This window comes from Crotalus tigris, unplaced genomic scaffold (assembly GCF_016545835.1).
Source record: "Crotalus tigris isolate CLP2741 ecotype Arizona unplaced genomic scaffold, ASM1654583v1 scf7180000017628.32516253702:7417878, whole genome shotgun sequence".
NCBI classification, from domain to species: Eukaryota; Metazoa; Chordata; class Lepidosauria; order Squamata; family Viperidae; genus Crotalus; species Crotalus tigris.
This window is the reverse complement of record NW_024096523.1, coordinates 5227634-5349529: the sequence shown is the minus strand read 5'-3', so window position 1 is coordinate 5349529 and position 121896 is coordinate 5227634. Positions and strand designations below refer to the sequence as shown.

General features: G+C 41.5%; 3 protein-coding genes and 2 long non-coding RNA genes across 8 annotated transcripts; 2 read left to right on the top strand and 3 right to left on the bottom strand.

Annotated features, from left to right (window-relative positions):
• Positions 1–804: 804 nt before the first annotated feature.
• Positions 805–41865, bottom strand: LOC120304130 (discoidin, CUB and LCCL domain-containing protein 1-like). Its single transcript, XM_039334303.1, has 15 exons — positions 41660–41865; positions 38698–38919; positions 28463–28600; positions 26344–26395; positions 25219–25291; positions 23846–23979; positions 22603–22640; positions 21656–21850; positions 19950–20071; positions 7010–7178; positions 6781–6873; positions 5665–5755; positions 5340–5377; positions 3466–3588; positions 805–2519 (listed from the first exon to the last, which is right to left on the bottom strand). Exons 1-15 carry the CDS (start codon positions 41742–41744, stop codon positions 1987–1989), a joined length of 2106 nt encoding a protein of 701 aa, XP_039190237.1. The 5' UTR covers positions 41745–41865; the 3' UTR covers positions 805–1986.
• A 3363-nt stretch (positions 41866–45228) lies between these two features.
• GMEB1 (glucocorticoid modulatory element binding protein 1) lies at positions 45229–60417 on the top strand. 4 transcript variants are annotated; one of them, XM_039334301.1, is made up of 10 exons: positions 45229–45342; positions 48407–48573; positions 49418–49503; positions 51127–51251; positions 51787–51890; positions 53436–53590; positions 54727–54855; positions 55512–55649; positions 57443–57565; positions 58433–60417. In XM_039334301.1, exons 2-10 carry the CDS (start codon positions 48446–48448, stop codon positions 59122–59124), a joined length of 1680 nt encoding a protein of 559 aa, XP_039190235.1. In that variant the 5' UTR covers positions 45229–45342; positions 48407–48445; the 3' UTR covers positions 59125–60417. The 4 variants fall into 4 exon arrangements, with proteins under 4 accessions (XP_039190235.1, XP_039190234.1, XP_039190233.1 ...); XM_039334300.1 differs by having other exon boundaries at positions 45237–45274; XM_039334299.1 differs by having other exon boundaries at positions 45289–45399.
• A 3310-nt stretch (positions 60418–63727) lies between these two features.
• Positions 63728–81697, top strand: YTHDF2 (YTH N6-methyladenosine RNA binding protein 2). The gene is made up of 5 exons (XM_039334298.1): positions 63728–64116; positions 64495–64519; positions 66367–66446; positions 70032–71618; positions 80775–81697. The coding sequence occupies exons 1-5, from the start codon at positions 64090–64092 to the stop codon at positions 80796–80798; spliced, it is 1743 nt and encodes a 580-aa protein (XP_039190232.1). The 5' UTR covers positions 63728–64089; the 3' UTR covers positions 80799–81697.
• Positions 81698–98456: 16759 nt separating this feature from the next.
• LOC120304126 lies at positions 98457–101976 on the bottom strand. The gene is made up of 2 exons (XR_005555637.1): positions 99333–101976; positions 98457–99191 (listed from the first exon to the last, which is right to left on the bottom strand). It is a non-coding gene; the product is annotated as an uncharacterized LOC120304126 (long non-coding RNA).
• A 611-nt stretch (positions 101977–102587) lies between these two features.
• Positions 102588–109055, bottom strand: LOC120304127. Its single transcript, XR_005555638.1, has 2 exons — positions 107851–109055; positions 102588–106225 (listed from the first exon to the last, which is right to left on the bottom strand). It is a non-coding gene; the product is annotated as an uncharacterized LOC120304127 (long non-coding RNA).
• Between the last annotated feature and the right edge of the window lie 12841 nt (positions 109056–121896).

The window sequence follows — 121896 nt, the reverse complement described above, 5'->3', positions numbered from 1 at the left end:
GCAAATATGGCTGTACCCTCCTTTCTAAGACTCTGAAAAACACTAAGACTTGATTTTGGTCTCAGGCCTGGAGTTGATGTGGCTGTGCGGCTTCTGGTTTATCCCTGTTAATGCTTGTTTTAATTGGATTGCCTGCACTGATGTATATTTTAACTGCTTTTATTGTTTGGTATTTGCATCTATGGGAGAGGGCAGCTATATTTAAATATATAACATAGGAGGCCAGAGAATCCCCATTCCTAACCATGTTTCTTTTTCATTACTGTAAAATGCATGTAAGTGTGTATACACTGAAGCACGCTAATGTGAAGTTTAATCACTTTGTGACCTTTTAGTATAAAAGATGCATACCGAGGCATCTTTTGGGAATGCACACAGGTAATGCCAGGTGCAAAGCACTGAGGGATTTACAGGAAGGGCATTTCACTGCTAGGCTGGTTTCTCATATATCTTGTTTTGCATGTGGTTATAAAAGCTGTACAAACCAGCTCCTTGGCACAGATATTCCAACAACATACATACCTATTGTCTGTCCTAGGGAACATGGTATGTTTTCTCCTGTATTTACCTTTAATAAACCTTGTGATGATCACAATGGCTTTCACCTCCTCTTTCTTGGAAATCTTCCCTGGATATTGATCCCTGGAGAGCATTTACATTTGACTATTAAACAGAATGCAAACATCTACTACAGCCAGAGAAATCTTTTTGAGTTTTCATTTCTGAATAGGAGCAAAAATTAAAAACTCAAAGCAGATTTGTTAGTAATAGATGGCAAGGGGAGTATGGAAAAAAAGCAGTAGATTTTTAAAATTTGATTTACAAAGTTTTTTTCAAGGGAATAAGAATAGAAAGTAAGTTTAATGAGCTCTGCTGAATGAAGATTCGCTCTTTTCCTTCAGCTGGGAATCTCATAACATGATGTACTGTACATCTGTTCTTAATATCTGCAAGGCAGCCAAAAGAAATTATAAATGCAATCTACATCCCCACGCCTCATTGTTGTTTTTGGATTACAATGCAGGCAAACAAAGATTGTTGGAATACTTGTCATTCTCATGAGTTTAACAACCTGAGACTTAGTTAGAAAGTTCCCCAGCTTGGGCAGGGAAAGTAAGCATGGATCAAATGAAGGATTGTCCTTTGTAGATGTAATCAGCTGATCCTGTTGTTAGGTAGAGTAAGGCAATGTCCTCAGATGGAAAATCTTAGGAGGTAGCAGTAAGATATATGAGGAGAAAAAATTGGGTTCCTTTGTCTGGTTGTCATGTGTTCTCCAAACCAGTCTAACTGGAAAATACAATTTTATCATCAGTCTCAAAGCTAGATTTAATTCCTCCACCGGTGGACGTTTGCACATCGAGGGAAAGATGGTGACATATTGTTCTTTGCAAAACATCAAGATCATTCTAGGAGCACAGCAAGATGCTGAATGCAGATTTCATAGGAAGAAGGTAAAGGAGTCCCTGAAGATTTTACTCTGTCAGTCATTGCCAATTGTGTGTGGGGGGGTGCTCATCTCCATTTCAAGGCCATTGAGCCAGCGCTATCCAAAGATATTTCCCAAGTCATGTGGCCAGCATGATGTCATGGAGCTCTGTTACCTTCCCACCAAGTGGTACCTATTTATCTACTTGAATGCTTTTGAACTGCTAGGTTAGCAGGAACTGGAGCAAGAAAGGGAGCTCACTCTGTCGCATGGAGCTTGGGTCTCAAATCTGGGCTGCCGACTTCCCAGCCAAAAAGACCAGCGTCTTAACCACTGAGCCACTCGCTGCCCCATAGAAAGAAGGCCACAGTTTTATTTACTGGAGTCTCCTTGCTTAAAAAAGAACTGGGCAGCAATTGGTTGGCCTTACCTTTATCGACAACACTGAAGAACTATGATAGAACATGTCAATTTGAACTTGAAGGAGTGGAGCTTTGGGTCCTTCCCTAAAGCCTTTTTCACAGCAGCCTGATTGGAAGGTTTCCTTCCTGCAGGACTCACAAGGGTTTGTGATAGACAAGTTCATAGGGGGAATTTCTCTGTTGGAAATGGCGGCCCTGAAATGAGGCGGTATCTCCTGGGCTTGGAATCCATTCGCTTGGAGGAGGAGGAGGCGGCAGCGGCAGGCAGCCAAGGTCAGTTTGGCTAGATCTTTCCTGCTGGCTGGTGTCACCTGCTTGGTTGTCCAATTTCTCTGTCAGCCACTGAGTTGGGAAATCATATTGCAGTGAAGATTTGTGGAGCCCCAGTGGAGCTAGAGAGCCCCCCAGTCTTTCAGAGAAAGGGAGCATTTGGACACCGAGGTTCATCCTGCAAGGGCCTCTCCCCAGTTCTGCAGGCTGCTCAACGAAAGGGGTGGCGTACTCCGGTTCCATGGGCAAGGGCTCCGTGTATTCATGCTGCTTGCCTGGAACATCGTAGGGATTCACCACTAGGGGCAGAGTGTAACCTTCGTCCATGGCTGGCTTGAAAGTGGATGGGGCCAACTGGCAGCCAGGGCTGACTTGAACCAGGTCTGGCTCAGCATATTCTGCGAAGAAGAAGGAGAGGGTGAGGGAAGGAGACATTCCTGTAGGAGGATGGAGACATGACTCTGGAAACCCCTGAATGTTCAGGCTTGACTGACATACGGACTCTTCTGCTTTGATCAGATGCACAAGGCTGTTTGCTGGATGTGCTAAAGCAGGGGGTCTCCAATAGCAATAGCACTTAGACTTATATGCTGCTTCACAGTGCTTTACAGCCCTCTCTAAGGGGTTGCAGAGTCAGCATATTGCCCCCAACAACCTGGATCCTCATTTTACTGGCCTCAGAAGGATGGAAGGCTGAGTCAACCTTGAACTCGTGAGACTCGAACTGCTGGCAGCTGGCAGTCAGCAGATGTAGCCTGCAGTACTACATTCTAACTACTGCGCCACCATGGCTCATATTTAGCAATTTTAAGACTTGTAGACTTCAGCTCCCAGAATTCCCCAATCAGTATGGCTTTAAATCACCAACTTTGGAGACCCCTGTGCTAAAGCAAAGAATGAGAGGTTGCTGACCTCCATTCCTTATACCAAACTGACTGGATGAACAGCTGAATGTTATTTCAATATCAGCAATAAGACAACATCTTCCACTGCAGGCAAGAGCGGAAGACAACAAGCCCCTTCTAGCATGGTAGAAAAAAAAAATGCAGCACTTCTTCTGCACTGCCGCAAGTCCTTGCCTTATGATCACAAAAAGCCCAAAATTTCCATTGTTAAAAAAGGCAGTTTTTAGGTAAGTGAGCTTTGCCCCATTTTATGACCCATCCATACTGGCTGGGAAATTCTGGGAGCTGAAATCCACAAGTCTTGATGTTGCCAAATTGAACATCCCTGGTATAGATCCTCCTGAACATATATGGGATTTCACTATGATTCTACACCTTCCAATATTAAGGACAGGAGAAGAGGATACATGATCTCTTAGGTGGCACTAGGAGAAAATACCTGGTGACTGAGCTCCAGTAAGATCTACCGGCGTTGCTGGCCCAGGAAAGGAGGCAATTTCAGAGGCAGACAGTTGCAAGTTCCCCCTGGAACATACCTGGCTGGCTTCTGGTATCAAGTAACCTAAAATGGAATTGCAGGGTCATCTAGAGAAACCAGCAGAAGCTAGAATCCAATGGGCATATTGCAATTAAAGTGATTTTTAAAACATTTTCTGCAAGACTTGCACTGCTTTTCAATCACCATTAATCTCATCTGGTATTTATAAATTCACTTTCCATATACAGATCTTTGTGTATCCAAAGCAGTGTTGTGTATGTTACACATAGGAAAGTGGTGGCAGCTCTATAAAGTCTCAGTATTTTCAGAAATATCAAAGAAGAGAAACAAAATTAAGCTTGTCTTAAATCTGATTTAAGTCTGACTCCTTTTAGGACCCAGTTTCTCCTGCCATCGTTTGCAACATGTGGCTAAAGTTTTGAGTTGGTTTGCCCCACCCCCACAGCAAGGCCAGGTGGTGGGCCCCAAAGAGGCATAGATGGGAGAAAAGGATATCCGGGTGTGTGAGAGTTGCGCCTCCCTCCGCAGTCATAAGTTGTCGAGCACCCAAATTTTGATAATGTGACCATGGGGGGGGGGGGGAATGCAAGAGCCACCATTTTTGGTCATAACTTAAGTCCCTTCATTCAGTGCCATTGTAATTTTGAATGGTTATTAAATGAATAGTTGTAAATCAGGCACTATGAATATATGTGCTATGAACTTCAGTATGCAGATGAATTAATTTTATTGTAGGAAAAAGAGGGACAGTCTGAAACTTGACTTCTAAACAAGGAAATGCAATTAGAGCGGAGTTTACTAGAACATAGCCAATTTTTTTATCACGAGAACTTTGCCTCTTTGTCTGGAGTTTTAGGAAGGGTACTGGAAAAGCTTGTAATATAAATCTATAGATTTAGAGATAATAAAATTTTGAGATAAATAAAATTTTGAATAAAATTCAAAAAAAGAAAGTTTGTTATTTTTATGCATTAAGTATATTATATATATTATACGCAGCCCAAGACTATTTATTTATTTATTTAGATAATTTATATCTAAAGTAAAGTTCCTCTTCACTCAGTGCAGCCCAAGCAAACCAAAAGTTTGGAGAAACCTGAGTTAAAAACAATTTAACTCTGCAGCCAGAAAAAATTTGAAAACCTTTGAATTACAGTTAAAACCCAAACTGGATAGAAGTGACACAGTAAAACAAATATTACAAACTCCTCCGTTGTCCCTCTAATTTGCAACTCCACTTTAGTGCTTTGAACATAAGTCCCCATGGGGCAAATTAAAGGCTTCAGAGAAAGATGTTCTGAGTGTTTATCCACTTTCTGAATTCAAGTGACTCCTTTCAAATACAGCTGTTGCAAAAAAAGCAAAATAAAATCAAGAGGCTGCAAAAAGGAAGAAAAATAAATGGGAAAGTTGGCACAGGCTACAAGGAAGCTGTTCTTCATTTATTGGAGACATGATGTGCTGCACTTTCATATGCCGTCCCAAAGTTGCATGCGGATGTAAGAAGAAAACAAAGCCCTCTTCTCTGTAAATCAATAAAGCAGCTTAAAACACAGAATGATCAGCAAACTTCTAATAAATCCTGGGACATTTCATAAAAAGCCATGGCTTCCTGTGCTGAAATGCAAAGGGCAATTTCGACCATCTGTGTTCAGAAAAGGCAAAAGACAATTTCCAATATGCAAAAGCCTTAGATAAGCAAGTCAGGGTGTCTGCATCAGTTTGGTTTTGTAGGTAGGATCTGCTCATTAACCCGAAACAGGGCAAACCTCCTACTATTTTATTTTAATGCTCTGCATCGTTTGGTGCTTTACCTTTTATAAAGCTGCCATCATTCTGGATTGGTGCCTTCCTGCCAAAGAGAAGAAGGGATGAAAAACAGTTGGGTTGAAAAGTACAGAGTGGATTAGGGTGCCTCTCTGCCAACCTTGTCAACTTTTAGATATCTGGACTTCAACTCCCAGAATTCCCAGGCCAGCCACACTGGCTTGAGTTATTTGCAAAAGTAATAAAGATAGGATGTAAATAAATAAATGGGACTTGCTGGTTTTGAGCTTCACATGATATGTGGACCCATGACTGTGCTCATCTTTGGGGATGAGTTCAGAAAAGTTCCAGGGATAAAGGAGCAAGACTCACCTCTTCTTATAACAGAGAAAGACCAGCAGCAAGACAGTGGCGGCAATCAAAAGTGAACCTCCAGCTAGGAGCACCACCAGTAATGGAGGACCTGCAAAAAGAGTAAATAAATCACCAAAGGCTGCTTCAAGCCCACCTCCCCGCAATATTCTAGGGTTTACCAAGTGCACAAAAACAGGAATCCAGGTTGCTCAAATGAGTATTGGTTTATTCCCTGCTATATCTCAACAGGAATCTGAACTACTATGGTCAAGACAAATTGGCGGTAGATAAGAGTCCATGGAATTCAAGATGAGCTGGACTCTCTTGTGAGTATGAAGGGATTCCAAACTTATGACGTGCTTGACCCCTCCTTCAGGCTCAGCCTGGTCATATCCTACAGGGTTGGATTAATTATGGAGCATGGTTGCTTGCAGTTCAGAGCATACTAGACGTCATGTAAAGGCAAAGGATGATGTGACAGCCTCGTGGGAACCCACAGTTCATTCAATACACCACAATGTTTCATGGCACTAAACTACACCTGGAAAAATGATTTAATTGTTATGATCTGGACTCCATTTATACTCTAAATCAGGCATGTCCAATCCAAGGCCCTGGACAGCTAGTAATATGGCTCACAAGATCATAAACTGTTAACATTATTATGTCATTTTATATTATAAAACTATATTATATATTTTATATACGGCCCAAGACAATTCCTCTTCACTCAGTGCGGCCCAAGGAAGCCAAAAGGTTGGCTATCCATGCTCTAAATCATGGTTACTTAATGATGGCTTAGTGAATGAATCACATTTTGACTGGTAAGCACAATACCTTTAGTCATAAACCATAGTTAGTTCTTCCAGACTATGGTAGCTTATAAATGCTGTTAAATAAATAAAAAATAAATTAAGAAGCATACTAGTTTCTTGGCCAAGTCAACTATTTCAGGATTTAATGTAAAGTATAAATCCATTCTTAGTTTGTTGAGTGGACAGGATCGCAGCCTTTCTGATTACCCGATTTGTTTTTTTTTTGAAAACAAGCAGTTGTTAATTCTTTCCTATTCTACCCTTGCTTATCTTAAAGTTTAATTAAACTATTTCTGGCATTATGAGCAAGAAGTCTTACCTGTTTTTTCTGGATTGATCACTATCCCTGGGATTGTTGTGAAAATGGTTGGGGTGCTGGTCACCCCAAGGAACACCTTTGGGTTATTCTGGCCTGCAAAGAGAATCATTTCAGCCAAGTCTGTTAATGCAAGACAGCACAGGTACTGTCTGCTAAAGCTACCAATCACCTCAATTTCAGAACAAGGACAGGGAAGTTGCAGCCCTCCAAATATTATTGGACACTCTACCTTCAGCCCCATTGTTTTTCTGACGAAGGGTTTGGCATCCAAGCACCCCTACTTTCAGTGCAGCTCTCTGGTTCCAGCTCTGGGGTACAACGCGCAGGTAACGGGCCAGGATGGGTGGGATAAAGGCGTTGGAGACTTCCTGGTAATTGTCACTGTTGCCTTCGAAGATCTGGGATGGTTTCAGTGCAGGAAGGAAGAACAGAGGTCAGCAAAATAAAAGCAACACCCTCACTGTTCAAATGAGGCATAATCTAACACAGCCATCCTTTCCTTTGTGCTCCAGATAAACTAAACCAGGGGTCTTCAAACTTGGCAACTTGTGGACTTCAACTTCCAGAATTCCTCAGCCAGCCAGGGCTGGCTGAGGACTTCTGGGAGTTGAAGTCCACAAGTCATAAAAGGGCCATGTTTGAAGACCTCTGTGCTAAACTATAATCCATGAATTGTAGGTTTTACTTAGAGTGCCACAGAGACTGGATTTTCAATTTCAAAAGCATTTTCAGTTCTTCCTTGGGCTCTACAGTTGCCCTCTCCCTGACCCAAAAGTTGAACGTCCAACCTTTCTCTTTGGCCTTGGATTCTTTTTCTGCTCTTCGCATGAATACAGGTAGTCCTTGACTTACAACAGTTCATTTAATGACCACTCAAAATTACAACAACACTGAAAAAAGTGAATTATGGCTGCTTTTCACACTTACGACCGTTGCAGCACCCCATCATCACATGATCAAAATTCACACGTTAGGCAACTGACTCATATTTATGACAGTTGCCGGATCCTAGGGTCATGTGATCACCTCTTGCAACTTTCTACCAAGCAAAGTCAATGGGGAAACTAGATTCACTTAACAACTGTGTTACTAATTTAACAACTGCAGTGATTCACTTAATAACTGTGGCAAGGACTTCCGGTTCCGGTATGCGGTGACGCTGGTCGCGTCTGGGGACTCGTCTCCAGTCCGGCTGGGTTTTCTGCATTGGTAGACCCCTCAGTGGGTCGAAAGTCGCCCTGGAGGGGCGACCACTGAGAAGAAGTTTTGCTGGTGACCGCGGGACAACGGCAGCTTCTCCCGCAGCTCCAGCTATTTCCGACGGAGCAATGATCGTCCTGCAAGATGGCCGATCATCCTGCTGCACCAGCCGAAGTCACAATTACAGCTAAGTGATACTAGACCCACCGCGGAGGATCCGGGTGAGACCCTTTTTACCCCTTTCTTTCCCTTACCTGTTTTTTTTTTTTTTTTGCCTGTAAAAACTTGGTTGGAACCATTTCCCTGTTTGGAAAAAGCAGCTTCTGTATGTGTGGGAAGAAAGGCGTTGAACAAAAAAAATTTTTTTTAAAAAAAACTACACTCTATTTTCAATCATTTTGGGATACAGAAAAAAATGTTCTTTTGATTTGTATTAGTAACTAATATTGGAAGATTATTTCTTTCTCCACTCTTTCCTTTAAAAGATAGAAAAAAAGGGAAAAAATGGTGTCTGGAAAAGTTTTTTTATTTACTGAGGACATCTAGTGGTGAAAAGTTAATATTGCAACTATTTTTTGGAAAAAAGGACCTGACCTTCAAATTATTTCTGGAAAAGATAAGCTGGTGCAGCTGTGGGAACTGAGGGGGTGGACACTGTTTAATTACAGCCCTCATTAAATAATAATAATGATGATGATGATGATGATGATGAAAGGACTTTCTTTGATCATTTTTAAAATGGAGAAATCCTATTCTCACTTAAATTGCAAGCTTATATTGGAAAAGATCTATGAGGTTTCTGAAGAAATATGTGCTATAAGGAAAAGGATTACTACAGAATGAAGAGTCAACTCTACCCCATACTTTCAAACTGACTTGCAGATCATATCTGTTTATTCTACAAACCAAAACATACCAGAAGAGGAATTAAGGGAGATTAAAGAGGAAATTGCAACAACGCAAGAGACTACCACAGAACTAAGAACCAGATATTCTTCTTTAAAGCTTAAAAGTGACTTTCAGATTATACCTGACTATTCTACAAACCAAAATACATTAAAAGATGACTTTTACAGAGGAACTTATCTCACCCTACAATCATTTTATCTATATTTTTGAGGATCAGAAAAAGCAAAGACTGAGATTTGAACCTTTAAAGCAGCGAGGCTACAAGAATAAGAGAAATGGAGGCCCAATGCAGAGGACAGGAAGCTTACTATTGCCTCAAACGACATCACAAGCAACAAAGAGAGACCTATTGGCTGAAAGGGAAGCATTGTTGTGGAAACCTGCTTGGCAGAAAAAGAAGCCTAGAATAAGACTGAAAAGAGAAATTTAAAATTATATATACTGGATATAAGGCATTTTAGAACTATGGATTGATTTAAGGATTAAGTTTTTGAGTAGAAATAAGAAAAATTGGTGATTATTAGAATATATATATTAAATAAAGTAAGAATGCATGCTTTGGAATAATATGTTTATTTGTATGAAAATTACTATATAATGGAATGAAGAAAAATGAAGAGATGTTCTAGATTGGGATTGAACTAATAATTAATTAAATGTGATTCTAATAAGATGATGTGTTTTGTTTGATAATTTGGATGTTATTAGGTTAGAGAATTAATTGGACAAAATCAGAACCCTGTATAAGGGACTCAAATGATTTAAGGTTGTTATTATTTTGTCAGCTTAAAGCAGTGTTTCTCAACCTTGACAATTTTAAGGCATGTGGACTTCAACTCCCAGAATTGCTGGCTGTGAAATTCTGGGAGTTGAAGTCCACATGCCTTAAAATTGTCAAGGCTGAGAAACACTGGCTTAAAGAAATTGATTGATTGATGGATTAGATATGTATAGGATAGATTAATATTTTAGCTTAACTGAGAAATTTTAGTGGAAGAAGGAATAAACAAGATTTATGATGAAATTAAAGAATTAGGATATATCTGGAAAGGATACTTTAACTGATAATGTGTGTATTTAAAGTTAAATTTCATTATGGTCTTGTAATTGCATAAAATTCTAAAACAGGTTTAGGATTAATAGAAAATTAAGTTAGAAATTATATTTTAAATATTTAAGTTATTAGAGGGAAATAGAGAAGGAATATTTGATGTATTGATTGAGTTACTTACATATGTTTTGTTTTTGGATTGTTGATTACCCCAGCACCACAGTGTGTCTCAAGCACTTTGTATTAAGAATTAAAAACCAATAAAATTTGTTTTTAAAAAAATAACTGTGGCAAGAAAGGTCTTAAAATGGAGCAAAACTCCCTTAACTGTCTGGCTTAGTAACAAAAATGTTGGGCTCAATTGTGGTCATAAATTGAAGACTCCCTGTATTCTCACTACCTCAAAACGTTACACTTTGATACACCAGCTTTAATTTCAATTCAATCTCTCTTGGATTGATCATTTTGCATATCAATCAAATTTGGGATTTTCCATTTTGTATTTGGCTTTTGTTCCAATCTCCTCTGGAAATGTTTTTTTTTCCCCTAAAGTTTTGCACAACTTTTTCCCTTGTTCCGTTCTTGGATATACAATGAAACCTTATTTTAGCAGTCTCCCATTTAGCAGACTTTGGACTCCATGGACATTTTCATTCAGATCTTTCCTCAAAATAATGAGCATAACTATTACATCCAAAGTGACTCAAATGAAGCAAAGATTATCAAAGCTCTCATCATCAGTGATAATTTATGTCATTGTTGCAATAACTCAAATGATGCCATTTATGGTAATTTATATCATTTTCATAATGATGTTATTACCAAGATTACATAAATGGCCACGATGACATACTTTAAAATGTAACAGGTATTTAGAAACAAGGGGCATCCTCTTACTTAATTGGTCCATTAAACTGAGGCACACTGTATATATTTCTGGTCTCATGATCTGATTAGTGCTCAGATTGGTACAATATTCTTTATTGGCCAAGTGTGTTTGGACACACAAGAAATTTGTCTCCAGCGCAGAAGCTCTCAGTGTACACATAAACAACGAAGTAATACAATTATAAGATACCAATCATTGAAGGTAATAGATGAGAAGTATAATAGTAATACAGCCATACTACATGAGTAAATATCTTTAGACATAAGACACTACTATCTCAGAGGCTGCCAAAAAGAAAAGGAAGTCAAGTTATTCTCCAAAGCACCTGAAGGCAGGACAAGAAGCAACAGATGGAAACTAACCAAGGAGAGAAGCAACCTAGAACTAAAGAGAAATTTCCTGACAGTTAGAACAATTAATCAGTGGAACAACCTGCCTCCAGAAGCGGTGAATGCTCCAACACTGGAGGTTTTTAAGAAGAGACTGGACAGCCATTTGTCTGAAATGGTATAGGGTTTCCTGCCTGAGCAGGGGGTTGGACTAGATGACCTCCAAGATCCCTGCCAATTGATGATGATGATGATGATGTGGATATTAGCAGGGTGATGGTACAAGGGAAAAACTGTCTTTGTGTGTGGGAATGATTGCATAGATTTGCTTATAGACTTGCTCCCATACAGTCCTTGACATACCAAAACAGACCATTCCAGCCACGGAACACATCCATCAGCCATTTGGACAGGCTCTGATAAGAACATGGGAAACAGGATGGATGAGTCATCACCCACCTGCACAGCCTTGCATCTGGAAAGTGTCTGCTATGTGATACATTGTAACCGCCCTTGTATACGCCTTTTGATTACGCCGTGTGATGTAAAAACTATTGTAACAATAAAAGAGGGTCTTGGAGTCAGCTCTGGGCTCTCATCCCGAGATACCTACGTGCGTGTCTCATTCTTCATGGGAGACCACCACAACTGGTGACCCCGACGTGATCCACTAAGGGATACGTCCCTGCTGACCCTTTACTTATCACCTGGAATAGGCTTGGTGCACCCGACTACGTTGCTGGCGACTGACTCCTCTTCGTAAGTATGGGGGGGGTGGAATGTCTCACGCTCAAAAGCATCATGTGGAAGAGCTGAGACTACTTGGCAGGAAAAAATATCTTACTGATCAGGAAAAGAAAGTAACCCGTCACCTTTCTAAATCTGAGGCTATTAAATTGTTTGCTTACGTATGGGCTAACTGCTCATCCTATCCAGAGTCTGGATCTTTAAAAGTGAATACATGGAGAAAAATTGGTGCCGTCCTCCATCAGTCTCCGAGAGCCCCACCAGAGATTTTGTGCCTTTGGAAAATTGCCTATACCCTGATTCAAACCCATGCTGACTCGCCTCATCAGCCTTTATTAGACCCTCCACCGTACAAAAGTCCGTCTGTTATGTTGGCCACTCCCTTGCCACCCGGAGCTGGTTTTAACCCTCCTTCTGCCCCTGAAAATTCAGTGGATCCTGATAAACAACAAACAGCCTCTCCTGTTCCTGCCACGTTACCGCCTGTCTCCCGGCCCGGAATCATCCGTGGCGCTTATCAAAAGGCTTTGAAAAATGGTGATTTGAGCGTCTCTGACCTATCCGAGACAGAGTTGTTCCCTGTTACTTACCAACAGACCGCAGCGGGCATAGTGGTTGATTGGGAAGCACTTCCCCTGGCTATGATCCGAGAATTGAAAAAGGCTACAAAAGATTATGGCATAACCAGTCCCTATACTAGGGGACTGATACACTCAGTTGCTAGCGCATATCGAATGTTGCCTCAAGATTGGAAAGATCTGTTCCGTATGCTTCTTAACGGAACGCAATACGTAGTCTTTGAATCTGAATATAAGAGAGAGGCACAAAACAGAGCTAATCACCCAGGTTCACAATGGACAGCGGAACAACTCTTCAGAGAAGGCGCTTTTGCTACCCTTAATGCTCAGGCTCAAACTTTCACCCCCTTCGCATTCCCGATCATTAATTCTTGTGTTCTTTCCGCCATGGCTCGCGTTGATGAGTCTGGCACCCCGATTCAGTCTTTTTCTGCCATTCGCCAAACCGCGACTGAATCCTATGCAGACTTTGTGAATCGCCTGCAAGTTGCCATTGAGCGTCAAATTTCAAACAGAGATGCGGCAAATGAAATCCTCATAAAATTGGCTTATGAACATGCAAATGCGGACTGCCAGTCCATTCTTAAACCACTTGTTTCCAGTCCCACGGCTACGCTTGCGGACTTTCTTAAAGCTTGCCACATTGTGGGAACCAATGCTTTTCAAATGGACACTCTTGCAGCCGCAATCCAAAAGGGGAATCAACCCCAAGGCACTTGCTTCAATTGTGGAAAACCTGGTCATTTTAAAAAGCAATGCAGAGCCCCGGGAGGCGGCGCGGCTCGACCCGCTGCCATCCCCAGAGCCAAGCCCAAAACTGTGTGCCCAAAATGTAAAAAGGGTTTTCATTGGGCCAATCAGTGTCGTTCCTCTCAGTCCAATCGGGGAAACTAACAGAGGGGTCTGCAGCTAACCCCTCTCCAAAGGCTGCACCCTTTTTGGACTCTACTCCTTCTTCTGCTTCGCAATATTTTTCTGGCATTGATTTAAAATTGGCTTCTGATCTTTCTGTTACTTTCCCTAACCTACTCACGGTTACTGAAACCCTTTATTCCGGACCCTTGCCTCCGGAAACGGAGGGAATGATCCTCCCCACACCTGTTGCCCGGGAACAAGGAGTGTTTGTGCTTCCAGGTATGATAAATCCCACATATGGTGACACCCTAAAAGTCCAATTTTATACCAATCTCCCTGTTACAATGAACCGGGGGGATACGGTGGCATGCTTGGTTCTATTACCGCGTGCAGCGCTATCCCTTCCAGAGGCTGCGTACGCGCCTCACTCTGGGAACCCTTCCTCTGATTTATTGGCACTAACAAAGCAAATTACTCCCCAAAAACTGGTGATGCCTTTTTTAATCAATGGCATTCCCTTCTCTGGTCTTGTAGACTCCAGTGCGGATATCTCAGTCATAAGGACAGCTGAATGGCCCTCTAACTGGCCCCTCGAATCCTCACCGGCAGTCAGGGGAATGGGAGGACTTCAACAAGCAAGCTCCAGTAAAAATTGGCTTACTGCGCAACAAGTCACAAAAGGCATTTCTGCTAACTTTAAACCTGTCGTCCTCCCCCTTCACACAAATTTATGAGGCAGAGACTTCCTCTCTCAATTTGATGCGAAGTTAATTCTTGAAGACTAATAATGCCTCCTTCACCCACGAAGCTTACGGTCCTTTCTGACACCCCCGTGTGGGTAGACCAATGGCCACTTACTTTAGAAAAAAAGGAAGCGTTGCAGAAACTGGTGTATCAGCAAATACAATCTGGCCATTTGGAACCAACCACCAGTCCTTATAACACCCCAGTATTTGTAGTCAAGAAGAAATCAGGCAAATGGAGACTTATTCATGATCTCCGCCTTATCAACACAATAATTAAACCCATGGGTCCGCTACAGTGCAGAATGCCCAACCCAAATATGATCCCCAAAGACTATGATTTGGCGGTTACTGATTTAAAAGACTGTTTTTTTTTACCATTCCTCTACACCCTGATGACAAACAACTTTTTTCCTTTTCTTTGCCTCAAACTAACATGTCCCGACCTACTCCTCGCTATCAATGGACTGTTCTTCCCCAAGGCATGCTTAACAGCCCCACTATATGTCAAGCTTTTGTGGACGCTGCCTTGTTGCCTTTTTGCAAATCCTATCCTAACTTTTTGCTTTATCACTATATGGATGACATTCTCCTAGCCGCACCGGGTCCTCCCGGCACGGTGCAAACTGTCCTTCCCCAACTCATTCAGCTTTTAGCTTCTTATGGCTTTATTGTCGCCCCGGAAAAAGTTCAGACCCATTTTCCCTTTTTATATCTGGGACACAAAGTCCTAGCCTCTCATTCTATTCCGGTACTCCCTGCCATTCTCCTCTCACTTTAGTTGCTCTACAACAAATCTTGGGCACCATAAATTTTGTGCGCCCATTTCTTGCACTCACCACTGCCCAATTGGCACCCTTGTTTTTGGCTCTGCGAGGCCACACTTCCCCCTCCTCTGTTGTTGTTCTTAACCCCACTCAAAAACATGTCTTTGCCCTAATTAATAGTGCCCTCTCCACCCGCTGCGTGGACCGAGCCATTCCCAATGAGCCTCTGTCTTTGGCTATATTTAATACTCCCTCTATTCCTACAGCTGCCCTTCTCCAACATCAAAAGGGGAGGGTCTCCATTGTCGAATGGATTCACCTCCCCAATACCCCTCGCAAATCTATCAATCCACTGCCATATATGTTTGCTCTTTTAATTACGAAGGGCCGTTTTCGAGCAAAATGTTTAATTGGATTTGATATTGTTCTTTTATATGTCCCCATGTCTCTTACTATATGGGAACCTTTATTTGCCTCTTCAGATGTATTGCAACTTTCTCTTGCTGATTGGGCAGGATCTGTTTCCTGTCATATTCCCTCTGATCCTCACTTCCAACTCCTTAATAATGTCTCAATTTCTCTGCATTCCCCTATTTCTTCTTTTCCCATTCCTAACGCTGTCACCCTCTATGTTGATGGCAGCAAGACCTATGACTCATGTGTATGGAAGGAGGGTGAACAATGGCACACAAAAATTACTCCTCCTCAAATTTCTGCTCAGCGTGCTGAACTTGCCGCTACAATCTTAGCTTTACAAACTTTTCCTTCTGAACCTTTTAATCTTATTTTAGATAGTCTTTATGTATATAAAGTTCTCACCTCTTTATCTGACTCATATGTATCACCTTCATTGGATGACTCTCTCCTTAGTTTATTTCTCACACTCCAATCCCTTCTCCATTCCCGCTCTATTTTTTTCCTGCTCATATTAGAAGTCACCAACCTTTCCCCGGTATTATCTCCGAAGGCAATGCCAAGGCGGATGCTGCCGCTTCGGCCGCCTCGACTCACCAGGACGTCTCTGTCCTTGTTTTATCTCCCATAACCCCATGGGACAGCCATTCGTATTTTCATCAAAATAAGAAGGCTTTAATGAAACAATTTTCTTTAACGGCTACGGAGGCTGCGGCTATCATATAACAATGTCCCACCTGCAGCCTCCAAGCACACTCTGTTCCTCAAGGGGTCAACCCAAGAGGGACGCAGAGCTGTCAACTTTGGCAAATGGATGTTACGCAATATTTGCCATTTGCCCCCTGGAAATATCTGCATGTTTCCATTGACACCTATTCAGGTTTTATTATGGCCACCCCTCAAAGGGGTGAGTCTGCTAAACATGTTATTAATCATTGTATTCGTACTTTTTCTATCCTGGGCAACCCAAAAGAAATAAAAACAGACAATGGTCCTGCTTTTACCAGCACCTCCTTTGCGCAGTTTTGCATTCGCTGGTCTATTGTTCATAAATTTGGCATTCCATATAACTCCACTGGTCAAGCGATCGTGGAACGAGCCAATCAGACCGTAAAAAGGGCTCTAGACATGCATGCAAAAAAGAAAGGGGAAAATACCCCCGGCTTGCCTGGGATACAAAACACTCTTAATATTGTACTTTTTACCTTAAACTTTTTGAATGTTTCTGGCACCCCTGGCTCAACCGCTGCAAGCAGGCATTTTTCTGCTTCTCCCACAGATTCTTCACACCCCCAGGTATACTATCGACGTTTGCCTGATCCCAACTGGAAAGGGCCTACCTCCCTCATTACCTGGGGTCGAGGCTACGCTGCAATAGACGACCATGGCGAGATCATTTGGACTCCAGCTCATTGTGTTCATCCTTATATGGCTCAACGTACACCACCTCAGCCAGGCATATGAGGATTAGGGACTGTGGGCTTTTAATGCTTTTGTACGGGATGCCAGGCGCACTGCTCTTACACTTAACGTCACGAACTGTTGGATTTGCATGCAAATTCCTGGTGACAGTCGTGGTGGCCTCATTTTTTATGCCATCCCATTCAATGAAACAGGATGGAAGCAGCTATGGAATGTAACAACAGAGACGTTGAATATGACATATGCTGTGGGCGCTCGTATAATGGAACCTGCCCGATTTTGTTTTTATAGCACAGGACTATTCACTACTGCCACTTATTTGGGAAATTATAGTAATTGTCAACAAGTTATTATATGGAATTCTGCAAAGAAATGCAAATCCATCAAAAGCAACCTTACTCAGATAAACGACACTTATCGAAGCAATCAATGGACGAACGTCAGTACCTACATGGCTTGCCTTGACATGGAATCCATAATAACATTTGCTAATGAGTCTTGCTAGGGTTATTATGAGTTATCCAATATGTGGCTACTATGTGGCCGTAGAGCCTATCACCAGGTGCCTAGGGATTGGAAAGGCACCTGTACACTGGGCCTTTTGACCCCTGCTGTATATGCCGTGCCTCATCTCCCTGATGGACGCCTATGGAACAAACGTGATACTGGTTCCTCGGATCCACCCCTAACATTGGGTGGTAGTTTAGAGACTCAAATCAGCAGAGGGATACTGCCCAATCTAGGAGTTGCCATGAACTATCGGGACCTTCATTTGCTTAACAATTGGACTGTTCATATGTTTAATGAAACAATCAACAGCATTAAAATGATTAATCAAGAAATGGGGGAAATAAGGGAAGTAGTTTTGCAAAATCGGTATGCTTTAGATATTATTTTAGCAGCAAAAGGCGGTGTATGTGCTTTAATTCATTCTCATTGTTGTATGTATATACATGATTTTCAACCTAATATTTCCGCTACAGTAAGAAAAATGGAATCTATGATCCAAAACAGTCCCTTACGCAGCGATGGATCAAGCACCGTGGACATTTGGGGTGCCCTTTGGTCCTGGCTGCCGGATGGATCCTGGCTACGATCTTTGATTTCTATTATAGTAACCATTTTGATATTAATTGTATTGCTATGTTGTTGCATTCAATATATTCCCTCCCTCCTGCAAATGTGCAAAAATGTTACGCCCTCCACTAGGAAGGACGCCTTAATCAGTGAAACAAAATCCCTTCTGGAACTGGAGGAATGCAACATTGAAAAAACAGAAAAGGAGGAGATGTCGGAATGCTTGCATAGATTTGCTTATAGACTTGCTCCCATACAGTCCTTGACATACCAAAACAGACCGTTCCAGCCACGGAACACATCCATCAGCCATTTGGATAGGCTCTGATAAGAACACGGGAAACAGGATGGATGAGTCATCACCCACCTGCACAGTCTTGCATCTGGAAAGTGTCTGCTATGTGATACATTGTAACCGCCCTTGTATACGCCTTTTGATTACGCCGTGTGATGTAAAAACTATTGTAACAATAAAAGAGGATCTTGGAGTCAGCTCTGGGCTCTCATCCCGAGATACCTACGTGCGTGTCTCATTCTTCATGGGAGACTACCACATTTGTGCCTAGTTGTTTTGGCATGCAATGCTCTATAGAGGTGTCCTGGGGGTAAAGTTGAAGCAGTTTATGTCCAGAATATGAAGGGTTGGTAGATACTTTCTCAGCACTCTTTCTGACCCGTGCAATATACAGGTCTTCCATGGAAGGCAGGCTGGTTGCAACTGCTTTTTCTGCAGTTCTATTTATCTGTTAAAGTCTATACCTCTCCTGTTTGGTTGCTGGACCAAACCAGAGAATTATAGAAGTACAGATGAAAAAGTGGACCGGGCTTTTAAATCTCATATTATAAGAATCTCTTTACTTAGGGTTTGGAGAAAATATTATAAAAGTGATTTTAAAATACCATTATGGGCTATACCTTGGCATGCGATAGAGGGGATAAAAAGAGGTGTCAAAATGGATACGGTGTCTTATACACAGTTGCTTAGATGGGATGGACAAAATTGGCAGTTAAAACTATTGGAAGAGCTAGCACATGAAAATATCATTTATTCTTGGTTTCAATATAGGCAATTAGTAGACAGATGGAAGATGGATTGTAAGGTGGGTTTTCTCAGAGAAGATGAAAATTTTATTAAGCAAGTGAAGGATCAAAGACAAACTCACATTAAGAGAATTTATGGGGTTCTAGTGGAATTGGATTCAGAAACAGAATTAATTAAGGATTGTATGATTAAATGGGCGCAGAATTTTGGTGAACCAGTTCTACTGGATACCTGGGAAACTATCTGGGTGAGAAATGTTAAATTTACACAAGCACAGAATTTAAGGGAGAATTTTTATAAAATGTTTTATAGATGGCACCTTGATCCACAAAAATTGTCTTTTATGTACCCTGACCTACAGCCTAAATGTTGGAGATGTGGTTGTTTGGATGCCACCTATTATCATATCTGGTGGTCGTGCAGAAATATAAAAGCTTTTTGGATTAAGATATGGTGGAATATTCAGAGAATTTTTAGAAGGAGGGTAAAATTTACTCCACAATTATTTTTATTAGGTATAGTTACGGATTGTGATACAAAGGAGGTTATATTGATGTTGAACTTGATCACAGCCGCAAGGCTGTTAGTAGGACAATATTGGAAGAAGGAATCTTTGCCTACTTTGCAGGAATGGTTTCTTAAAGTGTCTTATTTGGCGGAAATGGCAAAGATTTCGGCTTTCTTAAAAGAACAATCGCAAGAGAAATTTCTTGCTGTTTGGGATAAATGGATAAAGTTTATACAATTTAAATTGGATATAAAAAAATATCATCTAGCTTTTTTATAACTTTTATTTTTATATATATATATATATATATTAGTGTTATATTCTTTTTTTTCATATAATTCTTTTAACTTTTTTTAATTAAACCTATATTCTGCTCTGGGAAGCTCCGGGGGGGGGAGGGAGTGGGGGTTTTGGGGAGGGTTGGGGAAGGGTTGTTTTGTTTTGTTTTGCTTTGTTTTGTTTTGCTTTGTTTTTGTATTGTATTGTTTTTTTTGTCTTTTTGTAAAAATTTATAAAAATTTTTAATAATAAAAAAAAAAGAAGTACAGATGACAGACTCAATAATCTCAATACCCAATAATGGTAATCGATATTTTCCACTCTTACTAAAAGCAGCTGTTCATTTTAATCCACTTCACCTTTTCCTCATTGGTGCTGCTGGATTTGTAGGTCTTCCAATTCTTGCCATCTCTGCTGAACTGAACCTGGTAGGATTTGACATAGTAATTGTATCTTTGGGAAGACCCCTTGGTGACAATTCCTAGAAGAGATACGGTTAAAATTTGTATCTAAATTTATAGGCACAAGTCAAGTATGTTTATGATGAAACTACATTCAATTGTCCAGCTATGACCTCTATCCAAGAATTAAAAACATTACAACAGAATGGTGGTTGTCCAAGATATTGTGCAGATACCAGGTAGGGGGAAAGGTTGTTCTAGAGACATCATGTTTCAAATAAGAGTGTGCATCCAAACCTGTGCTGATTAGAACTAGGACAAGAAGCAATGGATGCAAACTAATCAAGGAGAGGAGCAATCTAGAACTAAGAAGAAATTTCCTGACAGTGAGAACAATTAACCAGTGGAACAACCTGCCTCCAGAAGCTGTGAATGCTCCAACACTGGAAGTTTTCAAGAAGAGACTGGACAACCATTTGTCTGAAATGGTTGTCCTGCCTGAGTAGGGGGTTGGACTAGATGACCTCTAAGATCCCTTCCAACTCTATTATTGTTATTGTTATAACTAGAATAGATTGGCTAGTTGCTAATAGTTCTGTTTTTTCTAAGGAGACAAGCAATGGCTAAAACAGATCAGTAGTGTTTTTCTAACTTTTTATTGGAACCCTTCTAATTTTTCTCCAGGCTCTCTGAACCCTTCAAGATCTATTTTTTCAAGCAAACAAGAAATCCAGAGATGCTGGATGGATCGCTGACCTTAATTTTAATCTTTGAATGTTATGTGATGAAAAAGGATGCTACAAGACTCCCTTGGCTGTTGCTCCTAATGTCTTTCCTTTGCGTTAAATAGCAGTAGAGAAGCCAAGGAAGTTGCAGACAGCTGGAGAGGCAAGACTGCAGTGAAAACAAGAGTATTCACCCAAATTTGGCCTTCTTGCAATAACAATTAGTACCAAAGCCAATCCCTTACCCATAAGAATTTCTCTAACATTTTTTTCTCCTTTAGGAAAAAAAACCAAAAGCAGTTTCTTTTCTATTTAACTGAAGGACTGTGATCAGACGGGGGGAAAAAACAGAAGACATGTCCAGCAGAGCTTCAGGTTGGTCAGCTGGAATGTCCAAGGCTGCCTCCTTGCTCCAACCAGCCCCCATTGAGAGAGATGTTTGATAAGTTTCCTTCACCCTTCTTGCATTCCACCCAGCCTCCAGTCCCTCGGTCTTACAAGGCCTCCATTTTCTTCATCAAACTAGCTCCATTATAGGATGGCCACACAGAAACCGCATGTGCACTCAGGCATCTCAAAATAAAGGGTGGATTTGCCAGAATATATTAGGCTTGTTCAGTCCACCCATCTTTCATATAGAACAGGAACCAGGTAGGCAGAAAGGGAGGGGGGCCGGGAAAAGCAAGGAAGAGAGAATGAAAGGGTGGAGGTCAAAAAATGGACGAAAAAGGAGGCGGTCAGATCCGACACTGAGTCCCAGAATATGATTTGATTTAAATCAGGGATGTCCAACCTTGGCAACTTTAAGACTTGTGGACTTCAACTCCCAGAATTCCCCAGCCAGCAATTCTGGGAGTTGAAGTCCACAAATCTTAAAGCTGCCAAGGTTGGATACCCCTGTTTTTTAGACAAAGGAAAATGATGAGGATACTTACTGACCTGTGATGTTCCTCTTTCCACCCAAATCTATTTCCAGCCATTCATTTGCAGAGCTGTGATCTGCTGCCCAAGACGAACCATCAGCAGCAAAAGCTGCTCGCACAGCGGCCCAAGCATGATGGTCTCCCAGCATGTTCTGCTCATGCCAGCAGGATGAAGCATTGAAGCTGGCAACTTCCAAAGCCCTGGCACAGTCTGGGGAAACAAGGACACGGTGAAGTGAAGTTCTTCAATCAGCCTCACAGTTACCCTGCCCAGCTCATCATGATTTCTGTATTTCCAGAACTCTGTTTTTCAAAAAAAAAAAAAACTTATTCAGTATTGCATTTTTATCCTATCTTTTCTTTGAATGTTCAGGAAAGATTTGAAAAGGTGGTGGGTTGGGCTGAGAGCAACTGGCTGCAATCATGAATTACATGGTTGAGTGGGTCTATCGTTCTGACCCTATCACTTGACTTTTGCATATTACTTTGTTCCTAATGTTGACTTTAAGTGCTCTTCTGGATCTTTTAGCTATAAACCAGCCTTCCTCCTCAGGATTTCTCCAAAAATGTTGCATTATAATTTCCTGTTATGCTGTCTGGAGAGACAAGAGGTTTAGTTCAAGACAGCTGAAATGTTCTAGCTTGGGAAGGGACCCCTAAATAGAATGGAATTAACATCCTTTAAATATAGCTGATATTTTTTATCCAAGATTCAATAGATTTCTGCTCCATTGCCATCCATCAAGAGGCCCTTTTTAATAGAGCACTCCTATTGTAGAAATTCTCCCTGGTTGCTTTTTTTTTTTCCAGAGGAAACCCAATTGCTGATCTCAACAGCACTTTGCTGCTTTAATAGCATCAGTTTATTGTAAATGATTATTTTGCCATTTTGATTTTAGAAATGGGAGGCAGGCGTTTTTCCAAGGAAGCATCCAAAGAAATGGATAACATTGAAAGACTTACCTTTGTGAAAAATAAGGCGCTTTTCTGATAATGATCCCCTGTTCAAAATGAAACATACATAAATGAATACAGAATAACAGAGTTGGAAGGGACCTTGGAGGTTTTCCAGTCTAACCTTCTACTTGAGCAGGGGACTCCATACCAGGGGTGTCCAACCTTGGCAACTTTAAGACCTGTGGACTTCAACTCCCAGAATTCCTCAGCCAGCCATGCCAAGTCCAAAGGTCTTGAGGTTGCCAAGGTGGGACACCTCTGTTCTATGCCATTCTGGACAAATGGTTGTCCAACCTCTTCCTGAAAACCTCCAATGATGGAATACCTACAACATTTGGAGGCAAGTCATTCCACTAATTAATTGTTCTCACTATCAGGAAATTTCCCCTTAGTTCTAGGTTGGATCTTTGATGAACTTCTACCCATTGCTTCTTGTCCTATTCTCATGTGCTTTGGAGAATAAATTGACTCCCTCTTTGTGAGAAGCCTTCAAGTACTAGAAGATTTTCATCAAACGGTTTAGCCTCCAGACCCCTTACCACATTTGTTGCTCTTCCCTGCACTATTTCTAGGGTCTCAGGATACTTAAGCCCAAAATCATTACTAACTTGGAAAACAACTTTCAATCTGAGAACAGTAAAAACAAAAGCCTTTTTTCTGATGAATAGAAACCATCAAAGAAGAGGCAAGGCAGATGTTGGCACAGCGTGAGAACTGGTTCTGCTGGATTTTATTTTTATTTATATATTTTAACTCATGAAAAATAACTACTGTACATTTTGTAAGGCCAGCACTGTAATGAACAATCAGTCTTAGAGGATCGTGTCTTTCTACAAATTGCCAATTAGTATCTTATATCTTGCTTACTTTACAAAAAATGATAAATACTTTGTGCATTAATATTGGTAGTACTGATTTTTCCATAATATAACAATAGTATTTAGAAGGCTATAGGATTTTTATTTTTATGAAAAACGACGGAAGATAGCAAAATAAGGATTATTTTAATTTATCTGAGACCAAACTGCAAAGTATCAACTGATCATCTAAAGCAGGGGTCTTCAAACTTGGTCCTTTTATAACTTGTGGACTTCAACTCCCAGAATTCCTTAGCCAGGCATGCTGGCTGAGGAATTCTAGGAATTGAAGTCCACAAGTCATAAGGACCAAGTTTGAAGACCCCTGATCTAAAGGAACCAATTGTTCCGTGGTCATTGTAGGCTACTTTACAGTTCTGTTGGATGCTCACCTTTTTGAATGCAGTCCGTTGGCAACACTAGATTTGTAAAGAGTGACTCCTTTCTCTTGTGATACCACAATTGGTCCCCCCAGCTCGTCCAAGATTACACCAGCATGGACAGCTGCTTTGCAAAGAACAGATGTCTGGAGGGCAATAAATAAAAGGGGACAATTGTGTCAAATCTCCAGGCAACAGAAATCAAGTGGAAAGCATACCATGAGAACAATTCTGCTTTTCATTATAGTTTCTGAGGCTCAGTTCATTCACATTTGTGAAAGAGCTGAAGGGTTGATCAGAGCAACCAATTCTGCCTATGGAATGGCTTGGACAGATTCCAAACTGCCGCCCAAGAGAAACATGTGCATAAAAATAATAATATTAATCATTAAATAGGTTTTGTGTGACATTATTACACATTTTGCTGCTGTTTAAAAATGCTCTGATTTTTTGCTATAATGTGTTGCAGATTTTGGTTGTTTTTCCCCTCCTTGCCTTGAGTCATGTTGATGCTTTTCTATTCTTTGCTTAAAAGGTGGGCCATAACAAAAAATATTCTTAATTAGAGATATGCAGTAATTAGGCTGCCTTTAAGGACTCTGATCTCACACAGTGGCTTCCAATATATAAAAATAGCATTAACCCAAAATACCATTAACCTTATTCAAACAGCTTAAACTAGAATAGTGTGAACAGTTTAAAAGGAGTCTAATATCAAGTAAATATAATCACAGGCATTGAAATAAATTTAAAATAGCAATAGTTGATAATTGTGAAAAGAGAAAGTTACTTGAAATGAATAGTATATAGAGCTGATTTGAAGTCCTGGGCTTATGAGATATGTAAATCTTTCTTGAGTTAGAATTCCACAAATATAGGCTTCTGCTGAAACAATCTTATTCTTATCACACCATCTATAAATTACTACACTTTGTGGACCAGACTCTATATCAGGCATATCAAACTTGTGACATCACACAACGTATCGGGCTGGTTTTCCCATTGCCAGCAATGGGGTGGGCGCAGCTTCCATGTGACACGTCCGGCCCACGGGCTGGCAGTTTGACACCCCTGCTCTATATCAACTCCCTTTCCCCATGTCCCAATCTGAAATCCATATCATTAAACTGAAAAATATAGGGGTCAAAATTAACAAAAATCAAGGCCAACACAGTCAGGACCACGGTCAGCACACCATGAGGCTCTTCACAAAGAAAGTTGAACTTGATTGCCTCAAGCAAAGTTTCTCTTGAAATGGGAACAGGAATGGTCTTGCAATCAGCTAGCATTTGGAAGTTCCATGTCCTCAGGAAAATAACCTTCTGAAGCCACTACTTTCTGAACAAGAGCACATTTGAATGCATGATCAACAATGAGCAACTCACATCTCGGTATCCTTGATTCACATTTCCCCAGATGTCACCAGCCACTCTCTTGCAGCCTGCAGGACAATAAGCTCTGCATAAAAATAATAGAAAAGAACATGATTTGTGTGAGAGAGACAGAGAAAGACAGATGCAAGACTGTTAGCCAACTAAGATTCAAATAGTTCAGATGGTATTTCTATGTTTTGTAAGTTCCCTTTTATCGCATAAAAACACAATGAGCCAATTGCACCAAAAAGCAGACAGATTCCAGTCCTTACTTTAGGGTAGCAGCAAGAACTAAAGCAATGTTTCTCAAATTCAGCAATTTTAAGATGTGTGGACTACAACTCCCAGAATTCCCCAGCCAGCATGCTGGGGAAATTGCCACGGTTGAGAAATGCTGAGGAATTCAGGGAATTGAAGTCCACATATCTTAAAGTGGCCAAGACTGAGAAACATGATATCAGGAAATACAGCAAAATACAGCATGAACTCATAACTGGATCTGCTTGCTTTTTTTGAGATTAGCCAAAGTTGGCAAGACACCATAGCAATTTTTTAAACAAAGGCAGAGAAATGGAGCTGATGGAAATAATGTTTAAAGTGTCCTTTCTTAACAGAAAAAAGGTCTGTGTATCCTTGACCTGTTGAAAACTGCTTCCAAAGCTACCATTTCTGAAACAATTAGAAAAGTAAAACTAGGGTTTAAACCCAGATTTAAACTTCCTTCCCCTATTGCAGTTGCACATAGTTGTGCTTTAATAAGTTCATTTCGTTTTGTTCTACTGCATAAAAGATCTTTATTTAGAAGCAACCAGAACAGTTTTTATCAGAAATAATAATAATAATAATAATAATAATAATAATAATAATAATAATAATAATAATAAAGTTGGAAGGGACCTTGGAGGTCATCTAGTCCAACCCCCTGCTCAAGCAGGAAACCCTATACCATTTCGGATAAATGGCTGTCCAGTCTCTTCTTAAAAAGTTCCAGTGTTGGAGCATTCACTGCTTCTGGAGGCAGGCTGTTCCACTGGTTAATTGTTCTAACTGTCAGGAAGTTTCTCCTTAGTTCTAGATTGCTTCTCTCCTTGATTAGTTTCCATCCGTTACTTCTTGTCCTGCCTTCAGGATTCTTACCTGATTTGTTCTGTGTTATAATGGATGCCTTTTTGCAAGCATGAAATCAAATCTGAAAGTGAGAATGAGACAACACAGCAGTTTAGAAGGTGGGTGTTATCATAGGGGTTATAGCACCCCCATTTCAACATTTGTATTTATATTAATACATAAATTTAGGAACAAGGCAATTAGAAATTGTCCACAAAAGTCCAGATGATGGAAGTAATTGTATTAATCTTTACGTTGGAGAAATAACGGAGGTAAGTTTTCAATTTGTTTTTTGTCATTAAGGGAAGATTTCTATGCTGAGCCTGATGGTGGGGTCAAATGCATCATCAGTTTAGAGTCTACACCCCATAAGAGACCTAAGTCCAGCCCCCCCCCCCCTTGAAGTCCATTGATTTTTATCTGGCGCCAATTTGCCTTGACCATTAGAAGTTCAAACTCTTGTGTATATGTAGCATGAAATAAACTTATAGTACTTTTGAACTCTATCCTGGTTCCTGACTTTTTTTGCACCTGATGACAGTTGGCTCATAAACTATTCTGAAATGGAATCAAGTCTCCATCCCAGTTTTCTGAGGTGCTGAAATGGGTAAAGTCATTTTGCAGCAAACGGATTGAGGCAACTCTCATTCAAGTGAAAGTACAAGTGACAGTACAAGCTTACTGCTGAAATTTCTTGCATGCAGAGAATGTCTTTATATAATCATGAAGCATTTGTTGAATTTTCTGTAAACATTGCATATTTTTTCCTTCTGGCTACAAAGATGCTGCAATTTGCTGAATTCTCAGCAATGGAGTATTTCTACATTTTTGCCTGTTTAGAAGAAGCAGGCATGAAAAATATTAATACTGAAAATAGAAGATACCATTAATATTGTTTAAAAACTAAGTGTGTAATGTACTTTGGACTCTGTCTTTCATTACCTCCAAGTGAATCAGATATACCAGACAGTAATCTAAAGAGAAAAACTCTGAGGAAAAATGTGCAAGTCCCAGAAAGCACTCTAGAGTCACATGGAGCTGTTTGATCTGGTTTTTTCCCCCCTGGATTTCTGAATCCTAAAACTATCTCTTTTATTTCTCTTTTATATGTCCATTCATTTTTAGTTTGGTGTAAGTATGCCTAAACTTCAGTACATTTATTTTGCCTCTGCATTTAAAAACGAAGTACTAGAAAATATAGGTCCTTTTGCTCACTTTAAAAAATCCAAAAATTCTAGTTCTAGTTTTTGGATTTTCACTTCATTGCGTCTGGTAAATGTGTATGGCTGAACATATCTGCTATGGCCACACTTATGTGCGTGTCCACAATGCACACTTTATGTTTCCTCTGGCTGATTAAGATTTGGGACCCCTAGATCAGAGGTGTTCAAACTTGGCCCTTTTACGACTTGTGGACTTCAACTCCCAGAATTCCTCAGCCAGTGTGCCTGGCTGAGGAATTCTGGGAGTTGAAGTCCACAATCATAAAAGGGCCAAGTTTGAAGACCCCTGCCCTAAATAAATTGCAAGATAGAGCCAGTTTGTTTAGTGGTTAAGGCATCAGGAGAATTGGGAGACTGTGAGTTCTAGTCCCGCCTTGGTTATGAAGCCATTTGAACCATGTTGGGCCAGTCACTTTCTCTCAGCCTAGGACTGAGGCAATGACAAACCACTTCTGAAAAACCTTGCCAAGAAAACTGCAGGGACTTGTCCAGTCAGTCTTTAAGAATAAAACACAACTGAACAGAAGAAAAAAAAATGAGAAACCAATATGAGGAATGCAACGTATTCCAATATGGACAGCTACCAGTGCTATTTTCAGTTTTCACCAGATAAAGAAATTCCAAGCTGTTTTCATGATTTCATCCCACAGATTGCAAGATGCCACATGGGAGGAGTAGTGACTCATAAATACTCATGGCAATGTACATTGTAACTGGCCCTGTGGCAATTCTTTCAAGATGAAGGTCAGCTGTAAATGTTCCCTTTAGAATTCTGCTGACTCTAATGAACCAGGTTTGGGGCTTGGTGCTGTCCGAGCTTGGTGGTTTTCTTGCAGACGTAAGTAACATCATCAGTGTTGTTTTTGTTTTTAACAGTGTGCAGCATTGGCAACTGAAGCAATATGCAATGGAGATGTATTCCCTACCTGACCGGTTGCCACTGGCATAAGAAAGAAGGAAGCCACGACCTGAGCGATGTTTTGTACTGTTGAATAAGATGGTTATGGAGGTGGAATTGATTACCAAGACTGAGTGAGGAGGATATGCACTGACACAGTATGGACCTGGAATGGGAAAATGAGAAAGAAAGAGCATAAACTGTGGAATTTTTCCATCCAAAGTCATACTAGCCATTTGTTGTATCCTTCAGCAATAATCAATCAACCTCTATTCTCCCAGCAAACCTCCCCCAATTGGACCTTGTTGAATTTTCCATCAAGAACTTGATTTTAGCAACAGAGTGAAAGTGATAATGCTAGGAAAGGAAGAAAGTGCCTTTGGGAACACTGCTTCTTCCTTTTTTCCCTCTTTATTCAGCCCAGCTTTATAATGGTTAAATCTCATCCCACACATCTTGTTATACTGTAGACTAGATTTTATGCAGACATTCCCAGCCAGTACAATTCCAAGTCAGACAGTGGGAAGCTGACTAAGATTTCACTGTCCTCAAAAGTTAAAGAGTTTGGACTCAATAAAGGTCACAACGCAACCAACAAGGAAAAAGAAACAAAACCGAAATGTGACATCAGCCCACTGCAAAGTATTTGTGTTCTACCAAGAGGGTCCTTATTAGGATTTAGTACACTGCTCTGCCAAATCTTGAACTGCCCCCAAGCCTGTTGATTCACCCCACTCATTTCCCATGCCTTAGTTTTGGCTTCCTTTCTGTTGGCTGAGGATTCCTGTTGGAAAGAGTGATTTATTGTTCCAGGGGACTTTTGCATGCAGAAATGGTAATTTGCTAGTTGCTGGGAAAAATAGCTAAAGGGAAACTCCTTTGTTTCAATTCTCTGCCTGGAAATGCCTGTGAGAAGCAGGGTCCTGGAGAAGGGGTCTTGTGGCCTGATCCAACAAAGTTCTTCTCATGTTCCTCCAAAGGAGCCCAGTTAATTTTTCTGAGAGCACCCAATCAAGCTTTTAAAATAGTTCAGAACAAGCCTGTTTCTCTTAGTGTCACAACAACAATCCAAAGATACAGTCAGGCTTAAAGTTCCATACACATCTCATAAAACAGGATTGTTCCATTTGTTTTTCTCCAGTTGAAGGCTGCCCAAGACCTTTTTGTGGCATGCCAGAAATTCTGTTCCAAAAGTATATGGCTGGAAAACTAAATCTGGGTTTATTTATGATCAAACAGAATTAAAATTTAAGCAAATTAATATTATTTTATTTAGGAAATTGATATAGCCACCCCTCCTAAATACACAACTTTGGGCAGTGAACAATCCATACATTTTTTAAAAAAAAAACCATCATGAATTACAATAATGCAATGCAAGGAAAAATAAGTAAACTATGTAAATACAGTATATAGAGATGATTAGATAATGCATGCCCCATTGGGTCATTGGTTTAGAGATAATGCAGGTAAGTGGCTGCTACTGAAGAAGGAGGGTGCGAGGATTGTGAGCCTGGCTTGGAAATTGTCACGGAATGTTGAAAATGAAGAGCATTTGACCATAGCAGCATCGCAGCAGCAGTCAGGAGCACTAAACCGGCCACAACTTTCTCAAATTTTATTGCCTTTGGGAATCACAGGTCCTGGATTTTGGATGTATTCTGTAAGTTAGCCCATTTGTGCTACCTTGGTTCAAAAACTATGGTACATTATTTCACTCAGTTAAAGATCATGACAATAAGAGTTTTAGTAGTATATAAATGTTCCAGGCTGATGTTTATTTTGCAGCATGCCAGATTTTTTTTTAATTAAAAGCAGGGCTTTTTTTGTCACAGAACACCCAGAACGGAATTCCGGCACCTTTTTTGGATGGAACCTTGTAGGGTAGGCAAGGTGGGTTGTATGACATGTGTGAGTTCTGGCACCTTTTTTTTTTTTTTTCAAAAAAAGCACTGATTAAAAGTATCTGTAAATGATGGAACTAAAACTGATGGCCATCGTGTTCCCTAACTCCGATATAAAACCTTTTAATTGTCTACAAGTCTAGAAACAAACATCTAAGAAACAAAAACATAATTTAATAAATAAACATAAATAAAAATATGAGAAATAGAAGATCGTGAAGCAGAGAAAAACAACTCCAAAACCAAAGGAAAATGACTTCTCTAGGATATATGATGATGGCAACACTTTCTCTGCTGATTAAACAGCCACAAACCACAACTGAGTCAGCAGTATGCAATCCCCTTATCCCCGCCAAACTCTGCTCTGCACTCCCACGTCCCAAATCCCAGGATCATAAATTACAGGAAAATCTCTGGAATTTCTTCCATATACCAATTCTGTCTTTATCCCTCAAAATTCCTTTAAGCAAACTTGTATACCTCAACCTCCACCAGCCTGTTTGGAATGGCCCTCACAACTAACAAGGCAAAGAGCAGGTTTATTTAACTGAGCAGACAGCCAAGGCTGTGGCGAAAGAGTTGTGGAATAAATGTGAAGCGAAACAAACACAGCAGGACGTTTGTAGACATGCTTTCCTACTTTTGCCTTCGCTTGCCTTTGCTGACCTTGGTGGTTTTGCCACTATTTTCAGGTTGTAAACTCGCTGTGTCTCTGGAAGTGGAATGTTAGAGCTGAAGCATAAACAAATGTCATTGCAATTTCTGCTTTAAGAGACACGGTGTGGGGTTGAGTCTTTCTGTTTCCCAATACTTTTTTCCTGGTCTAATCTCATCATGTCTGGTAATCTTACAGTCATCCATACTAATGGTAATAGTAATGGGGGGGGGGAATGTTTTCCCAAAGCTGTGGGTTTTCCAGGTAGTTCAGTTATGTGCTGAAGAGAGAAGCAGTTTCTCTTCTACTGAAGAAGAAATTTTGGAGCCTATTATTGAAAAACAAAGCCTAATGTCAAGTGCCGGAGAAATCAGGAGATTCAGGAAGTTCAAATGAATACAGGTAGTCCTCGACTTACAACAGTTCATTTAGTGACCATTCAAAGTTACCACGGCACTGAAAAAGTGACTTATGACTGTTTTTCACATTTACAGCCTCTGCAGCATCCCTGCAGTCACGTGATTAAAATCCAGATGCTTGGCAACTGCTTCATATTTACAATGGCTGCAGTGTCTCTGGGTCATGTGAGCACCTTTTGTGACCTTCTGACCTGCAAAGTCAATGGGGAAGCCAGTTTCACTTAACAACCACATTGCTAACTTGACAACTGCAGTGATCCGCTTGGCAAGTGTGGCAAGAAAGGATGTAAAATGGGACAAAACTCACTTAACAAATGTCTCACATAGCAAGATAAATGTTGGGCTCCATTGTGATCGTAAATCGAGGACTACCTCTGTAAAGATTTATTGCAAGATTAAGCTCTGTACAAGAATTTGAACTACTAATGATCAAGGGAAATTTGGGGGAGTTAAGCATAGAAAAGAATTTCTCTTGTGGGTGTGAAGGGACTTGTGACTGATGACATGCTTGACCCCTCCCTTGGGCTCAGCCTGGCCTTCTCCTACACTTCTCTTCCATTTGGCTAAGGCCTTTTTGATACTCTTTGGTGCCTCCATTAGACTTGCTGGTAAGGATGGTGATGGGGAAAAAAAGTATATCCAACAACAGGAGAGGAAATCTGAAGATGCTTCTGCTAGAGCAGTGGTTCTCAACCTTCCTAATGCCGCGACCCTTTAATACAGTTCCTCATGTTGTGGTGACCCCCAACCATAAAATTATTTTCATTGCTACTTCATAACTGTAATTTTGCTACTGTTATGAATTGTAATGTAAATATCTGATATGCAGGGTGTATTTTCATTGTTACGAATTGAATATAATTGAAGCATAGTGATTAATCACAAAAACAATATAGCAATGCTGGCTGGAGAAGCTTACTCTTCCTTGCTCAAAAATGTTGGGAGGAAGGGAAGGGGAAGGAAGGAAGGAGATTGAAGGGGAAAGGAAGGAGATTGAAGGGGAAAGGAAGGAAGGAAGGAGAAAGAGATTGAAGAGGAAGGGATGGAGATGGTGATGGAAGGAAGGAAAGAAGAAAGATTGAAGGGGAAAGGAAGGAGATGGCGAAGGAAGGAGATTGAAGGGGAAAGGAAGGAGATGGAGAAGGAAGGAGATTGAAGGGGGAGGCACTGCCAAGTACGCACAAGCAGCTCCGCACAATTGCCCGGGGAGGGGGGAAGGTTCTGGCGGAGAGCCTGGTGGAGAGCCAAGCGGCGGCACATCCAAGGCCTCGGAAGCTGCGCGGAGGATCCGCGTGCCTCGGAGCCACCGGCCGCCCTCTCACACCCGCCAAGGGATGGAGATGGAAGGAAGGAAGGAAGGAAGGAAGGAAGGAAGGAAGGAGAGGGAGATTGAAGGGGAAGGGATGGAGTTGGAGATGGAAGGAAGGAAGGAAGATTGAAGGGGAAAGGAAGGAGATGGAGAAGGAAGGAGATTGAAGGGGGAGGCGCTGCCAAGGACGCACAAGCAGGTCCACACAATTGCCCGGAGAGGGGGGAGTCTTTGGCGGAGAACCTGGTAGAAAGACAAGTGGGGGCGGCACATCCAGGGCCTTGGAAGCTGCGCGGAGGATCCGCGTGCCTTGGAGCCACCGGCTGCCCTCTCACACCCGCCAACCTGGAACCTCCCATCCTCATCCCGGCACCTCTTGCCCTCTCCCAGCTGCCCCCCCAGGACCTGCCCACCCCTCCAGCCTCCTGAGCGCCATCACAGTGGCGGGGTCGCGGGAGCCCCTTTCAACGCCGTGCAGTCCATCGCACACGAGAGGGGCGTGGCCGGAGCGCCAGCTCCATTCAGAAGGCACCGCTTCTCCCCTCCCAGCCTGGCCAGCTGGCCTCCAATGCACATGCGGGCATCGCCGCCGCCTCACCCTCTTCCCCGCCCCCTGGCCGCTTCCGAGGTCCGGAGCCCAGCAAGCCGGGAAGGAGCGGCTTCTGCCCGGCAGCCCCACAGCTGCACAGGGCGCCAGAGGGCCAAGGTGGCCTCTGATGGCAAGGGAGGCTGGCCGGGCGGCACTGGGGAGGCTTCCACGCAGCGCGGAGGGCGGCCGGGGGCGGAGTGCAGCCGGGCAACCAGGAGGCATGGAGACCAGCTCGGCGCTACAGCTCAGCTCAGCCAGCAGCTGCGGCAGCAGCGGAGCAGCCCAGCGGCAGTACCAGCAGCGGCCCAGACCCGGCTTGGTTCGGACCGGCTGCTGAGCCAGCCCAGGGCGGTGTTGGGGGTGCGCGCGATGGCACTTGGCAGCAGGAGCAGGTGCTGTCGGAGGAGAAGGGCGCCCTGGAGGCAGAGGAGCTGGCGGCGGTGGAGGAGGAGGGTGGTGGCGGCGGCGGCCAGATAGAGGAGCGGTGTCTCGGTTTCTAAGACCATTGGAAATATGTGTTTTCCGATGGTCTTAGGCGACCCCTGTGAAAGCGTCGTTCGACCCTCAAAAGGGTCGCAATCCACAGGTTGAGAACCGCTGTGCTAGAGTCTAGCCATGTCTTCATTGGACAAGGCTCCACTCAAGCATCATCCCTTTAGCAGAAGAGGTAAGCTACCTTTCTCAGCACTCACTGTGCCCTTGGCCACAACAAAAGAATACAATGACCCATAAAGAAGAAACAGGTCCAATTCTTAATATAGCAAAATTTAACCACAAAACTGTACATAAACGCCACAGGGACAAGTGAATGATTGGTGAAATAGATGCCCGTAGATGGCATAAGAATGGCTTTGAAGGATCAGAGGAGGAGCATGGCTTACCATGGCCGTAGTCAGATGAGAGAGGCTTGAGCCAAACCAAGAAGATAATCTGAAAAAGTTCTCGGACAAGCCCATCCCTGGTTCACATGAAGATGAAGACTTGCAAGACTGAGGTTATCTCAGCAAGATAGACCAGTCTAAGTAATCAATGCCAGAGAGATCAGGACTATTTTTATTGTAATATCCACAGTAACAGAATCTTACAAGTTTAAATGTGCTTTTCCTCCACCACTTTATCTTCATGTCAACCAGTAAAGGGTTTGTCTGAGACATTTTCTCACATTGCTTTCTTGGCCCAGGCTCTAGCTCTGCTTATCCTACAGTTGCATTGGTCCCTGTCCCTCAAGGCCTCTTCCTTTGCCTTCTATGATGCCAGTGAATACAAAGGGAGGGAGGGAAGGGAGAGAGGAAGGAGAGAGGGAAGGAGGGAAGGAGGAGCAAAAGGAAGGGAGGGAGGGAGGGAGGGAGGGAGGAAGCAAGGAAGGGAGAGGGATGGAGGGAGGCAACAAGTCTGTTGAAGCAAAAGTAACAACTAGCCAATTCAATTCTACCTGGGGGGGGGGCTGTGAATGGGATCAAAATGAGATCCTTCTTAAGCCTCATTTTGCCCCCATCTCAAAAGCCTCTTTACAATGTTGTGGCGTTAAGTTCTTTTTTGAAGCAATTGGGATGGGATACAAAAGCAATAAATACACAAAGTCCATCCGGCTTCCTTTATCCTCGTGCTGCCTCCTGGCAGCTGCATCATTTCCCCTGCTGCTCCTCATCAACCGAACAAAACAATGCTCCCTCATGGCTGCCATAAGGCCTCTCTCCCTTCCCTGTCATAGGGCTGCTCTCGGCTCCGAGGTCAGACCTGCTCAGAATGCCCAGGCCAGAGAACTTCCCCCAGCTCTGCTGAAAGCTGGAAGGAGACAGGAAAAGGCTCAGCTTCAGAGCCAGGAACTGTCCCAGGGCCTCTGGTGGAGCCAAACAATCGAGGGAGGGAGAAAACTTTGGGGCAAGTACACACATTCCTGGAAATGCATTACACTTTTGCTGTCAACATTCAAAGTCCCCACTGCCAAAAGAGGAGCTGATGGAGAAAGTCCAGCTAACTATTTAGAGGATAAATACTGAGAAAATTATGACTGATAAGAATTGTTTGAATATTACGGAGAAACTAAGCTTAAACAAGAATTATGAAAATAAGATATATGGTGAACTAATAAGATGATTTTTATAAAAATAACACGTTGATAAGAAAAAAATGTCATATATGGACACTATTATCATGCGTACAAAAATGGAAAATAATGTTCATATTCAATCATTTATGCACTGAAAATATTAACAATTATATTTGTTTAAGACTGAAGAAGGAGAATACTATTGGGAGAAAAGAAGATCAAAGAAATATACTACTAATCAATATACTAATTATGAAAGTATAAAAATTAATTATTATTGACAATTAATTACTATTGATTGTTGTTGTTTTCAAAGTTTATGAACCAAGACAACACACTGTACACTAGGCACTAAGGATTGTTATTATAAAAAATCAATAAAACATTTCTAAAAACAAAAGAGAAAGTCCAGCTAACTCAAACGAGAGTTAGCTACCAATGGGAAACTGGGCAATTTTAGCATGGGATGCCTGGGTTTTGTCGGGAGCACCAGATCACAAACCCTGTTGCAATATCAAGGATGAGGTTTATGCATGTGGTTTAACAGGGCACAGAGACAGCCCTAATCACAATTGACTCAAAAGTGGCTCACAATCACTCTCTTCCATAAATCTACTTTTAAAAAAGAAATCAACTAATCAAAAGCATAAAAACACTACGTAAGAGTCTGGAAAGAGTTGCAATCCACGACCAAAAGAATTAAATCTGGGGTGTAACCTTCTGTTGGCCCAAAGATGGTATTTAGTTAGAAGTGTAGGAGTCACAGTCTCCAAAGCAGATGGGGTCAAAAGCGAAACTAAACTGGATTGAATTTCAATGTGACTGAAATGACAAAAAATGAAATTGGGTTCATAGGATCATTCTCCACCCCAACCTCCCAATTCTTCTGTTAAATATAATTGGGTACCAATTGGGTATCTCTAAAGATTTCTGAGTATACCAAACACTTTCAAGAACAGAAGATGGTTTGGGAATTGAGATCATTTCTGTTTTAAAGTCCACAGTTGTCAGCCATCTGAGGTAGGCCAGGTCAAGAAAATAATTCCACAAAAGGACCAAAACTACATTTTATTGACATAGGCTGTAATAAGAGACACATTATGCTGTAGTAAGAAAGATAGAAGAAAAGAACATGACCAGCACTGAGGTGGTTGGACTCAATTACATTTGTGATGGGTGCCCTGTTAGAAGACTTAAAAGACTAGGTTGGGGACAGATCACATGGAGAAAATCTATCTAGGAGCTGACAATAGCTTGATGGCATATAATCAATCAATAGTAACTTAATTGTAAAGTCTGATTGTAATTTACTTTTTCTTCCTCATATTCCTCATTAAGTCAGGAAGAAGCCAGCTTGAGCCTCTTCTTAATAGTACGTCCTTTCTTAAAGCTTAAGAAATACTTCTGCCCTTCTTTCTGTACAGGTATTCCTCAACTTACAACAATTTGTTTAGTGAACGTTTAAAATTACAACGGCACTAAAAAAAGGGACTTATGACCATTTTTCACATTTACGACTGTTGCAGCCTCACCATGCTCATATAAGCAAAATAGACGCTTGGCAACTGGCTCATGTTTATGACATTTGCAGTGTCCCTGGGTCACGTGATCATCTTTTGTGCCATAGTGGCAATGCTGTGGTTAGGATGCAGTATTGCAGGCTAACTCACTCCTCACTCCAGGAGTTTCATTCTGAGCGGCTCAAGGTTGACTCATCCTTCCATCCTACCGAGATCTGTAAAATGAGAACCCAGATTGTTGGGGGCAATAGGCTAACTTTGTAAACCCCTTAGAAGGGCTGTAAAGCATTGTGAAGCAATATGTAATTGTTGGGTTTGGGAAGAGTTTGCAATAAAGTCCAATTTGTTTTTTCCCCTAATAATCTCACACACCAGCTAGCAAATGGTTATACTGCATGTGACAAATTGATCTCCGAAGGGAGAGAATGGAATGTGCAAAGATATCCAAGTGGGGATTGGTGCAAATGTCTTGCCAGAGATTCCAAACTCATGTTTGTTAAAAAGAAGTCTCCAATGGAAATATTTACAGATGTACATATGCTGCTTCAGTGGATGGTTTTAATGCAATGTCCTAGATAAGAACGTTATGGAAAATCTAACTTTCTAAAGATGGTCTGCTTGGAAAATTAGTTATAGAGAAGGAAAAAGGAGATGCATGTATCAATCCATTCAAGTTTCCTTCCTGCTGAGAAATAGCACCCCCAATATTTACAGGGTTTCATAGAAGATGTTTAATGGATTTCAAATTGGATGAACCTACAAAGGTCTTGAAAGTGGAGGGGAGAAGCTGAAAAAGAAAAGAAGGAAGGAAACAAAATAATATTGGAAATGTCTGCCTAGAACTGTTTTCCAGAGAATCACCAAACAGCCTTTCGCAGGAATTGAAAGTGATGGAAGTGATGAGAATGGAACAGAACTAAATATAGGACAAACCAGGGGAAGAAATTCACCAGGCCAAGGAAGTAGTGAAGGAACAGAGATCTAAGAAAGTCAAAGTGCTCCAGAAGACAAGATCTTTTTGTGCTGGGTCTAAATGACACACTTCAGATTCTCTCAAGAGTTGATATACTGTACCTCTCTTCCCCTCGACTTCCAGTAGAATAATCAAAGAACCCAACTATGGAAGTTCATGTTGACAGTCTGTGGAAGAATGCAGGAAGGAAGGCAACCAGACAAACAAGTCTGTAGCAAAGAAGTACAATCTTTCTATAGCCATTTATAGAGATATATAACTTGAAGCCCATGAAGCTTTTCAGAGATCTTTGAAAATTGCTGCCAAGTTATAACTTCTAAGATAGTAGAAAGTGGAAACCATTACATTTGGTTCTGGAGTCCTGTTCACTCTGGTTCATTTTAAACCACTCAAATATAGTGAAAACAAATTTATTTTTTTTGGCTAGTTTCAACCATGGCTGACTGGGGAATTCTGGGAGTTGAAATCCACAAGTTTTTAAATTGTCAAGTTTGAAGATCCCTTCTTTAGCTATGGCTTCTGGTATGCCATTCGTAAGCTGAGTATGGCCTTAGACTAAGAGTATAAACATTGGGCACTCTTCGCTCTTATAATGCTGCAGTGTAAGAAAAAAAATCAATTTATATGAAACTGATTTTATTTTAGAAGTCAGTCCTGGTACAGAGAGGGCTGTTCAGACTACTGTTCCTGGAAGTGATCCATGGGAGATGGAGTGCATGGAAAGGGGAGGGAATTCTTGGACGTACAAATTCATCCTTGACAATGATGTCTACATTTTCTCTTCCATGGGAAAGTATAATTAGAATCAATTATCTTTAGGAATGAAGTCAAGGAATGTCCTTACCAAAGCTGGAACCATCTGAGGGAGATGAAAGCAACAAGAAGCCATATTTGCATTGTTCGGAGGCTTCGATGTCCATGTCTCCAAATGCCAGGCTGAGGGGGCTGCCTGCTGCTCCGTGAATTTGCCACTTGCAAGAAGTCGAGTTTGGATACGTGCCTGGAAAGTTCTTGGAAGACAATGTCCCACTGTAAGATGTGAGCACTGAATGACCACAACCGTCCCCTGGAAGGCAAGGAGAGAAATCATTTCATAATCGGTAGGATGGCCTGGGTAGAACATCACAATATGACCAATTGTATTTTGCTTGTTTTTTTCCTTAGCACACAGGGGCATGGTCATTCATTAAGGCCACAGTTTAATAACCAGAGGCAGAAAAAGTTTTGGTGGATTAATGTGTGGCCAGTGATGTGACATCATTAAGGTCACTAGAGAGTAATAATAATCATAATATGATAGCAATAAGAATAATAATATTCTATTGGTTTGCATGTAAAGAGAGCTTCTGAACTGGAGACAAATCACACTTAGCCAAATTGTTCTGTTCTGTTCTGTTCTATTCTTATTCTTATTCTATCTGGTTCATTCAACAGGGAGATAGTGCCACATTAACCAACATAACCTAGCCAATATATTTTTCAACAGGATGTGGGAAAGACGAAACAGGACAGATGTTGCAGTAATGGAGGAAATACTTCTCTCTCGAGTTAAAAACCTCAAAGTTGTTTTTATGAATACAGTTCCTTTCAGGCCACCACTCTTGTTATTTCTACACATGAATGTAATCATGAGGTGATCGGTCATTTATTTGCTGCAGTTCCCAGAAGGGGTGCAAAATCTTCCTGATTGGATCTACAAGAAAGATGAGAAATAAACATTTTCTCCAGGAAGGAATTTATTTAGATTGATAGTATCTATAAACTTATGTTTAGGTCAAGTCTTTTTCAAGCTTGGCAACTTTAAAATGTGTGGACGTCAACTCCCAGAATTCTAGGAGCATGCTAGCATATTTGGTCATGTAGTCCCCAAAAGTCAGACTGTATCAGATTGGGGTAGGCTGAAAAAGCCTTTAAAGCAGGGGCCCTACCCCAGTCCATGGACCAGTACTGCCAGAAACCGGTCCATGCAAACAAGCAAAGCCCAATCCATGGAATGCAGGTAGCACATGAAACCACGCTCTGTCTGGTCTGTGGAAAAAAAACCCTCCGCGGAATTAAGAACAATTAATCAGTGGAGCAGCTTGTCTCCTAAAGTTGTGGGTGCTCCATCACTGGAGGTTTTCAAAAATAGATTGGACAATCACTTGACCCAGATGGTATGAGGTCTCCTGCCTTGAGCAGTGGGTCAGACTAGAAGAGCTCCGAGGTCCCTTCTAGTCCTACGATTCTATGTTTTTGTGACTGTTGCAGCATCCTCGTGGTCATGTGATCGAACTTTGAGTGCTTGACAACTGGAATGTATTTACGATGGTTGCAGCATCCTGGGGTCTTGTGATCCCCATTTGCAACCTTCCCAGCCAGCTTCCAATCAGCAAAGTCAGTGCGGGAAGCCGGATTCATTTGATGACTGCATGATTCATCTGCCAACTGTAGTGCTTTGCTTAACTTTGGCAAAAACGGTTGTAAAACTGGGTATGACTTAAAAACAGCCTTGTTTAGTAATGGAAATTCTGTTCTCAGTTGTGGTCGTAAGTCAAGGACTACCTATAAACCTGGAAAATTATTTCCATGGTTATTTGAGCTGTTATTCACGCAACCCTTTGGATGATAAATAATTTCACATCAGGATCCTATTTAGATTTTGTTTTCACAGGCAAATGTGCTGCCATGGAACAGTGACCTTCTGCAAAACAATCAGCTGCATTTCTCCCAGGGTTGCAAGTCTTTTAATTAAAGAAATCTTAGCTGACAGTGGCCATTTTATAATTAATCAGAAACAAAATAGCAAAGAGTTATTTGCCACAGCCCAGAAGAGACAATTGTGACTGCTGAGGAAGAGAAACTTTTCTTGAGTCAATTCAGTTTTGAAAAAAAGACTTACGATCGATCTACTTTCAGTGATTGCTCTTTCCCTAAAATATTAGCTTTCTTCCAGCATTAACCACTAATTTAACAACTCAGCTCCTTCAGCTGTGCTGTCAAAAAGTGACTGGTTTGTGACTTGGCATGTTGCCAGAGCCACTGTGGTTTGCAGACAATGGCTCGCGAGTTCAGCCTACAGTATGGCACAACCCAGACATTGATTCAAGAGGCAATAGCGAAGCTGCTTCTTTACAAACATGCAAGCTAGATCTAAGTGTAGAAAGGACCCTTGTTTTTCTCTGAAGAGAGCCCTGCTGATTTGGAAGACACCTTCTACAAGTACTCCCCGACTTGCAACAGTTCATTTAGTGACAGTTCAAACTTACAATGGCACTGAAAAAAATGACATGACCATTTTTCACACTTACATCTATTGCACATCCCCACAGTCATGTAATCAAAATTCAGACACTTGTCAATTGACTCATATTTATGATGGTTGCAGTGTGTGTGTGTGGGGGGGTGTCAAGTGAGTTTTGCCCCATTTTACGACCCTTTCTTGCCACCGTTGTTAAGTGAATCCCTGCAGTTGTTAGTAACATGGTTGTTAAGTGGGGCAAAACTCACTTAGCAAATGTCTCACTTAGCCACAGAAATTTTGCGCTCAGTTGTGGTCGTAATTCGAGGACTACCTCTATTAAATCCCCCATTCTTCTTAAGCATTTTCTTCCTTATCTTGATGCTTTCCAGAGGCGCTGGGCCTCGTGCTTGTCGTGCAGCGCCTCTGAAAAGCAAAGCTGGAAGAGAAGGTTGCGCAAAGCGTTTTTCTTCCAAACTGTCGCGCTCCTTTCTCCAGCCTCCTTTCCTCGTTCAACGTCCATTCTAGCTCCCAGCCACTCCGCTTGCCCAGCCAGCCGATTCCCGCTGCTGCGGCCGCGACTTACCCGTCTGATTGCTGGCCGTCGAGAGGTCCAGGGGCCACCACAGCAGCTGGAGCAGCCGGAGCGCACCGCGGAGCCCCCGACGCATCGTCGGTCGGCGCCTCGGCAGGATCCGCCCGCTCGATCGCCTCCACCGGCCGAACAGCGCCCGTCTGCAGCTGGCGGCGGCCGGAGCGCGCGCGCTTCGACCCCCGCCTCGCGCGATTGGCTGAAGGGGCCAAGCCTCCCGTCGGTCATTGGCCCCGCCCGAGCCAGTAACTTTTCCAAGACGGGTCTCTCTGCCCCGTCGAGGAAGAGCGGACGATCGCCCAGCCCGCCAGCTGTCCAAAAATCGAGGCAATGAGCCCCTATTGGGGGGGGGGGGGAACCACGACGAAACGATGTTAGAACGGGGGAAAGGGGTGGATCGGGAGTTATCGAAATCCTAGTTCCAAGTGGAAGCACAAAGAGATCGGGGTAAATAAGGTATTGTAGGATCCTTCTGCCTTCTCTTAACACACCTTATAAATCACGCCTAGAAATCATGGGCGCCCCATCCCTGGAGATCTTTAAGAAAAGACTAGACAATCAGTTGTTTGAAATGGTGTAGGTTCTCCTGCTTAAGGGGGCAGTGGGCTGGACTAGAAGACCACCAAGGTCCCTTCCAGCTCTATTCTATAAAATAATAATAATAATAAATGGCTTCTTGACCGTAAGTTGGGTGTCAAGCCCTGAAAAAGAAAAGGCAGCTGGTTTTGCTCACAATATAGCAAAGATGGTTTAAAGCAGAGGCGTTCAACCTTGGCAACTAATTTCATCAAAGGCATCAGATTTTTTTTATAGTTTGTATTCTTTGTTGTGTATTCAATGCAGTTGACTTGTTTTAACTACTCTTGGTTTTATGGTAGGTAATAGATTATAGTGCTTTTGTTTTACTTTTCTAAACATTTCATGTTTTTATAGGCATGTTTCATCTATTACATAAACCAATCTGAGTTTTTTTAACTAACATTCACTCCATTTATTTTGTTCTCCACTTGGAATTTAACCAACTTCTCCAGGTAAACCTCTGCATGTAGTAGTGTATTCAGTCATTACCACCAACATCTTTGGCTGATTATTATTATCAGCCCTTTAATTATTAGGCTGAATCAGCCAAAGGAAGGCAGTTTGTGTGAAACACTCTCTTTAGTGTTGATGAAGAACATAGAACTAAACTAAGGTTGGACAGTTTGGTGTAGGGGTTAAGGTGCTGGCCTAGAAACCAGAAGACACCGAGTTCTAGTCCCACCTTAGCATGAGAGCTGGATGGATGACTTTTAGTCCAACCCACCTCTCCTGGTGGTTGTTGTGGAGACAAACAAGAGGAGAGAACACTACAAAATCTGCTTTGAGCTCCTGTGCAAAAAGACAGGATGTAATTCTAATAAATAAAGTGTTTATTTCTTTGGAAATGTGTTCATTCTGCTGTACCTCTAATATTGATACAATTACAAAATCAGACATCAAGACCAAGTGAAAATGAATTAATAAATTTTTAAAAATGATAAGAGATTTGAGGCACAGCACTGAGCCAAGAACAAACATATCTGAGCTATTAGGGTTCAGAAACCAGGGTTTAAAGATTTAGCATTTTAAATGAAAGCAGTCATTCTAGTGTATTAAACTATGGTTTAGAGTTACATAAATTTGGCTTTAGGTGTACCCTTGATGAATTTACTATGCTATGAGGGATTGACAATATACCAAACAATCCTGAGCCTTTTTATTTTTTTCCAAGACCCCAGGTTGGTAATTAATTTGGGGGTTTATGGGGAAAATAATTTTATTGGGAGTTTGCATTCTGACATCTGTCCAATGTCAGCTCTGCTTTGATCCAATGTGACAGTGGAGAGGTCACCTTCATTGCAAAATTGAGATGAGAAACTACCAGATTGTGCCAAAACATTATTGATAGTTTATTGATTAGATATTATCTGGGGCCTTTTGATTTCTCCACTGCTAGGTTCCTGCATCATTCTAAACTTTGACTTACTTAATTGCCATTTGCTAAATAAACTCCAGTTGGGTTATTTAAACCTAAGGATGGTTTTGGGTGAAGTCAAAACCATATTATGCCCCCTGTGAACTGGATCAATACCTCTTAGGGGATTATAGCTATAAAAACATGGGTGTAAAAGCAAATTGCAGACCGTGAGGTATCTTGTTACTGGAGAGACTTAATAACAGCAAACCTTTTGCTTTGTGCCTTAAGCCTTTCCAATGTTTGTTAACTTCAGACCCTTTAAGATGTGTGGACTTCAACTGCCAGAATCTCCAAGCCCAACTAGGGAATTCTGAGTTAAAATCCACACATCTTAAGGAGGTTGAGAAAGAATCAGGAGGCCACTGGCACCATCAGCTGGGCATAACATTCATTTGCTGCAAGTCACACAAGGGGCTCCTGTCTCCTTCCAGATCTGGCAGGAATTTCCATCAAACACATGAAATGCAGAGTGATGGGATTAGGGCTGCTGTCTTTGGGATGTAAATATCCAGAGCAGTGGATGACAGTCAAGGTAAATTCTCTGTTACTCTAGCAGCTCTCTGGATTCTGGTACTTTAGAAGTGATAAGTGTGAAATTCCCAGAAAGTAAATATTTGCAGCAGGAAAACCGTTACAGGCAGTCCCCGACTTACAAACATAATTGAGCCCAAAATTTCTGTTACTGAGACATTTGCTAAGTGAGTTTTGTTCCATTTTACTACCTTTCTTACCACAGTAGTTAAGTGAATCACTGCACTTTTTAAATTAGTGACACAGTTGCTAAGTGAATCTGGCTTCCTCATTGATTTTGCTTGTCAGAAGGCCACAAAAGGAAATCACATGACCCTGGGACACAGCAACCATCATAAATATGAGTCTGTTACCAAATGTCTGAATTTTAATTACATGACCATGGGGATGCTGTAACAGTCATAAGTGTGAAAAATGATCATGTCACTTTTCCCAGTGCCGCTGTAACTTCAAATGGTCACTAAATGAACTGTTGTAAGTTGAGGACTACCTGTATTTGGATTAGGATGAAGAGGCCCTACTTTGAATTGGAAACTTAACGATCCGTGCATGCAATTAGTTAATGAGAGCATTCCTGAGAATGTTGCCTCACAGTTCCATTATCTATTTTGAATAAGTTAACTATATACAATAGAAAGAGACGACAGAGAATGAGGTGGCTGGATGGAGTCACTGAAGCAGGAGGCGTGAGCTTAAATGGACTCCAGAAGATGGTAGAGGACAGGAAGGCCTGGAGGAACGTTGTCCATGGGGTTGCGATGGGTAGGACACGACTTCGCAACTAACAACAACAACATACAATAGCTGCAAAACATGCAGATGCCATTAATAGAGCAGCAGCAACTCTGGCAGACGACAGAACGGCTGAGAGAGCGGCCTGCCCAAATGCAACCCTTTCCCCCGCCCCCAAAGACATCCCATAGCGCACAGCCGCGGGAGCGCAAAAACTGCTTTGGCACTCGCGGTCCCTTTAAGAGAGAGGAGGCGGCCGGAAGTCCTGGCAGCCGAGCCGCAGCAGCTCCTGCGCATGCTCCCTCCCTCCTCCCGCCCCCCCCAGCCCCGGACTCGGCCGCTCGGAGACGGTAACGGGGGGGAGGGAACGCAGGGCGACGTTCTTGCTGCCGCTGCGCTACGGGAGCCGGGACGCAGAGTGCGTGGCGACGAGGGAGGGGGTTGCGTTGGGAGAGCGCACGGCCGCTACCCCGCTGTACGTGCCGCCGCCGGGAGAGCGGACGTCGCAGCGCCGCTGCGGGGGGGGCATAGTGGAGGGTGGGGAAAGGAGGAGGAGGAGGAGGCTGCGCCTGGCCTGAAGCAAGGGAAGAGGGGCGGGGCCACGGAGGGCTGAGGGGCTCGCGGGGCAGGCGAGGGGGCGGGGCCCGCGGGGGGAGGCGGGCTTTCCCCACTGCCGCGCGGGCGCGGTCGAACTCGCCCTGAGCGACCAGTGTGGAGAGCCCTTCCCGGGCCGCCCGCGTGGGGTTGTTTCTCCTTAGCCTCGCGCTACCACCGCCTCCTCTCGTCATCCCCAGTGGCTGGGCGAGCTGGGGATGATGGCAGTTGGAGTTTTCGGGCGTGAGGTCGGGCCAGGCGCAAAAAAAAAAAAAGAAACGCGCGGACCGCTTTGCTCTGCCCCGCCGGGTCTACCCTGGAACCGCCGGGCGGGTGGGGGAAGGGAGAGTGGAGCGAGTTTCGCCGCCTTTGATGCTCGAGGTTCTGAGGGAAGAACCGCAGACGGCTTGCAATTCGCGGTTTCCCGAGCAGAGAGACTTCTCGGTCCGAAGCCCCGACTTCCTCTTGAGGCGGCCGGATTGAGGGGTTCCTCCCCTGGCCGAACTAAAAGCCCGTCCCCATTCAATGACAAAATCGTCCGGGGTTAATCAAGCTGTCTAAACTGAGTCAAAACTCAAAAGAGAAGCCCGCCACCGGTTTTATGTAGATCCATAACAGAAATTAAAACTGAACAAAACTAGGATTACTGTATGTTAACAGCCTGGTATCTCTGGGCTGCATTCCAATTTTAATACATTATTAGAGCAGGAGCCAGGTTCGGTGAAATCTGATTTATGGTACAGAATATCCATTACACCATGTTAGATAACAGACTCTGGTGGTTGGAGTGGATGTAGGATAAATAAATTTAAACGACCTGTTGGAATAGCCAAGATCAAAGTGTGGCGTACCAAGAATTGGTATTCTTTGTAAATGACAAATTATGACAAGGCTGCCTTGATTTCTGTACAATAAAAATAAATACATTGCAATAAAAAACAATTGCATTCCATGCCCCTCTCTTTTTTATGGCAATGCTAATGTAGCACAATGATGGCTTTGGGACTGCATTTCTAGAAAACAATGCTTTTCCAAATTAAAAAAAAAAAAATCACAGCTGAAATGCTCCTTAAATGTCCCTCTTCTATCACCCATGACTATCTATTCAGTGTTAAGGGGTTGGGGTTTTTTTTGGCTTTTTAAAATAAGGACAAAATTGATGACCTAGCACCATTATTGGAAGGATACCATTGTTGATTGGACAACTCTGTTTCATATGAAGAAAACTGCTAAACTTTATTTATTTACAAAAAATAAATAAAGATGCAAATAGTGTTCTTGCTTGCTCCAACTTTTGTTTTCCCATAACAATAAGCAGCTAAGACATTCTGAGCCTTCTTATTATAGCCTGCCAATATTTATGGCATTACGTCCATTAATCTAAAATAATGCGTGTGATTTGACTAAGCATAAACAGTACTGAATTAGGAAAGCTATGATACTGTTTCTGCTTTTGTAGAAGTAAATGCCATTAACATCCAGGAGAATTTATCTGAGGCAAATACATAGCATTGGCTCTATAAAATAGCTCTAGCTGATAACCATTGAACTGATGAGCAGTCTCTCGTTCAATTTATCCTGAATTCAGACATATCTTTAAAGAACTATTTTCCAACATGGGTCAGAGATTAATCTCCAATTGAGTCATTTCAATCTTGCCTTTAAGAGACACAATAAAATTCATTTTCACATACTGAATAATTTTTAAAATTCATTGTTATTATTTAATAGAATGACAACTAATAGGGGTTTAAAACAATTCTAGGAAGATTATTAGAAAAGTCATTAGAGTTATATCTAACCTTCAGATTCAATACTACCACAGTATTTCTCTGGGTATCCTCTGATGCAAAATGAGAGGAGGAAGTGGCATTACGTTTGTCTACTCGTAATTAGTTTTCTACAACCAGCAGGAGGGGCTGGTTGGTAGTGTGAAGTTGAATTTGTTGGACTGATCATCTGATCCAGCAGTAACAATGGCCTGTGATTTTGAATCTGAAAACAAGGAAACCACACACTTTCACTTATGAAATGGGGTTGTGTGTTAAAGTTCTTATTTCCAAAGAATCATGTGTATGACTAGTCTTACTGGAAATTCCATAAATCCTTGCTTCCCCAGCTAATCTCCTGATTTGGGAGCAACCAATAGTCAAAATTGCATTTGGGGGTCCTTTTGGAGTGGGTTTGGTTCTGGTATTGTTCTGCTGGCAAAGAAACAAAGAGAAAGCGAAAGCAACTCCCACAGTCCTGAATCACTTAAAAGCAGCAAATGCCTCCCACCAAGATCCAAGTCACCATTACATATTTTTCAAGCCCTCTATAGATACCACATCAATCATTGGAAAGAGGCTTTCCAGCTTTCTCTGCATGTTGAGTGATACTGTTCAGTGCTTCAGTCTAATTGCTTGTTTTTTTTAAAAAAAGCAAATCAGCTAGGTACTACTGTAGGTACAGTCTAAGCCAATTGTATATGGGATTGTAGCCTTCACTTTCTAATGAAAATATCCTCTTTTGTTTTCTGATGGCTCATGCTTCTGCTGTAGCAGGTATAGCCCAGAATAGAGAAAAAAAAGGGAATGCCTGTGCATCTTTAATTGCTGTCACAATAACCTCTTAAACCTTGCAAAAAAGCTAACAAGGCCAAGCCACTTTTGAGTTCCCAAGGCTATACTGGTATATAGGTTGGTCAATTATTCTGAGAGCAATTGTAGATTATGAGAAGTTAAGACAATTAAGAGAAGCCCCAGAGGTGTTGAGGATGTTTCTATCATGTATGTGGTCCCTTTTGTCCTACTATTATAGAATATGATAATTGTGTGCAATTAGAGATCACAGTTCTGCTCAACTCCCAAATCAAGGTTGCTTCGGTTGTTTATTGTCCACTACAGCATACTTGTCACCCAGTCGCTCAGACTTCATGTGAACAAATGGCAAATGCTGAAGTAAGCATTCCTGTAGGAGATGTGGTTGTTGTGCCAACTGAAGGAACAGAGGGGGGAAACCCAGAAGATACTAAAACCCAAGTTATATTACAACTACAGCCAGTGCAACAAGGGTGAGTGACATGCCAAGAGCAACACAAAATATTCCCAAGTAATTTTGCCCAAATTGAGGGTTTAGAGGACTATTGCAAGGAGAATTGAGAATGCAGGCATGAAAGAAGATTAAACCCTTATGATTTACCAATTGTGCAGAAGATGGAATTTTAACAAGAGTTTGAGGTACTGGGAAATTTTAGATATTCTAAAAATATGAAGGAACTCCATTGTTCATTTTATGGTTGGATAGAGGAGAAAATCGTAAAGTTAAGGACAATTTGATCAACCTGCAACTGGTGTAGCATTCCTAATAAAGAAGAGGTCAGCCCTCCCAAGCAAGTTGTATCAAAACAAGTTCTACTGTTTAATAACAATTTCCTTTCTTGTATGTAGACTTGAGTCCTTTCAGCTACAGCAACAGAACTTGATTATCATGACATTAACTTTCCTTTGAGATAAAAAGTACAGTAGCCCTTATGAAACTGGTGAAAAAAATACTGCTATGGATATTACTTTTTATACAAATGTTTATATAATCCAAAATAAAATATTATGGAGGGAAACTTACATAATATTAATAAGTCAAATATATCAAACTAACATTGATAGGTCTAACAGCAGGTTATTGCCGAATAAACCGATGGCAGAATAACCAAATGCTGAACTATTAAAATTAAGATTTTGGGTTGCTGTTGAAAAGTGCCAAATTCCCATTAATATGGAACAATTTATGGAAAATTCCATAAATATGATCTCTTCTGATGCTAGGGGCACACAGGTTGATGTGGAGGGAAGATGTTCTTTCATGTCACTTGTTTTCAAATAATTGTATCATTTGTGTACTTATTGCCACACTTACAGCAGGATTTATCAAGAGACCTCTGAAACTAATGCGGCTGTGATGGCTGTAGAAACGCATACCATACACAAACTTGAAGATGGCATCGGTGAGTTCTCAGTGATAATGATGCATCAGTTTCATGTTAGCTCAATTGTATTGCAGTGTAATAGGGGTGCTTTGGGTAAAGCCTGCAGGCTGTGTGTGCAGTGGTTAATGTGCTGAAGCAGGACCAGGAAGACATGATGAACTTGGATGCACTGAATAGCTTTAATATAGTCACTGCCTCTCAGTCCATTGTACATCCCTGGGTTAATATTGAGAGGACAACATTGAAGAAGAAATACTATGTCCATCTTTCCTCCAAAGCAAAACTTTGCTCAGCAAATGGGCTGATCCTGAAGCATAACAGTTTCTGCAATAGTTACTTGCATGGATGATGGCTTTTTCCCCACTTCATATAATTAAGGGAAACACTAACCTTTCTTCATATTTTCATAAGGTGGAATAAAGCCTGTAGCACTGAAAAAAGCCAGATCCTTGGAAAAAAGATTCTTGAACTAAGAGGCTATGGGAGCTTTCTTTCACCATCTCTTCCTGTGAAAGTGTTGTCTAAAGGTTCACATTTCTGAAACTCAACTACAGACACAAGGCAGTTCTTGTCAGACTGCTGTTCAAATTTCATTTCCTATCTTCATCACTTCAGAATAGCTGGAAATTTGCATATTATATTGGATAGTCAAGAGTGTGAGATTGTGGGGCTAGTATCCCAAAGAACTACGTTTTCCAAAACACGCAATTCAAACATGATTTTCTAGGTACTTTGCACTTACACTGTAGTTTAATTTTGGCTTGGTGTACAGTGTGAGTCTAGCCACTAAGATTTATGTACCATGATTTCTGGCTGGGTTGTGATTTGTATATCATGATTTATGGCTGAGTTCAACAAATCAGACCATGTATTAGTACAGTAAGATTGAACTCAGTCCGTAAGAAACCCTGCCTTGTTAATAGCAACAAGGACAACAATGAATCATATTCCTTTTATACTTGGAACTCTTCTGGCTATTATGAAACTATACTCTGATGCTTGTTTAAATACATATACAGTACGATATTTATGGTTCCATCGTAGGTTGTAAAGATGAAAAAATTTACATAATTTTATCAGTGTCTAAGAAAGAAGTTGAGTGGTGTGGTGGCCTAGTGGTGAAGATGCTTGCCTCTCACTCAGGTTGAGAGTTCAATCCTAGGTAGCAGCAGATGTTTCTTTCCTAAGGAGCAAAGAAAAAAATATCTGCTGCACATTCTACGTGGTATCAGGAAGGGTATCCGGCTAGGAAATGCTCAGCTCCATCCAGTTGCCTTGATTCTACCACGAATTAAGGGATCAAAGGGTCATAAAAAGGGCGTATTTTTAAAGAAAGAAATAATGGCTTACTATGTGATTTTCATGCAAGAAATCTCTAGTTCAGACTTAGGATCTCCAGGTTAAAAGATACAGGATGAGAACATTGTTTGAGTCCTTTCCAGTCTTTCGGTTAGATCAGAGGTGTCCAACTTTGGTAACTTTTAAGACCTGTGGACTTCAACCCAGAATTGGGTGGGCTGGGGACTTCTGGGAGTTGAAGTCCACAAGTCTTAAAGATGCCAAGGCTGAACACACCTGAGTTAGATGAATCAGCATGGAGATCTCTATATGTCTCTCAAACGTCTCCATTTCCATCTGCAGATGCCAGTGCCCTTGAAAGCAATGAGGAAATTGAGATTGCCTACCCCATTACCTGTGGAGATAGCAAGGCCATGTTGCTCTGGAAAAAGTTCGTGTGTCCAGGAATCAATGTCAAATGTGTTAAGGTAAATAGCATGGTGAAAGTGAATTTGCCAGCTCATTTTCTTTCTTTTTGTTCCGTGTTGCTGGGTTTATGACAGGAGTATTCTTTTCCTTTGGAAAAATGTCCCACTTTCCACTGGATGTGCACAGGAGTATTTGGTACACATAAAACTCTTAGCAATAAACTATTTAGGTGGCAGTATTGAAAGTAATGCCTTTATTTCATTCTCGCAAGGAGAAGACACTTCCCCCTGACTTGGACACTACTGTAGGAAGAACATTGAGTTATATCTGCCATAATATATGTTTGAGAATCCCATTCTACAATATATAATTGGATGGCCAAAATTTTCCCACTTATCCACTCAATGTTATCCTCAAATAGTTCTACAAATTGCCCAGTATCAGCCTGAAATCACAAAGCCCAGGTTGTATTAACAAAGCCCTAGTGTGTCTTGATCACATGTATCCATGAATAATGGGTGTTGCGTTGAAGACTGAATGGTTGGATTATATCCTTACCATGAGAAAATAAATGGTTCCTTCCTCTTTTGATAGTTCAATGACCAGCTTATCAGTCCCAAGCACTTTGTTCACCTGGCTGGCAAGTCCACCCTGAAGGACTGGAAGCGAGCCATCCGCCTAGGAGGAATCATGTTGAGGTAACCGTCTTGTCATGTACAGGTAGCCCTCAACCTATGACCACAATTAAGCCCAAAACCTCTGTTGCTAAGCAAGACAGTTAAGTGAGTTTTGCCTCATTTTACGACCTTTCTTGCTACAATTGTTAAGTGAATTAAGTTAGTAACACAGTTGCTAAGTGAATCTGGCGTCCCCATTGACTTTGTTGTCAGGTCACAAAAGATGATCATATGACCCCGGGACACTGCAACCATCACAAATATGAACCAGTTGGCAAGTGTCAGAATTTTGATCATGTGACCATGGGGATGCTGCAATGTTATAAGTGTGAAAACAGCCGTAAGTCACTTTTTCCAGTGCTGTTGCAACTTTGATCAGTCATTAAATGAATGGTTGTAAATCAAGGACTACCTGTACCAAACTCTGGTGCAGATGCCTGGGCAGGAGTCTTCCTCTCTCCTTAAAACTGTGGTGCCGGTCATTTCCTGCCAAACAAAAATGGTGCAGAGAGTTTGATCCTATGTACTTTAGAATATGGAACTTTCCTAGGAAAAGTCCCAGTGATTTCAAGGGCCATTTTATATAGAATGTTAGGTGGGGGTTTATGGAATAAGACTTTGATCTACAGGTTTTACAATCATAACTCAGCCTGGAAATAGGTTGTGTCATACTGTTTGTTCAGTGGGTCATCACGTGAACAACTTGATTTTACCACATTTTTCGCGGTGGTCATTAAATGAATCACCATGATCACTAAATGAACACCATAGGCATGAAGTGACCGGTTGTACACAATGGGCGTTTTTTGCCGGAAACCAGAAGTAAATGCCAGCTTCTGTCAAAAAATGTTACAAGTCGCAGTCATGCGATTGCGGGACATTGCAAATAGCAGTAAATGTGGCCAGTTGCTGAGCACCCAAAATACAATTGCATGATCAAGGGGCATCTTTTAGAATTTCAAATCTGGGTTGTAAAGTATCTTTCTTGGGGTCTGTCAGAACTTTGGATGGTTAATAAGCGACTGGTTATAGGGGGATGGTGTTATTCATGGTTTCCTTAACTGCAGTTTCAAGTGCCTAAGGCTGGTAATACAAATTGGAGATCATCATTAATGATGCAAGTGGCTCTATTTGGGAGAGAAATTTGGAGAATTTTTGTGGGTGTATAATATGCACAAAATGATGGAGGTGTTTTGCCCAATTATAAAGTATTCTTGTAAGGCTCTCATTATCCATGATTTTATTATCCACAGTCTTTGGGCTCGAACAGCATCCAATGAATAGTGAGGGCCACTATGAAGGATTCACTAAATAGTAGTTGTTATTCCTTTCCATATTGCTGAATAAATTTGGATGGAAAGAGAAATTTCTTACCATACAGAACCATACAGAACCATACCCTTCTGTTGAATTATATGACTGCAGTTATGCATAAGCTAAAGGGGACTGAGCATTATTTGATGCACAACAGTCAAAGGCTTCATCTTTTTACATTTTTCTCTTAGACAGTTCTTTGAACAGATTTTCACCCCGAGATAACTGTTTTGTTTTCCGTTCATTGTGCAGAAAGATGATGGACTCTGGACAAATTGACTTCTATCAGCATGACAAAGTGTGCACCAACACATGCCGAAGCACCAAGTTTGACCTCCTCTTCAGCAGTGCCAGGGCCCCAGTACCAGGGCAACCAAGCCTGGTACAGACTCCCACTTCTGCTGATGGTAGGAAAAAAGTAAAGTAAATTCCTGATTAGTATATTCCTTGGTCATTAAGACTCACCCTTATCTTGTCATTCATCCACCCCTCCCTCTCTCTCTCTCCCTCCCTCCCTCCCTCCCTCCCTCCTCTCACATATTAGAATTCTGCCTTGATTAGATTAAGTGTAAGTTGAAATAGAGTGGGGCTTGGACAGGTTTTCAAATTCTGTTACAATACCCTAACTGCATTTAGGTACTTTCCAACATTTCTAGGAACTTCTGTTTCTTGCCTTTGTCTATCTTAAAGGGCTGACAACATGCCTGAATTGTGTGAAATATTTATCGTGGTTTAATCTTGTGCACACTGGGCTATATCCAAAGGGCTTTGAGACAGAAGAGCATCATGCCCAATGTTGGAGGACATATTATCTTACTTCCTACTCCACGTTTTTCTTTTTGTGATAGAGGTTTTTTTTTTAGTTCAGCTACTTCAGTTAATTAGAGCATAACAAGTTTAATGTATAAGGCGAAGCATTTCACACATTTTACACAATTCAGATGTGGCTTTGAACATTAAAAATTTGTATAAAGGTGGGACTTTCAACCTCGGCCACTTTAAGAAGTGTGGACTTGAAACTCTCAGAATTCCCCAGCCAGTACACCCAAACATTTCTTCATTCGTTGCAGCATCTACAGAGCTTACATAACATTTCAAAAGCAATGGCTTTATTGTGTCAGTCCTCAGGATACATTGATCAGCCCAAAGCATAACCTGCCCAATGTGGCATCTTCAGAGAGCAACTCTCAAACTGTCCAGCCAGCACTAAGACCATATTGGTTGAGAATCTGAGGAACTGCCATCTCCAGATAGAGTCAAATGGACAAGGCTGGGGTGGAATTACTGAATTCACACAGTGTTAAGACCTAATGTGCTTTGTTTGCTTTGAGCTGTATTTTGTAGGTCCCAGCCATTGTAATTTGGAAATTATGGTGTATGGCTTAACATAGGGTGTGAACCCTATCATCATGTCATATCAAGTCATAGATTTACAGATGAATAGTTGGCTTAACAGAACTTATCCTGATGTATCATCTAGGTGTGTGGGTGGGTAAGGAGTTAGTGTGGCAGCAGAGTATCAGACTGGTCTTCTCTTGTGCAGGAAGCATCACACAAATTGCAGTATCTGAGGAAAGTGTAGAAGAAGGGATTGAATGGAATTCTGCTATGACAGCAGCGGTCACTATGGCAACCGATGAGGGAATCAAGAAAGATCCAGAGGAGATTTCAGGTTGGTCCTTCCTGTTTCTCTGTACAGCTTGCATACTTTTTTTGTTTCCTCTATACACTTCGGAAAGGAAAGGAAGTAGAGCAAGAGAAGCAAACTTTTGTCAGTGATAGTTGGGATTACTCGGCATTGCATCCTCAATCTTTTTGTAGGGGAAAGCTGCTCCTAAACTTGACTCGTGAGCAGTGGCATGCACCTTCCTTGAACGATCCTTTGATTGTACCAAAAGACCAAAGGCTTCTAGTGTTTTATTTAACATGCCCTGAAAACTATTTTCAGCTGTTGCAATTGTTTGTGAACATACATGGGCTACAAGCATAATTTGTAAGTGGCCAATGAACAGTCTACATCAGAGTTCTCAACAATGACTACATGAAGATTATTGACTTCAACTCTCAGAACTCTGGCTGGGGAATTCTGAGGGTTGAAGTACACACATCTTCAATTAGCCAAGGTTGAAAAACACTGGTTTACGTATGTGCTGAGTTGGCATTTTTTAATTCAGTGATTCTTCCAGGTAAGAGTGTGTAGTTTGGATTGACAAGTTCCTTAAGGTGCTTGATAGTGTATAGTAGTTTGCTGATCCCAGTAGTAGACATTTTGCTGTATAATTGTAATTGCCAGTTCTTTCTTTAAAAATGTTTATCTTTCCTTGGCAGAGGACATGCTGATGTTCTGGAAAGGCATCGCGGATGTGGGCTTAATGGAAGAAGTGGTGTGTAATATTCAGAAGGAGATAGAGGAGGTGCTAAGAGGGGTGCAGCAAAGGCTTGCCCAGTCCCCTTTCCAGATTACCGGTGGGTAAGAGGTCAGCAGTCTCCATGTTGATATGAAATGATGACCACTAGGGCAGACTTCCTGCCTTACAGGTATTCCTCGACTTACAACAGTTCATTTAGTGACTGTTCAAAGTTACATCATTGAAAAAAGTGACTTATGACTGTTTTTCACACTTACAATCATTGCAGCATCCCCATGGTCACGTGATCAGAATTTGTATGCTTGCAACTGGATCATATTTATGACGTTTGCCATGTTCAGGGGTCACGTGATCCCCTTTTGCAACCTTCTGACAAACAATGTCAATGGGGAAGCCACATTTACATAACAACCGAGTTACTAACTTAACAATTGCAGTGAATCACTTAACAGCTGTGGCGAGAATGATTGTAAAATGGGGCAAAATTCACTTAAAAGCTTTCTGTTAACAGCAACAGAAATTTTAGGCTCAATTGTGGTCGTATATCGAGGAGTACTTGTATTTATGCTTTGTGAATTATATGACTCGATAGTGCTTGTTTTGCCATTTTATCAACTACTTTCCAATGATAATTTTCTTATGAGTAGCTATTTTGAAATGCAATGCAATGCTAAAAAATCAAAAATAGGAAAATGCCAAAACCCACTAAAATCCATCAAAGTTGTAAATCATCTTTTTCCAGAATGCATTCATTGTTTAAATGTTTATCATAGCTCCCATAGTTTCCAGTCACCTTGAGGAAAGGTCTGTTGCTTCAGGGGTGAATAAGCTAGAAGTATTGGAAAAAGAAACTTGTATAAAGCATACCAATAAAGAAAAATATTTGTAGCTCAGGGTTGACATGAGGGTTTCTTGGTGCTCTCTGAGCTTGCTTGTTTTCTTGCAGACATTTCATTACCTAAACTAGGTAATATCTTCAGTGCTAGGGTAGTTTGGGTAATGAAACGTCTGCAAAAAAACAAGCAAGCTCAGAGAGCACCAAGGACCCCTCATAAAGCATACTAGAATGGCTAGGTAACAATGTTGTTAATAATAATAATAACAACAACAACACAAAAATGCCAAACCTGGTCTGAACATCTGACTGTGTGATGATTAATAATAATAACAACAATAATAATGCAAAAGCTTTACTGGGAACAGATTCCATCCTGCGACGATATCTGTAACATGATCAAACATCGAGATCTGTCTGTCCCAAGTCCTTGGTAAAGACTTGATAGGTAGACAAAAATGCTAAATTCAGTTTGAATATCTGGCTGACTGTGCAATGATCAATAACAATAACAATAACAATAGAAATAATAACAGAAGGAGGTGGAAGAGGGTCTGCCTGATGCTGGAAATATATCAATAGTGATGCCAGGAGGGTCTATCCCTAGGTTACAGGGGAAAAAAACATACTTCAGGACATTGTATATGTGTTATTTTCTGCAAAATTTCTCATTGCAATTTACATAATAATACATTTGGCACTTGTTGACTATACAATTTCTGATGTAGTCTCACCTGCACTGTTATTTGCAGACTAAATTGGGTAGAAGGGCACGAACAGCTCCTGCTTTGGAATTCTTGAGCAAGTAGGTTGCTAAAAATTCAGGGAGATAGTATTATAAGTATTTTCTTTATCTTTTTCAATTTTTAAATACTCTCTTCTTAGTGTCAGTGTTTATGGCTGTTGTAGGTGCATCTTGCATAATCAAGACAGGAAGTGCTACCAAAGTGTTAAGTAATCCTGCATGGGAAAAAAAAGGAATAGCTAGGTCTTTCTGCTTGGGAGTTGGATCCCATTTAGAATATTAGTCAATATCTGTGAATGTCTTCCTGTAGATGCTGCTGTTTTAAATAATGTTGCTCATACTTTTGGTCTGATGGACACAGTGAAAAGAGTGCTGGATAACAGGAAGAGTCAAACAGATCAGGGAGAGGAGCAATTTCTTAACACTCTTGCAGGTAATTTCAAAATTTGAACTTTCTTAGCTCATCAATTAATTGTGCAAGAAATATTCCTTGATTGCCTGGTTGCTATAGTACACTCATATTCTCTCAAATTTGCCTTTTTGATGTGGAGGCTAAACTATACATTGTACATTCTCCTCCTCCTCCTCCTCCTCTTCCTCCTCCTCCCCCATTTTCCTTATGTTAAATACAACAAATTCTTTACAATTACCAAAAGTATATTAATCACATTGAACATACATTTATGTCTATGGAGATTCTCAATCATCCAGGTGATGGTTGTCCTAAAGCTGCTTTTCCAAAAGGCAAATGAACTTTCTTGTTTTTTTTTTTTTCTTGAAAATGTTTTGCTTCAAGAAGAACTCATCAGTTCTGAAGAAGCTTCCTGGATAAGAAGCAAAATGTTTTCAAGGAAAAAGCCAAGAAAGTCTACTTGCCTTTTGGAAAAGCAGCTTTGGGACAATACACATTTATCTTTTCCCAAGAGGCACTAGCTATATTCTGGCCAGTATTTTTGCTGTAATATTTTTGGTAGTTTTAGTATACGTTGGAGGTTTGAAAACCTGTATATGATGTTGTTTTAATTTTAAAGCTACTGTTGTCTGCAGCTCTGAGGTGGAGTTAAGCAATACTTGGAGAAGTAGTTTCTCCTCTCCATCCCAGTTTTTTTGTTCACGAAATAATTGGTGTTATCCTCATGAGACAGACATTCCTGTCCATTGTTCTGTTCTTTTGGCACAGAAATGACCAAATATTATACCTAGAAATTATTTTCCTATCTCCATTTGTCTTTTGTGCTGCTTGTCTGACAATTTCCAAAGCATTTCCTTGATTAGACTATGCCATTAATACTTCTTACAGCACTAGATCGCCAACTAGAAGAGCAGAAGAAGCTTGCCAGGAACCCATCCATTCAGAATGTGGTCCTGATGCCAGTCAACTCTCCAAAGCCTCCCAAAAGGCCCCGGTTGAAACGTCCAGCTTCAGCCACAGTTCTAAGCCCGTCGGCTCCCATTCAGCAACCTCAATTCACCGTCATCTCACCTATCACCATTGCACCCATGGGACAACAGTTTTCTGTTAGCAACATTCCAATGGCCACGATCAGCCAGGGCTCCAGCCCAGTGACTGTCCACACATTGCCCTCAGGTTCCCAGCTTTTCCGCTATGCCACGGTGGTCTCTTCCTCCAAAACCAGCTCATCCGATACAGTGACACTTCACCCCTCCTCAAGCTTAGCCCTGCTGAGCTCGGCAGCGATGCAGGACAGTGGGACTCTTGCTAACGTGGCCACTGTGATGAATCCTGTGGAACTGGTGGCCATGGAGTCTGGCCTGACTTCTAGTATTCAGGCTATTGAAGGCACTTCAGAGGATGGACAGACAATCATAGAAATAGACCCAGCACCTGATCCAGAAGCTGATCCTGAAGAATCATCGGGGAAAGCTGTGATTTTGGGGACAGAGTTGAGGACTGAGGAGAAGGTGGTGGCTGAGGTTGATGAACATCAGCATCAGGTCCATAATGTAGAGATTGTAGTCTTGGAGGACTAGTCAGCAAGCCATCCTGCCATGCTAAATGATTGTTCACCTCTTACCTTTTTGTTTGATCCCCCTTTTCAGGTAAGTTCACACAAATGCTGATGATCATTTTTAAGCAGTCATTTTCTTCAGGGGGAAAGAGCAGGCAGGCTGTGCTTTCCAGTATGGATGATGGTTTGTGGGAATAGGGAGAGTCAGAATTTTACCTGCCTAGTGAAAGGGGAAACAAGCCATTGCTGTTATCACTCGGTGAGGAGGGATGGCAGTCTGTAAACCCAGATTTGAAGTGACCTTTCTTGGATTGTTTGTCTCAGAAACAAAGTGGAAATAATTACTGGATTAGAATGACCTTAAAGCAAGAGCTTCTGTCTGGATCTTTAGCTATTCTTCACCCTAGGAAGGGAGATCCCATGTCAGTTTCTGACTTTCCAAGCATTTTGCATTTTGGAAGTGGGGGAAAAACAAAGCACCTGATTTGATTGATCAGGTCACCAACCGTCTTTGGAATGTATTATTGTTGTTTTGTGTGTTTTTTTTTTTTTTTAAAAAAAAAAACATTTTCCTTAAGCTGTTTGCCCATTTGTGGCTTCAAAAATTGGAATTCTTGGCTCTTCCTTTTTGTATTTTCTCCAGCAGTTTTTCTTTTCCCTTGGTTGTTACAAGATTTCTAGGAATTGCTTATGCTTTATGCACATGAAGGCAGATACAGGGAGAAACTAGGAACAGATATGGCAGACATAGCGCCCAATGACCACCTGCTCTCTCAAATACAGAATTGACAATCTGGATGTTCAAGTATGAGTTGTCTGTATACATAGTGGGAGAATTGGGCTCAACCAACAGGGCATGCCTGCAATTTACTCAGCACTCTGGGAAACCATACCATGCTGGCTTAGGTGTGCATGCGTCTCTGTGTGTGTATGTTTGATGTTCATAATTTTTTGAAAAAAATGATTACAGGAGTCTGGATGGCACATCACTTCAGCAATGTGGCTGTCTGGTCTCCCTTTCTGTTGGGCTGGATATGAGTGAGTTGTTTGAGTATCTTCCGTATGGGAAGAGTAAGGAGTGAAAAAAGGATTCCCTTCCTCGCCTTCCTCCTGGCCATAACACAGTGCTTATGGTCTCCCTCTCCATATATTAAGAAGTTAAAATTCAGAGTTGGAAGACTTGAAGAGTAAACCAGTTCAACTGTTTTAAAACAGCAGTTGTTTTTTTTTTAAGAAAAAATCCCTACAGGAGTTGGGTATGCCATTTATTTTGTTTGGGTTTTCTTTGCATTAAAAGATAAGCAAAACAAAAGCCTAAGAGGACTCTTCATTATGTTGACATGGTCTCCATTCACTTCTGTTTCCTCACAGAAGGACTTTAGTAGCCTGATAGAGCTGGAAGGGCCAAAGGTTACCAAAAGGGCTGCTCAGAATTCAAGGAAGGGGTAAATATGATGAGAACACATGGGACTGAGCATTAAAGGGAAGGGCCTGAAACCACAAAAAATTCCCTGCTGCTCAGAATGAACAGTCTTGCAAAAAGAAGTCTGCCTGGCCACACCCATCAGCAATTATAGCGGCTATGCCACCATTCTCTCCACAGAAAAGAAATCAGCAGGGCTGGACCCCTGCTCTAAAGAAGGACTGTATCCTGGCAGTGTGATCACAGGTAGTCCTTGACTTATGATCATTTGTTTAGTGACTGTTGGAAGTTACAACAGCACTGAAAAAAGTGATTTATGACCAGTTTTCATACTTACGACCACTGTAGCATCCCCAGGGTCATGTGATCACCATTTGTAACCTGCCCAGCTGGCTTCTGGCAAGCAAAGTCAGTGGGGGAACAACCTCATTATTCACTTAACAACTGCAGTGGAACACTTAACCACTGTGGCAAAAAGGTCATAAAATGGAACGCAACTTACTTAACAACTGTCTTGCTTAGCAATAGAAATTTTGAACTCAATTGTGGTTGTACATTGGGGACTACCTGCACACGTATTCTTTGGGTCATTAAAATCAGTCAACAGTCAGTGGAAGATAATTAGACTAACTATTTTTTAAAGAACGTTAATGCCATAGTAAAGAGAACCAGCAAAGTCAGCCTATTTTTGATCATGTCAAAGTGAAATCATTTTCTTCAGTTTCTTTGGAAAACTGAGGTCACATATACACAAGAAAACCAAAAGGGAACTCCCACCAGATGTTGAAATGGAGTCTCTTGACAAGAGGATGGTCACTGGCTGGTCCACAGGAGTGTTTGTTCCTGGCTGGGGAATTCTGGGAGTTGAGGTCCACATGTCTTAAAGTTCCAACATTGAAAAATACTGTTCTATACCACCTCTGTTCGCTTTCTTGTGAGAAGTGGATGGTGCCCCTTTCGCACCTGAAGCTAAAGAAAGTAGTACAGCCTACTGCAGCTTCAGTCTTCTCCATCAAAAGCAAAAAAGAAAAAAATAGATGATAGGTTGAGTGGGAGAAGGATCTTCAATGCATAGTGCTGAGGCTCAATTTGGTCTCTTTTTACTTTAGTACAAGGCATGAACTCTAACAAACGTGGGTTATTTAACAAAGCATGATTAAAATATGGTTAAGCACAGCATATGGATCTCATCAGTCTCCTTATGAAGATGAAAAATGGCAGAAATTTACGTACCATCCTTGAAAACCTAGGACTTTTCATTTGTCCAAAGCTGGTTCATAATTCTTCTTTAGTTAACACAGTTAATAAAAGTGTCTAATCTCAGCTGTAAACCCAACAGCCCATTTCAGTTCAAAGAAAAGGTCACTAAACCAGTGGTTCTCAACCTGTGGGTCGGGATCCCATTTGGGGTCGAACGACCATTTCACGGGGGTCGCCAAACAACGCAGTCTGCCATTTTTTTCCCCTTTTCCTTAGCTGTGCTACTCCCTTTTATTCTATTGGCTTTTGAAAGCCAATAGAATAGACTCTCTGGAATAGAGTCTAATTCTATTGGCTTTCAAAAGCCAATAGGAATTGTCCAGGCTGTCTCTGCCCTGCTGAGCCCACCAAAAGTCCCATTCTGCAAACGGTGCTGCAAGTTATCTGCAGTGAAGGTGAGCTGTCTGGAAGCTTCCACTCCTCCCTGCTGAGCAACTACTAAAAATGTAAGTAAAAGAGGGCCAGGGGTGGGAGGTGGGAGGCCGGCGGGCGCAGGGAGGGTTGCTGGTACACGTGGGGCCCAGCGGGTGCCTTACCTCCCTTGGGTTGGGCCAGCTGGTGGCCCAGCCGGTGGTCGGCCTGCGCCGTCTCTGCCGCTTGCCAGCTATGCCTCGGCCGGCGCAGGGGGCGGCACCACGCATGTGTGGCGCTCCCGGGCAGGTAAAGTCCTCGACTTAACGACTGGTTGGAGCTCGCGGCATTAAAAAGGTTGAGAACCACTGCACTAAACATGCCCTTTTTCTCAACAAAGTTTTGTTTACTAAAAATGATTCATTTGTAATGACTCAAAACAATTCACAATATTTAAGTGTAACTTTTCAATACAGTGTTCATAGCACAGTACAACATATGAACTAACATGGTTTAATAAGTACTATGTGTTTATTTGACTCAATAAGTCCAGGTTTTCATGCACTAGCTTTATACTCAAGGGATCGTGCATCTAAAGTACATGATAAGAGGCAGTGTGATTTGTGATGAAGGTATGTAGGATCAGACACGCCAAGATTCAAGTCTGCCATCAATCACAAGCACATTGGATGACTTTAAGGGCTACCACTCTCAATCCAGTCTATCCCACAAGTGTCTTGTGGAGAAAATAGAAGGAAATAACAGAATAATTAAATTGGAAGGGACTTTGGAGGCCTTTTAGTCCAACCCCCCATTCAAGCAGGAGACCATAGAACATGTACCAATCCAACAATATTTTACAAATCACGGTGACTGGCATCCCAAAACATGACAAACCAAACCAAAACAAGCTCATTATGGCTTAGCATATTATGCATAACTAATCATCAGCCGACTTTGGCAGATATAGAGAGCCAGGCAAGCCAGTTTCTTCCTGGTTTAATCAGTTTCTTCCTGGTTTATCCATGGATCTGGGGTCACCCGAGAAATCCAAGACTGTATAGTAAGCTAGACGGTGAAGTCCACAAAAGAGGAAGGAGAAAACTGCAACTTACACTTTGAGCTTGCCACGAAAACTGTCCATAAACGTTAAACTCAACTCCGAGGCGAACGTTACTTTTCCCTGTCTTCCCTACTTGGGATCCTTCAGATAGGGGTGATTTGGAGACGCTAGCTTAGGAATTAAGGTTCACTTATGTAAGCCCAGCCGAAGAAACAGTCCTTATCGCTGCAATCAGTACTCCTGATCCCTCGCCCACACGAGATTCAAGTCAGAACGCGTGTCGATAGAAGCATGTACGCGTAAAAAGAGACGCTCGCATCGTTCACAACTTCTTTCTCCTGGGCATTTTCTTGCCTGCGTTTCCAAACTTCCCCAAAGGGGGGCGCTGCCAACACCCTTACAACACCCCACAAGCGCATCAGCCATTTTACCCGTCGTGCTTTTCTCCCACCAATGCTCTCCCTCTCTTCCCCCGCCCCCTTTTTTTTTCCTTTTTCCGCCATGCGCGCGCCTCGTCTCGCCTTTCGGCTGCGTGACCGTCTAGCCGAGCCGGCCTGCCTGCCTGCCTGCCGCGCCCGCCCATTCGCCCCCTCCCCTCTCTCCGCGCCTGAGTGCGCGCGCGCGCGAGCACCATAGAGCGCGAGCTGTGTGCAGCCCTTGAGCGGCTAGAGCGCCAACGCAGCGCGAGCAGAGTGGGCGGGGCTGCGGGCGGGGCGAACCAGTCAGAGTCCGCCAGGAAGCCGAGAGTGATCCGCGCGGTGTGTCTGCTGCTGCTGCTCCTCCTCCTCCTCCTTCTCCTTCCCCGGACAAAGCCGCCGCGGTTGCCGCCACCCCCGCCCCTCACCTCGCCGCGCAGCTCGCCTCGGAACCCCGCCGCTGAACGGAGAGCCATGTCGGCCAGCAGCCTCTTGGAGCAGGTAAGCCAAGGGAGGGAGGCCGGCAGTGGGAAAGAGCGGCGCCCCAGGCGTGAGGGGCGCCACGCTGGGAAAGGCCCCGGCTTCAGGCCTAGCCGGGGGGGGGGGAACGGCCAAACGGACGGAGAAGGGCTCGCGCCTCCACTTCCCTCGCGTCCCTCCCTTCGCAAACGAACCCCTGCCGGGCCCGGCCCTCCCTCGCTTCGTGCCGTCTCCCGCCGGCAGGTCGGAGCGGCCTAGGCTGAGGCTCGGCTTCTTCCTCCCCTCCCTTCTTTCCTGGCCGGACTTGTTGTTGCCGCCGCATGACTTATCGCTTCTTTCCCTCTTCCCCTTTCTTCCTGCCTCGCTCTGGCCAACGCCGCCGCGTCGTCTCCGCTCCAGAGACCGAAGGGACAAGGCAGCAAAGGTGAGGAGCCCGCAGTCGTGGCGGGGGGCTCCGGGCTGGCGGTTTCTGAGGGAGCCTCCGACTTTCAGCGTATGGCGGTGCCCCTTTTTTCTCCCATGTGCGGGCCTGGCTTCCTCGCTCTCTTTGGAAGGAAGGGAGGAGGGGGGGTACCTTAAGCAGCGAGATCCCCGCCAAGATGTGGGATCAGAAGCTTCCAATCTCTGCACTATCTGCAGATGTGCGTTCTGCTCGCGACTCTGAAAATGGCCAGCTTGGTTAGCCAGGATAGTTTAATGTCTGTAAAAGGCAAAGCAGTTGGTGAATAGGTCCTTTTTATCGGGCTGGGCTGGGTAAGGAGAGGACTGCCGGAGGATGTAGATTACTGTAAAAGTTGAGTCAGAATTAAAAGCTGCATGAAACATTCATAAAAGGGATTCAGTGGCTGATTCCGGTAGATGAATGTGTTCCCCTCTTTTGGCCATTCCTCTTTATTCTCTCCAGCTCGGCCACCCACCCATGTTGGCAGAAGGGTGATAAAATAAGGAATGGCTTGGTGTGAAGTGCATACAAAAAGGGAGGGCCTCTCTTCCAGGCAGACTTTTAAAAGTAAAAACTGGCTTTTGATTTAAAACTACTGGTTCTTAATCATTGCACCTAGGTAGCTGATCTGCAATAAACTAAAGGGGGGAAAGAATGGCCTGATTAGATATTAATAGATGAAAAAGTAAATATGAAGATGTAAAAGATAAGGTTAGTTAACTTTCCTTCCTTGTTTTAATGACCATGTGTAGCTTTAAATGTAGCCTTTGAAAGCTGAAGTGAGAGTAGTTTGCAAAGTCAGCTGCCTCAAGGGCCCAATTTATGGCTTCCACAAGCAAATTAAAACTTGAAAACCATGCAGGCTTTTTTTTTCCTGAAATGTCAGAAGGGGAAGTGCTTGTAAACTCCATTATGAGTTCAAAAGTTTAAAATCCAGACAAAGGAAGGGAACTTGGAAGGTCATTCAGTCTGACCATTTGTCTAGTGCTGGATGCGCAGTAATAATATTTGAAAAAAAGTCAGGAATCTGCTAACATCTTTTTTGACTAACAAATTCTATTAAAAGTCGTAACTTGTTTGAACCGCAGATGGCTTCCTCAGATGCATAGAGATGTCCTCAACATCCTTGAGAGATGGTTAACTTCTGTTTGTAGAGAAAGAAGCAACAAAAATGTTCCTCTTAGGACTATTGCTCTATTATTAAAAAAAAATCTCTTCTTCTTAGGAAGCACCTGTGCCATAGAAGGAAGAATTTTCACATCATAGTTAAACAATGTGTTTTTTGTTTTTTATAATGTATTATGTATGCTTATACTTAAACCATGATTAACATGTAAACATTGATTAATTTTTCTGTAATTTCCATCTAATTAGTGATAATTCTGACTCTTGGTGCAGCAGGAAGGTGTTGACATTGCCTTCTGCATGACAGCCCACTATGTATTGGATGATAGGCTTTATTCCCGCTCCCTACACACCTGTATATGTTAGTCAACTAAAGCTTCCCTTCAAGTCTCAGATCATGATGTTTTTACGTATTTAATTTGTATACCACCCAATTTCCAGGTTTATTGTGTTTAGTAAAATACATTGGAACTATTTACAAAGACTATATATTTGCAAGAGTTAATTTAACCTCACTACCTACCACTAATCCCCAATGAAACAGAGGGATACTATGAGAAGTGAGTGTATTCTCTTATCCTTGAGCAGTAATAGCCAATCTTAAATGTTCAGTTTCTGACAAAAGGTACTTTAATTCCATATTTCTTAAATTATTGAACATTAATATCAGAACTGAGTAACCTTGTTAAAACATTTGTTTTTAGTGCAAAATGGATCAGTGCATCAGAAAGACAGCTTAAATGATGATGATATTGAACCTTACTTAAGTCCTCAGGCCAGACCGGTGAGTTTTAGAAAATGTACTTATTTGTTTCATGATGTTCTTTGTTTTTGTTCTGCCCTTTTTTTCATGCCATCTAGAATTTTGCTTATTTCTCTGCTTTGATAATTTATACTCAGCTCATTCACTAATTACCTGTTAATGCTTGCAGTGTCTTACACTTTATAAATCTTTTAAGCCTCTTCAGTGGGACCGACTTTAATACATTAAGGAATAATTTTACACAGAATTGTCTGAATTTCTGAGTAAGTATATTTAAAATAAGCTGACCAACTCTATTCCACGTATGTTTATTTATTAAACTTATATGCTGTCCATCTCTCCTAAAGGCATCTCTAGGTGGCTTATAGTTCACCTTGTACTGAAATAAACACTGTTAATTTATAGAAATGAATTGTGGATACGATTCAAATTGTTAGATTGAAAAGTACTTTACCTTAATTAGCTTTGGATCTTAACCCACTTCTATTGAGACCATACATCTAGTAAGGCCTAACATTACATAGAGCTTGAGAGCTAGTAAACTATATGTAGAATGTGTTCTCTTACATGGCTGGTCTTGGCTGATCCCCAAAAGCTAAATAGGGATGAGTCTTGTTAGAGTTTAGCTAGAAGAGCTAGGAAATATAAGCTGTAAACTAAACCTGGAAATTGAAAAAATATCCCCCAAAATCATAATAGCATTTTTGTTTTGTGTGGTTGCCAAGAAAATTTCATGTCTTTTAGTCTTCAATAATCAAGACTGAGTCAAAATAAATGTTCTTTTTACCTACTTGTCATTGTTCTAAACAAGCTTTTAGCAAGTTAAATGTCAAGAAGCATTTGGATGTATAGTTAGAGTCAGTCTTCTAGTTTTTAAGCTCTAAATTCATTTCCTTTATTTACTAAAAGGACAAGAGTCACAGATATTTTTCTGTGTACAAACAAACAATTCTTGGGCCAAGAATTCCATCATTTGGAAGAGGATTCTAAGGATTTCTGCATGAAGTTGTATTCTAGTGCCCAGTACATGGTCACGTGCTAGTATTGCACAGCAGTCATTGCTCATGGCCAACAATTGGAGAATAGGATTTGTAGTCTGAACATAACTGGAAGGCTGGAAGAATGCTGTTGTAAAATATTCTTGGGTCTGCAGCTAAGTATATATTACAATTGTGCAGTTTCTGAGAGGACTTGAAAGGAAAGTGAACTACAAAATTGTAAATGAATTTTCAAGTTATAAAATCATAAAAGATAAATATCAACTTTAAGTTGAGAAACAGTAGCAATATTTTGATCTGGGAACTTCACAGAAAACTACATTAAAGTTCCAGCTTAGGAGATAGCTAAAGTAAACTACAATAAGCATTTTCATTCCCCAGTTTTTTGACTACTTGTGAATTATAAAAATGTGCACATGAATTGAACTTGCAATTGTATTCTTGTAATTATATCTTTGCTGTTGATGGGAATGACTTCCCTCCTTCCAAATATCTAAAAAACAAGAACAGACCTGTAAATGTCAACATGCCCAAGTTTAAGTTTATATAGAATAAGCTCTATTTAAAAGATAGGTCCTAAGTTAGCTTGACTTAGTCATTGTATTTATGTCTGTGTACACACACACACAAACACTTCGTATGTATACACACACATACAGGGATCTAAACACATACGTGTTGATTAACCATTAGTTTGTAGGCTATTTTGTTGCTGTTTTGTCATAATTTATTCCTAGCAGTGACAGCAGAGAACTATCTCTGCAGGTTGTTGTTACTAGGAAAGGATGCAATTTACTAATCTTTTAATTTCCTGGTATAAATTGGAATATCACCAGTTAAGTAATAGGCAAGAATAGTCTGCAATGTTAATCTGATTTTGATAAAATACTTCATGCATTTGAGCTTTGTCATTCAGTCATCAGAAAACTTTATGAGACATTGAGTCATTCTAGGAAATCCTTTAAGCGGTGAGCTGGGGATGTTGTAGACATACTACTTATTACACACTTGCTGCAACAGGATATATTCTTAACCTGCGTAGTTAATGGCAAAATCCATTCCTAAGTAATTTCAATGAATATCTAGAACTGTTTAATATCTTTAAAACTCTGATATGCTTGTTTAATCTCTTTATGTTATTAAAGCAGTTGGACCTTTAGGAAGTTATTTTGTTTTTAAAGTGCACTTCAGACACAGTGATTTGTAAATAAATGTTAACGACTTAAAACCTTGGCCTAACATTAAACATGAATTATATTCAGCCATCTGATGTTTGGGGTTCAGTTAATGATCATGTAACAAATATAATTATGGAATTATATTTCTCTGTTGCTGTTATCATTCATAAATACTCAGTTGAATGAAGGTGGACAAATCTCAGTGTTGTCATTCCTAGGCATCATTTTAGAGCAATTGTAGCTCCAGGCCTTCATTTCACAATCACAGGCCTTTCCATAGCTCGGTTCTTGACTGCAGTGGCCTTCCGGAAAGGCCTTTGACTGTGAAATGCAGGTTGGAGGTCCATTCTCAGCTGCAGAATGAAGCTGCTCCTTCTGCCCCAGAAGAAGTGGGCCAGCTGGGCAGAGCTGGAGGTGAGTGGGAACACTCCCCCCCCCCCAAAAAAAAGACCTGGTACCTCTTTTGGAACAAAAAAAATAATAAGGTCAGGTCTTATTTTTGGGGAAACACAGTAACTCTTCATTCATTTTGTTTGGTTTATTTCTAGTGCTTAGGTCTTATATTTATTATTCTATTTATACCTACACTTGAGTACTATAAACAGAAGATTGCCATATATTGTTATCTGAAGCTATTGATAGTGAAGAGTTGCCACTGATTTTTTTTTTTTTGTATTTTCAATTCTGAGCTAACATACATGAGAAATTTAAAGGTTTTAGTGGTTGAATGACAGAATGAAATGATAGCTTCCTGTAGTCAGTGATTGCCTTCACTTTGGTGCCAGTTATTCCATTCAAAACACACATGGGATATTTCTAGTGGTTTGGTTGGGAAGATATAATATTCTGTTGCTAAGAAATTTGGTATTGAAATACAATAGGTGAAACATTTTTTTCTTTATCTTCTTTGGTGTGTTCATTGGCTTGTAAAACATAGTCCAAGATTTCACTTAGGTATTTTAATTTGCATTACTATTATTACTTTAAGGAGATGTGTGGAATTCCTTTCTCCATAAACCATTTAAATAAACAATATTTAAATTATTTTTAGTCCTCTGACAAGCTGTTTTTTGAAAAGGAAGCAAGCTAACATTACTTGTAATTCATCTTCCTATGTGTTTCATTATCCAGCTATATCTCAGTAAAAGGCTACATAAATTAAAAAGTACAACCCCCCCACACACATTAGATAGTGTTTTGTGGCAAAAGTGAATTTATTTTTGGCGTTTGGATTAGATGTAGGATGGCCCCATTTTTCTCTGGTGCTCTGAAATAATCTCTCGCTTTTTCATATAATCCTGCATTCTAAAGCATAATTTTGGCTTGAAATATAACATGGAAGAATGATCTACATATAGATTTAATTTAGTTTTTGTGCTATAGCATGTATTGTTCAGTCTAACTCTTTAGTTCTTGCTTTTTTCTTCCAGAACAACGCATATACTGCCATGTCAGATTCTTACATGCCAAATTACTACAGCCCATCCATTGGATTTTCCTACTCCTTGGGTGAAGCTGCTTGGTCTACTGGGGGTGATCCACCCATGCCCTATTTGACTTCTTATGGACAGCTAAGCAATGGAGAGCCTCATTTTCTCCCAGATGCCATGTTTGGACAGCCAGGGGCCCTTGGCAGTACACCATTTCTGGGACAGCATGGCTTTAATTTTTTTCCAAGTGGAATTGACTTCTCTGCTTGGGGAAATAACAGTTCTCAGGGGCAATCAACTCAAAGTTCAGGATACAGTAGCAACTATGCTTATGCACCAAGTTCATTGGGTGGAGCAATGATTGATGGACAGTCAGCGTTTGCCAATGACACCTTAAACAAGGCACCTGGCATGAATACCATAGACCAAGGAATGGCAGCCTTGAAATTAGGCAGCACTGATGTAGCAAGCAATGTCCCCAAAGTTGTTGGCTCTGCTGTTGGCAGTGGGTCTATTGCCAGTAATATTGGAACTTCTAATAGCTTGCCCCCAGTTACTATTGCTCCTCCTAAACCAACATCCTGGGCTGATATTGCAAGCAAACCTGCAAAACAACAGCCCAAGCTGAAGACCAAGAATGGGATTGCAGGTTCAAGTCTTCCACCACCCCCCATTAAACACAATATGGACATTGGAACTTGGGATAATAAAGGACCAGTGGCAAAAACCCCTTCCCAGGCTTTAGTTCAGAATATTGGTCAGCCACCAACCCAAATATCTCCCCAACCAATGGGTCAACAGATGAATAATAGTCCACCAGCAATGCAGCCTTCAGCAGGACAACAGTCACAACCTCTGCCACCTGCACCACCCCAACCAACTCAGTTGCCAGTTCAGCAACAGGCAGCTCAGCCTGCCCGTTGGGTTGCACCTCGTAACCGTGGAAATGGGTTTGGCCAAAATGGAGTTGATGGTAATGCAGTAGGACAGTCTCAAACCACATCTGGGTCTGCACCTTTGGAGCCACACCCTGTCTTGGAGAAGTTGAGATCTATCAACAACTACAACCCAAAGGATTTTGACTGGAACCCAAAACATGGGAGGGTCTTTATTATCAAGAGCTATTCTGAAGACGATATCCATCGTTCCATTAAATATAACATCTGGTGCAGTACAGAGCACGGTAATAAGAGACTGGATGCCGCTTATCGGTCAATGAATGGAAAAGGTCCTGTTTACTTACTGTTCAGTGTCAACGGCAGTGGTCATTTCTGTGGAGTGGCAGAAATGAAATCTGCTGTGGACTACAATACGTGCGCTGGCGTTTGGTCCCAGGACAAATGGAAGGGGCGATTTGATGTCAGGTGGATTTTTGTGAAGGACGTTCCCAACAGCCAACTGCGGCACATTCGCTTAGAGAACAATGAGAATAAACCAGTGACCAACTCCAGGGACACTCAGGAAGTGCCTCTGGAAAAGGCTAAACAGGTGCTGAAAATCATTGCTACTTACAAGCACACCACTTCCATCTTTGATGACTTCTCACACTATGAGAAACGCCAGGAAGAGGAGGAAAATGTGAAAAAGGTAACTTGTTGAGCAGTCAGGGAAGAGAAATAAAAGGGAGGCTGGATGTTACTGTCTAAGATCAAGTAAGTTGTGAACATCAATACCCAAGTAGATTTGCAGAGGTTATCATTTATAACTTGTGGCAAAGGTATTTAAACTAGAAACTGCTCTAGCCAAATTGTAGTGAGTTTGTATAGTATAGTATAGAACAGGGCTTTTCAACCGGTGGTACATGTACCACCGGTGGTACATGGGCACCTGTCAGATGGTACATAGCCCTGCCCAGCCTAGCCAAGTGTAGTGGGGGAGGGAATGAACCAAAGCGGTGCAGCGCAGAACTTGCTCTGAGAGAGTCCTCAGGAGCTGCAGGGCTGTTGGGATGAAACGGGCATTTCCAGCACACCTGGAAGAAAGAGGAGGAGGGGGGCGGAGACAGGAGAGGCTATAAAAGAAAGCAGTTTTGGTGGGAGAGGGAGAGAAAAAAAGATGCCAAAGAAAGAGGCAGAAGAGAAAAGGCTTTTCTCAGAGAAGCGGGGGGGGGGGAGAGAGAGAGAGAGAGAGAGAGAGAGGAAAGTATTTTGGAGGGACGTGTGAGTGAGAATGGGAAGGATTTTGGAGAAGAAAGGAGATGGGAATGAGAAAGGGAAGTAGGGAGAGAGGAAAGGAGCCTAACCCTAATCCTCCACCTGAGACCCCCGGATTCCCCCCACAGGCATCCCCTGACCTGAGTGATGTAGAGCTGGCCACACAGCTCCACTCCTCCCCCCCCCCCCCGATAGTAACCACAATGCTGATGAGGCCCTCAATGAAATCCCTGATATAAAAGGACACCCCTGATATAAAAGGAGGGGGGAGAGAGGAGAGGATATAAGAAAAGGGGTGAGAAATTTGTTAAATGAGTTTTGCCCCATTTTACGACTTGCCACATTTGTTTAGTGAACACTGCATTTAAATTAGTAACACGGTTGTTAAGCGAATCTGGTTTCCCCATTGACTTTGCTTATTAAAAGGTTGTAAAAGGGGATCATATAATGCTGAGACACTGTGACCATCATAAATATGATTCAATTGCCAGGCATGCAAATGTAAATCACATGACCCTGGGGATGCTGCAATGATCATAAGTGTGAAAAATGGTCATAAGTCGCTTAGTGACTTCGAAGAGTCACTAAGCAAACTTGTAAGTTGAAGACTACCTGTGTACTTTATCATTCTTTCCCTTTTTTTTTTTTTGTCATCGAGTTTTTGACACCTTGCTAGGCGACTGGTGGTACTTGAATATTGCCATATCCTAAAAGTGGTACAATCGGTGAAAAGGTTGAAAAGCCCTGGTATAGAAGACCATTACATTTAAGCATGTAGTGGTAGCAAGTAGGTTTTCTCCCATTCCCCATGAGATGCCCTGGATAATAGTGTTTATTGTTTGTGAATTGAATTGAGTAAACTGAATTATGGGTGAAAATGCTTTTTAATCAATATCTTTGGCATGATTCCTCTTGTTTATAGTGTCCTGGTTTTTTTAAACTGAATGAATAAGATCAGCTTTGCATTCTGCAATTTCTCTTTTTTCTTGAGGTACTAACTGATGAGGAATTGATAATCAGTGTACCACTGATGTACCCTAAAAATTGTTAAAGATCTACTCTGTTCAGTGGTTCTCAACCCTGGGGGGGGGCACAATGTTATCACGGGGGTCTATGAAGTCTTGAAGAAATGTTATTATTTCAATTTTGAGTTAAGTCTGGGTGGTCCATGGCCACAAAAGGAATTTAAAGGGGGGGGTCTATGGTGAAGAAAAGGTTGAGAACCACTACTCTAGCTATTAGTGACCCTCTCAACTTGTTTACAAGTTTTTTTTTTAAATGTCCTTTGACACGAGACTATTGTACAAGAAAATGATTCAACCTTGGGCATTTGGAATGAGCTATGTAATTCTTGGTATCTAAGCCATTGACTTAGATACTAATTTTTCTAATATAACAGTCTTTTTTTGCTCCTCTTGATGTTTATGCGGAAATATGTGTTTTCTTATAGTGGGTAGGATTTATGCTGTCACATCGTAGTTACAGCTGTGGCTCTGGGCATGGAAAGGTTAATGTAGGCAACCATAATCTCTAAATGAAAAAATATGATCATTTGTAAGACCCAGAAATGTGAAAGCATATAGGCATAATATTTTTAGGGTAACCATGTCAACAAAGCATTTGGAAGAAGCAAAATTAATGTTAAAATTCATCATGGAGATTCAAAGTAGTAAAGAAAATGCATGAAAAATAGCAGGTCAGCAGAAATATATTACTTGGGTGTACTTGATTATTTTTAATAGGCAGCCAGTTCAGTGTAATAGTTAAGGCACCAGGTGAGAAACCAGGAGACTGTGAATTCTAGTCCTACCTTAGGCATAAAGCCAGACAGGTGATCTTGTGCCAGTCACACACACTCAGCCCTAGGAAAGAGACATTGGCAAACCACTTTCAAAATCTTGCCAAGAAAATTGCAGGGACCTGGCTGGGAGTCGACACTGATGTAAAGGCACTCTCCCCCCCCCCAAAAAAGTATTTTTTAATCTTAATTTTATTAAGTGATTTGATATTTAAAGGTTAAAACTGCAAAGGTCCAGAAGCTGCTCTTTCTAACTGGAATTGAGAGTCCTCAGAAACAAAGTATTTGTATCCTATGACATTTTCTAAACAACATGAATAAGCTAACATATTCCCTAGAGAATGAACTGTTTCTCACAGTATCTTTTATAGGATTTGTATTCGATCTTCAGCATGCTAGTTTTGGATGACACATACCCATAAGAATCCAAGCCCAGTAGGAGTTGGCTTTCAGGTTTGCTGGACAGAAGCATTTATTAATGTCTCTGTCCTGTAGCATATAAAATGCTATTTCTAAGACTGATTGTTCTCATCGTTGCAGAATAATGTTAAGAGAGTATCTATTTGTACTCTTTGAAGCTTCAGTTTTTTAATTTGACGACTAGTACAGTTTTTTTTTAAGGGGGAGGATTACACTGTTTCATTGGTTTGATAATTACTTGTTACTGTGTAACTCTTCCTGTGTAACTATAACACTGTGATACTGCAGAAACTGTATTTCCAAGTCTCTCTGAATATATTACAATATCTTGAAACTGTAACATCCTGTCAGTAAGACAGAACCCAGAACTGCAACCTTAAAATGAAAACACTATTCCAGTGAATGCTGCAAGTTGTCCAAGTTTTGAATAAAGCAATTTTTCTGTTTGCATTAAAGTATTATAAATATTTCTGTATAAAATATTTTATGTTGCTTAATGGCAAAAATAAATTGTCTAATCTAGTGTATACTGGCACTTCTGCTAGTGTTAGAATGGCTACTAATAATTTATTCCCAGCTCATGAATTATAGATGTAATATTTTATGTAGGGCTGTAATGCATATATTTTCCTAATATTCTGAACTGCATCAACAAAGCATATATTTGAACTTTAAGAATTTGCCTGATGATTGCAGTCTGCTTTTCATTTGCCTTTCTGGACAAAACACACTTGGGTGATGTAAATCATATTAAATGAAGTCAACAATAATTGCCAGGCTAAGTATGAAGAACAGGAAGTCTTTATCCTTTCCTTTTGGAATAGTTTAATATGGTTGACATTAAAAGAGTGTTCATGCACTTATTCATGATATTTTAATTTCATTTTTGAATAGAATAGCAGGCCCAGATTATTTCTTATGTTGAACTACAGATAGTTCTCAGCTTACAGCCACAATTGAGTCCAAAATGTCTGTTGCTAAGTGAGACATTTGTTGCCCCATTTATGACCTTTCTTGACACATTTGTTAAGTGAATCACTGCAGTTAAATGAGTAACACCATTGTTAAGTGAATCTGGCTTCCCCATTTTGCTTGTCAAAAGTTCGCAAAAGATAATTACCTGCTCCAGGACACTGCAGCCATCATAAACATGAGTCAGTTGCCAAGTGGCTGAATTTTGATCACGTGACCATGGGGATGCTGCAACAATTGTAAATGTGGAAAACAGTCATAAGTGCCATATAACTTTGAATAATCACTAAGCGAACTGTTGTAAGTTGAGACTACTTGTAATAAGGAGAGCCATGAGGGAAAATACCTTTGAGCTTTCAACTTGTAGCTGTTTTTTGACTAAAATAAGCCTATTTATTTTGGGATGAACTTGTAGGCATCTAAAGTGCTGCTTAAGATACATAGAAAAGTCATATATTGGGATACTATATAAAGCAGACATGTCAAACACAAGGCCCAGGAGCCGGATGCGGCCCGCAAAGTGGTTTCATATGTAAGCCACCCTGGAAACAGGGAATGGCCCCTGCTGCCTTGGCCCTGGCCCAGGCTGGCCGGGAGCCAATGTACAATTTTGTGGTGGCCATCTATGCTGAAACGCATTCAGTCTTAGATCCACAAGACTGTCTAGAAACACCGAGGAACTAGCCCCTGCTGTGTCGGCCCCGCCCCCTGGGTGCATGCTGGGGAGGTGTCACCCTTTGTGAGGAATGAAGAAATGCATCATGCCTTGGCGCTTGCCCCCTTCTGCCAGAGACCCTCAGATCTGTCCCACTCCTGCCCAGGCCCCCACAGGCACTCTTGATGCGAACAATATAGAGCTGGCCATGCCCACCCAGTAGGCCACACCCACTCCATCCATACCCACCCAGTAGGCTGCACCCACCCTGGCCACCCCCCCCCCAAGGGCAACCACAATGCTGATGCGGCCCTCAATGAAATTGAGTTTGACACCCCTGATATAAAGGCTCTTAATAAGAAAAAAATACCTGGAAGGCTCTGTGTGTTTCTAGATTTTAGGCTACCTCTCAAGAACTGTTCAGGCGTCATTCTGCCTAGAATGTCTAATGGGCAAAAAACTAGGGCATAGAATGAAAAGCAAGTAAGATAAATAACTAGGTATGGTGAAGAAAACTCTTAAAATTTTTAAAGACCATGTGTTAGATTAAGTTATTAATCATTCAAGTTGTATGCCACCTGACGGGGGGAGGCTTACAACAATCAAACTATAATAAAATCAATAAAACATAAAAATAATACTAAAAGATGGCAAGTGTAACAGACCAGATACAATAAAATGAAGGGTTTGATTCTCTCTCTTCTCACCAAAGGCCTGGGTGGGGATTAAAATTATCTTTGAATTATGTTCATATATAGACATTGGCAAAGTGGAAAGCACTTTTCTTTGGTATAAGACAACATGGTAGATATTCCCTTATTTTCCACAGGTACCTTTACCTATCTTAGATTGTTCATTTCAGGCTTACAGTACATCTGAAATTGGGTGTTTTGGGGAAAACATGGAGGCCTGACTTGTGGAAACAAGTAGCTTCATCAGATAATTTGCAGTCAATCAGTTTACAGTACTTCATTACTTAGCTATAGTTTGTTCCATTCTAGGATTCATGGCAAAGTGAGTGTTTAATCAGAAATGAAGTCAGAATGTTGATATGAGTCTGCAAACCTAAAAAATGTTTTCATGCCCCAGTCTTAGCTGTACTTTATCTCTGAATTCAGGTTTTTCAATAACAGAAAAATGCTATACAGCAGGGGTCTCCAACCCCCTGGGCTGTGGACTGGTCCCGGTCCGTGACCTATTAGGAACTGGGTTGCATAAGCAGCTGGTGAACGAGTAAAGCTTCATTTGTGCATGCCCAGGATCTAGATTGTGCATGAAAAAAGCCCTCACCCCTGGTCTGTGGAAGACAATTTTTCTTCCGAAACCAGTCCCTGATGCCAGAAAGGTTGGGGACCACTGCTATTACTATACTGTGACTTGCAAGACATTCAAATTATGTCATTGAATTTGTACAATAATTTTCAGGCGCAGGCTTCTCCTGATAACATAATATTTCATCGAATTATTGCATTTACAATTTTGTATTAAAACAAAGTTGAATAAAATGAGGGGGGGAGATTTTGTATTAAATACGAGAGACTGCCTTTCAAATTTCACGGTTGTGTATACAAATCAATTTTGGGATTAATGTCTCATCTGATTATTGTCCTTTCTTGTCATAATGTATGCTGATTCATTTCATATAAAACCCAAAATGCTGGTTATTATAAAAGTCTGAAAGCTGTGTCCTTTCTTTCACAGAATCCTGCATAAAGTTATGTCAGTAGCATTGTATTTTATGGCATTTTACTTTTCCTTTGTGTGTTTTCCAGTAATCTTGCATTAAATGATGACTGGTAAACAAATACTTCTCAGAAGCAAGGAGCTTATCCCCAGGTGACCAGAACTGGAATACATGCATACGGAGTATTGCTGAACTCTTTCAGATTGCAAAAACTTAAATTGGGGTAAAACATTGTGATATAAGTAGATTATGTAAAGAAATATATTTTATGACCATCACCCTGTCTACTAATCAGGCAAAAACCCTGTTTTGCACTGGCAAAGGACAGGATCTGTATAGAATAGAATAGAAATAGGGCAACCTTTTACCCTGAAGGAATCTTGAAATAATTTTCAAGTCTCAGGGAATTCCTGCATAAAAATTTAAATAAATAAATAAAAAGTTTATAATATAATTCATGTCTAATCAGTACAGTGTGCTGTTGCACATTGGCAAGTAGGCAGTTGGGTCATGATTGTGGTATTGTGGAGCGCACAAAATTTAAAATACAGTGTTCTGGTTTGATTTGGTTTGGTTTTAATCGCAATCTCTCACAAAATCCCAGTGGAGAAAGGCTGGATTAGAGTAAGAAACCATTACAAGTATTACTCCAAGTTGTCCTTTTTCTTAAAGACAAACAGAAAATAGTTCTTTATTGTGGGGATTAATTTTATTTGTGTGGCTTTTCCTTCACACTTTTCAGTACAGTATGGCTTACCTGGAATAAATTAGTGTTTAAAACTGTAATATATAAAGCATCAAACAATATTAATAAAACATCGAAAAGCGGAGATTGCCTTGTGAAATAAATGCATTATCACATAAGAAACAAGACATAGTTAGACATTGATAGCAATATATTAAACTGCATTCAAAGACTTTTGCTTCTACATGTAAAGTCTTATCTATTTTTGTACATTGGGTTTTATTTCCTCCCTCATAGCTATTCCTGTGAACTCTGGCAGACTAAGATCCTTGTAATAAGAAATGTCATTTTAGTATTCCTTCGTTAATTTATCCTTATCTGTTGTGTCATTTCAGACTTTAAACTTGCTGGTTGGAATTTCTAGTTTTATTGATTTATAAGCTGCATTTAAATGATGCCTAGTACAATTTACCAAATAATGAAAGGCAATCCCTACCCGTAGGCTTTCAGTCAAAAAGGATGTATAGTACCAAAGAGGGAGAAAGGGGGAATGGTGAGGGAAAAGGAAAAAATGTCTAGGAGAGAGTTGACTTGGTTCTAAGAACGATAGATCAGGTTTTAAACCAGATCCAGCCTTGGCAACTTTAAGACCTGTGGGAAATTCTGGGAGTTGAAGTCCACAGGTCTTAAAGTTGCCAAGGTTGGACACCCCTAGTCTAAACAGATCTTAAGACCCTATTTTGAGAAAGGGGAAGCAAGAATAAATTATATTTGAGACATTCAGATGTTTTAGTAGTGATCCCTAATTTGATAACCATAGGAGATGGTTTCAAAACAGATGCAACCACTTGTTACCAGCTCAAGGTAAAAGAAATATGGATTGTTGGATGGCTCTTAGATATGTTTCCTATGTGGTTTAACTCTTTAGGCCAGGATAAGCAACCCGAGCAGCTTCCTTATAGTTTTTGCTGTCACTCCCATAGATTTCAGCCATCATGGCCAGCGATCATTGATAAAGACCCTAGTCCAAAGCCTGGGGGTGGCTAGCAGGTGGTTCAGTGTTGCTCTATGGTTTGGTTTATCCATCTCCAGAATTTGTAGCTAAAATATTCTTTATGACAACATTGACCAAACAGATCAGTAGATAAACTTTGCAAACAGAATATTCAACAATTGAATATTGTTGCCTATATTCAATTCCCTGAAACTTCTATACACTGAATCTTATCTTTGTTCCTTCAGCTGTATGTAAGAATAATATTTGCATTGCTTTCATCCCAGTCTTGATACCAGTGTGTGATAACCAACTGACACCGTGTTCTGAATAAATTAGAAGGGATTGGTTGTGCTTGAATAGCTACTAGATTTGCTTGTACTTGTTAGCAAGTGCCACTAGCCTTGATCTTTTAGACTGTATGAACATGGCTTCCTCTCTCAGACATAAGTCAATAGAAGCTGATCTTGCTGCCTTCTGTTATTTGCCATAGGATAAGCAAAAGTGGAGCAGAAGTATATCTCTGATGAGCAGGAGCGATAGTTTGTATAGATTAAACCCTCTTTCAGAGTTACCATCACCAAATAACATGATTATAGTTGCTGTCTTTGGTTTGTACTAGAAAGTTTTCTGTTCCGTTGCTTCTGAAAGCAAATTATTCTTTCCCGTACCATTTTTGTGGCAGAGGTTAAAATTTATTTTGTCCAAGGTTGCCTACAGAATCTCAAGAGTTATGAAGTTAAAATTTCTAAAGAGAAACTCTACCTTGCATAATATGCCAATATAAATTTGGTGGGGAAAAGAAATTACAGAGAAACCAGACAGATTTACAGACTGTTTTTAGAGCAGCAGTTCCTTCTCCTGAAATAGCTTCTTTTAGGGGAAATCTTACCAGTATGTTATTTGAACCAACGTATCTTTCCCAAAGATGAAGAAGTGATCATTTGCCTGTGTATCTTATGACTTGGAATGTAGATAGATAGCAAATAATGCAACAGACACTTATTTACCTTTTCCACATTGTAAAGTGGCATTTGTAATTGTGAGAAAAACCATGGGGTAGTGTACTAGTTTATACTGTAGTTTTTACTCTTATGACTGTGGAAAGAATGTATGGTTAGTTAAACGTATGCAAAGCATTTGCATGAGATTTCAAAGAATTGAAATATGCTAGGAGAAGGCATAAATGAAAGGCTTTTTTTAGTAACACTTTGTTTCAAAAGCTATATGTTTTAGGTATGAAAATTGGCAAAAAGCAGGTATTTTATTAAGAAGTTAAGAATATGGAAAGATGCCTCAATGTAATCTTGTGGCACTGTAATCCATTTCAATAACTGCTATCCACTAACAATCTCTGTTTTCTTTTGTTCTGTTTCCTATAGGAACGTCAAGGCCGTGTCAAATAAACTGCTGGCCCTTTTCACAGAGACTGCAACAGAGATGATGCATCTCGGATATCTTTCAAAAGGAAGAAAGACTACACCGGAAAGAATTAGGACTTATTTCATTGACTCCATACAAACTCTTATAAACGTACAGTTTAAAAAAAAAAAGTACTGAAATTTCACAAGAGGCATAGGACTTAAAAAAAAAAAAAAAAATCCTTCTAGGTAGAGTAGAAGTGAAAACTGTCCCCCCCCCCTTGGCTTTGGTTGTAATTTCAGAGCATAAGCTTTGGGGTTTTTGTTTCTTTTTTGTTTGTCTTTTTACTATGTTATCGGATTTAAAGTCCGCAAGTGGCATATGCCCCTTTTTCCCCCCTCTGATTTTTAAATCTGCCGCTTACTTGGTTTCCTGGCCTTCTGAACCCCCTCTTCCTCCTGATTTTTTTGATATTTGCACTTGGAACACCCGAGTTGTGACTTTCTTTTGGACATCCACCATGGAAAGTGGAATGAGTAACTTTTTTCCCCCCCATGGACTGGAAGAGGAATTTTATGAAGAATTCTGAGTTTTTTTTATGCCTAGAAGATTTGAATGGGATTTGTCTACAAGGTCATTTCTGAGGGGGTGGTTCATTTTTCTCTCTCTCAAAAGTGAAATACGAAGAGTCCTAAGAAATGTTCTGTTCTTGTGCATTATATGGATTACAGATTAAGTCTGGCTTGATTTGATTTGAAGGCTGAGAACAATGGTAAAAACTTGTTTGTTTACAGGAAAATTAATTTTGGAAGAAAAAAAATATTGTAAACTGTGTAGTGAATGTTTCTTCAGTTTTCTTGTTAAGCCAATGAGGAATGGGTGATGCCTTTCTTTCACCATTAATCACTTCTCAATAATAAACGTGAGATCCTGTTGAGCATCACTTCTTGGCCTTAGTATTTAGTGGGTAGGTGAGTGTTTTAGTGCTCCTAGATAGCATGATGAGGAAAAAGTGCAGCCATAATCAGCCTGAGTGGTACTAGTAGCACTTTTCAATCTGCTGGCAGCTTTGGAAGTTGCTGCTTTACTATTATCTTAACACCAAATCATCTACTTCAGGGGTCTTCAAACTTGGCCCTCTTATGACTTGTGGACTTCAACTCCCAGAATTCCTCAGCCAGGCACACTGGCTGAGGAATTTTGGGAGTTGAAGTCCACAAGTGACATGAATTAGCTCTTTCCATATTTATAGACCAGTGTTTTTAACTCTTGGCCTACTATATACTGTGGTAGACATTTCTTGTTGGTGCTGTAGTGACTAACTTACACGACTAACATTTGAGGATTTTCTGGTTAAATACGTGCTTAAAAAAAAACTATCATTGCATGACTGAGGTTGACTTGACACCCCATCCCCAAAAATTTCATATCAAAACACATAATATGGGGGAGGGGAGAGTGGGGGAGAGGTGTAGTCAAACCAAACCTGTCAAATAAATGCTGTGTCCTTAAAGAGTACAGTACTATAATCTGTACACTTTGATCTTGATATGTTTCTCTATTAGAATTTCATAGAGAAGATTTGTAGGCTAATCATAAATATTTGTCTTGTCAAATTCATATTTAATACCTTCACCCATTTTTTTTCTTTTCTTTTTTTTGGCCTTATCCATATTTGTCACTCCATATTTGCCAATCTTATTTTATTTTTTAATCTAAATCCACTATTCTTCATCTCATGAGATTGTAAAAGGTAGCCTGGGTAAGATGCAGTATTTGGGGCACATAGAAATAGTACTACTGCTATTACTATTGTTCTGGTTTTTAACATTTCTAATTCTTTTGGTGATAGATCACTTGAGCTTGGAAAACAACCATAAAGAAGCAAAAAATTGTTTTAAAATTTCTAATTAATGTTTTGAGATTTTCCTTGGTATGTCTCTTTTTTTGGGCTTTTATCTTAGTCATTTCAGAACAATGATGTCAAATATTTTATGGCTTGCTGCAGATGAATCTCAAGATGGCCTCCTATCTAGGCAATAATCCTTTTATTAATTTGCTTGCTTGTGGAGCTTATAAGTCACTGTCTTCAGCTGATTCTGAGCAGTATACAATTCCCTAGTTTGTAATTAGGATTGAAAATAAATACAATCAGGTTAAAGCACAACACCTTACATCATCATCATAATACAAGTGGGACTCAAGATCAAAAGTAATAAAAGCCAACCCATCATCTGGAGAATGATTAAGACATTCAATTAAGGTTGAGGATATATGGACCTCTGCAGCTCGCTGTGTCCTATAAGGGCACAAACAGGACATTCATACCAACTTTGGCTCTTAACCAAACCAACGTGGACTTATCATACGGCTGAACGTATCTGCCATTTTTCTTTTAAAGCATGTAGCATGTACATGACCCTGAATATAGCAGCAAAAGTTTTATCCAATATGTGTGTTTTATTAGTCCATTGAATTGAATTGTAGGGTTTTTTTTTAAGTCCCTTAAATGAATATCAAGCAGCTAATTTGTGGGGTATCAAATCCTTCATTCAATCTGTGGTTAGGTTCTGCATTTCAGGTAAATTCTCCATATGATACTATACAGGGAGTCCTCGATTTACGATCATAACTGAGCCCAAAATTTCTGTTGCTAAACAAGACGATTAGGCGAGTTTTGCCCCGTTTTACGAACTTTCTTGCCACAGTTGTCAAGTGAGCCAGTGCAGTTAAGTTAGTAACATGGTTGTTAAGTGAATCTGGCTTCCCTATTCACTTTGCTCATCAGAAGATCGCAAAAGGGGATCACGTGTCCCCGAGACACTGAAACCATCATAAATATGAGGCAGTTGCCAAGCGTCTGAATTTGGATCACATGACCACGGGGATGCTGCAATGTTTGTAAGTGTGAAAACTGGTCATATAAGTCAGAAGTCCCTGACCTTTTGAGCACCAGGGACCGGTTCCATGAAGGGGGCGTGGTTTCGTGTGCTGCCTGCATCCCGCAGATGGGGCTTTGTGTGGATCGGTTTCTGGCATGCCCTGGCCCGATGCTGGTTCACGGACCAGGGGTTGGGGACCCCTGATATTAAGTCATTTTTTTCAGTGCCATTGTTACTTTGAACAGTCACTAAGCAAATGGTTGTAAGTCGAGAACTATCTCTACTACGTAGGCTGCAGTTGTACTTCAAAGTGCTGAAACTAACTTTAGGGTAATTAGAAAGGATTGCAGGATTGCAAAGGAGATCTAAAGTACCGCCATAAATTACAGGTTGTGAGTAAATAATGGATAATGACCAGTTATTGGGCAGTGTGTCTTGGTGTGATAGGTCTTTATCCATGCCTACAAATAGCAAGTATACATTTGTTTGTTTTTAGAGGCATAACCCAGCTTTTGATTAAAACCAGAAGAGTTTATAGCAAATTATATGGCATCCCCTCTCCCAATTTAATCTGTCATGCATATGCACACGTTCGGCAACTACAGGGGGTCCTGGGCTTAACAGCCATTTGTTTAGTGACCATTTGAAGCTACAGCGGCAGTGAAAAAAGTGACTTATGACTGGTTTTCATACTTAATGACCGTTGCATCCCCATGTTCACATGATCAAAATTTAGGCACTTGGCAATGGCCATGTATTTCTGACCATTGCACTGTCCCTGGGTCATGTGATCACCATTTGTAAACTTCCCAGCTGGCTTCTGACAATCCAGGTCAATGGGGGAAGCTTAATAACCTATGATTTGCTTAACAACTGCAGTGATTCGCTTAACTGTAGCAAGAAAGGTCATAAAATGGGGCAAAGCTCAATAACTGGCTAGCATAACAGAAATGTTGGACTCAGTTGTGGTCATAAGTCAAGGACTACCTGTAGCAGGTTGTTAGTAGTTGAAATCAAGTAGTATTTCTAATGAAGTCAAAGGATGGAGCTACACTAGTCTGGCCATGCTGTTCTAAGGCAAATGGAAACTGCCTTTTTTTGGAGCCAGAGATGAGGATAAAGTATAACCTTACGAGGATTGTCACCTGGATAAAGAAACTTTTGCATGTTTATTTGATTGGATTTGTTTATGAGTGAAGACTATAACTTAGAAGGAAAACGAAGCTTGGCTTTAGATGCATACAGGGAGTCCAACTGAGCCCCAAATTTCCACTGCTAGGCAAGATGGTTGGTTAAGTGAGTTTTACCCTATTTTACAACCTTTCCTGCCACAGTTGCTGAGTGAATCACTGCAGTTCAGTTAGTAACCTGCTTGTTAAGTGAATCTGGATTCCTCATTGACTTACCAGCTTGTCGGAAGGTTGCAAAAAGTGATCAAGGGGCACTGCAATCATCATAAATATGAGTCAGTTGCCAAGCATCTGAATTTTGATCACGTGACCATGGGGATACTGCAATGGCCATGTGGAAAACAGTCATAAGTCTCTTTTTTTTTAGTGCCATATAACTTCAAACAGTCACTAAGCGAACTGTTGTAAGTCAAGACTACTTGTAATAAGGAGAGCCATGAGGCAAAATGCTGCCAGGGTCAGAAAAACTGATATAAGTCACTTTTTCAGTGTTGTTGTAATTTCAAACAGTCACTAAATGAACTGTTGTAAATTGAGGACTACCTGTATAGGTATTGCAGCAGGCATTCGCACAGGAGTATTCAATCTGTTTTTTGTGGAGGAACATTTTTTTCAAAGGTTGTATTTATCATTTGGAGTTTAGGGAAATTACTTGAGCAGGAGGCTCTTTTTTTTTTTTTTTTTAATCGTGATGTTTTAAAGTATTGACCCTATTCCCATGTAACAAAAATCCAGGATTTCTGGCTTGCTATAAATGGGCAACCCAAAAAACAGCCTAATTCTTTCTGAGGTCCAAATACAGAATTTTGTTTTGTTCTTTCCACACAGGACTGCAAGACGGAAGTAAATTTTACAAATCCTGCTTTTTGGGACATTTGAGTTTAGATGTTATGATAAGTTACCTTTACAGAGTTTGTGTTTGATGTGCTTGGATGATGAAGAAGAAGAAGCATTAGCAAAAACAAGACTGTTCTCATATTAGCGTTGTCTTTTTTTAAGGAAAAAAAACCCTGTTTGCAAAGCAGAATAGGGTAATTCTGGGAGTTGAAGTCCACACATCTTAAAATGGACAAGGTTGAGAAGCACTGGTGTATTTCATAACAAGGCTTATATGAAGTAATGCTGAATGCACCAGGATATTTAGTCACTGAGATTTGAATGCCTAGAGCTAAACTTGCACTACTATCGACCAATTTACAAAAGAAGGCAGAAAAATGAATCCTGCTATGTCCACAGCCTCAGTATAATGTCTGATTAGCTGCATCATTGTACTGCCAGGAGATAAGTAGATTGTAAGAGTGATCTTATAAGATGCAATCAGTTCTGTGAAGCCATAGGAATGTGTGTGTTTTTAGCCATTTATTAAACAAAAAACAAAAAAACAGAAGGGCTATTTCAGACTGATTTCTCTAGGAGGTTTTGTCCATTAAAAGGCAGATTACCCGTGTATTTCATTTATGTTATGAAATCATAGTCTCTGCTGAAGCCCAGTGAGAAATACCTGCATGCAAGGTGTTTCAGATTAAATTCCGGGCAAGTTCAGGTAGAGCTGGAAAGACCAGATTGTCTGTGCAGCCTGAGGCTCCAGATCAATTTGTCACTTTCAGACAATCCCCATATTGTACTATGAACAACAAAAGTTAGATCTTGCAACTTGTATTTTATTCGCCAGGGATAAAATTTTTAACAGCCTATAGTAACAGATTTTACTACATAAAGATTGAAGTCATCAAATACAGGTAGTCCTTGACTTACAACCACAATTGAGCCCCAAATTTCTGTTGCTAAGTGAGACAGTTAAGTGAGGTTTGCCCCATTTTATGACCTTTCTTGACACAGTTATTAAGTGAATCACTGCAGTTGTTAGTAAAACAGTTGTTAAAGTGAATCAGGCTTCTCCATTGACTTTGCAAAAGGGGATCACATGACCTCTGGACACTGCAACCTTCATAAATATGAGTCACTTGCCAAGCATCTGAATTCTGATCACACGACCATGGGGATGCCCCAGTAGTCGTTAAGTGTGAAAAACAGTCATAATTCCCTTTTTTCACTGCTGTTGTAACTTTGAATGATCACTAAACCAACTGTTGTAAGTCAAGGGCCACCTATACTTGTTCTTGATTAGGAAAGCTGTGGTTTGGACTGGAAGTTCCTGAAAAACGAATTTTATGCCTCTTGTTTGATGTAAACAAGCATTCCTGTGATTACCTGCACCTTACAGACCAATATAAAACATTAATCTAGCACTTGAAACTAGAAATAGCATCTATACATGAAAATAGCACTAAACATATTTCTGAGAATCAGCATCTTCTAACCAAATGCCAGACTGGTTCCTGCAACTCCTGGTCTTTTCCCATGTTATCAGAAGTTGATAGATCAACAGCAGTGTAAAACTCTAGAAAGCACTACTAGATGTTTCTTGATGATTCTTTGTAGGGAGCTTGGTAGGAAAAGCTCTAACCAGTATCTCCAGTACTTAGGGACTATGGGGATCATGGTGCAGGTTGCTTAATCTTAGCTGATAGTTTTATTGGGAAATCCTGGATCACCCATTTTGCTCTGGATAGTGAGATGGGGGCATGTAAATTTAATACATTTCTCCCTAGAGAGGGTGGCACTTAAGAGATAAGTTGCATTATGCTGTACAGTATAAATATTTGCCCAATAGACATTGTTTTGCTGGTGATGATGCGTAGAAAGCAATAGCTGAGCACTACTGCAACAATTTGGGAGAACCCATTAAGATTTAGCAATAAACACCTAAGCATTTTTTAAAAAAAAATTAAAATAATCTGTAGTAAAAAGATGTTACTAGACTCCTTAGAAATATTTTAGAATTATGTACAATCTTCAGTCCCTTAAGCGCTGCATTGAGCCAAGTTTATATATTATTTAAACCAAAAAGAACCTATCCTCCCCTGGATCTTTGCATTGTATTGTTCTTTTTTTTTTTTAAATGTCAGAGCTAAATAAGTTGCCAAATAGCTGGGCCTGCTTAAAGTTCCATATTTGTAAACATGCCTGGATTGCTATTCCAAAGGGGCTTTTTCAGGAGGCAACTGGACTTTCTTGTTTTTCTTTGAAGATGTTTCGCTTCTCATCCAAGAAGCTTCTTCAGCTCTGACTGGATGGTGAGCTCTTCCAACTCTTTTATTCTGTTCTGTTCAAGTTATGATTGCAAGTAAATCCCTTTCTTGCTCTTGAATGCCTCTCTGTAAATCGGATCAGATTACTTTTTAAGCCACCAGATGGCAGCAGTGCTTTGCTGCCTGGAATCTCATTTCCCATCCAGTTAACAAGGAGGGTAGTTTGGACTAGGACTCTGGGACAACTTGCCACACAACAAGACTTACACTAATATCGAAGAAATAGAGGAATAGAATCATTAAAGAAAGGATGTCAAAGGAGGGAAAAAATGAAATGTGACAAAAATTAAAATATTTTTTAACTATTTTGAATAATTAAATTGAATTGTTCAATTGCCCCTCAGCGATTTGTCCTGTTGTGAGTTTGCCATGGTGAGTTGTTCCATTCCGAGTTTGAACTGCACCTAGAAAACTGGATTTTCATTTTGGATAGAGCCATGACTGGGGTCAAAATTCAGCCTCTTTACTGTCTGAAGCTTTGGAGACTGCAGTTCATCCTCCCAGGTATAGGCAGAAGAAACTTGCTGGAAATTAAATCATTTCCACCCCTGGGAAATAGCAATATTTACTGTTGGTACAGAACTTTTATGGAAAAAGGAAATCTTGGGAATATTTCAATTTCCCTTCAGAATGGGAGTTACCCCTTATCTAGCATCCAGATCTTGAAATCTTATCTTGGTGCAGCTGCCCAAATGTGGGGGGGGGCTGTTGGGGGGAGGAGAGGGAGGAAATTTAATGAACATTTAATGCCATTATAAGAACTGACTTCATGCAAGCCTCCTTATCAACACTTAATATAGGTGGGAAATTAAGAGTAATACTGTATGCAGCTCTGCGTGGACCTTTTTGCAATCCTTGGAGCCTCCTTCTGATGGTATCAACTGCCCTTTTAAGGATTGTAGTATGATTTGATGTTTGCCAACTTCTTCCCTGTTTTCTAACGAATCCCATCAATTCTCCTTGATGGCTTTTAGTCAGAGTGGAAAGAGAAAAGGTCTCAGCTGACCTTTGTTACAGTGGCCTTTCTATCCATTCTCTGCTGCCCTTAGGTTAGAGCAGGGGTCTTCAAACTTGGCCCTTTTATGACCTGTGGACTTCAGGTCCCAGAATTCCTCAGCCTCACACCACAGGGTGCAGGGGTCTTCAAACTCGGCCCTTTTATGACTCATGGACTTCAGCTCCCAGAATTCCTCAGTCAGTGTGCCTGGCTGAGGAATTCTGGGAGCTGAAGTCCATGAGTCATAAAAGGGCCGAGTTTGAGGACCCCTGATATGGTGTGTAGATTTGGATGCTCTCAACATCTTTGGGTCACAAACTGGAAACATTTAATGCCTGCAAACTGCTTATTTAGCCAAGTTTTCTTAGCACTACATAGAAGAGTTTTCTTTGACTTCATTCAATGTATACATGATGGTGATGATGGTGATGTTATCCATTCAGTCATATCTGACTTGGCGATTCTATAGGCTCTCCACATCTTCTGCTTTTGCACTATTTCTTTGAGTTTTTCAATGCTCTGGCTGGGATCAGCTTTGATGGTATCCAGCCAGCGTGTTCAATGTATACATACATAGGGTCATTTCTAGAGTGGGGGCAGGAATTCCCTTATTTCATTGCTTTTATTTATTCAGGTAGTCTGCAATTAGCAACCACAATTGCTAAGCAAGGCAGTCAAGTGAGTTACGCCTGATTTTATGCCTTTTTTTCTTGCTTTAGTTGTAGTTGTTAAGTGAATCACATGATTTTTAAGTGAATCCAGATTTCCCTATTGACTTTACTTGTTGGAAGCTGGCTGGGAAGGACACAAATGGCAAATCCCAGGATACTGCAACCATCATAAATACATGCCGATTGTCAAGTGCCTGAATTTGATCACATGATCCCGGGGATGCTGCAGCAGTCGTAAGAATGAGGATTTGGTTGCAAGTCACTTTTTTTCAGTACTTTGAATTGTTGCTAAAGAAATGCTTGTACCTGTGGAGGACTGAAGGGGCAGGGGGAAAGGGAGGGCTGAAAGGGTTAAAGACAAACAGTTAATAAAATGCATGAAGCTGGTGCAAGGAAGGAGCAAGAGAAAAGCAGCAGAGCAGTTGGAGGACTCCTGAGGCTTGTTTCCCTGAGGCTCCAGCCGTGTTCTTCTCTCTGCACCAGTGGCTGCTCACTCATTTGCATTTATGCATGAGATGCATTTATTTATGGACCAATGGTCTCCATACACTACAAAGCAGCACGTCTCCTTCCAGGTTATCTTCCACACTCTGTGGTGATTAATTATCAGTGCCTGTTTCTGGGCCAGAACTGAGGAGCAAGTACAATGATGCCATTCCTGAGAGAACGGAACTCAATTTGCTACAGTAATCAATTCCACCTTATTTTTCAGGCATTGATTATTAATGCAAAAGAGTGTGGGAGCTAATCAGGAAAAGGAACTGATTTAAATAGACACACATGCATATGCACGCATAGATACTGTACATGCCCAAAGACCTATTTAAAAAAATCCCACTTTTTCCATATTAACTGGAAATGATCTATTTAATAAGCAAAATAATTATTTATGCCTTCCACAATTACAATCTTAACCTAATGTGCTAGTCTACAGATGGATAGTAAAGAAAAATTTGGTCTTATCTAGGAGGATGGAGTTTGGGTCCCATGGTAACTAATATAACATTTAGTGAGAGAGAGAATTCTTGCTCTCATTTTACTCAGGGTGACTCTGGGTGGCTTACAGAAGGATTCTATTTGAATCCTGAATTAATTCAGTTAAACTGAATATCAAACCCAGGGTAGGAGAAGAGCAGACAGAGCTGGCTGGGTGGGTGGTGTTAAGTGCGCCACGAGCTTAGTGTTGTTGCATTCCCGCAAGTGCTCCAAGTCAAACCCCTCCTAAATTCCATTGACCCTTATCTGGTGCCAATTTAGTTTGGAACTGTAGCCAACAGATTCTTGTATATAGGTTCAAATAAACCTCTGCTGCAACCTTATGGATGGTCCTGATTCTTTGCACCTGACATCCAGTTGGTTAGGGCAAGAATGGACAACCTGACACCTCACAATTCCTGGAGGAACTAACCTACAGTTTGAGTCCATAGGAATTGTGTTCATAGGGATGTGGATGATATCAACATTATTCAACATGGCTGGTGTCAAGGAATTGTAGCCTAAATAATCACATCTGAGCTATACGTCCCTGTTAATTGATCAAAATATCCCCCCTTTTGTGACCAACATCCAACTATGCCCATTTTTTAATCAGCAGCGCTGTCTGTAATAAAGTTTTCAAAGCCTACCTCCAACTGCTGTCTAGATCCTGCTGCCAGTTCCATCTGCTGACATTTCTCCTTCAGGTATATTTTGGCAAGGCTGGGGTTGGGGGACACTAATAGGTTAAGATCATGGGCTAATAAGTGATCGAGTCCACACTAAACTCAGTTCATTAATTGTTGTGGGTGCTCCATTGGAGATTTTCAAGCAAAGATTGGACAGTCATTTGCCAGGGATGGAATAAAGTCTCCTGCCTTGGACGGGATTGGACGAGAAGGCCACCAAGGTCCCTTCCACCCCTATCATTCTATGATTTTTCAGTAGTGCTCTGATTGCTCTTTCTAAGAAAATCCTGTCTTTCTTGAAGAATTTCTCCTTTGCCTGGAGAAATTCCAATAAATCATTCTCACAGGCCCCTCCCACTTTCCTGCCATAAACTCAGTAGAGAATTTTGAAAGGTCATTTGTGCCCACCTGTCAAAGTCATCTCGCAGGGACAGTGATTTGTGCTGGTTTGGGGGGGAAGCAACCTGAGAAGATGAGCTTTCTCTCTTTCTATAAAACATTCAGCCTTTTATTCATCCAGTCTTTATTAGGTTAAAGGAAACAAAATCAAACCTTTATTACAAGGAAGTCTTGGGAAGCATCTTGCTTGAAATTTCAGCAAAATGGGCACAGGCACTTAGGAAGCCTGGTGTTTCTGTCACAGCTTCTGGAATGCAGTTGATTTGAGGGCCAATGTGATCAACTTAAATTAAGAGTCTTCAAACTTGCAACTTTAAAACTTGTGGATTAAGGCTGGCTGAGGAATTCTAGGAGTTGAAGTCCACAAGTCTTAAAGTTGCCAAGTTTGAAGACCCCTGACTTAAATTCTGATTGCATTGGAGGTATCAACAAAAGAGAATAAGAATCTGTCCCATTCTGCAATCAGGAAGGGGGTGGAATTAACAAATAAATATGATGGAGAGGGAGTTAATGCACTAATATCATGTGGTGGGTTGACAGTGAACCATATTATTGGGGGCAACCAGGTTGGAGAGAAAATGTGTTAACCAAGGCTTGTTATTGGGATGTGGGTGGTTCACCAAAAATGTTGCCACATGCTACTTTAGGGTATAAACCTGCTTTGCAGCAACTGCCAACCCAGCACAACTTACTCTGTGATTTGTCAGTTGCACAGAATGTTCCTTGTGTTTTAAAATACGCCTTATGTGTGCAATCTGGTCCTGCTGGCAAACTTTGGTGGCAGTGCTGGTGAAGGGCGGCACAAAAGTGGGGCGGGGGGGGGAAACTCTGATGGTGCTTAATTATTTGGAGGATCTTCCAGCACAGGTGGGTGAAGGCAATGTATGTATTTGTTCAAATCTTTATATTACCACCCAGCTTAAAAACAACTCTGAGCAGCTTGCAATCAGGCAGACGGTATAAAACAATATAAAATAGTGTAAAATCAACAACAATAAAACCAAAAATGGAAAATTCTGGCACCAGAGCCCACATTCACACATACACACATACCCAGCTTCACTCTATCCCAACATCTGAGTGAAAAGCCAGGTTTCAAGGCAGGGGTGTCCAACGTAGGCAATTTTAAGACCTGTGGACGTCAACTCCCAGAATTCCCCGGCTGGCCCTGCTGTTTTAAGGAGCTCTCCAGAAAGATAGAAGGGTGGACCGTGTTGGATTTTAGAGGGAAGGATAGTCCATAGGGCAGGGGCTGCATTGGAAAAGACTTGCTTCCCAGGAGACACAAGATGGCAAAATTTAAGGGAAGTGGCCTGGAGTATGCCCATCCTATCTGCTCTGGTGAAATGGGCAAATGACCCACAGATAACCTGGTCCTGTGCCATGTAAGGTTCCAAAATAATAATCAGCATATTGAATTACACTTGGAAGAAAACTGGAAGGCAGTGCAGCTCATATAACAAGAGTGATATTGGCAAACTTAGGAACACCCAACTCTGTGTGTGCCACTGTATTCTGAACCAGTTGTAACTTCCAGATAGTCTTCAAGGATAGCCTCATATAATGCATATTGCAATAATCCAAATGGTAATTGACCAAGGTGGGAAGTGACCAATTTTTGCTCTCCTAGCTAACTGTACATGTAATCCTTGACTTTCACCCATGATTGAGCTCAAAATTTCCGTTGTTAAGTGAGACATTTTACGACATTTCTTGCCACGGTTGTTAAATGAATCACTGAAGTTGTTAAGTTAGTAACCTGGTTGTTAAGTGAATCTGGCTTCTCCATGGACTTTGCTTGTCAGAAGGTCGCAAAAGATGATTCCATGACCCCCAACAGCAACCGTCATAAATATGAACCAGTTGCCAAGTGTCTGAATTTTGAGAAGATGCTGCAAAGATTGTAACTGGGAAAAATGGTCATAAGTCACTTTGTTCAATGCCATTGTAACTTTGAACGGTCAGTAAATGAACTGTTATAAGTCAAGGACTACTTGTAGTTCTTATGCAGGCACCCAGAGCAGTGATGGGATTCAAATAAGTGAACAACTGGTTCTCTGTGTGGATGCCACTTCCAGAAGTCCATTCTGGGCCTGGGCAACAAAAAATTAGCCATCGGTTCTGCCGAAGTAGTGCGAACTGGCTGAATCCCAGCACTGACCCAGAGGCTTCTAAGATGCTGCACCCTTTCTCTGTGAATAATGGTTCCCTGCCTTTTCGCATTCTTGACTTCCTTTTGTCCTCTACGTCCTCTTCTAATTAATGGTGGCTGCATACCATTTGCACATTGTTTTCTCTGACTTCCACACCTCATTTCCCTTACTTTGTGCCTTCCCATTCCATCTACTTATTTTATTTTCATCTACTAAGTACACTCCGTCTTTTTGGAGCCAAAGATCATTTAGCTGTTCAGGAGCTATGTGCCAAAAAAATAAGGGCCAGAGCAGTGAAGAAAGCAGGGCTGATTCAAAAACGAAAGGCAATAAATGTGAGCTCGTGGCAATGCTCTCCAGTGAACACTCTGCGTGGATTTGTAAGTTAGCACTTGCTCAAACCTAAGGCTTTGGAGGAGCAAGTGGTCTCAGGGCTACAAGTTGTGAGCCTCTAATTCATGTGCAAAGTAATAACTACTGACCGGAACTGAAATGGGAAGATAGTTCACCTTTCCATAGCACCTACGGCAGTGTTCCTCAACTTTGATCACTAGAAGACATGTGGACTTCAACTCCCAGAATTCCCTAGCCAACATCTTGGCTGGGGGAACTCTGGCTGTTGAAGTCCACTCATCTTAAAAGTGGCCAAGATTGAGAAACATGGACCTATTGTATGCTGATCTTGAAAGGGAAGATCATTAGGCCACTTACATGCAACCCAAAGGGAGACATGAAGCTTCTTCTGCAGAATGGCTTGGCTTGATAAATTCTCAACACAAGCTGCACAAATCTACCTCTGCTTCTCCTTTTAAATTTTCTCAAAAGCAGAATGACCTAAATTGGTATCCCTGAACTTACTCCCCCACTCAGCTTTCTATGATAGTGGTTGCTATGGAGAAAAATGACCAATGTGCCTTGGGAGGAGGCAACCAGAGGAGAAATTATGATTTCAAAGAGGCTGACCACAACAGAAATGATCAAGCACACTTAAAATCTTTGCTTTAAATGCCTAAGATCTTTTTTAGGGACATTAATTGGAGTCCTCTGAGCTGATCTGCTGCTTCATTGATTAGTTTAGGTCCTCCTGTTTCGATAGAAATTGTTAATGGATGCATTTTGGCTCTCTTAGGAAATACAAACTAGTCTTATGATCTGCTAAGTGGTCTTTGCTGATAGAAACCAGCAAAATTCCACTTTTACACAAGTAAATTCTACATGTTTTTTAGTCCAGCAAAAGAAGCATTTATTTGTGTCTGATGATTCACTGTGGTTTCTATAATGTGCCCTCACCCAACAGGGCACAGGTGACATGGTAGCCATCCGCTATAGTAGATGGAGTTTGGTGGAGCAGTTGTCTCCAAGTGGTCCTCTTCACTTAATAAGGCAACAAGCTCCAGCAAAATCAGGATTCTGTTTTTCTGTATCTTTCCCAGGATGGCCTTTGAGCTCTTTTAGTACATACACATACACCGTGATTTGGCCTAGTAGAGGATCCAAACCTGACAGGGTTACTGTCTCTCTCAGAGTTTGATGGCGTCAATTGTGACACTCTTGACAACAATTGTTGTTTTTCTCTGTCATAGAACATTGAGGGCAGACTCAGAGCTTAGATCAGAGGTCTTCAAACTTGGCCCTTTTATGACTTGTGGACTTCAACTCCCAGAATTTCTCAGCCAATCCTGGCTAGCTGAGGAATTCTGGGAGTTGAAGTCCACAAGTCATAAAAGGGCCAGGCTTGAAGACCCCTGGCTTAGATCAAAGTACCACTGGTAAACTGTTGTGATGTCAAAATTATAAGACACCACAGGCAAACCTTGAAAGACAAAATTGGCTCCAGTTCCTACAGCCTGATGTAATATAACATTTGTTCATTTTTCAAATACTGACTCCAGTATTTTCGGTTGATGTAGATCAGGGGTGTCAAACTGCCGGCCCGTGGGCCAGACGTGTCACCAGGAAACAGTGCCCCCCCCATTGCTGGCAATGGAGAAAAAGCTCCGATACGTCGTGCAACATCACGTGACATCGCGGGTTTGACATGTCTGATGTAGATGATTCATAGGGAGTAATAGAGATAAAAGCTGAAAAAGAGTTGCTCTGCTGAGTGGGATGGGGGGGGCATATAAATTTGATAAATAAATAAAAGGAGGGGAACCAAAGGCAGAAAGAGGAAGTGATCAGGAGAATGGGGGTGTGGTGACAGAAGGATGGGAGGAGAGTTGCAGGGAAAGGGGAGAAACGTGAGCTGTTTAAATGTGCTAAGATCACAGCTCTTATAGGTAGTCCTTGAGTTATGATGACAATTGAGGCCAAAATCTCTGTTGGTAAGCAAAACATTTTTAAAGTGAATTTTGCCCCATTTTACGACCTTTTTGCCACAGCCGCTAAGTGAATCACTGCAGTTAAGTTAGTAACATGTTAAGTGAACTTGGCTTCCCCATTGACTTTGCTCCTCAGAGGTTCACAAAAAGTGATCACATGGCCCCGAGACGCTGCAACTGTCATGGGTCAGTTCAGCATCTGAATTTTGATCACATGATCGTGGGGATGCTGGAACTATCGTAAGTGTGAAAAAAGGTCATTGTAACTTTGAATGGTCATTAAATGAACTGTTATAAGTCAAGGGCTGCCTATAGTTTGGTCCTTCCTCCAGTTTTTCACAGGGGTAATTGGAGTAGGGGTAGCGGAAATTGAATTCCTACATATCTGGAAGTCTATGGATATTCTCAGTCATCTAGGTCATAGTTACCTCAAAGATGCTTTTTCACGAGGCAACTGGACTTCCTTGTTTTTTCTTTGAAGACATTTCGCATCTCATCCAAGAAGCTTCTTCAGCTCTGATTGGATGGTGGGGAATGGAAGGATTTATACTTCTTGCAGACAGCTGGTCATTTGCATTTCCCCCACCATCTACTCAGAGCTGAACAAGCTTCTTGGATGAGAAGCGAAACGTCTTCAAAAAAAATAAGAAAGTCCAGTTGCCTCATGAAAAAACATCCTTGGGATACATATCTGGAGGAAATCATAGTAGGAAAGCTATGAAATTTCTTGTCTTTTCTTTTTAATATAATGAGCTACTTTCTGTCATTCCTGCTAACAGCTTCTTGTTTAGACCCAATTGATGCAGTTGGCTTGCCTTTCATCAGCTGCTCCTTCTTCCTGTTGCTAATGCATTGAGTTTGTCCATTTCCATGATGTAAGTAATGAGTGTGTCTACAGCCAGGAGCCGTGAGATGGTTGTGTAATCCTTGAGCTTAGCAGATTCACTCTGTGTGAGCCACTCCTGCCACATGGAAATATGGTGGTACAGCTGCTGCATAGGCTACAGCGGGATGCAAAAGGCGTTTGGTCCCAGCATACAAGGGAGGGAGCAATCCAGGTGCAGTTTCTCTGAATAGAAACTAGAACAGGGGTCTTCAAAATTGGCCTTTTTATGACTTGTAGACTTCAACTCCCAGAATTCCTCAGCCAGCGTGCCTGGCTGAGGAATTCTGGGAGTTGAAGTCCACAAGTCAGAAAAGGGCCAAGTTTGAAGACTCCTGAACCAGAACATCACTCTGCAGCAAGAACAAAAATTGTGGTTCTATTCATCAAGTTTCTCCAGCCATAAGTTAGTTTAGGGCAGAGGGAATCTAAGCTTCTTTGACAACTGCCTAAAATGAGAAATGGTTGTTTTCTGACCACACTTTAACATTTATTTAGATGAAATCTAAGAATTTCAGCAATGGAAGTAATTTCCCATTTAGAATCAATATAGCATCATCTGCATTTGTTTCTACAAGGAGATAAATCTCTTCATTGATAATAGGGAAACTCGTAGGTAGTTTTTGACATAAGTGGCTGAATATTATACAGGTAGTCCTCAACGTATGACTACAATTGTGCCCAACATTTCTGTTGCTAAGTGAGACATTTGTTAAGTGAATTTTGCCCTATTTTATGACCTTGCTTGCCACAGTTGTTGAGTGAATCAGGTGTTAAATTAGTAACACTGTTAAGTGAATCTGGCTTCCCCATTGACTTTGCTTGTCAGAAGGTCGCAAAAGATGATCACATGACCCTGGGACACAGCAACCATCATAAATATGAGTCAGTTGCCAAGTGACTGAATTTTGATCACATGCCCATGGGGATGCTGCAAGGGTCATAAGCGTGAAAAAATGGCCATAACTCATTTTTTTCAGCGCTGTTATAACTTCAAATGGTGACTAAATGAAATGTAAGTAAAGGACTACCTGTATGGGTCCAGAAATTGACTTTTATGGATAAGATCTGAACTGGGAATTTTCATTTCTAGCTAAAACTGTATAAGAACCATCCAAACATCTGGAAGGCAGCAAGTTGTGAGAGAGTTTAAGTGTATGCAATTTCTTATGCTAATCATTTGTTTTACTGCCCAGCTTGCATTTTCCTAAATATTTATAGTTTTTTTAAAGGATGCAGCAATTTTGTCAGATAATTTCAGTTCCTAGGCAGATTAAAAATCAGAATGATGATAACTTAAGTAAGCAATTTGTTTCATCCACATGCATACATCCCTTAGTAGCATACAGGACAGCAAATTGTTGCTTAAAGAAATTCAACACAAGAATCATTTTATTAAGGGTGGGGGAAAGTGGATACTTTATTTATACAAAATGCAGTCATTTAAAACTTAGCATATACATACAAGAAAAGACACATTGTTCTAAAATCCTATCTCTGCATATCACCTTTCTGCATACAACTCTACCTTGACTATTTTGATGGGAAGGTCAAGAATATTTCATTTCAGCATAGTTCAATTCATTTAATCAGTTGTTACATTCCTTCAGCATTATAAGAGCTATTTTGCTATAATTATTAAGCCATTGAACTAGCATTGGAGAATCCTGGGCCTTTCCTCTGTCTGGAAACTCAGTTGGGTGACTTTGGGCCAGTCATTCTCCATCAATCCAACCTATCTCAGAGTTGAGCACAAAAATAATAGGAAGGGGAGTTATGAATGCTTCTTCAGCTCCTGAGCTTGGTATATAAATTGAGCAAATAAAGGAATAAAAAAAGAATACATTGCTTTGTAGGACACAGTGTCACAAGCCAGCATAGACCAACCGTGTGCGTTTTAAGGTTCGTTAAAAGGAAAAGATCAAGCTGTCTGAGAGTAGTTTACAGGAGTGAACACAGGAGGTTCTCAAAACAGTCAAGGAAATGAACGGAAGAGTGCAATTGCAGCTCAGTATGTTTTTTAGGTGAGCCTCATTTGCATAAGAATGGGTAGAGCTTGAAGTGTTGACTGTACCTTGTGGGCACCTCTGCTTTTTAGCAAGAAAGGTAGCAAACTTTTCATGGGCTGAAAGGAATGGAGAAGAGAGCCATAAAGGATGAGCAAAAAACTCAAAAGTGTGCTGGGTTGCCTCACACAGAAATCTTTTCAAAAAAGTGTTTGGATGGACGGACAGACAGACAGACAGACAGACAGACAGATTCCCACCTTGAGGTGACAGGAAATTCTGCCCTTGATATTTTGGAAATTGTGCCATTAAATTCTGGAAGTAGAATCCAAAGATATGGCATGATCACTGCTGTCTTTGTAAAAGAACTCAGAACACCAAATTAATTCCGTTCTGCATCTGGCAGGAATTGTGCTACACACATAAGAAAAACAAACAAAGGCTTTAATTGTCGCTTGTTTAAGGGTTTTTAAAACCATGTTTAATTAGGCACTGGCTCTTGTCTCATCAACTGGCTTCAGAGGGCAGTATAACCTGAAAGATGGGTAAAAAACCACAATATTTAAGTGTTCAGAAGCAGTTACTGTAATTGGTAATTTCCACTGAGCATTTGACTGTATAGCAGATCCAGGTCTCTACAAGCTATAGTCAAAGAAGTCATGATGGCATCCACAATGGTGCAGTCAAAGCTCTGCTTGCTTTTTATGAACATCAAATGTGAGATGCATATTAAAAATGGGCAGAGTTTCAGTCAGTCTGTTGTGGACATAATCTTCCCCCCCTTTTTAACTATCCCATGTAAACATCCTTGTAGCAGATGGAAGAACTTATCTTTATGCAAACTTGCAGCTGAATCCTTACTTAGAAAATTCTGATTGAAAAATTACCTATTCAGCATGAAGAAATAAATAAAACAATTGTGGTTCCCTTTTTTTAAACTACAGTAAGGGACATAGTGCAGCTAGATGGCAGTAAACTAGCATTGACTGGTCTCAAAAATCCAAGTAGGATTGAACCTGCTTATCCCATAAGTGGGAGACCGCCCCCAAACATCCCAAGACTGTAGACTAAACTGGACATTAACCCACCCACCCCGCAATAACTTCAGAAAAGACCACAGTTGCAAATTTGTTCTTCACAATTGCTTCTAGTAGAAAAGAAAGTATGCTATCTGGAGTTAAACTTTATTAACAGGCCTTACCTTACCATCTCCTCTATTTCTTTTTGATCTATCACAGACTCAGGGAGACAGTATTGGACTGGCAGAAAGATTGGGCTGAGCATTCTGATGCTCTCCAGCTATATTGTATGGCAACTCTAGTCACCTCTGAAAACAAGCTATTTTGGGATTACTAGCACCAATCTTGCTAATCTCTATTTGAACAGCCAAATTGATGGGAACTGTTTTCACACTATTAAAATGGATATGGAGTGGGTGTTCTATTGCTGGAGATCTTCAAAAAAAAAAAAAAAAAGATTGGACTTTGTTCAGGATGGTATAAGGTCTCCTGTCTTGGCCAGAGGGTTGGACTACAAGACCTCTAAAGGTCCCTTCCATTTATGATTCTATGTTTTTAACCTAGTGACAGATGGGCTATGACTCATTCCCTTCTTTGGCAGTTTTCAAACACAGAAACCACTTTGTGGTCATGGGGCATAGAAGGCCACCTTGCCTGCCTTTGGTCATGACCTGTGGTTTTCAAACATTGCATGCTTCAAGCACTGAGCCAACGTCTGGATCCATGTCTTTCTATGTTCACTGTGACTATCAAGAACATGCAGCACAAGCCAGAACTTCTTTGACCAGCCTAATTACTCTGGTTGCCTTTTAGGTTTGCTTCTCTCCATCTTTTTTTTAACTTCTTCAAACAGCTCTTTCTCCCCTTTAGAATCATAAAATCTTATTTGGAAGGTTCTATTAGGTTAATGAGCCCAACTCCTTGTTCAATGCAAGAATCTAAATTAAAGTATCCATGGCCTTATGGCTTTTCAGGCTCTGCTCAAATGCTTCCAAAGAGAGGTGATTGGTCCTTCTATCAAATTGCTAAAGAAATCACATTTTGTTGCATGCAGCCTCTGATACGACTTGACAGGACGTGAACGGAGTTGATGACCATGCCTGTTTTCCTGGCCACCAAAAGAGGAGACAGATTGTGCCTGGTGATTGGCCTGCACTGTTTCCTTGAACAGAGTGGACTTCAACCTGTTTTTCCAAGGCATTTTGCCCTTGGCTAAGAGCTAGTTCTGGATGTGGTCAAGATGGCCGGGGCAAACATAAAAAATGCAAACGTTTCTCTCATCTCAAAAAGGTGCATCTTCCCAATATTAAGATAGAAAAAATATATAAATATTGCAGTTTATATATAGCAAACTTACATTTGATGGGAATTTCACTCTGACTTAATGGATGATTCGTTGCTCTTCTGCAAAATAGAGATGAGCTTAACAATGCCACATCGGTTGCTTCTATATTATGCTGTAAGAGCTAAAAAGCACAGTAGATGCTTAGAGTGCTGTTTTAATTATTAATACCTACACTTCCTTTGTCTGGCAGTCCATTTTCAGATGTTGGTGTGGAAAGCGGAGAACTGACTAGTCTATCTGAGATCTTGTTTTCACCTTGATTGGAACAATGTCAGTTTTGGTGTCTAGTCAAAAACCACTCTTGGCAGGCAGAGTTTTCTTCCTAAAACCCCCTTCGTACAAACACAAGGAACATTGATAGAAATTCAAGAGAAACCCAATAATGTTCATATTTTCATCCATCCAGGGAATGTAACAATATAGGTAGCCCTTGACTTACAACCATAATTGAGCCCCAAATTTCTGTTGCTAAGAGAGACATTTGCTACGTGAGTTTTGTCCTATTTTAAGACCTTTCTTGCCACAGTTGTTAAGTGAATCACTGCAGTTGTTAAGTCAGCAACATGGCTGTTCAGTGAATCTAGCTTCCCCATGGGCTTTGCTGGTCAAAAGGTCACAAAATATGATCACATGACTCCGGGATGCTGCAGCATAAATATGTAAATATGAGTCAGTTGACAGGCATCTGAATTTTGATTATGTGACCAGGGGGATGCTGCAGCAATGGTCATAAATGTGAAAACATTTTCACATTCCATTGTAACTTTGAATGGTCACTAACTGAACTGTTGTAAGCTGAGGACTGCCTGTAATAGGATATAACTCCAGCCCCATTGATACAAAAGATATAAGATGAGATCCCAGGTTAATACCAAACAAATGATTTTGCTTACACTTTTAAATTTCAAAGTAGTCCAAATTTGATCAAAGAAGTTAGCCCTGAAAGAGAGGAACCTGAACCTATGTCGTTCTTATTCCAATTCCTATCACACAACTACACAGGAAGAGAGAAAATACGGGCATTCTGGATTCCCCCCCCCCTGCTCAAAAGTCTGTAGTTCTAATGAGAATTTGATAAAAGACAAAAATTGGACAAATAGTGTAAGACACATTTTAACAAGGCCCGTCCCCCATCATTTTTCTTTGGTTGCTATACTGGTTAAAACCAAAACTGTTTTTAGGCTTAAAACAAAAGACAGGCAAAGTTGTCTGCACCGTCCCAGGTCAGTAAAGGCATAAATGGACTTAACTCGGGTATATGAAACAAGATGGTTTCAACCAGAGACCACTGCTGTGCACTTATATGGTCATATCAGCAAGAGACGCCCAATGGTGCTGCTCTCTGATCCCTTCGGAGTGAATTTATTTATTGTGCCTTGCGCAATAAGAGCAGCACCATTCTGCAACGGACTGTACCAGCACAGGAGATAGCGGTATACACTTGACATTGCTAAATATTTGGAAACACATCAGAAACAAACAATAAAAAAAACCCATCAAAATTGACACTTCATGAAGAAAACTAGGCTTTGCCACCTTTCCAAGAGCAGAGAATTAACAATGAGGCATTAAAAAGTACAATTTCTCTTTTACCTCTAGAGTTACCCACTTTAAGGGAGGCAGAGTATGTGATATTTCTGAGCTACTTACTAACAGTCAGGCTAAATTAGGAATTGGCAGAATGCCTACAAGTACCAGCACATCTATCACTGCTACCCAAAATGGTGCATACAAAATCCTCAAATTATTATTTTTTTAAAATTAAAAATGGCCTGGTTTTCACACATTTTCATGCATTTTTAGCCTTGTTATCTCCTGAGATCCTTGGATGAATTTGCCAACATCTCAAGAAGTGAGATGAGATTTGGGTGAGGGAGGAGATGGATGGGTTTTACATTTATGAGGTTGTTTTTGACCCCCCCCCCAGATCCTTCTGCTGGATTGAATAATAATATTCAGGAATGGAAAGTATAGCTGATTGATTGACCTAAATCAATCCTCAGCTTTAGCAATTTTAGTTACTAGCAAAAGACCTTCCATACTGGCAGAAGGACACATTATTCAAAACCTTATTCATTGAAAAAGAGCCCCATCCTTTATGACATACGTGCATAAGATAAAAATATTAGCAATAGACATTTGCTAACTTCTTTTGAAAGAAGAACTGGCCTTGGAGAACAGTGGTGCAGTTGAGTCATTTTTTATTCTGAACACTGCAGTTTAACTGGGGGAGGAGTGTAAGGGATAACATGCATCCTTTTACTTGGTTTACATTGTGGTGAACCACCCCCTCCCTACTGCATTTGTGAACCCACAATTCTGCTAAGTGGCATCCCTGACTTGAGATTGCAGCTACAATTTAATGAAGAGCAAGCAGTACAATGCCCTCTCAATACCAAGGTGGGTTTCTCCCCCTTTTTTTCCTTGTCTGGAAAAACACCCCTATAAAACCCACTGAAGATTAGCCTTTCACATAGATTGTATATGGGTAGGGTTGCAGTCCTGTCTTTAGAAAGCCTATCAAGATGGTTATTCCATCTCCAATCATGCGGATAATTTGATGCATGCTACAATGGCTTAATTGACTGATTTCCCCAGCAGTGGCACAACATATATCCCTTTAGGCTCTGCTAGCAATTCTGAAAAGATCCCAAATGATCAAGCACTTCAAAAAGAAGCAGCGTCAAGACCTAGATCTTGTCTGTGCCATTTTCTTTCAAAGGTGACTTGTTTAGAGGCCAAGATCCATCTGTAGAAAAAAAAAGGGGGGGGGGCAATGCAAAGGAAAAGGGCTTCCAAAATCAATATTTCCTCCCTTCTTCATTATTCTATTTCTCCTATATGGAACTGTGAGGGTTGTGTATGAACAAGGACAGTCCTATCTTTAAAAGATGACTCAAACACTCTCATCTACAAAGGACTTCCAGAAAGCCTTACAAGGTTACAATATAAAAATTCAGAAAGCATTTTGGATTTCAAAGAAAAGACTACACAACCGAGTATATCGTGACACACATACATCGCTGTCTTTTGAGCCATCAACACATAGAAATGCAGCTGTCTTTTAATTTCTGGAAGATTAAAATGCGAAGTTAATGCTTACGGATAATCAACACACTAATTAGAATCCCTAAACCCTGATCTGCTTTGAAAACTCAGGCTCTGCATATTTTCTCACAATCTCCTTGTTCACACAACACCTTGATGTGTGTGTGCATGTGTTATATGAACCAAACTGTTTATGGTGTGTTCAGCAAATTGTTGAACACAATGTCACACAAACCATGCTTTAGTATATGAACCCTGTCAGAATTAAATGGGTCTTATTTCCAAATAAATATGCAGAGACTATGATTCTGTTTCTACTTTCATTAAGGGGTATAATACAGATTATAAACAAGGAACCAGGAGCAAGAACCTTGCCTTGGTTTGATAAAATAAGACTTCCTTATTAATTATAAACTGTAAGTGCAGATTTGATGATTCCGGTTACAAAAGCTATTGCTGCAAGTAGTATAGTTCCTAATGTAATAAATCCCTTTTAGATCACTCTGTTGGATGTGTCTAAAAAAAAAAAGATTAAAGTATCTATAAAAGACTCATAATATACTACTAATGGGGTTTTTCTTCTCTCACATCTCAAATCTGGACAGAGATGCCCCAAATTTTAAATATTCAAAATGCGCACAATGACATCAGGAGTGAGCAATAAAGATTTAAAGAAAGAGCTATTTAAGATGGCGCTATGCTGAGTTTCCTGCTATCATCTGCTTGGGAGGTGGCAGCGATGCTGTGCTGTGTAGCTGTCCTAGTGCACATACCACATCCTTCTGAGTGTGTATCCTTCAAGCCAGTAAATATTTGGGTTTTTTAAAGCCGAATTTCTCTCCTAGGCAGGTTCCTTCCTTATAGTTCTGTGTCAAGTACAGAAAAAAATGGGAAGCCTGCCTGAACTCCATCCAGAGTGCCTAAGCTGCAATCTTACACACAGCTACTTGGGAGTAAGCCCTGATGAGCCTCACCTATGGCTTTGCACAACAGCCAGTGGAAAACCTCAGCTCTGATGGTTGGGAGTGGGATCCTCTGTGCTGGATATGAACAGACAACACAAGCGTGCATGCACTTACGCACACATATACACACACACCCCTGGGTGGAGAGAAAAACGCCAGCCTTAGCATAACTGGGGTCCCAGTGCCTAGAAGGGCTGTGAAACAAGAACTGGGGAAAGTTGTGGAGGGAGAAAAAATAGGCCAGGCAGGCTGCAGAATGCTTTAGCATCCCTATTAAACCGGAGACCCAAATCCGAGATTTTGCCTTCCTCCCTCTCTGCTCCTCCTCCTCCTCCCGGCTCCTTCTTATACCCACCCGTCAGCGAATTCTATTTTCCTGCTGTCTCCCCCTCTCCTCCAGCCTTCTGTCCTTGAGAAGGCAAAAGGTCTCCGAGGCAGATGGCGAAGACCGCGGGGGTGGGGGGGGGAGTGGGGTGGGGAGAAGTGGGATGTCGGCTCCTCCCCCTTCCTGCAGAAAGTAGCCCAGGAGATGGGCACAGCGGGGGAGGGCGAGGGACAGCGACAGCGGCAGCAGCAGCAGCAGCCCTAGTTCCTGGCCTCGCGTGGTAAAAACAGGGTGCTCCGGCGCAGGGTCTAGGCAAAGCAGAAAGAAGCTAGTAGGTTTTACTCACACGATCCCAAGATGCTGCGTCTACGGGCCTTCCTTCTCTCTGTCAGAGGCTTTAGGGGAAAAGGGGTTTCTGCTTTCTCTCCTTGTCTTCAGCATGCCCGAGGACCTTGTATCAGGCGAGAGACTGCATCGATTATTTTGCTAAGAGGCAAACGTCCTCATCACTTCATCTTCCGCGATTGCGGATCTTAATTAATTCCATCCATTTCCATCAGACGGGGTGGGGTGGGGGGGAACACACGGCGTTGCGATTCAGCAAAGCACCACGAACGAAAAGAACTCTCCGTGGTCCTGAAACTCTCCCGAGTCTCTCAACCTCTCGGCACGAGCGCTCCCTCCACAGAGAGGACAATCTTGTCTCCCATATGTATTTGACTACAGCTTCCATCATCTATACAGCCTGGTCTAGTATTTGTAGATTATTGACATCTTAAGAGAAATGCATATGAAAGGCTAAAAGCCGAACTAGGGAAAGGTGCCAGGATGTTAGGGATTGTGCTTGTAACATGCTGAACCCAATCAGTCATTAGCACAAAATGCTAAAGTTAGTCACTTTAGCTTAAGCTGTGACGTAAACCAAGACCATTTGCTTATTGTGGTGCTCCACTGTGATGGGCAAATTTTAACCAGGTTAACGTTGTGGCATAAACAGAGCATAAACAGAGCGAGGGTAAAAATAGACCTATCTGGAAAGATTTGGGTAAAGACTTTTTTTTCTGAACCCAATTAATAAGATGCACTTCTCCTACTCTTCAGATCTTGGAACGTATAAAAGGAAAGGGGCAATTCTAGCTTCTCATTTTATTTGGTATATTTATTTTCAGATGCGGAATTTGAATTTTAGACACTAGATAAAGAATTTTTCTCTCTCTCTTTTAAAGTTCCTCTCACCAAAGGGAAATATTAAGGGAGAAACTCACTCCCTTCCCTTCCTTCAGCTCCTCGCCAACCTTGCGCAAAATATGAAATGCAGGTTCAGTTACATAGAAGGCCCACAAAACGGTGCCTTCCATGTGAATTGGACCTGACTTTGAATGGACCCAGTCTAATCGTTCTGATCAAATCATTTTGAGAACGGAAGTTGGGAAAGGCTGATACAGGATAAACGGGGGGGGGCAGCCACTGCAGCATTTGCCATGCCCCCTCTTTGCGCTTCCCCTCCCTTCCCCTCCCTTCCCCCTTCCAATAGGATCCACAAAGCCACTACTCACTTCTCCACCTTCCCCCTTTTAAAGATGCGCAGGACAATACGCATACGAGCCGCATATACACACTCACACACAATGGTCACATTTGCCAGGGCTGCCCGGACTTCACACTCTTCACTGCTGGATTTACTCAACTACCCCTCACCTGCCAACTCTAGCAAAAGGGGTCTGACAGGCCAGGCAGCTAATTTCACCTCCTCTCCCCCCTCCCTTTCTTCAGAATCTCTTAGCACCACAGTATAAAGCTGTTGAATCATCTTGATCTCCACCGGCACCATTTTATACACACACACACACACACACACACACACACACACACACATTTAGGTAAGACCCACAGCTTCCAAATCAGGGGTTGAAACAGCATTTATTGCACACGCTCGTTCGCTCACACGCACGCACGCTCACACGCCCCCCCCTCTCTCTCTCTCACACACACACGTAGCTAACGGTCCAAAAATTAAAGCCAAGTAAACCAGGAATGCTAATATCCCCTCGTACCCTTACCAGCCAGGATGTTTACCTTTAAAAAGAACAAAAAACAAGCGAGCAAATCTGTCTTTGATCATCCGTGTCCCGGGCTGGATGCAGCCGAGGAAGAAATTGATCCGCGGCCGCCCAACCTCTTCCTTCCGTGGCTCTGGACCGCACCGCACCTTTCGAGGACCCGAGCGAGGGGAGGCTGGACGTGGCTTCTCTCTTGGCATTCACCGCGTGCCTTAATTGTATCGAAATTAAATCAAGGTCCGCTGTGAACACGAAGGGCTTAAGCCAAACGGGGGGGGGGGGAGAAGAAAAGGCGCGGGAAGGTGGAAGGGACGGAGGGCGGAGGAAAAAGAGCGGAACAAGAAGGATCCAAGCTGGTGCGCCAAGCCAGGCCGGGGTGGGCTTCTCCGCCTCTCTGGTCTCGATGAGGAGTTGCTGGGGGGAGGGGGGAGTTGCTTCGGCTCGCTCGCTCCCTTCCTTTCTCCCCTTCTAGCCGCTGGGTTGCACCCTCGCTTCTGCCGCAGGCTTCGCGGAAAACGGGGTGCGGAGAGTACCCGCTGGGGGTGGCAGGGACCTCAGGAAGCTGTCTTCTCTCCCTCCAAAGCTGTTGCTGCTGCTGCCGCCGCCGCTGCGGTCCCCCCTCCCCTTCTTAATTGTCCGCTTCTCTCCCGGTCTTCGCAATTCTGCTTTCAGTCCCCCCCCCTCCCTTTTTTCCTTTTTCCGCACGCGGAGAGGGTTCTCCCGCCTCAGCTGCCGAAATTGAGGCGAATGGCTGACCCGCTGCTTCGTCCTCCGCGCCGCTTCTTCTCCTTTCTCCTCTCCAGTTTGTTTCTACTGTAGGGCTTGAATTCAAGTATCCTGGGGGGGGGGAGAGGAAGCTGGAGGGGGGAGGCTCTTCTCTCGGCTTTTGCTTGTCCTCAGGCGCTCTCCCCCGACTCAGCTTTCTGGTCGTCGAAACCACGGATTTTTTTTCTGGGGCTTGGTTTGAGCAATTGAGCAAGCTCGGAAGCAGGGCGCTTCTCTTTCTTTCTTTCTTTCTTTCTTTCTTTCTTTCTTTCTTTCTTTCTTTCTTTCTTTCTTTCTTTCTTTCTTTCTACCCATCAACATAAATAAACGACGGCGGATCGATGCGTAGCTATATGAGGGGCGAAATTACCCCTCTTCTTTGCTGGAGAGGAGGAGCAGTGTCTGGAAGGCGGCGGGATCTCTCTCTCTCTCTCTCTCTCTCTCTCTCTCTCTCTCTCTCTCTCTCTCTCTCTCTCTCTCTCTCTCTCTCTCTCTCTCTCTCTCTCTCTCTCCCCTTGACATCAACAAAACAAGATGCTTCCCTGGGTATCCTCATCCCCGGCATTCGCCCTCTTTCTGCACACCCCGCCGGCAGCATCTGCGGACTGTGCGCAAAATGCCTTGTGATGTGCAATTTACACTCTGCCTCCCTCCCTCCCCCCCCCGCTCCCCCTCCTCTTCCCCACCCCGAGAATCAACCCAAATGGTGCTGAAAGCAGGATTAAGGGAAGGGTCTCAGCTGCCTGAGATTACGGAGACCCGGGAGACCCGGCCCAGAAGAAAATGAGGGTGGGGGGGCATGGGGTGGGGATAGTGTTGTGGGTTGAGAACGGAAGGAAGCCTCCTCGGAAGACAGAGAAGAGGAAGGTAGAATAAGAGGGGTGGGGAGGGGGATCCAAGGTGGGGGAGGAAATGTGCTATTTTATTTGGGGGGAAGGTGGGAGGAGCCAATGTCCCAGAGGAGGTTGATTTCTCTTTATTTAATACCCCAGAAAATATCGAGGCGATTAATAAAGTTAGATCATCTCTGCAGAGCAGGCTTGAAGAATCCAGCGACTCTATATCGATTTACGATTTTTTAAAAAAATTATACAGCATGAAACGCGTTTTTCTCCTATGCATCAGAAGAGTCCTCCAGTCTTTTTCTGCTTTCTTTTTCTTTTTGCCCCTTTCTGTAGACGTTGCAGGAGGACGCGCGTTAACCGAGGGCAGTCCCACACCCAAAGGATTTGAATAGCACCTTTTCAGACGAATATACTTTATTAAAAGACTTTCCCATGCAAAAGACGGTAGCCCAGGTTTTCTGATTTTTCTGCCCCTATAGAATTCTACTCGTCAACCAACCCCCCCTTTTTTTAACAATGTATTTCTAGATTACTCGCACTCACACGTTTTCCGAGGGAGGCAGCGAGGTTGGCAACAATTTAGGTTCCTGTTGTTATCTTAGGAAAATGTCTTTCTTGCTCTTTTCCTCTGCGCGCGCGTGCTTCTTTTATATATCCAGGACGGTAGGTGTGTGGAGTGTACTGTAGTACCGTAGTCGGGGAAGATGTTGTGAACTCGAGGGAGGCATAGAAAAAAGGCCGGTATAGCTAAACGGGTCAGGATTATGGAGGCCAATGAGAGGAAGGAGGGAAACCCCGTTTGAAATAAAAAAACGACAAAGGAAAAGCCAGCGCAAAATAGTCCGCCGCCATCACGGTTAAGTTCCAAGTATTTAATCCCGAAACTCATTTTAGAGGAGGAAGGAGTTGAGTGCGTCTTATTCATACTTCCACCAGCATCCCCCAAAGACGTGCACTGGACGGGGGAAGGGGGTATTTAAACAGGGCGTGTAACTATTGGGAAACGCTGCCCAAGTGGCGCTGGCCGTCCAGGGTTCCGCTCCAGCTGGGCAACCTTCGCGCCCAACCTCCGCTCCAGGGAGCGACTTCTTCTCCCGCAAGACAAGCCCAGATCTAAGCGAGGTAGCCAGTCCCTGGGGGGGGGGGGAAGAGGGGCGAGGCCGAGGAAAGCCCGGGCCTTTAGCCGCAAATTGGGACCCAGCTGAGGAAGAATGTCCACGCTTTAATCTCCCCACGTTCGGCCATTTGAAACGAGAGGGAAGAAGGCGGAGGAGAAGAAGGAATCTGTTGAGAAAACAGCTCTGGAAAAGTCTTAGAAAGGCCGCTCGGAAGCATCTGGGCCCGAGGCTCGTTTACTCGGGAGTAAAGCCCCGCTGGTTCAGGGAAGCAGGCCCGAGGCTGCTGCGCTCCAACCGCGACGCAACCAGCCCCGCTCCCAGAAGGAATCCCAGAATGGAATCCAGGCGCCTCTCTGGAAATCCCTACGCCGACTTACTTCCGTGTAAACTGACTGAGGAATCCGAGGCACTTAAGACGAGCTTCGGGGAGCCGTCCGAGGGCTCTTTGGTCGGAATATGGGGAACGCCTCCTGAGGTCGGAACTGGAGGGAAAAGAAGAGAAATCGCAATCCAGAATAAAGACGCTCGTAGCGTAACGAAGACGGCCCCCATCATTGGGACCCCCCCCCGGCTCTCTCTTCAGAAAAGCCAGTTTTCTCTCCAAATAGGTGGCTAGTGCGCCAAAGGTGAAGGTGCAAAAGGGGTAGAAATGAGCAGGGAGGGTCTGGGGCTTCACAGAACACAAACTCACACGCCTCTTGATGAGAGAGAGAGAGACTAGATAGACAGACAGACAGACAGACAGACAGACAGACAGACAGACAGATAGATAGATAGATAGACAGACAAACAGACAGACAGACATGTTACACACACACACACACAAATGTATACACACACACAACCACCTTATATACTCTCCCCACAAAACAATATCTCTATACACACACTTATCTATATTGACACACGAAGTCCATGTGTATAAATATATACACACAAACGCCTATTTTGCCATCACACACACACACACACACGAAACATCTCTCTATCTGCACGCACGCACACACGCACCCAAACGCCTCTCTGTTTACATATACACAAGTAGACAACTCCAAAGTGAGCTTTCTGCTTTTTAAAAAAATTGAAGGGTGATATCTTTAAGGTCAGCCTCCGAGACCCTCCAACCGGGCCCCTTCGGCTTTTTTTTAAAAAAATAGGCCCTATAAATAACAAGACTGGACCCCCCCCGGACATTAATAATTATTCTGCACTTGCTGGGGGGGGGAACTCTTCGGCGGTGCCGTGGAAGGGAGAGTTTGGAACCCCAAATGCAACTGAGACGCGTTTCAAACGTGGAGATTCACTTTCGGAGAGGGATATTTGCGCGGGGAGGAAGCGATTCGCCCTGGTTTTTTTTCTCCCGGTCCCTGTGCCAGGCCAAGGGGTATCGCTCTCTATCTTTTTTTGCTCTGGGTAGTGGGGGGGGGGGTAAGGGGGAAAGAAAACAAGGGGGAGAACGCCCAATGTAGGCTTGTCTGCGGAGGGGGGGGGAATCCAGTCCACTTTAAAGATGAGGGCAGCTGACCGGCATTTCGAATGGATGTTTGAAAAGCAGAAACGTTTTTTTCTTTCCTTCCTTAAAACACAAACTAACCCAAAACACAACTACAACAGCTCGGGCACGGGGGCGATGCTCAGGTGCAAGCAGGGAGGGGGGAGAAATCCACACACACCCCCCTTCATATTTTCTCGCCTCCCGCTTGTGCTATATATCAACCCCACCCCCGGGAAATGTGACTTTGATGGCTTCCCATAAATATTCATAGAGGCGCTGCTTTACTCTATAGGAAAAAAAAAATTAACCCTTTGGGCGAAGGAAATCTCCCCTCGCCCGCCGCTTTATCGGGAGGCTGCAGGTGCCTTGTTCGGTTTTTCAGGCCCACCCCACTCCCTCCTCCCCCCATTGCCAGAGGCTTGCCAAGGTGGGGCAAAGTTTTCTACCTACTGTATATACACATTCAATGAATAATCGCACCTGGGAATGATGGGGGCTCCGCTTTGCCCCGCCCGCCACTTGCGGTCTGGTTAAGGAGGGGGAGGGGGAATCTGGGAATCAACAGGATCTAGGAAATAGAAAATTCCGAGCAGCGTTTTAGGATTTCTTCCAGCGACCGGCCCAAACCCAGGACCGGTTCTGTCCCGGGTGGGTGGGGGGCGGCCAAAGGAGCAGAATCGGATACTAGCGGGGAAGAAGGACGGAAAACGAAATGAAGCCAAGCAAGCTAACGCGTGTATTTATAAGGCGAGGGTTACGTGTAATTGACTGGATTCACATACCCACTCGCAGGTCAGCTAGAAACCCTGCAGCTGCCTCTGCCGATAATGCAGAGGTCGATTCCTATTAACCGTGGTTTGTTTGAGAGGGCGCGAATGGCTATCTTAACACGTTTTATCCGCTCAAGTCGTTTGGGTTCATTGTCCCGGGTGAACGTGGAAAATGGGTTAACTCGGCAGCAGGGTTAAAGCATGTCGTGGGAACCCGGTCACTGTGCCCGAGGGGGTGGAATTAGAAGAGAAAGGGAGAAGCGAAGGTGGGGATTCTTGATGGCTGCATTAGCCCATTTCAATAAAAACTCGACGTCTCTGAGATTTTACTTTAAAACGGGAAGTTTGAAACCAGAGCATAGAATTCAAATTCAACCCTCAAGTCGGAGGACTGCAGCCCGTTGAAATCAATGAGAGTGATGACTTAGTAGAGAAGTCCCATTGATGCCAACTGGTCAGCCTGAAGCAACCGCTCAGCCGGGACACCGCCGAAATTTAAAAACAAAACAAAAACAAAACTGATTCAGTAATCTTGAATTAGAAGACACCTCCCTTCGTTTTGGCTTTTCCTTTCGGTTTTGTGTGCAAGCAGAATTATTATTATTATTATTATTATTATTATTATTATTATTATTATTATTATTATTATTACTACTACTACTATTATGGATCAACGCACAGTCAGCCAGATGTTCAGACTGGATTTGGCATTTTGTCTATCTATGGAGTCCTTACCCAGGACCTGGGATAGGCAGATGTGGATGTTTGATGGTATTACAGGTATCGTAGCAGGATGGAAGCAGTTCCTAGTAAGGCCGCCTTTTGCAATTGACTAATAGCGAATTTGTCAATGCCAATGGTGTTCAAATGGTGCTCCAGTTGTTTTGGGATTGCACCCAAGGAGCCTATCACTATTGGGACTAACCTTGCTTGCTTTTGCCACAGTCTTTCTATTTCTATTTGTAGGTCTTTGTATTTTGTTATCTTCTCCAGTTCTTTCTCGTCTCTTCTGCTGTCTCCAGGCACTGCCACCTCCACTATCCAGACTTTTTTGTCTTTCTTATCGACAATTGTTAAGTCTGGGGTGTTATGTTGCAGGTGCTTGTCTGTCTGAATTCTGAAGTCCCATAGCAGTTTAATTTTATCATTTTCTATGACTTTCTTTATTTTATGATCCCACCAGTTTTTGTTTACAGGCAAATGATATTTTTTGCAGATCTTCTAATGCAGTGGTTCTCAACTTGTGGGTCGGGACCCCATTTGGGGTCGAACGACCATTTCACGGGGGTCGCCAAACAAGCCTGTCTGCCATTTTTCCCCCCTTTTCTTTGACCATGCCCCTGGCACCCGGTGATGTATAAGTGGTTGGGGGTCACCACAACATGGGGAACTGTATCATGGGGTCACGGCATTAGAAAGGTTGAGAACCACTGTTCTAATGCACCATTGTTGCTACTTTGTCATGCCGCTGCTTGTAGTCAATCTGTGCAATCTTCTTGCAACAGCTTACCAAGTGGTCCACTGTTTCTTCAGCTTCTTTGCATAGGCAGCACTTACTGTCTGTTGCTGTCTTCTCAATTTTGACTTTGTATGAATTTGTCCTTAAGGCTTGGTCTTGTGCAGCCAGAATTAGTCCCTCGGTCTCTTTCTTCAATTTTCCGGCTCTTAGCCATTGCCAGGTTTTATTATTATCTGCTTTCCCAGCTATTTTTTTTCATGTATTGGCCATGTAGTGCTTTGTATTCCCATGCCTCTATTCTGTTCTTCATTTGGTCTTTCTTGTAGGCCAGTTTGGTCTCTCCAGTAGTTAGTAAGCCTTCCTGATATACTAATTTCAGTGCATCTTCATCATTGTTCTTCAGATATTCTTCCAAAGCCATTTTTAATTCTTCAACCATCTGATGTACTTGTAGCATTCCACGCCCACCTATTTGCCTTGGTAGATAAAGTCTGTCAATGTCACTGCGTGGATGAAGGGCATGATTATTATTATTGTTGTTGTTGCTGTTGCTGTCGTTGTTGTTAAGGTCCCCGCCTTTATCCTTTAATCATGTAATTGCCCCTCCCCCATCCCTTCCCTTTTTTAAAAAAAACAGAACAAAACAACAGCAAAACACTAGATTGGAAATTTGAATCTCTCTTTTAAGTAAAATAAAAGGGAATATGAAATATGAAATACTTCTGCTTGTTTTTCTCCCCCTTTCCTCCCATTCCTTTTCATGCACTGACCAGTTTTCAGGGCAGATTTGCTTAGCTATATTTTTATTTCTTTTCCCAGTTTATTCATGATTACAGGTGAAACTCAAAAAATTATAATATCGTGCAAAAGTTCATTTATTTCAGTAATGCAACTTAAAAGGTGAACCTAATATATGAGATAGACTCATTACATGCAAAGCAAGATACTTCAAGCCGTGATGTGTCATAAGTGAGATGATTATGGCTTACAGCTCATGAAAACCCCAAATCCACAATCTCAGAAAATTAGAATATTACATGCAATCAATAAAACAAGGATTGTACATAGAACAATATTGGGTATAAGCATGCATATGTACTTAGTACTTGTTTGGGCCCCCTTTGCAGCCATTACTGCCTCAATGCGGCGTGGCATGGAAGTTATCAGCACTGCTGAGGTGTTATGGAAGACCAGGATGCTTCAATAGCGGCCTTCAGCTCTTCTGCATTGTTCGGTCTCATGTCTCTCATCTTTCTCTTGGCAATCCCCGATAGATTCTCCATGGGGTTCAGGTCAGGCGAATTTGCTGGCCAATCAAGCACAGTAATCCCACGGTCATTGAACCAGATTTTGGTGCTTTTAGCAGTGTGCGCCTCTCCATTCTTCCTCCAGACTCTGGGTCCTTGGTTCCCAAATGAGATGCAAAAGTTGCTCTCATCAGAAAAGAGAACTTTGGACCACTGAGCAACAGACCAATTCTGTTTTTCTTTAGCCCAGGTAAGACGCTTCTGACGTTGTTTGTTGTTCAGGAGCGGCTTGACAAGAGGAATACTACATTTGAAGCCCATGTCCAGGATAGCCGTCTGTGTGTGGTGGCTCTTGATGCACTGAGTCCAGCCTCAGTCCACTCCTTGTGAAAGTCCCCAACACTTTTGAATGGCCTTGTCCTGACAATCCTCTCCAGGCTGCGGTCATTCCTGCTGCTTGTGCACCTTTTTCTTTCACACTTTTCCCTTCCAAATAACTTTCTATTAATGTGCTTTGATACAGCACTTTGGGAACACCCAACTTCTTTTCCAATTACCTTTTGAGGCTTTCCCTCCTTATGGAGGGTGTCAATGATGCTTTTCTGCACAACTGTCAGGTCAGCAGTTTTTCCCATGATTATGATTCCTACTGAACCAGACTGAGAGACCATTTAAAGGCTCAGGAACCCTTTGCAGGTGTTAGCTGATTAGAGTGGGATACTTTAAGCCTAGAATATTGAATCTTTTCACAATATTCTAATTTTCTGAGATTGTGGATTTGGAGTTTTCATGAGCTGTAAGCCATAATCATCTCACTTATGACACATCACGGCTTGAAGTATCTTGCTTTGCATATAATGAGTCTATCTCATATATTAGGTTCACCTTTTAAGTTGCATTACTGAAATAAATGAACTTTTGCACGATATTCTAATTTTTCGAGTTTCACCTGTATATTCAAGGTTACAGGGAAGTGCAACCCTTCTCAGAAAATCCTACATTGTGCTACTGATTGTGGTAACAAGTAACTGGAATAACTAAAACCGAACAAAATGAATACTGAATAATTCATCCAACTGCCTGAATCTAAACTCCTCAGCAGTGATTTTCCTGGACTTTAAAGAGACACATCCCAGGCAAAAATAGATATACGATTGTACAACTGCAAATGTCTGTTTGAAAATTAATTTTATTCTTTTCAATCAAACTTAATGTCAAGGAACTATACATAGGTTGGCTTCCTGAAAATGGTAAGTGATATAAAAACTTCATGGGAGGGAAGGAAGGAAGGAAGGAAGGAAGGAAGGAAGGAAGGAAGGAAGGAAAGAAAGAAGGAAGGAAAGAAGGAAGGAAAGAAGGAAGGAAGAAAGGAAAGAAAGAAGGGAAAGAAGAAATTTACAAAATAGGTACAGAATTTTTGCATCTGGTAAAATAATTAACATGGATTCCAGAAAGACAATATTCTCACTGGCAAAGTCACAATCCCATTTTTAGTAAGGCCATAGCATTGTCATTTAATCCTTCAGACAACCATACTGTGTGTCACTTGGGAACTTCACTTGCATCAAAAGGATTTTGGTGGTAATTCAAGGTCAGATAAATGGTTCCCATTAAGCACCCACCTAAAACCATCTATACCCTTTCATCATTCGCACAGAAAAACTATGTCCACCCAATACCTAAATTAATCCATTTTATGGGTTCATAGAGCACCCCAAGTCACAAATGAACCAAAGGATCTGAGATTTCATGGTGTTCCGAGCCATCTGAGGGTAAATGCCTCAGACACTTAGCAGGCTGGGTGATGCTGGAAGTAAGCTTGTCATTGACCTGATCAATCCTGTTGTGCGGACTATATTTAACTATAGTCTGTGTTCATCCCACATGGTTAGCCTGAGTAGTGTATTAAGCCTATTTCCTGATTTTGCACAATACCTGGTGTATCTCTAACTGAACAATCTGGGATCATGAATAAATAAATAAATAAATATTAAAGCAAATCAACTTAGCCGGCTGCATAGATGCAACTATGAGGCTTGTAAGTGAAGCAAAGTATGTCGTAGGAACAAAACCATACAAAACCATTGGGTGAGCATGTAAACATTTTTTACATTCCCTTCCTTTATTCCAAATCCACCTCTTCTCTTCCAGAGAAAAGGAATTCGGAGGTGGCCAAAAAGAGATGAAAATGCCAGCCCTTCTTTTCCAGAAAGCCGGCCCTCCTTCCTGGCTGAAAACCTTTTTAAAGGGATTTCAGAATTCAGGATTGAAATGCCTAACCCTTCCTTGCCCCCAAATTTCAGAGAGAACAAAAACCATACATTGTAGAAAACATCGCCTGCCTTAGAACTACAGAAGCTAGGCTAGTTGTAAGCTGAATTTGTCAAAGGTAGAGTTTTTAAAGCATTAGTCATAGGAACATTTGGTGTACTGATGGATCTGCTGCAACTTTTGCACAAAGATGGGACTAAGGCGCAAGCTATCCTCTTAATGTCCAGTCTTTTTAAAATAGTTTAAACCTAATTGAAAAAAAGAAAAAGACAAACATTCACAATGTTTTCCTTCCAACTGACTTCCCTGGTCTATTATTGAGATTCACTGGCCTGGATGCAGATCTCTTTATGTAAGCCCCATCATTGCAGAGGAAAAATCCCTTTGTTAAAAAAAAAAAAAATAGCAATACCTATTCCACCCAGAAAAAAGCATTAATGTAAAATGCTGCATCTTAATCTCCGTTCACCTTGCCAGCCCCAAAAGCTTCTATTTTTTCCTCTTTATTGCAAACCCTAGACATTGCCCACCTCCCCATCACCATCAGATTCTCACAACTCTTTCAATCTGCCCTAAAGTCACTGGGTGGAATTGCACCCTGGAGACCAAAGGCTGAAACCAGGGAAACATCTACTGGGGAAAGAGCAGCACAGATGGGCTAAAGTGGGTTGGGGGCAGGAGTAGAAGCCTTGCCTTACATGGTACATTTCTGAAAGGAGAAACAGACCTAATAATTGATTTGCCTTCCTAACCCAAGAGAAGAAATTGGATCCAACTTCAGACTGACTTAAAACAACGCAGTGCAGCCCAAGGACTGATATTTGTCACAAGAAACTGGATTGAAACTGGTGTGCTCTTAGAGGGATGATATCGGGGTCCAACCCTTTTCTCATTCAATCAGTTCCATTGTCAGGATGGGGTCTTCTTCCTAACAATCAAGGCTTAGTGAAAGGAAACCAGGCCACCAAAGAACATGGTGACTGGACACAATTAAAGCTGCCACCAGCCAAAGCAAAGAACAACTTAAAGAAGTAGTGCAAGGATGGAAGATATGGAGGGACCTGGCCCATAGAATCACCAAGAGTTGGACATGACTGAATGGAAAACCTCACCAACATCATCAGTCAAGGTTTAATATGCAAGCTAGTCCTTTGTTTTTTAAATGTTTTAAGCAGGGTTTTCAAACTTGGCCCTTTTATGACTTGTGGACTTCAACTCCCAGAATTCCTCAGCCAGCCTGTCTGGCTGAGGAATTCTGGGAGTTGAAGTCCACAAGTCATAAAAGGGCCAAGTTTGAAGACCCCTGTTTTTAACCATGGTAAGAGTCGCTGGGAGTTGGTAGCTTATTACTGTTATATTTATATATAACTATTACTGTTATATTTATTTATTTAGTTGGAAATTGAGGATTCCACTGGAACACACAAAATATATTTTCCTCCCTACAAATAATACAGAAATTCAGCAAGGAGAAGGAAAGAGTGATAGGGATGGGGGGGGGGAGGAGAAATTGTTGACAAGGAGGAACCCTCCCCCTTCTGCCCTAGACTCTCCTTGATACCTCTATGCAGATATGAATTCAATTGTAAATAAACACCCAAACCAGAGCTATGCAGAAAAGGGGTGCTGCATTGTCTTCTCTATTAATTATAAGATGCTGTGGTGAAAAAGAGTTTGCTTTTGAAATGCCTTGCAAAAAAGAAGAGAATTTGGATGATATTCTCAGAGATGAAATGTGGCATTTGTCCTAATTTCCTAGGCCTGGATAAGGAGGTGGGGGTCCTTTAATGAGGTCCTGCGTGGGGCAGAGGTCACCAGAGTCAGCTTAGAACTCTGTACATCTGCTGTTAAAAATCACACCTTCTCAATGCTTGCACATCCAATGGTTAGCTGGAAACCTCTCCCAACTGTTGCAAGTGCCAAGCTAAGACTGCTTGAGGGGGCAAACCAAAAGCAGTTTCGTTTCTTCACTTTTAAAAATGGGAGGTGTTGTTTGTTTACAAACCTGCTTCATTAGAACCATTTGGTCAAATCTCATAGAAGGGAATGACCCCACTGAAACATTAGCAAGCTCAATTATAAGGTTGCTAGAGGAGTATATGGGGACCTTGTCTTTCATTGCACAAGCATCTCTCCAGGTTCTACAGGGAGGGGATTTCAGCATTTGATGGATAGACAACTGGGACACATTAACAGAGTTCAGAGATCCCTCAAAGCCTTAAGAACTATTGCTGCTTTTATTTCAGGCAGATGTTGCAGGTAAATTTGAATCCTCCTGTAGAGACCAGAGATGGCAAACAATGGATGAATTTGAAGAAGAGAGAAGGAATGAATGGAATGAAGCAGAAATTCTTTATAGTGTAATACAGGGGTAGTCAACCTTTTTATACCTACTGCCCACTTTTGTATCTCTGTTAATAGTAAAATTTTCTAACCGCCCACCGGTTCCACATTAATAGTGATTTATAAAGTAGGGAAGTAAGTTTACTTTATAAAATTTATAAAGCAGAGTTACAGCAAGTTAAAGCATATAATAATAATTACTTACCAAATACTTTATGTCAGACTTTTGCTAAGTTTGGCAGAATCAATCAGTGGTAGTCAACCTGGTCCCTACCGCCCACTAGTGGGCGTTCCAGCTTTCATGGTGGGCGGTAGGAGTTTTGTCCGATACTGAAGCACTTTCCTTTTTTTAATTTAATTGACTTTTTAAAAAAATTTCATAGCATTATTTAAAAACATTTTCATTAGGTTTTCATAAAATTCCCCGTGACAATTTAAATTTCTGAAAATATACTATTTGTATCGCCCGCGCATAAGTTTAGTTCACGTTACGTAAGTGAAACTAAATGGCGCTATAGTGCAACCGCAAACAAACGAGCCTTGTCTCAGAATAGCTCGCGCATCTCCCCCCACACCACCCAGCTGTAACAGGCAAGCAGAGCTGGTAGCCGGCGCCCCCCCAAACCCAATCCACGATGCACGAGAGGCATGCGCTGACAACGATACACGACGCAGGCTCTTTTGTTTGCGGTAGCACTGGTCAGTACGCAGTTAGATTTGTGAGAGTGAGCACGTGCCTACAGCTTCAAACAAAATATTGTGAGTACATGTCTCAGAAAAAGAAATACGCTCGTGGCTATTTGCCAGAGTCTCTGAAGATGGGTTTCATAGAATCTGTTGTAAATAAACAACATCCAATGTGTTTATTGTGTCATAAAACATTATCCAATGAGGCAATGAAGCCAAGTCGATTGCGAGAACATCTTTCTACAAAGCATCCAAATGATAAAGACAAGCCCATTGAATATTTTCAGGAAATATATAAAAAATTTCAAAATCATTCAACAATGGTTGCATCATTTAAAAAACAACATGCAGTGAATGAAGATTAAAATATTATTTGGTAAGTAAAATATTGCTTACCAAATAATTACTTACCAAATAATTACTTACCAAATACTTTATGTTGGACTTTCGCTAAGTTTGGCAGAATAAATCTTTTGGAAATATTCAGGCGGTTTCTTTCTTTGATCATAATATGATTCACAGCACTAAAGCCTGATTCCAGAAGATATGAGGTAGGGAAAGGTATCAATAAACTGAATATCATTTTCCACATATCTGGATATAAGACAGGCATTTTTTTACTTTGCCATAGGTTTTCATATCCACCACTATCGAATTTATGTTTACTTTCTTCATCATATCTAATTTCTAACAGTTCTTCTTGGCAAGTTGTATCAGCCTCTTCAATATTTGCGGTAAAAAGATTTTTCATCCAGTCATACACCTTCAATTTCAAAATATCTTCAAATCGTTTTTCCATGTCCAATTTAAGTTCGTTGAGGTGGCTACTGAATCTGTCAATATCCTCTGGAGTTACATCATCTTTTATAGATGATAATTCAGGAAACTGATGAAATTCTCTCTTCAATAGATTATAACGAAGTAGTTCAAGTTTGTCAAATAATGACACAATACTTTGGCAACCTATAAGAGTTTTATTAGCTCCTTGAAGCTGCAAATTGACATCATGAAATCTCTTGAAAATATCTGCCAAATAAAAGGCATCATTCTTTACTGTTTTTA

Bases quoted from the DNA above. Each gene is read 5' to 3' on its own strand.
- YTHDF2 (XM_039334298.1), top strand. From the start codon at position 64,090: ATGTCGGCCAGCAGCCTCTTGGAGCAG. The intron at 64,117-64,494 runs GTAAGCCAAGGG...TCTCCGCTCCAG, and splicing joins CCAGCAGCCTCTTGGAGCAG to AGACCGAAGGGACAAGGCAG. The intron at 64,520-66,366 runs GTGAGGAGCCCG...ATTTGTTTTTAG, and splicing joins GAAGGGACAAGGCAGCAAAG to TGCAAAATGGATCAGTGCAT.
- GMEB1 (XM_039334301.1), top strand. From the start codon at position 48,446: ATGGCAAATGCTGAAGTAAGCATTCCTGTAGGAGATGTGGTTGTTGTG. The intron at 48,574-49,417 runs GTGAGTGACATG...CCACACTTACAG, and splicing joins CTACAGCCAGTGCAACAAGG to CAGGATTTATCAAGAGACCT. The intron at 51,891-53,435 runs GTAACCGTCTTG...TTCATTGTGCAG, and splicing joins CTAGGAGGAATCATGTTGAG to AAAGATGATGGACTCTGGAC.
- LOC120304130 (XM_039334303.1), bottom strand. From the start codon at position 41,744: ATGCGTCGGGGGCTCCGCGGTGCGCTCCGGCTGCTCCAGCTGCTGTGG. The intron at 20,072-21,655 runs GTCAGTAAGTAT...TATCTCTTCTAG, and splicing joins TGGAAAGAGGAACATCACAG to GAATTGTCACCAAGGGGTCT. The intron at 3,589-5,339 runs GTAAAGCACCAA...ATTCCATTTTAG, and splicing joins TGATGGCAGCTTTATAAAAG to GTTACTTGATACCAGAAGCC.